This window comes from Halichoerus grypus, chromosome 10 (genome assembly GCF_964656455.1).
Source record: "Halichoerus grypus chromosome 10, mHalGry1.hap1.1, whole genome shotgun sequence".
Lineage (NCBI taxonomy): Eukaryota > Metazoa > Chordata > Mammalia > Carnivora > Phocidae > Halichoerus > Halichoerus grypus.
The window spans coordinates 15,063,076-15,180,913 of NC_135721.1; the positions used below are offsets into that span (position 1 = coordinate 15,063,076).

Consider the following 117,838-nt stretch of genomic DNA (forward strand, 5'->3'; position numbering starts at 1 on the left):
CCACCTCTCTCAAATAAATAAATAAAATCTTTTTTAAAAAATTCAATTCGTCAGCAGCAGTATTAGACACCAACTGCCCCGGAATCAGGAACTCCCACCTGGGGCAGAGCCTCTGAAGGGCTCCCAGACCTGTTCCAGGATTCACTGCAGCGATTTCTCCCCCAGACTTCCATGAAGCCCATGGCCCCTGACGCACACAGTCCTGAAGAGGATGAATGGAAGGAAGTTCCTAGGTCTTAGGTCCCTATAAGTAAAAATGGCCTGACCGCCCTGTCTCCGGCTCTGGCTCCCGTAGGCACCCCCTGTGCAAAGCCAAACGCGGGGAGCCAGGGGTTGCCCCGCAGAGGAGCCTCACCCCCAGGTCTGTCCTGCACCTCAGGGGGTCGTGAGATGTGGGGTCGCAAGCAGAGCGGTAGTCAACACGCGGCCCATACCTGCCCTCAGACCCACGCTGCAATAGCCCCACACAGCTGACCATCTCCCCACCCCCGCAGGTGGCCCAGCCTCCCACCTGGATGGCCTGACCGGCCCCCCCCTCCAAGTCACCATGCTCCCAGGACAAGTGCTCCCCCCTCCCCTGCTCCTCTGCCCCAGGCTCACCTTGCTACTCCTGTTCTCGCCAGGGTTCTGGATGGGGGGCACCCAAGACAGCCTCTTACTGCCCCCCGGCCCATCAAGGATCGGGTGGAAGTGCCCACGTGGAGTTCCCACAAGGGTAGCAGGGAGGGGACCCTCTCCCAGGGTCTTCCTAGGTTTCCTGGAGAGCACCTGCGTGGCCGGGATCTTCCGTCTGCATCTACCCCGAGCTTTCTGAAAAGCAAAACCTTCCACCTAGAACTTGTGGGCGAGAGGGGAAGGGTTCTTGTGGGTTCTTACAGCCCCCTGTCCCCCACCCCAGCAGAACCATGAACTAGACCCTTTCCTGGAAGCAACAGTTGATTAGGTTAGGAGAAGAAAAGAGAGTATTTAAGGTGAAGGATCACAGGCCCAGAGGTAGGTAGGCGGTGTGCAATCTCCACCCACTGGGGGGCTCCCTACTGTGGCCTTGGGCACAAAAGTGGTGTCAAAGCTCCTGCCCCAACCAGGCCCTCCTCCCTTAGGATGTCTCCGGAGAATCTAGGTCCCAACAGAAAAGGCCGTTCACATGAACGAACTGTCATGTTGGCCAGATTCCCTGCTCCGGAAGATGTAATGGGGTCAGCGCAGGCCGGTGCGGGGCCAGGTGCAGGGAATGTGAGTGAACCACAGAGGCCCTGCCGAGGAGGAGACCCAAAGGAGAGGCTCAGGTACAGACATAGGGAAGCGTCTCTGAGCCTTGCAGGGTGGGTGCGGTCTGGGCAGAGGTGGAAGAGGCTCCCCTCCTGTGTATCTACCATCTAAAGAACCCTACTTGGTGACAGGTGTCCGTGAAGAGCTATGTGCCCATGGCCTCTGAAGCTCAGGACCCTGAGCAGGGGACGTCACAACACTGGCTGGCTGCTGCCAGTGGGAGCACCAAGGACTGGCCGGGCAATCCTTGTCCAGCCTGGCTCAATCTGCCGCCCTCTTGCCCACACAATGTATAGATGGCCCCACTCCAGAGGGCAGGTTCAAAACCCAGCTATAAACCACATCACGGCCTTCAGCGTCCATTGTGCTCTTCCGGGATCCTGGGGAGAGGAGCCATATCTGTACCACGTTGGCCTCCTGGGAGAACCCCCGCCTTTGCAAGCCTTGCCTCCAATTAGGAGACTCCCGTTTAGGCAAGAAGGCTGAGCGCTGGGAGCTCCACCTGCAGGCCTCTTCGGCCAGTCTCTCCTCTGAGCTCTGCTCGAGCTGGGGGCAGGGAGAGCTGCCACGTATGGTGTGCAGCTCACACAGCCTACAGGACCCCGAGTGTGGCCCCGAGCCCAGGATTCCCCAGGGGGGTTCCGGTCGGACACGCTCTTCAGGCTGAATAGTGCTCTACTTCACTGACTTAGTAAAATGTCCAGTAGTCGCCTTGAGTTTGAAAGGAGGACCCCACCTCTTTAGGAAGAACCCATATGGGCCTCTTGATGGGAGTATCCGGTGCCCATTTCCTGCCTTGCCTTCAGCTTTTAGCTCTGAAATGCAATGACACAGTCAACACCACTCCTGTTCGCCAGGCTCTGGAGGCTGCTCACAGGCCACGGCAGATGGGGTGCGAGCCCCCCGCCGGGAGGAAGGTGGTGCCCGGGAGCAGTGCAGCCAAGCTGGGCCACAGCTCCAAGGACACTCAGGCCAGGGTGTTCCCGCGGCGCCCCACTCCAGGAATGAGCCGAGAGGAACCTGGGTGAGCTTCCACTGACCCTCGCAGAGCAAGGGAGGGGACGGTTCTGGAAAAGGCTCTGTAGGTGGCTTTTGAGAGCTCTGAGTGCAGGGAACATAGGGACCTAGCCTCTCCCAAGCCCCATTTCTCTACTACCAGCTACCCTGAGGGGCTTTAGGAAAAAGCAAAAGTATGTTGAGCACAAAGATGCTCACTGGAAATTGACTCTTTCTCCCCTGACCCCATAGTTCTGCAAGACGAGCAGAAGTTGTGGTGGCGCTGGACGAAGAGGGGCTTCAACAGCTGGCGTGGGGTGCAGCTGGGGCCAGATCCCCCGTCCCCCAGCCCCATGCTGGCATTTTGGAGGCCAGGGCTGGGTGTGGCCCTCTCCCAGCTGTGACTTGAGAGGCCCTGCCACCTCACCACCTCCAGCTCTCCTACAGATTCCCCACAAGACAAATCCTTTTGCTTAAGACCAAACCCTATCACTTAAGGGCCTTCTCACTAGCATTCATGGGAGAAGAAAAAAGACCAAAGATCATGATGACAAATGAATGCTTAGCACTTCCGCCTTGGGGGCCAGGGATAGATAATGAACAAGGAGAATCTAACCCCAACTGGAGTCCAATGTACCCATTCTGCACATTCCACAGAACTACCTGGCACCTGCCACCTGAGAATCTGTGCATGGCCATCCCAGTGACTGGCTTGTTCTGCTATCGGGAGCTCTACATGGGACTCCAGGGCCTGAGCCCTGGGCCAGGACCCCCTGGTGAAGTCCTTCTGAGAAATAAGTCCACCCATCAGCTGTTGACAGTACAACTCTTTTCCCCAGGGGCGCTATGAAGTGAGTCCTGAAAGCAATTGAGCTGGTGCGCCAAGGAGGGCAAGGAGAAGGTGTGGCAGGGTCTGGGGCCATCAGTCAAAAAGAGATGTGTTGGCATGTCAGACACAAGGCAGGGCCAGAATCGGAAGCTTGCCTCCGAGCAGCAAGGTACAGGCTTGAGCCATCTCTATCTGGGTGCTCTTGTGGAGGGAATGTCCTGTGTCTCTAAGACAAGCCTAGGACAGGGTTCATGAGAAATGGCCTGTGTTTTGGTGCATGGCATGCCATTCTAACCCCTAGAACTAGAAGTGGCTTCCAGATCCTAGGCCCCCTCAGGCAAGCAGGCAACTCTCAGAGGTCCTGGGCCCGATGAGTGTAAGTTGCCCAATCTGTCTCTTACTATGAGGACTGCTGGGCTTCACCTTCTGGTGAGGAAGCTGAACCCCTCTGTGGGAAGGGTCCCAGGATCTTTTCCTCCAGAGGATGCAGGCCCAATGTGAGGTGACTCTGAAGAAAGTGTACACACCGGAGATCAGAGAAGGCTTCTCCATGAAGTGTGTCGATCCCTCTTCAGACCTCATCGGCAAGTAGATATACCTCTGGCTCCCCACTCATGTGGACTCCTGCTTGGAGTTTCAGGAGGCCTCCTGGGCCCCCGACACCCTTGCGTCCTGTTAGACCTGTGATCTCCGTGCTGCCTCGTTCCATCTTCCAACTCTGTCTTCAGGCCCACTGCCGGCCCTCCTTCAAAGCTGCCGCATCTGCTTGCATCCCGAATGAGGAAGGCCTTGAGCGTCTGCCTTGGTGGCATCCAGTTCCAGACCCACTGATCTCTCTACCCCACTGGGGGAGATGAACTAGACTGTCACAGCTCAAACTCACTTCATATCACTTCCATACCTTCTTCGTGAAACTTACCCCCATCACTTCCTGGGTGAACTCTTCCAGGCTTCAGAGCCCATTTCAAATTCTGCCACTTCTACAAAATGTTTCTCTTCCTTCTCTCACCCCCAGCTCCTTTTCCTTTCAACTCTCGTAATCACAGTCACAACCATATTCAACCTTGGTTGGTTATTTGTCCTTAATTGTCTGTCCTTATTTTCCCTTCCATACAGATTTCCTTGAAGGTAGGGCCATGATCTTTCCCTCTGGTCGCATTCAGCCTTGGCATTCAACTCCTAAGATGTATGTGAAAATGAGTCAAGTGCCATATTTGTCACCACCTACTTGAGGGCCTTAGGATACAACCTAAATCAGTATGCCCGAGGTCACCTGTGACAAGACCTCAGGTAGGGAGCCAAGCCCATCATAGAGCAGCACAGAGTCTCAGTCCAGATCCAGTCCACAAAGTCCCAGATAAAGTGGGGGACAGGCCTTGGTCAGAGTATGTTTGGGGAGCCGGAATGGCTGTGGGAACCATGATGGTATTCTAGTGTGCTCCCCAATAGGAGTGTGGCCATCTCCACCACGGTGGCCACTGACCCTTCCATTGGCATGAGCAAGGCCACACTGAAGGACCACACCTGCAAACCAAGAGAGTCTAGCAGAAACCAAGCATTCTTCCAGTTTAATATCACTGCTGTGGTACCTCTGTGAGGCTAAGGCAAGGGGCACCTGCTCTTGCCAGTTCTTAAAACAGTTTCGATGGCATTCCTGCTCAGTCTCATGTTCTCAACATACTCTAAAATCTTGGGTTATTTACTTTGAAGGTGACTATGTTGTAAATGAAAATGAAGTTGTCTATGAGAAGGAAGCCCTTGCTATGAAGGGATGGCCCACAATCACAAGAGACCCTGACTGACTAGAGGTAAGATGGCCATTCTCTGAAAGAAGGTTAGTTGTGTCCCTGAGCTTAGCCCTACTGCGCCCCCCACCACCAATCTAAAGGGAATCTCACCTGATTAGGGAAGGGAACACTGAGAGTCTGTAGAAGGAACTCAACATGTTAGAATCCTTTAGATTCCATGGTTGATTTTCTTTTTCTTTTGGAGCTATTGTTTTATCTTATTTCCTCATCAGATACTTGTTCGTATTGAAAGTATAAATTGGAATAATATTGAGTGACCCTCTCCTTTAGAAGATTAAGTGATGTTGCTAAAAACAAATTATCACATGACTAGATCATGATCCATCAAGAATATAGCCCACAAACCAATGGAAAAGACCAGTAGAATAAATCTCTGCAGTAGGCTGTCTGTGCTGGGCTCAAACCCCAACTCTGTCATCTTTGTCATTCGTAAGTTGAGAACTTGAAGTCTCTAACCCTATCTGGTCCTCAGGTCGCTTGTCCATGAAGCAGAGTTACCTTGAGTCCTCTTTTGTTCTGTGATTCCATAATCCAAAGAACCTGCTCTTGATTCCAATCTTATCCTAGACTAATGCTATTCTGCTGCTACGCAGTTAAAGAAACACTAACACGAGTGGGCAGGCATGAGGACCGGCCAAGGAAGAAAGATGTTCTGTCATCAGGAGATGGCTCAGTGGTGTTGGAGTCCCAGATCAGAGGTCAATAAGCAGCTAGAGGAGTTAGGCAGAACTTTCCTTGAGCATTTCCACCCGGTTGCCCTAGGCTTGACACCTTCATTCAGCAGGGCCCCGGAGAAGCCAACCGACACCAGAGATCCAGACAAGAGTAGCCAAAGGTAAGAGTATTCTGGAGACAAGAAGGCAGAAGAAGAAAGTTCTCCATGAATATACCAAATGCTTCCCTCCCTACGAGGAGTCCTTCGCCAAGTTCCATGATCGGGAAACGACACCATGAGTCAGCCATTGGAATAGGTATTCTTTGAGGAGGAGCTGATGAGCTTTGTGGATGCTGTGGCAGAATTACTCCTGGTCAAGTGTTGAGAGTCAGCATCACCAGAATTTGACAGCAACCCCCAGTGGAACATCATTGTAAAGGGCAAGTACACTCAGCTAAAAGCTGAAGGGGCAGAACCAGAAACCCAATCCTACTGGATATAAAATCCCAAGATTCTGTAAGGACATCTCATGTGTCAGAGCAAGACCCCTCAACTGGGGGATCCAACCTCCCAGGGGATCTCAGTGTCACCTGAGCCTACCAAAAGACTAATCCATTCCTTCTGTGCAGTTTCTCAATCAGGATCTTCTCCTGACTTCCGAGCAGTTGACTCCAGCCCTGTGCAGGCCTCCTCGAGTGTAAGAAGGGGCCAGGATGGACTGAAGGCAGATGCTGATGGACGCAAGGCTTCCCCAGAGTACATCCCACCTTGTTTGTTTCCAAATTCTTCCTGGCAGCTGCAGAGAGTAACCGGTTGGAGGTAGACTTTGACCCTGTCTCCCAGAGTGAGAGAGTCAGGAGGCCGGTGGTGAAAGTGTGGCATCTGGACCCAAAGAGGGGCGCTCTGGGAAAACCACAAAGGTCCAAGCTAGACTCTGGACTCCCAGTTATATGGACAGTTTGGTAACACTGAAGAAAGTCCCTGGGGAGTCCCAGGCCCTGAGTACTTTCTAGGTTTTTTGGAAGAGACTTGCTCACACATACTGCTTAGTGATTTGGCATCGACATCCAGAGGTCAAGTCCAATAGGAGGGAGGTAACTAATAACTGGGATTAAGCGTGATGGGAGGCAGCTTGGCATAATTTGGACCTCTAGGAGATCTCTGGCTTAGCCAGTTACTACCTGTGTGAACTGGACCAGTTATTTCCCCTTTTTTTAACCTCATCACCTCCTTTTGCAAAATGGAGACTTGAACCTCATTAAGGTTACGGAAGACTTTAGAACTGTTGGTAAAGCCTCCAATACATGGACTTCCCGTTAGGGAGTCTCTACTGCTCCCCACTTCTGTTCTTGGATGTGTCTACACTGCCTGGCCCGAGTCTGGCTACACCAGAACCCTGTGGGGCATTGTCCCGGCCAGTGCTCTCCTGAGGGGAGAAGAAGAGGTGAGAGCAAAGCCCTCCTGTGTTGTACAGTGGTGACACTGGGAAGCTCTGACCACAGCCCTGCCCACGAACATCACCTCTCCCCTCTGGCCTCCCAGATGAGTCCAGCCTTCTGAGAGCTGCCTCGAGTCCCAACCAAACTCTGTCCTACCCTTTCTGCAGAGTTTTCTGAATAGCACACCGCATCAAGGCTGCATCTGGGCAGACCCATTTTGGTCTGTCAGCTTGAAGGGGCCTTGCATGCAGATCTGGGTGAGTTCTAAAGGCTCTTTGGCCAAAACCACCTGGCTCTCACCCATCAAGCTTGTCTAGCGTCTGGCTATGCTAATTTGCAGGCATTTTATGGGATGTTTAACAAGTCTGGTTATCCTTCTAGAAGAAGGAAGTCCTGGAAGAGAGTCCATAGGAGCCTGCAATCTCGGCCTTCCTGCCTCAGTGCCACCCCCACCCCACATCCACCTTGAACTTGGGCCAGGGAAATGGACTTGACCATCCAGCCTGGCTTCAGTGACTATGGGGGCAATGTGCCTGCTAGCCAGATGGTCAGGCTCTGAGATGGGGACTTTGGACAGCATGTCATTTGAGACCCCTGCCAACCCCGAGACCCTGCCTTTTTCCTCTTCGCCGAGGAGCACCCCAAGGTCCTAACCGTGGTCCCGGCTGGCTCTCTGCCTGCTCGTCACAGGGGTGGCCACACACCACAGCCGTCCTCCATAGCCTGTAAGTCACTGCACGGACGACAACCGCATCCAAGTATGCTAAAGACATTTAACCAAGCACACGGCCCCCACTGCCCCGAGGGTGATGTGCTATCTCCAGGATCTTGTCCCCTTCCAGAAACAAGGGAGAGCTCCCTAGCAGAGGCCCTCCAAGCTTGCTGCCTTAGCATTTGTTTTATAAAAATGAGATGAAGGACCAGAGCCAAATCATCTGCTTTCCCCTGAGCAAGGAAGAAACATGGGGACAAGGCGAGGTACCCACCGCAGCCGACAGGTCATTAGTGGGAGAGGGAACCGCCCAGGAAACAGCGCTCCCCCCGCCCGCCCCCACTTTCTCGCGAGTCCGCCCACCTGTGGGGCACTGCTTGTGAGCCCAGGGGTCCCACTGCTCACCCTGAGGGTTTGCCAGGGCCGCCCAGGTGACCACCGCCGCCGTCCCGGCGCCCCCAGGGTCACTATTAACTCCGTTCTGGGTGGTCACCGCCCGCGGTCTGGCTCCGCAGAGTGCCCTCAGCACAGCCCTGGCTTCCTGCACGCGCCATCTGACGCCTGAGATGCGGGCCTGTTGTTGCTGGGCCCCTTCCTGGCCAGGCCCCGAAGCCATCTCTGAGGAGGGTGGTAAGAATGTCTCCCTGGGGCCCAGTTCCGGAGCTTGTCTCGCTTCCAGAGGATGCTGTCATGGACTGGGCCCCCACTCTGCTGCCTGGCCCACGTAACTGTCTCAGGAGGGCAATGTTTCTCACTATAAAAATGGGTGGTCCATCTTGTTAACCCAGCTGAGCGTCATGGGTTGGTTAGCGGTAAGGGCCAAGGTCTTGGCCTGGGTGATAAAGAGCCCTGGCCACAGAAGTCCCTGGGTTTGGGGAGGGGGGGGCGGGGGCTGCGACCCCTGCCGGGCCAGAAGGGCTTTAAGATGCCAGCTTCTTCCCATTGAGGACCTCAGACCCCCAGGTCATTAGCAAGAGCACTGAAAAGGAAGAACACAGTTTAAGTGCAAGCATTGGTTTACATAAAGGAGATTCTTAAAGGGGCCCTAAGAAGACGGGATTTGCATGTAATCACTAACTCTGGAAGTGCTTTAAAAACCCAAAGGCCGTCAGTAGTGGCTCTAAACGGACTGGCAGAAGAACTCAGAGAAGGGGGAGTAGCTCTGAGGAGAGCGAGAAAGGCTTCAGCCAGGAAGTAGCAATCCCGAGCTTTCTTGAAAAGGGAAGGGGTCTCTACCCCCGAGGAGCACAAGGCCTAGCCCGTCCTGCCCGTGGGGTGGATCCTGGCCATGACCCAAGGCAGCTGCAGCCGCACTGTCAGGAGGGAGAGGAGAGGAGCGGCTTGCTCCCTGGCTCCTGAAACCTCCTCCCATGGGGGTGGGGGGGCCTACTAGCGGGGCCCTCCTTCTACCCTTCCACCTCCTGACCTCACGCAGTGCCCCCCCACCCCCAGCACCTCGCAGCCGCTTCCCTGAGCAGTGGGGTGAAGAACCCAGCTGCATAGCTGCCCCCCCTCTTCTCCTCCCTCACTCTCCCGGGAGGAGCCCACTTGCAGCTTCTGCTTCTCTGGTCCCCTCCCCACCATGCGTCTCACCTGAGACCACAGCACACCAGGGCCAGGCCACGCGGGCAGGTGAGGCATCCTAGTTCTAAGGCTCTGTTGTTGGAAAAGCATTCGTGCTCTCTCTAAGCTAAATTCTCCAAACTAGTCCTTCTTCCAAAGAAGCCCAACATCCCCTCTAAATGTGCCTGTCTGGTTCAAACCTCAGTGCTATTTACTGGGCCCCTCAAGACACCAGGGATGCTGGGCTGGGAAGATTGGCAGGCGGGCAGCCCACTCCCTCACCTTCCCCCTCCCCAAGCCCACTCAGGCAGCTTGTTCGAGGACCCCATGAAACTTGTATCCTTTTTTTTTTTTTTAAGATTTTATTTATTTATTTTGACAGACACAGCAAGAGAGGGAACACAAGCAGGGGGAGTGGGAGAGGGAGAAGCAGGCTTCCCGCAGAGCAGGGAGCCCGATGTGGGGCTCGATCCCAGGACCCTGGGATCACGACCTGAGCCGAAAGCAGATGCTTAACAACCGAGCCACCCAGGCACCCTGCTTGTATCCTTTTTTTAAAATTAATTAATTTGGGGCGCCTGGGTGGCTCAGTCGTTAAGCGTCTGCCTTCGGCTCAGGTCATGATTCCAGGTCCTGGGATCGAGCCCCGCGTCGGGCTCCCTGCTCCGCGGGAAGCCTGCTTCTCCCTCTCCCACTCCTCCTGCTTGTGTTCCCTCTCTCACTGTCTCTCTCTGTCAAATAAATAAATAAAATCTTTAAAAAAAAAAAATAAAAAAAAAAAAAATAAAATTAATTTATTTATTTTTATTTAAATTCCGTTTAATTAACATATAGTGTATTATTAGTTTCAGAGGTAGAGTTCAGTGATTCATCCATTGCCTACAACACTCAGTGCTCATTCCATCACGTGCCCTCCTTCATGCCCATCATCCAGTGACCCCATCCCCCCACCCTCCTCCCCTCCAGCAACCTCTGTTTGTGAAACTTGTATTCTTAAAGTTTTGCCTTGAGCTGAATCTGAGTAAGTTTTGACCCTTGCAACTAAATTTGTCCCAAGGTGGAAACAGAAGGGGTTGGTTTGCCCAATGACTGAGTCGCTTCTCTTCCTGTTTGTCAACCTCTTAGTCTGGGCTAAAGTAGAACAGGCAGACAGCACTCTCCTGTGGGGGACCAGCACGCCACAGCAAAATGCAGTGGGATGGGGGCGGCATGCAGCCTGGGGCTGGGGACTCTGGGCCGCCTGCCCTGGCTCCGGCGCCAGTCAGCTGAGCAAAGCAGGCCTGACCCAGGCCCTGTGGGAACCAGGGGGACTCCCGTCAAGATGGCCAGTCTCCTAGGGGGGCAAAAAGAGGGAGGAGCTAGTGTTGCCCCAGACTGAGGAGCCTCCAAGGATGCTAGACTTCCAGTCTCAAAACCAAGGAAGTCCTGGGCAAACCAGGACAAGCTGGTCACCCCAGAGGCAGCTTAGGGACAAGGAAAAGAAGAATCTAGAACTTTCTACGGACTTTGTCTCCAGCCTAATTAAAGGCTAATTGAAAACTAAATTAAGTCAGGACTCTTCCCTTTTGGTAAAATAGAGATTCTGTCAATGTGGAAGGGATATCATGAGACCTACGTGAGAACACACGGAAGATGACTGGCATTTGTCTTACTGGAAGTTTCTCTAACTAGTCCTTGACCCTCATCCCAGTAGACTTCCTCCTCTTGTACCTCTAGTTTCATGTGAATTTACCGATCCCCTTCCCATGCTCACAGGTAAAATTATCACCCACATTTACACAGGTGGAAACACCACTGGGTCTACGTTCCCCCTTGTCCTCTACCCTCCCAAAGTTCTTTATACCAGCTTCCTTTCCTACAGCCCCACAAACTGCCTGTGCCTTGGGGTGCCCTCTCTACCCAGGGGTGTGATCTGGGTGCTGGGCACCTAACACTTCTCCGCATCAGGTTCCCGGACCCTCGCACAGTTCAGCACAGGGCTGGGGCTGCGGGGCTCCCATTCTGGAGGATGGTCCCGGGCAAAGAATGGGGTCTGGATGCAGCTCTAGATTTGGCGTCAAGATGAGAGAAAACTAGTATAAACCGAGGTGCTTCACTAACTAGAAGCCACTGTTATTCTTAAACTGAGGGCTCAGAAGGGCTCACGTTCTGTTGTTAACCATCTGCACAACGTTTGCATGTGTTTGTCTACCTGTAAAATAAAGGGGTCCTGGGGAGGGGGCAGGGGAAGGAAAAGGCAGCGTGCAGAGGATTTTTAGGACAGAGGATTTTTAGGACATACGTCCTCAGGCATTTGTCCAAACGCCCAGAATGTGCACTACGAAGAGTGAACCCTAAGGTAAGCTATGAGCTTTGGGTGACAAGGACGTGTCCATTGGGTTCATCCTTGGGTAAAAAAAAATAAAAATAAAAAGCACCATCTGGGGAGTGATGTCAGTCATGAGGGAAGCTATGCATACGTGGGGGGTGGAAGGTCTATGTTCATCTCTGTACCTTCCTCTGAATTTCGTCGTAAACCTAGAACTCTACAAAATAAAGTCTTTTAAATAAGCAAATGATACATAAAAATCAAGGAGATGATTTCTCAAGTTCCCTCCAGCACAAGTGTCATATGACTCTGATTAAAATTATATGCCCATTAAGCAATTCAAAAGGAATTATGTCTAGAAATGTGAGCGCTAGCAGACCAAGGAGGAAGAGCACTTGAGGCGAGGGCAGGCTGCTCCCCAGCCCGGGACTGCTGGCTGTGGTGTAAGTGATGAGGCTGGAGCAGGGCAGTGTTTTAGGAGGGTCCATGAGCGGGGAGCCTGAGGAGGCTATACATTAGTCATGTCTGAAAACCCTTCTCACGGATACTGGAAGCCAGCAGAGCTAGCCACCGCTACTCGCCCAGACGAAGGACATATTGACCCAGAAAAAAGGAACAGTGAGCCAGCATTGCTTGATTTGCTCAACAGCGATGACTTTTTCCAGGGAGGAAATCCCACATAAAACTATTGCAGACAGAATCCTGGATCAAGGCAGGCCCTGGCGTGATAACTCAATATTATCCATCATGCCAAATTCCATGGTACCGATGTGATCTCCAGTTTGAGAGAGGAAACATACCACCCACCCTCCCCGAGAAACTCAAGTCCTCGAGAGAGTCAGGAGAGCCAAGGGAAGTCTCCGGGCATCTGTCCTTTCCTCCTCTCCCCGCCTCCACTGCTCGAATAGAACAGATGCGGGCAGAGACGCTGATCAGACACCCTGGCCATCAGGCACCTGGGCTTACACCTGGGCCAAGTGCCAGAGAGACACATACAAATGTGGTTCCTGTCCTCAGGGTCCCCAGTTCGGGGGGGGGGGGGCGGTGACAAATGCCCAGGAAATGGAAGAGCATAATCAGATGCTGAGCCGAATGATACAGACAAGTGGTTCTCAAGCCTCGGTGTGCACCAGCATCTTCTGGGGGGCCGGTGAAACACACCCTGAGAACACACTCTGAGATACAGACCCAGTTGATGGAACACTCCTGGTCTGCGGACCACATTCAGTGGCAAAGGTGCTCCGTCTAGACCGTAATGAAACCCTGGAGAATAAGGACAGGAGTCTGGGCTGGTATTGGCAGGGAAAGGCTCATGGTAGTTGTTGAAGCTCTGAGAATGGGCAGGACTTGAGTAAATGAGGGAAAGAGGGTGTTCTGGGAGAGAACACTGTAAGCAGAGACGGGCGGGGGGGAGGTTAACAAGGGTAGAGAAGACACTGGCCATTGTCACACGCTGGTAATCTGTGACAGATGCGGGCGTGGGCTCCACGTGCAGCGCCTACTCCCTTCGCTCGCCTCCTCTCCACCCCATTCAAAAGGCTGCTCCGGTTCCAATAAGTCTACCAGCAGCCGGTCTTCATAATGGAAATGATGATTATTTCTTGAGCCCCACTGGCAGCTCCCAATCCTGCCGCTCAGCCAACTTAGATGGCGTCTCACCTGGCTTGTTGTAATGGCTTGTTGCTTGGCAGCCTCAAAGGACTCCCACTTGTCTTCTCGGTCTCAAGCCAGAAGAGCGTCTGTCCTCCAAGAGTTGAGTGTCTTGAAGGCACACAGGGTGGTTGTGAACTTCTCAGCGGACAGCCGGGACAAACCAGCATGTTTTGTAGGGTCCTTGGTCATGAGCCCCTCTCCTGATTCGATCAGGAGAAAGGGAAATAAGGCCCCTTCCTTCACTCCCCTTCCTTGGAAATCTTTAGTTGATAGGCTCATTCTCACCAGATGTTTGTTCCTCCTTGCAGAGTGGCATTTGTGGGTGCAAGCACACCAGGGCGTACGTGTGAGATGCCTGTCATTTGGAAACTGAACTAATATTTATTAGGTGCTGGCTCAGTTTCCCAGGGCCGCCGTAACAAAGCACCACAAATTGGGGAGCGATAACAACAGAAATGCATTCGCTCCCAGTTCTGGAGACTTGAAGTCTGACCTCGAGGTGACAGTGGGGCCATGCTCCCTCTGCAGGCTCTAGAAGAGGATCTTTCCTTGCCCTCCTCCAGCTTCTGGTGGCCCCAGGTGGCCCTTGGCTTATGGCTGCTTCCATACCCACATGGCCTTCTCCCCTGTGTCTGAGTCCAAATTCCCTTCTTAGAAGGACATCAGTCATACTTGATTAAGGGCCCACCCCAACCCAATATGACCTCACCTTAATTAGTTAACATCACAAAAACCCCCTTCCCCAATAGTGTCCCATTCAGAGGTACTGATGGTTAAGACTTCCAACATATCTTTTTGGGGGATACAATTCAACCCGTAACAGGTACCTGTTATAAAGCTCTATTAAAACATAAAGTCCTTGCTGAATCAACCTTGTCTTTTAGAGGACTTTCTTCCTCTAAACTAAAACAGTGAGCTGTTTAAAATAAAATAACAACTACAAGATCAACTGAGAAATAAGGGATCAAACACTTGTCCGCCCCACACCTAATAGCCAGCAATGAATCTGAAGATCTAGATAGCAAGTTAATGAGCAGATTTGATAACGGACTCATTAATCCACTCGACATACCTGAGGCCCCTCTGTGTCCCAGGCTCTGTGCGGGATGCTGATGATGGTGCATGAGCAAAGCAGACAAAAATCCCTACCCTGGAGTAGCCTAGCTTCCGGTAGGAGAAGACAGGGAGACAAGAGGAATAAACACATGGTATGGGTAGACAGAAAAAGTGAGGTGAGGAGCGCGATGGGGATTTGCGTGTCTCAACTGGGCGGTCAGAAGAGGGCCCCACCCATCAGGTGACAGAGGATCAAAGGCCTGGAGGAGGAGAGGAGAGGGCCAGTGGTGGGATGAGGGGCAGGGGGGGCACAACCAGCACAAAGGCCTTTGGGGAAACTCTGCTGCTTACTCGGACAGACCAGCCACTAGGGTGAGAGCCAAGGCAGACCAGTTGGGAGACCTGCAAAAAGAAAAGGGGGGTGAGGGTGGGGAGGGTGCATGTGGGCTTGGGGTGGTAGCAGAGGAGGCAGCGAGAATCGCTGGGCTCCGGGGCTGTGCTGCCACTGCTGCTGGGCTTCTGGGGCGGGGGTCTGGCCCCAGCAGCGGCGGGGAGCAGGGAGCAGAGTCGCCACGGTGCAAGCTGAGCTTGTCCCAGACGGGGCTCTTGAGAGGTTGCACCGTGGCGACTCCAATCTTAGAGAGAGCACTCTAATAAAGTGCACATAGATTCCGGTAGATGTGGTGCCAAGAGGATATACTCAGAGGTATTCTTGGTACAAACTGGCCAGAATTGCCTAGAGGGCACGGATCCACAGAGGTGGTGAAAAGAACTCAAACTAATGTTTTAAAGATGTGAGTGGTGGGAACAAGAAAGCGAGCGATTTGATGCTTTGTTTCCAGTCGTTCTCGTTAAAGCGGTCACCTCTGGAGGGGAATGGGGGGTGGGGGGCCTTAGTCTCCATTTAGCCCTCCTGTATGGTTTTAATTTTTATTACTATATGCATTATTAATTTTATAACAGAAAATCGGCAAGCATTCTTAATGTGTTTTTTTTTAAATCATGGCTCCAAGCAGAATGAGGCCAATTTCTATGCTGTTATATAGAAGAATGTCCAAGATCATCAATAATTTAAATTACTGAATGATATGTAAGCCATTAATCTGTGCATGTCCCTGCATACATGTGTCCATGTATTGGTCCATCAAGAAAGGTCTGGAAGGATAGATACAACTTCACAGTGGTTCCTTTTGCAGCGTGAGAACGGGAAGGGGCCTGGGGTGGAGGGTGGGGGGTGGAGGGACTTTTGTTTTCTACGTTCTCTGCGCTTTTGCCTACTTTTCAAAGGAATACTTACATGTGTTGTGATTTAAGGTTAAGGCCTTCCCTATACTTTGCTTCAGTCAGAGCTCAATTAAACTTCTCATAATCCAAATAAGAATGATTGAAATTTCAAATAAATAGGCAGTAGAAACTTCCAATCCCTCTTTTCTCTTAGTCCGGTGAGAAATAAGAGACTATATGATGGCAAACTAAGAAAACAGACAAATGTCTACTTGACTCATGAATGAGAGAACCAACAGATGGTAAAAGAGCATTTGAGAAACGGAGTATTTACAGTCAATGACGAATTGGGGAATTAAGTCACTAGGTTAACCTAGAATCAAAACTAGTTAATGTCCTCCAGGGTGATAAAACCATGATACCATGATCTTTAGGGTCATCATTTCTACCAGATAGAAATCAGTTGCATCTTCTCTGGACAAAAATCTGTAAACTACATGTAATTTCAGAGAATTAAACAGTCCCTGGGTGGGTCTCTTAGGCTATGCTCAGCATAATATTGAAAGGATATGCAATCTTCTTTTTGCCTTGTTTATAGATGTTGGATACTTTTTCTTAAAATAAGAAACAAATTTACATATTGGCAGCTGAGTCTTTCCATTTTCCAAATGGAGTTTGCTCTTAATATTAATCTGCCTTTCACCATCTTCTGTGTCTGTTTTCAATCAGGAAGGAAAATTACCAACAAGTAAGTCTAGAATTGCAATAATGTTCCATGGTAAAAACTAATTTTAATATTGTTTTGCTACTCACCTTGATGGATGCTAAAACAACTTACGAGCAATTTAAATTTTGTATCAGGATCAAAGAAAAAAAAAGAGTTCTCATATCTGCTTTGAGTTGATGCCAACAACAAAAATCAATTGATACTAACTGCAGTTTCGAATGTTTTCATGGATTTTGGAACATGACTTTGGGCAAGTTACTGAATTTCTTAGCCTCAGTTTCATCCTCTATGAAAAATAAGACTTTTTCCCTGCATTATTGCACGTGAGATGAGATGCTGACAGACACAAGCCTGGGAGCACCCTGCTGACTTCTTCCCTCACTGCGTTAATGTACACTCACAGCTCATAATTTCTGCTTTGGGGGCTTCCCTTGTGGGTTTTTCTCATTTGTCTTTTGCTACTTGGATGTGTCCTTTTATCTCCTTGTGATTTTAAGAGATATAAACTATGTTTTTAAATCTTACCAATTGCTTCGCTTCTCAAAAAAAAAAAAAAATTTCTCACCTTCTTTCCTTTTTTGGAAAGAACGTAACAGTGTTTTTTTTTAAGTCCCCTACCATTAGACGTGAAATTTAACAAATCTCTCTGACCAAATGCCATGTAAACTGGAATCACTTTCCCAGAATTTGTCCCATTTCTGAGAAATACAGAAAACACCAAAACATGAATTTATCTAGAAGCTGTCACAATAACACACCTAGCTCATGTAGTGATCATTCAGTTCACTATTCACTAGGATCTTGAAAAGTTGAACCACGTGTTTGTCAATAATTTTTGTAAATAGCAATCTGTTCACTCAAATACAGTCATTAAATATGCTAGAAGAGTGAAATTTCGGTGCCTCAGCTTCAGGCAGAGGCATACCTTCCCATTTCCCCAGCACCCGTTGGTGTTGTGCTACTTAGCTGGATGAGACGGTCCTTCGGGACTCTCCCTCCATCTGTTCTGTCCGTAAGCTCTTCGGTATCGCGACGGACTCTATTAATATGCAGCCCTTAATTTGCCCCAAAGTGTTTTTCTGTTCTAACTTCCGTAAGTGCAGTTTGCAAGAGGACAATGAGACCCAAAAACCTTGAAAAATTGGTTTTATAAGCAGTACAGAAATGGAATATACTTAAAAATCATTGAATTGTACACTTTAAGTGTGAATTGTATGCTGTGCAAATTATATCTCAATAAAGCTTTTTAAAAATAGCACGGAAAGAAAAAAATGAGTGCAGTGAGCATTCATGCCATCACACCAGATGTAACTGCTATAAATATGTGATTCCAAACTGCTATTACTTATATACACTTGTCTTCATTACTCAATATATTTTTCTAGCTGTGAAAAGTGTTTGGGTATCTTGGGCTAAAATGGAATTCATAATTTTTTTCAATTAAAATTAATGGATTTTGAGGCACCTGGGTTGGTCAGTCAGTTACACGTCTGCCTTCGGCTCAGGTCATAATCCCAGGGTCCTGGGATGGAGCCCCGCATGGCCTGCTTCTCCCTCTGTCTGCCACTCCCCCTGCTTGTGCACTCTCCCTCTCTCTCTTTCTTTCTCTCTGTCAAATAAATAAATAAAATCTTTTTTAAAACTTTAAATTAAATTAAATTAATGGCTTTTTTTTTCACGTAATGGCTTTTCACTTAGAAACATTTTCAGGGAAAAATTAAGGTTGTCAGGCAAGAAAGAGGTTTAGAAACTCTGAGTTAAAGTTTTAAGGGGGATTAGGCTTGGCAGAGAGGATACTAAAATCCACATAAATGCCAAATTGACTTGCCCTGAAGGTAGGTTGGCATCTACCACGCCCACTGAGAAAGACTTCAGACCTGCAAAAGGGGGTCGGGGGAAAGACTATGTAGTGAGTGAGGGGAAGTTAAAGAAGCCAGTGAAAGACAGAAAAACCAGAGAAGATCCAAGAGATGGCAAATAGGTAATGACTAAAAGCTGACTGGGAAACCGAGTTTGCCGTTCCACCAGCAGACTGTACTTGGCTATCAGAAAGTAAGTCCGTTGGCTTCATTCAGTTCTAGGTTTCAGAAAAAAACATAAATAGCTCCAGGCTTTTAATTAGTTTAAGAGTAATTCTCTAAGCTCAAAAGTAACTTCCATCCATTTACTCTATCTTACCTTACTTTGTAACAAACCACAATTTTCTGCCTTGTTTTCGCAGAGAGAAAAGCTGGAAGATGACCCAGTTTGGGTACGTTTTTAGTAGAAATACTAAAATAGGAGAAATCTAAGCAATAGCACACATAAAAGAATATCTTGAAGGCACATAACAAAGGTATTATTTAGTAAATCAGAAATTTAGAATCTGTGTAATGCCTAAAGTTTTGACCAGTTATTTCCAGTAATAAGAAAGAGAAAAATAAGTATATGGGTTCTAATCACCAAGTGCTGATTCTGACCTTCAGTGATTTTATTTTTTTCTGACAAAGAATGAAGAATCATTGAATCCAAGAAACCAAATAAATTCTTTTACAGAGTTGCGTTTTTTGGGTTTTGTTTTTTGCTTTTCGCTTTTTTCGTATTACATCTGACCCCAGTCAAGAGTAAGGAAAAGAGAAGAGAAGCCAAGAGAAGGGGCGCCTGGGTGGCTCAGTCCAGATGTCAAATTTTTTAAATAAAAAGTTGGGACTGAAAATAAGAAAAAATATAGTTTTACAGAAGAAAATGCTACACATTTCTTTAAATATTTTACTGCAATAACATACAACTATGCATTGATATTATTTGTTTACACTTTATGAAAAGCACACTTATTAGTTACTCAATCTGAAATTAACTACTTTAAATAGATTATCTAACTTTCAGTGTTAATGCATGAATCTCTTTATCTTAAATATAAATCAAAATAGCTCAATACCCACTTTACATTATAAGGAATGAGATGCCAGGCATTATAAGGATTATGAGTCAATATTTTAATTAGGTTAAAACTTGCAATAATTTTTTTTCAATAATTTCTTCTTTGTTTTTCTTCTTTGTCTAGAATAGTCTGTTTTAAGCTCAAAGTAGCATCTTGAAATCCAGGATTTAAGTCTAATACCTTCTTGAAATCTTCCAAAGCATCATCAAAGTATCCTGTACCAGAACCCAAAAAATGAAAAATAATAAAAAAACTGAGTATTTCTATACATAATTCATAACAAAGTTCAGATACACATGTTTTTATATTTATGAGCTTTCAACCACACCTAGTAAAGGATTTTTTCCTCTTAATACCGACATATGGATGTGTATATCAAAGAAATTTTGCATGCCCTTGTAGAATAATTAAAATTAAAATTTTAAATTAGCTTTAAATGAACACTTAAAATTAGCTCTGGGTTTATTTCTTGAGATTTAACAGGGAAATAGCATAAATCATCATAAAATCTCAACAAAATCCTATCACCTATTTTACACGATTACAGTAAAATTAAGCAACAGGAAATTTGTATTCTTTTTAACACTTTAAAAAAGAAACAATACCTACGGTCCCTTTAATCCAAAGATCTAAAACGCCTTCACTTCATATTGTCTTGTGTGCCTTTAAAAATTTTAACTCAGAAAAGTTTCACAGGTGGTCGGTCATCCGCACTGTCCTCAAAGTAATGGGGTCACCCTCATCCGGCGCCAGGTCCGATCCCCACCCCAGGGCTCCACTGTGGTCTGTAAAGCCTACCAGAAGCCTAAAATCAATGCTTCCTTTGTTCCGGGCTCTACACCCAAATTTTACATGACTTTAAGACTTGATGATTACTACATTAGTTTCACATTTGAGAGCTCTGAATTCATAAAATATAGTCCAGGGCAAAAGGGAAAAAAACAATTCTTACCCAGCCTATACAGGATCAACCCTCTGTTGTAATAGGGGACTTCAAAAGTGGGTCGGACTCGTGCGGCAGCTGTGTAATCATCCAGGGCTTCGTAAAAATCAACCCTGCGGTACTTGATTTGTCCCCGGTTGTTATATGCAGTAGCCAAATCCTCAGGGCTGTATTCGCTTTAAACAAAAAGTTCACATTAAAAACATGTGTTAGCAAATGCCTCTCGTTTCCACCTTCATTCTCTTTTGGGTTTTGTCAACCTTCGTAGCCTGTAACATGCGGTATCTACGCTGAGAAACCAAGCTGAGGAAACGAAGTGCAAAGAAATAAGGCAGTGGAATGAATTTTTGTTTAATCCCATGATCTACTTCGTAGCAGCACTACCCTGTCAGTCCGAAAAACACATTAATTCTATAATGTGTTCAGAGCCCTTGTGCATTGTCCACTTGTTTTGCAGAATTCAATATTCAAAAGACTGTTCATTTTCTAAGCACGCACCAGCAGGGCAAAGAAGACAGATCAAATTCACGCTGAGCAAGGAGGAAAAGCCAGCCCAGAGCTACAGTTTGCAATGGACATATCACAAAGTGAATCATCATGTTATTCTCAAAGTTCTAAGTGATCCCACCAAAAATGAGATTTTAAATCACTTTTCACCAATAAAGAAATACAAGTTGACTGTAAGTGAAGATTCAACATGCTGTCGCCCAAGGAGGGGCTAGAGCTGCCTTCCCTCCCGTCTTAGCTGGGATCGCCCCCAAGGCGACACCGGCCTCCTGCGAGGAGGACATCGGGGCTCAGGTTCATTCTGGGGGTCCTGTGTGCCCAATGGGCTCTGCTTCTGAAGGCTCCAGAGGCTGCCCCGGGAGCTCTGAGTGGGCAGGGTCTCCAGTAAGGGCAGCTGTGACCAGCCACCGGCTCAGCAGGTCACCCCTCCCCTGCCAGACGATTCGTTTGCACAGAGAACACAAACGGACTCTACTCTGTGTCAGACAAATTCTGTTTTCCTTTCTTTTTTTCCAAAGGGATTCTCACATTTGAACCAAAGAGAAAAGGCACAGGCTACACTCATCTGTCATTTCTTCATTATGCCCCCTAGTGCAAAGTACAGTCCTCAGAAAAGATCGAGGCTGCAGTCCATGCTAGTAAAAAGGGACTTCTATTAGTATCTAGACCCTTGAGATCTGACAGGCACGGCGACCACTGCCACCACAAGAGGTACTCACAGGGGTCCCCTTCAAGTCTAAGTTCACTAACGGTGGACAGAACTACTGCCACACGAGAAAACTTGTCTCTGGGAGCTATGGCAGACTGGGAGCAAGAACACTTCTGGACGCGGCTAGCACTAGCTGTAACCCCGTAAAGGGTTTTAAGAAAACTGCAGCCTCAGGACTCCAGAAAGGTTTTAGACATTCAATTTTTAAGCTTCAAAACTTTGTTATGAGTTTCTTATATTCAGAGGATTATAGAAAGTTCGGTTTAGAATTAGATCTCATTACAACAAATTCTAAAAGCCTACTTTTCATGTAGAAACTGCTTCATATTTTAAAGATGTGGGTTAATCATTGAAGCCGAAATGTTTTTGATAATATTAAGATTTCTGTAATGATACTATTTATCATGCTAGAATTTAACTTCCTAATACAAATGTGGATTTTTTTGCATTTGCAAACTTTAGCAAAAAAAAATCTGAAAGGCTGTACTTTGGGATATGAAAAGAAAATGTTATAAACCATTCAGTGACAGGCATGCAAAAATTGCAAATGCTTCTTCAAAATGGTTCAGTGACCCATTATTTTAAAAAATAAATTTAAGCTAAAAGATATTTTTAAGGAAAAAATCTGAAATGACAGAATCCATTTTAAATTCATGAGTTCCTAGAATTTCAGAACTATAAGGAAATTGGAAGGTTCATTCAGGCATGCTGAGCAACCTTCTAGCAAACCACAGAGGTTTTCTTCCCTGCGTTGGGAAGAGGAAGATCTTCTATATCTACTATAAACACATATTGGTGCTCTTAGGCTCAATGTGCAAAGGAGACTAGATGGTGTCAGTATATCTGTTGCTGATGAATACTTTTTGAAACCTATTAGCTTGAAATGATAGAAAACTACATTTTCTATGTTTACTAATCTTTTGGGGGGGGGGGGCTGGGGAGGAGGCTCAGGGGATGGTCTTATTGCCTGTTCAGAAATTTCTATTAACTGTTACCTTGGTGTATTATCAAAACATGAAAGCAATTTTATTTTTCTAGTTTAATTCCACATGAGTTTAACAAACAGGAGAAGAATTGTAAGCCTCATGCAAAAGACAAGCTGACATCCTGTCAAGAAAAACCAAATCCTTGAAGGGAGAGAAGAGTGATGGTGCAGATGATTCAAAACCGTCAAACAGCTGTTCATTCCACCCCTCTCTGTTCTTTCTCATCCTAGCCCACATCACTCCATCAAGAAGAACAAAGGCAAAATTTGGAGGACCAACAAATGCTACACATCCAGGCATAAACCCAAGGCACTTTGGGCAAGCAGGTATTAGCAGGTGAAGTCGCTAATATCACAAAAAGAAAGACAGTATTATACGCTTTCTAACAAAAGTACACAGCACCACCTAACATACGCTCGCCGTAATACTGGATCTGAATTGGATCAAACCTCAGGATTTAACTACCAACTCACAAGCAGTGTAGGAGACAAGGGACCGTATTAAATGACATCAGGGGGATGAATTCAGCAAATCCAAAATATGGGGAACTCTCAAGACACAGGACTAGCTTCCTCAACAAACTTCAAGGGGAAAAAACGGGGAGCCTTACAGATTAAGAGACCTGGTGTGCATCCTGACTTGAACAAACTGCTAAAAAAAACAAACAACAACAACAAAAAAAAACACATCAGCCAAACAAAAACGTTATTCATCAATCAGGAACCAACACTGACTGCATAGTTCCTATCAAGCAATCACGTAATAATAATGGTACTGTGGTTGTTTCCGTAAGAATCCTTAATATTTAGAAATGCATTTTGAAATATCCATGGATGAAGGCGTGGGTGAAATGGTAATATTTAGGCCGAGTGATATCCCCCCCCCACTACACACACACACACAAGTGAAAAACGAAACACCCTTGCGGTGAGGTGGTGGCTGGAGTCGCGGTCCCATGTACTAGCGAGTCACCTCGCCGTCTCCAGGTCTCAGACACCCGCCTGCTAAAATGACAGGTGGAAAAGCCCTATCCGCTCCAAGTCTTGGGTCAGAGTGAGTAACGTAGCTAAGACCCCCGGGGGGGGAGGCGGCCGGCGCCCTCGCCGCCCTTCTGGAAAGACAAACAGTCCGCGCGCTGCGTCCTCGGTGCCAGACGGCTCAGGTGGCTGACAGAGGGACCCGACGACCCCTGCCTCCCACCTCCCGGGGGCGCCGCTGCCCCACTTCTCGCGATAGTTACCTCCCGGGCGCCGCTCCCACGGAGCCTGCACAGGCGCACTGGCGAATGTAAGCGGAGTACAGCGCTTCGGCTTCCGCGTATTCGCCCTTCTTGAAGTGAGCTTGGGCGAGCGCGAACGTTGCGTGGCTCTGTTGCCCTTGCTGCCCATCCATGGTGGTCAGAGGCCTAGCGTTCCGTGTAGAAAGGGGGTTGACGTCTGGGCGTTTAGAGGCGGCACCACAGAGCCACTTCCGCACTCCCGGAATTTAATTTGACCGCAAAACCTGGGCGCTTAGCAAAGGGGGAAGTTTGTGCCTTCGGAGGACCCATCATCTCGCGAGATCAGTCACACGGTGCTGGCAGGGAACTCAGGCGGCCCAGGAAAGTCTGACCCACTCCTCTGAAGTGCCGTCTGTTATTACTGCTGGTTCCGCCGGCTTCCTCTTCCAGAAGAGCAGTAGATTGACGGGCCCAGACTGGTTTCCAGGTCCGTTGACTGATGCTGCGAAGAGCTTGTCCTTCGTTACAGCGAGTTGAGCGAGTTGCGGGGGCAGGGAGCCTCACCATGCCGGAAGCAGAAGGAAGCTTGGTTTGTCTCATGAATGGCTCAGGGGCCCGCAGGTTTATTGTAGCGCCCCTGCGGTTCCAGCGTCCACTCTTAGCGAAACACCTGGTGGAGGGTGGCCGCCGTTACTCTGAGACACTGTGTAAATCCCTCGAGCTGACGAATTCAGATTACCATTTATTAGCTCCAAGAGCCTAGATTGCACGCTTCTCGAACCTCTGGAATAGTGTAAGGATCCATTAAATAATATTTTGTGCTGACAGTCTGTTATGTTAGTTTACATTCCCTGGCTGTCAATGCCAAAGGGAAACCCAGATAGTAATTTATTAAGTACAGTATGTTTAAGTAAGAATTACCTAAAAAACAATCCAGAGAAGGAGATGAAGGAAACAATTCTAATTATAATAGCATCAAAAAGGAATAAAATATTTCGGAATTAACGAAGAAGTGAAAGACTTGTACAATGTAAACTACAAAACAGTGCTGGAAAAAATTACACATAAATAAATGGAAAGACATCCTTTGTTCAAGTTAAAGGGACCATTAAGTTAAAGGGAATCCATTTTAAAATCCCAATGATGTTTTTACAGAAATACAAAAAATCCATCTTAAAGTTAATATGGAATTTCAAGGGATCCCAAACAGCCAAAAACAATTTTGAAAATAACAAAGAATACTCACGTCCTGATTTTGAAACTTAACTACAAAGCTACAGCAATCAAAACACTGTGGTATTAGCATAAAGAGAGTATTTTCAATAAATGTTGCTGGAAAAACTAGATATCCACGTTCAAAAGAATTAAGTTGGATGGAAACATCATATAAAAAAATTAACTCGAAATAGATCAAAAACCTAAATGTAAGAGCTGAAATATAAAATTCTTAGAAGAAAACATAAGGCAACAGCTTTGTGACACTGTATTTGGCAACTTCTTGGATATGACTCCAAAGACAAAGAAAACAAACAAATTGGGCTTCACGAAAATTTAAAACCTTTGTAAAAGACTATAAACAGTACAAAGACAACCCAGAGAATGGGAGAAAATATCCAAAAATCATGTGTCTGATTCGGGAAATGTAGGAGATGCTGGGCTGATGTGTCTACTGGTAAGACACACAGAGGATTCTGACATGGGGTCTCTGTCCACTTGAGAAGCTCTGGTCTGTAGGAGGACACTGGAGGGCCTAACCTGTGATTTCGGTGCTGGGGCGAGGCTCAGTTGCTGTCCCTCCCTCTCACATCAATCTTCAGAGTCCACCTGCAGGTGGTGCTTTGCCTGGGGAGGGGCATCAACAAGCCTCCCCTTTGCCAGCTCACCCAGAAGTACAGCTGCAACAAGATGGTCTGCTGAAAGTGTTATGTTCGCCTGCAACCTCATTCTGTCAACTGCTGCACCAAGCGTGGCCTCCCCGACCACCCACGCCCTGAGAAGAAAGTCAAAGAAGGTCCCTCCTTGGGCTCCTCCTTCCCCTACAGGGCTGCCGCTTGCCTGAGCCCCATGGCCCCGGGGCCTCAGTAAAGCTTCACTCTTGCTGACTAGAGCAGTGGGAAGAAAATACACATACACACAAACACACACATATACATATATTTTTTCCCCTAGAATATATAGAGAACTTTTAAAACTCAACTTTTTCATAGTAGGTCTACCATTTTGCATTTGCACCAGCAGTGTATAAGGGTTTCAGTTGTTCCATATCCTTCTCAATACTTGGCAATATTAATTTTAGCTATTACAGGATGTGTGAGTGGTATCCCATTTTTCTCTAGATTTTACGAACTAGAAATTTAAGCTATGCCAAGTAAGAAGTGAGTAAATATTAACTCTAAGCCTCTTCATGTCTACTGTTTCTTTTAATTTTAGAGAAATTTCTTAAGAGTAGCTCTTGTCATGAAGAAAACTTACAGTACAGCAATTTCTTCAGTTTGACCTGTTTTTTCTTCTCCTAAATTCAACTAAAATATAAATTAATGCCTTTAATTTTAAAGAGGTTATTAAGACCATTTTCACTTCTCATCTCTCATAAATACTCTGTATTTTTGTAGTTTTCTACTGTGGATATATGTTACTTTTCTAAAAATATGTTTATTTTCAAAAAATACACATTGATTTCTTAAAAAACTAACTTGAGAATAATCATAAGAATAGACAGTAGGGGGCAACATAATATTGCCATTTTCATTTTAGAAATTCAGCAGCAATATCTTAGAGCTGTAACATTGTCAAGTAAGTATTTCCCATGTTCTCTTAAAAGTCTGGTAAAATAACTTTCCCTCCATTTCTAAATGAGAACTCTGTATGACTCTAGAGTAATTCACTGCAACCTCCAGTCATCTGACATTTGCCTAGTACCTTTCTAAAAAGTTGTTTTTTCTGTTTGGTAGCAAAAAATGACATTAGAAATCTACTGGACCTCCTTGTCCCTTTCTCCCCTATCCACTCTGAAGCCCAACACTCTCCTAACCAACCCCCACCAAAATATTTAAATCAAAACAAAACAAATACCATGTTATCCTTAAGTTATAGATAAAGGAAACTGGGGATAAATACAAGTCATTTTTACTTCAAAGCTTATTTTTTTTTTTACTTAATGCCACGTAAAACCTAAAATCTCAGCTCTTGGAATACAAAAAGATCATTTCAAAGTGTATTTTAGCAAAAAAAAAAAAAATGTGTAATAAAATTGGCATTTGTGCATGATGGCAGGTCAACAATGTTGATAAGCACATTGCTTATCACTGTAAACTTTTATCTGTTGTTCCCATCATCTCAATACTTTGGCCTATCAAAGTATTTTCAAACTCTGAAAGGTAATATAATTCTACTTTGAAACTTCACATAATTCAGGCCAAGTTTTGTGATAAAGAGCAACTCAGCATTACTTAAATGGAGTCAGTACATGCTTCTTACAGGAAGAGAAACAATATAACTGCTTCATTATACTGTCTTCAATGTATGCTTCATTCTGTCCAACTTCTCCCCAAGTATTTGTTACATATAGACAATTTTGCTTCTCTTTGCTCCTTTCATCGAACAGGAGAGAGTTTGTTGGTGTTGTTATCCTGAAATTTCCTTCATGCTGAATAAACCGAATTAGGTCAACTCATACTATAGGTCTTTCCCTAGTACTATTTTTAAGCAAGACAAAGGTCCCCAAGACATTCTGGCAGATCACTAAAACTTTCAGAGATATAAGTCCCAAACAGGCATAAACTTTCACAATAGTAGAAAAGATATGTCTGTATATATGTGCGTATACATGTATGTATATACACATCTACATGGAACTGGAATTGAAGCTACTGGGAGTGTAATCAACAAGTACAGTAAGGTCTAGAGGAATGACAATCAGTTCTCAGCTGATTCCTGGGATGGGAAAAGAGAAAGAAGATGTATCAGGAATTAGACCATGGACTAAGAATCACAACTCTGAACATGCAGTCCTGCAGGAATCCTTCACCCTACATCCCTAAAAATTTCTCTTCCATTGATGAAGCAGAGAGTAGTTTTATCCTGAAAAAAGAAAGTCTTATAGAAAGATGTAAGTAAGTAAGGGGCCCAGTCGGTTGAGCATCTGACTCTTGGTTTCCATTCAGGTCACAATATCAGGGTTGTGAGATCGAGCCCCACGTAGGGCTCCATGCTCAGTGTGGAGTCTGCTTAAGACTCTCTCTCCCTCTCCTTCTGCCCCTCCCACTCATGCTCCCTCCCTCTCTTTCTCTGTCTCAAATAAATAAATAAATCTTAAAAAAAAAAAAAAGATGTAATTAAGTTCAACAGGAGATATATTCCCTAGGGTTGATCCTTTTGTTCGTATGTGATTTTCTGATTTGGAAGAATATCCTATTCTGGTCATAGAAGAAAACAAATCAGTTAGATGAAACTGTGTTAAACTTAAATAAGTAGGTAATTTATGGGGCACCTGGGTGACTCAGTCGTTAAGCATCTGCCTTTGGCTCAGGTCATGATCCCAGGGTCCTGGGATCGAGCCCCACATCAGGCTCCCTGCTTAGCAGGGAGCCTGCTTCTCCCTCTCCCACTCCCCCTGCTTGTGTTCCCTCTCTCGCTGTGTCTCTCTCTGTCAAATAGATAAAATCTTTAAAAAAAAAATAAGGTAATTTATGAGGTGTGTTAGACAAAGTAGAGTATATATGTATGACCATACCTCATATTAAAGAGGCACTAAAAATACAAAAGGCAACCAGTGTACTATTCATGATGTACTAAATATGCATGAGACCTATAGTGTTCAATATGTGTGGGATCTGGATACAATTAGTCATTGGTGACACTTACTGCGGCCGGTCCTCTGCCCGAGAGATACAATCCAATCAGATCCATGACTGCCCAGCAGACTAACTGGCAACCTATGGCTGCGACCTGATGTACTTGCCCCATAGCCTCTTACAGAGCAAGTGTCCGTCACTAGCTCCAGGCACATTCCATATGCCTGGCTCACCCGGCTCAAACCTCAGCCCTGGTCCTCTTTGTGACCATACTATCAGGGGGAAGCTGACTGGGCAGAATGGCAATCAGGACACAAGAAGAGAACAGAACTCACGATTCAGGTAATGTAATCTCTCTACCCCACTGACACCCTACCCTAACAACAGTATTAATCTGACCAATCACTTTCTCGTTGTTCCTGTGTATTTCAAATTGATTCAATAAACCCTGTGAATTAAAGCATCCTCACTGGTCTGTACCACTTTCTGCTCCGTGACTTCTGGAATGGCTTGCTTGGTAGGATATCTGGAGGCTAACACTGCACCATGGTAACTTCCCACAAGGCCCTTGAACACAGACCGAGACTTCCAAGACTTCGGGTCCTCTTATTTTACTTAGGCACATGAGCCCACTACTGTAAGCTCATCTAGGCTCTCAACCTCTTCTCAGAGCTCACTATTCTCGATCTGCAACAGGCTGAATTTGTCTCTAAAGCACTCAAAACATAGCACTTTGAGAGTGGCTGACTAGCCTACGTATCGCAGCGGCAATAGCAATGTGGCATATTTCTCTTATTGCCTCTACTGAACATCAGCCCATCTTGAGTAAATAATGGTGATGACACAGTGCTAGAGTCTAGCCTGTAGCCGCAAAATGAAAGGACATAGTTCATGAGAAATACACGAGGAACACTATTAGCTACATAAAACAGGTAAGAAATTACCCATTGCTGGTTACAATTTTTTTTTTTAATTAATGATGATAAGTCAAAACAGACACATTATTGAGAAAGAATCATTCCCCACACCCTAGAGTTGTTTAAATGAAGGGCCCTGCTTAGAAACAATGTTTCAACTAGAACTGTAACTACAAAATGGATGTTGTTGTATAGATTTTATCATTATAAATAGAGCCGAGTTTTCTGCACAATATAAAGAGTAATGCTAAATGCCATCTCTCAGATGAGGCTAAAAGGGTAGATAAAAAAGGAAAAGCTATATAAAAAATAAGGCTATTAGAAACAATTCAAATTATAAAAAATATCTTAAAGTGCCTTCTCACTTCTGAAAATAAAATACAGAAGACATTTGATACTTATTTAATGAAATACAGCTAACAGTAGAGCTCATTTTAATATTACAATTGTTCAACCTTCTTCTAATACAGGTTATGTCAATTCCCTAAATTGAACTTTGCCCCACTCCCGTGCTTCCCCCACCCACCCCTGCCAAGGTTTTTGATGAATTAGTAACCTTGAAACTGTGAGAAAAATTTCTTATTTGGAATATTTTCATAGTATCATGTAATCATAACAGATAGAGAGAAAGACAGGAAATAAGGTTGATTTCCATACGTTTTATATGAAAATCACATCATTATTTCATAGTAGCATATTTACACAAAATTATATATATAAATTATGTATATGTAACATCTGTATTATATATATACAGATATGTATTATGTATACATATAATTTTGTGTAACAATACAACTATGAAATAATGCTGATTTTCACATAAAATATGAAATCTTCCAATCTTATTATATATACGGTCATAGCTATGTGTATTTGCTACATATATTTTACAGTTCTACACGATTTGCCATATCTTTACCCCACTGAACTATGGCATAGGGGACAGAAGTTGAAGTTACTTATTTCCTGCGCCAGGACACAGTGCTTACACACGCTGCACATCCAGAATTGATATTCAGTGATCGGGCTTCCCGTGGCGACACACGTTGGCAGTTTCCCTTCCCCTCTGTAAAAACAAGAAGAAAAACAATGAATTACAGTTTAAAACTTCTAATTACTTAAACCATTTATTACACTTAAAAAATTAAGGGATGAAAAACATCTCCAGGCAAGTTTCAATTAAAAACTTCTCTTACAATGAGAAAATAAAGCATTAATAACACTTACAAGACTAAATAAAATAGGGTACAATCTTAAGGTAAATTACTTCAAAATTTCGTGCTTAAATTATTACATCACGCTATTACACTTACAGAAATCCCAGCTTCTAATAAACATTAATTACAATCAGCCTACCCTTCAAGAAAGCTGTCCAATTCAGATTTTCTGTTATCTTTTGGAGTATGTTTCGTGAAGATTTCTAAAGCAAGATCTTCATATTGCTGTTTTTGCTCTGCACTGAGGGTCTCTAAAGATTCAAGTTTAATAAAAGCTTTTGAACAAGTACCAAAAGCTCTACTCGCACATGCACAGAGAGCTAACAGAGAGTAGATCTCAACGGCAGGGATAATGTCTTCATAGTCTCTCAGGTGAAGAGCTGGGAAAAAGAGGACAATTTAGATTTTGAAAAGTAATCATAATATCATGATCATGCATGGAAAAGAAGCTATGTTAAGCAGCTTTAGTTTAACCTACATGAACTTTTATAAACTTAAAAAAAAAAAACAATGGCGGGCGCTCGAAGCCTGGTAGAAGGAAGGAGGTTATCCGAGCTCACAGTTCTGCAGCGCCAGCCAACCTCAGGTGTTACAGAGACCACCACCACATGATGCGCATGCTGTGCCGGTGAGAAGTACACACACAGACAAAAAAATAAAAATTGTTGTCAAAACACATCTTTTTTTCATATAAATACATTAGAAATTTCTGTGGCCTTCCAGAAAAGTAAACTAATATTATACCGTTAGTCATAATTTTCAAGATAACATCATGGTTCCTTTTGGTAAAAAAAGCAAAGCAGCATGAAATCATGTTTTTTTCTTTGAGTTTCTTTGAACAGATTGTTTTTTTGTTTGTCTTACCGAAACAACAGGACTTTGAGAAAAAAGAAGTCACGATGAGCCTCTAAGTTGTCAGTTCAGAAAATTTATTTTGACAGCTGCCATATCTTATTTTCACCTTTTCTATACTAGAGATATATAATCTTTCTTTAAAATGTACTGAAGAATTAATAGATTGTATATGGATTTCTTCACCCAGTAGGTGAAAACTCTCAAGTTAAAGCTCTAATTTGCCTTATAAGTCTAGAAATTGTGTGTAAGTTATATAAAATACAACCATTTTAAACATAATTGCATAATTTATACCACATAGTAATCAGTTAAATTAAATGAAGGTCAGTTATAAACATACAAAAACAAAAATGGTTGTGTATAACTAATAACCAATTAGAAAAAAACTTTACAGTCCCCTTGCTAATACAAATGATAACACACATGTATGTTCGTCAATGTGGAAACATGACTGCAACATACACCACAGGGTATAAAGCAAGCTCCTGAACAACATGTATGATATTATTTTAAGGAAAACTATCTACAATTCTATGGGCATGGAGAAATGTCTAAAAGGAAGTTCACCTAAACGTTAGCAATCATTACTTCTGAGTTACAAGATTATTTTACAAGTTATTAGATTATTTTACCTTTTCCTTTGTATTTTTTTTTCTGTTTTGACTTAAATTGTTATATGTCATTTTTTTTTACATCCGTGTCATTTTAATAAAAAACAAATGCTATGGAAAGCTATTAATATGGAAATATCTTACAACCTATCAATGTTTCTCAAAAAGGACATAAAAGTATGGCCTGTTATACTCCTGATATAAAAAAAAAAAAAATTTTTATATATATATATATAAATTCAAAAGCATATGGACTGGGTTATTAAGTGTTTAACTTTGAATGAATAAAATAGTGAATGCTATAGATGGTCTTTTTGCTTATCTCAAACTTCTGATTTTAATGTGAACCATACTTATTACTTTCTATGTATTAAAAAAAATTAAAAGTGCTTCAAAAAGGGGAATGCACAAAACAAATTACAGATAGCAAATCTCAAACATGAAAATAAACCCATAGATTAAAGTGTTATTGAAATTAATATATGGGCAAACTGAGGGAGCTGGCCCTTCATATTCAATTGACCGTTTTTAGACATATTCTATACGTTAGGTCATATACCCACCTGTCTTCAGTGCAGTGTCAACATATCCCTCATAGAGCTGCCTCTGTGCAAGTATAAAGAAGTGGTAAGCCTCGGCCCCTCTCCAAGCATTATCTGTGAAGCGACTAGTTGTAGACAGAACTTCCTCTTCCAGCAAACCAGCCAAAGCTGAAGTGGCCTATGAGTCAAGCAGACCCACGTTTTCTGTCAGCACAACCATGACAGTCATTCCAATAAAGATAGTTTCTGAATGGTTATACATTAAAATATCCAAGTAAGCAAATTTTATCATGACAAAACTGTCATTACAGATTTAATTTCTCCATTAGAATTTGTATTTTTTAAGCCAGGATAATAAAAAATTTCTTTCAGTTTTACTGAGGTATAACTGACAAATAAAATTATAAGATAGTAAAAGTGTACCTCGTGGTGATCTGACACACAATACACCGTGACCCATGGTATGGTCAAATTTTAAAATAGAACTGAGTATAAACTTTAAGTTAATAAGAGATTCATTTACACATAAAATAATATATATATTCTAGGAAAGTTTCTAAAACTCACTGGTTAGAAAGCAAAGGCTACAGATTAGTCTTGCAGAAAAAATTTTCAATATTCCTAAGTAGAAATTTCTAAATTTGAGTATTAATTCCAAATCAGTCCTTTTTCTCCTCTCATTTATGGGCTGTTCATAAAGAGAAGTTTGATAGTTTTTTTTTTTTCTTAAACACATGAGTTGATTTCATGTTCTGTAATGTTCTACCTTACCTCTGAGTTCTTTCCTTTAACTTTTCCTCTTTGAGCATTTTTCATTTGTTCATGGTATTGCTCTATGAGTAAAGCTGATAGGACATACAACTTCTTGACACGTAAAGGTTTGGTTCTTTTCTTTGCCTCTTCATCTGCAATCTTTAAACATTTAAAGAATATGGGAAGACATTCCTTAATCAAATTATATTTGTATAATCATTTCTGAAATTTGATCTTTAATAAAAAGAGAAAACCAGTAGGATGGAACATAAATACCACCCATTTATAATAAGTATTTTAAAACCCATTTTCTTACATGTATCATATGACCTCACTGATATGAGGAATTCTTAATCTCAGGAAACAAACTGAGGGTTGCTGGAGTGGGGGTGGGGTGGGAGGGATGGGGTGGCTGGGTGATAGACACTGGGGAGGGTATGTGCTATGGTGAGCGCTGTGAATTGTGTAAGACTGTTGAATCATAGACCTATACCTCTGAAACAAATAATACATTCTTTGTTAAAAAAAAAAAAAAGAAGAAGAAGAAGAAGATAGCAGGAAGGGAAGAATGAAGGTGGGGAAATCGGAGAGGGAGACGAACCATGAGAGACTATAGACTCTGAGAAACAAACTGAGGGTTCTAGAGGGGAGGGGGGTGGGAGGATGGGTTAGCCTGGTGATGGGTATTAAAGAGGGCACGTTCTGCATGGAGCACTGGGTGTTATACACAAACAATGAATCATGGAACACTACATCAAAAACTAATGATGTAATGTATGGTGATTAACATAAAAATTTTTTTAAATTTTCTTTTCTTTAGCTTATAAGGACTCCATTCTTTCCTTAGCATTTAGCCATGGAGTTACAACTCCTAACAATCTCCGAAAATAACAAATGCTCTTAAGTCACAATGAAGAAAGTTTTCATGGAAGGGGTAGCATTTTCCATAAGGAGATTTTTAAAATGATGTTCCAAATATACTGAAATAACAGGACTTTAACATGGTACAGCCTTCAGAAATAAAGATTTATTTAGAAGACTGAGGGGAGTTTTCCCTTTTCCATTAAGTCAAATGGGAAAAAATAGAATAGGATGTAAATTTTGCATACATTAATACCATATATTAGTCATCTTCCCTCCAAATGCATATTATGAAAAAATGTAATGTCTTTAAAATGTGTACATTTAAAAGGACTCAAAATTCTATTATCAATAGGATTGAATTTGTAAGGGAATTTGTACTTTATGGTCCCTGAAAATTCTATAATTCTTTGTTAACTTCACTATTAATATTCAGTTGTTTAGGTATCAATAAGGTGCTAACACTAATAAACAGCCTTTTTAGTAAAAGGTAATAATACTAAGATAACACATAGTTATAGTAGTAATAAAACCAGAGGCATTTTGCTATAAGTATTTGTTTTCAAAGAAAATGGAAAATATGTTCTTTAATATGCAAGAAAACATTGGTAACTAGAACATATCAAATACTCACCAAGATTATTATATTACCTTAAACATCAGTTTAGCAGCATCATAAAAGTAATTTGCTTTCCGATAGAGTTCTATGGCATCAAGAGTTTTATTCTTTTCCAATAAATGAGATGCATACCTCGCTAACAGAGATCCAATTTCTTTCATACTATGATTTTTAGCCAATTCAACAGCTTTGTTCCACTAAGGGGAAAAATATACCATTCAGTTACCCAAGCATTTATAGTCACAGATGTCATAAATTTCATACAATAAAGATTTAAGTTTACAGTAATAAATAATGATACATCAAAATTTAAAAACTGTATATGTTTTTTAAAATAAATTTAACTAAAATCAGAGCAATTATAAGTTCTATAAGTTAAACGTGTCAAAATGATTAAATGATGTAAGACTTTGATTTGCTTAGGAAGTCCATTGGAAAAGGAAAACTTCAAAGTTTATAATCACAATATTATAATTCAATTTTGCACCAGCAAGGCATGGGAAAAAGCTACATTTGCTTATAGTAAAACAAAATATGCAATTTCAGTTAAGAAAATGTCTGATCAGATTTAACATTTAAAAGTTATTTTTAAAAAGCAAATGGAGCTTTATAAAATACTTCAGTACTTAAAGGAATACACTGATATTCAGCAATTTCCACGATTCCGTACTTTAATTTTAGTTAAATTCCAGCTCTTAAAAATACCAAATATATGTTTACTATAAAGAGACAGGAAAATAGATTTGCCAAAATAAATATTGATAAGGTAACCCAATTCCTTCCTCTTGCAATGACCATTACCTAGTCCTTCTTTGGAAACAAAACCCTAATAAAATACAGAAGATTATGAAATTACTTCCAGACAAAAACTTGCCAGACTAGAAGCACAGGGTTTGTCCCATATTGAGTTAGTTATGAGCGGGTCACCCTCAATGGTAGCACTTTAAGAGGTAAGTGCAAACTCCAACATTTTCTAGGTCCTCGGCAAAGTAAGACATTATCTAGCTCCTTTCACGAAATTCGCCTCAACCCTACACTGGCGAAAGCCTAAAAAGATGACTAGGGACTTTAGTTTTCAGGTCCTTACTTGGTTGAGATGGACACAGGTATCTACTGCTGCCTTTGGCTGATTACATTTCAAAAATGCAGTCACTGCTTGTTCACACATTCCAACCCTCACAAACATCTGTGCTATTTCCTGTAAGGACAGAACATTACTCTCAGATTTCACAGACCAAGGAAATCACTTATATTTTCATTTACAAAACTCCATAGGGACATATGAGTATTAAATTTACTAATGGTTACAGTCATTTTTCGTTGAAATATACACAGGGACAGCGGCTACAAACCAGAAAGGATGCTAAGGCATCATTTTCTATAAAACCAGAGTTTCGCTGGCTCACGCCCCAGATCTGACTTTTAACCAGGTCCTGAACATACTGCACTCTTTTCTCCTCCCAGTACAGTAGCAACTCTACAGAAATGTCAAGTTCTGAAACAAACTCCATAGCAGTGTGTGAAAAAACCATTTAGGGCAACCGATGGTATAATCAATGGTCATCGTTAGAGGCTTCAGCGGAATCTCACATTCACGGAGCTCTCACATACCTCTCTAAAGAAATGCCCCAGACAAGCCGGCCGTTTGTTAGTGCAGGAAGCTAGATCCAAAACAGAGCTCCCTTGCAGGGTGGTGGTGAGGAGGGAGATCACAACAAAACCCAACCACACCCATCGGGCTTACTCTCCATTTTCAGAAAAATCAATTTTCTTTTTCTTTCTGAGTATCTACTTGGCCAGAGTTTTTCTCTCCCCACCCTCATTTCTAAAGTATTTGGGGAAAATCATAAAAGTACATTTTGGACCCAACTATCTTTTTAAAAGTAATATTTGTATTTCTCTGGTTAGAAAATAGTAACACATTCTCATGGTGGGGAAAAAAAAATGTTTTCTAGCACAAAAATGTAAAGTTACTCATAATCTCACTACGCATAGGAAATCTCTCTCAATGGTGTGATGTAATTTCCTAACATCTTTGTCCTATGAGTCTATATGTATGTGTGAGTTGCTGTATGTATTGTGATATTATATATAGTTCTGCACCCTGAAATTCCCACTTAAATATTATGTACATTTTACCATATTATTAAAAAAACTCCTCCAAAAACTTGATTTAAAATTTGCACTACTAAAATTTTTTAATCATTTTAATTATTTAATTATTATTATATCTATAATTACTTAGTATTTACTCAGTAATAATACTTTTTTGGATATTCTATAGCAACATTCTTTTCTGCATCATCAGACACACCTAATAGATGACATTAATGTAGGATACACTGTCCTAATACCCAGGGTTATAAGTAATTTCAGTTTCTCTCCTACTCAAGAAAGCACAGGACTAAAAATAAAGGTAACTGAAAATATCATTATTATAGGGATAACTGCTCTGATTCAACAGAGAAAACCAAATTCTCAGAATTCTACTATTCATTCATCTATTAATTGACAAAATTTTTATGGTAGAACTCACAACTGATTTATGTCCAGACCATGCAGTTGAGAGATGCTAACTCTACAGGTACTTTACAACTCAGTTATTTACATTTTAGATAAAACAAATAAAATATAAATTCATTAACATCATTCAACAATTAATACACTTAAAAAGAACATTCAAAACAAAGTTCCAGAAAACTTTTTGTTTCTCTTTTTTTAACATTAAATACTTTATTGTTAAAATAACCTAATAAAAGTCAAGCTATCTTTTTTAACTTTTGTTATAGCAAATTTCAAATACATACATACACACTAATCCCCAGACCAAGCTTGGATCATTTTGAGGCAAATCTCTGATAAGATATCATTTTAGCTGGAAATATTTCATGTGTTCAGCTAACTTTAAAAGCAATTTTATAAAACTGATAAGACTACAGTAGATTGTGAACATGTTAAAGTAGTGGGAATATGATTAATTTTCCCTCCATTTTCAAGCATTCTGTAATACTGACATATTGTTTTAACAACTAAAAGTATCATTTCACATCTAAGAAACTATAAGATTATAGATTCATTTTAAATTTTCTTTGTGGCAGAGAAATATTTCCTGACTGTAACATGAAAACCTTATAAAATAACCTAACAACTCTAAAACCTAAAATTTGTAATACCTACTGGAAGCAACTTGTGGTTTTCTGGAAGTGAATTGGCAAGATTCTCCAATCCCTCATAATCTTCCAACATATAATAACATTCAGCTAGACGTTCCTGGTTCCGGCCTTGTACATAATATTGTACTGCATTCAACCTATAGAATATAAAAAGAAGCAAAAACTTTTTAAAACTAATGTGAACCTCCTGGTAAATAAGCATTTTCACAAAATGTTCCTTCATTAGAATTACTAGTATTACTCTAGTTACCACCTTCAGTTATAGTATGTCTTTGAAGCATATAAATTGGAGGGAAAAAAAATCTAAAAACTGTGAAGCATATTTTAGTTGCAACATTCTTTGGATATTCTTAAGAAATATTGTTGTAATCTGATACACAGCTGTACTTCCAAACACTGACGTAAATAAATAAGCATACTGATCAAAATGAAAACTTCAGAATAAAAGTCAATGATTTCTGAAAATAATCTACAATAAAACAAGCAAATATAAAATTTTTTTTTACCTTTTTCAGAAGTAGATCATATAGTATCTTTGAAATGCACACTGCGGTCTTAAATAGCAGAAAGCTGTCTGAAGCTAGGCACACATTTTGTGAGTATGAAAACTCCAAAGTTTTATAACACTTATCTAAGGATCTCTTGCTCCCCAGTGTGAATCTAAAGCTGTTTGAATTTTAGGATCCAGGAGGATGGACTTCAATTTCCCCAGCGTTGTGTCATAGGGAGTTACTCAGGCAGCTACCATATTAAGTGCCGCATGAATGGAGAAGGTGGTCCACTTAGGTTACCTACCATTTTTGTCGATCAGCAAAGTAGTCTCCGATGGCATTGTGGGCTTGTTCTAGGAGACTGTCATCTGCATCACCAGATCCAGTTTTCAGGAGCTGGAGTACTCTAAACCAATCTCCCAATTTCAGCCGAAGGCCAATAGCAAGATCTCTACAAAAGATAGCATGTATTCATTCATGTGACAAATAATTTAACAACTGCCTACCACGTGATAGGTTCAATTCCAGGGAACTAGAATACACAGCAGGGAACTGAAAGACAATGTACCTCTCCAAACATTTTAGAAACTTAACCAGGAAAGAGGCAATGGGGAAAACCTGAAATAGGGAAAAGGAAGTAATTTCCTGCCTTTTTTTCCCTAGAATTCCAATTTTCCTAGCAAAATAATGATTTAAATAATAATCACTTCATCAATTTTGTAGACATGATCAGGCTTATTTAAAAACCACACATATAAACACATTTGGTTTATCTTTCTTTTCAGGGCTTAGGCTGTTATTAGGGATCTCCTGGAAGTACAATATTAATAAAAATGAGACAATGTTTACAGCCGAAATGAAGTTCATACAGTATTTTATATAAATCTAAAATGAACAGAGGAATAAAAATCAATCCCTATATACCGTTCATTTTTATTTCATGCTCCTTGACAACAAAAAGTTAAATAAAGGCCTAAACAGAAAAAGAAAACCCAAATATTGAGCTGTGTAATAAAGGATAAAAGCCCCCAGTCTCTGTAGTCTTATGGTTTTTCCCTACCAAATGAAAGCAATCCACGGCCAGCCATTAATATATGTAACAACAGCAAAGAAAACCACCTCCAAATTACAAAACCTACATTAACGAGGGACCTGTGGAACATCCAGCTGGTAATCCAAACTGAAATTATTTTCTAAAGAAATGGCATGAGACATTTAGTCTACTGTACAAAAAGATCACGAATGCCGAAGTACTCAGGGTGCCTGTACCCTCACGACTTACCTTCTGTCCATATCAAGATACATTCTCTCGGCCTCTTCAAACCTGCCGAAGTACGCAGCAACTTCGGCCTGCTTCATGGACTCACTCTGCAGGTGGCCCAGACGCTTCACAAACTTAATGCCTTGGTAATCTTTGCAGCGTACAAATGCTTGCTCTGCAGTGTGCAAATCCAGGTTCTGAAGAGCTGCTTCAGCCAGTAGGCGCCTGTATTACAAAAGAAACAGAAAAGCTTATTGCAATTACTGACAAACAAGTCTGAACCAGAATGCAATTACTATACCTATTGTTTCTAGTCAAACTGGTGGGAAGCGATAAACACATTTATACATGTTTCACTTAATATTATGCTCATTTTGAGTACTTCCACACCTGAAATGAATTTCTGTATTTTAAAAAGAAGAGCAAGAATGGACATCTACCCCCCATGAAGGCTACCACGAGAGTGGGGGACAATAGAGCTGAAACTTTAAAAAGCATACACCATGGGGCGCCTGGGTGGCTCAGTCGTTAAGCGTCTGCCTTCGGCTCAGGTCATGATCCCAGGGTCCTGGGATTGAGCCCCGCATTGGGCTCCCTGCTCGGCGGGAAGCCTGCTTCTCCCTCTCCCACTCCCCCTGCTTATGTTCCCTCTCTCGCTGTGTCTCTCTCTGTCAAATAAATAAATAAAATCTTTAAAAAAAATAAAATTAAAAAAATAAAAAAATAAAAAGCATACACCAGTCATTTGAGGAAGATTTTTTATTTTTAAATACCAAAGTCGGGGGTGTGGATTGTCCTCTATGAATTGAGATGCATCTTCAATGCCAACCTTCTCAATCAATGCTCGACTATCTCGCAAGGACCGAATCTCAAAGTTAATTATATAATCCTTGTTTGGATGTTCAGGATTCTAAAAGTAAACACGAAAAGAAAGTCAAATGGCTGCCTTTAGAGTACGTGTTTCTTTTTTACAGTAAAACAGACGTGCGCACACACACACATACACACACACACACAACTGCCTCACCTTGTGAACCAAAATGGGAAGAAAAGCTATTCCAATGTGTGGGTCTTTCAAGTCATCTGGAAAACACCCACAACCCACCAGTTAAGTTCCTCCCGAGGCTATGAGGCTGCCCATGGGGAAAAGGCAGTGGTGGAAGTAGGGGTCTCTTAGAATTATGCAGCCTATTTTCCCTCAGCTTAAATGTCATGTTCCCAGGAGCTACTACTATTCTCTTCTCGCCCGAAGTGCTGTGGATTCCACCAGAGCAGAAAACACGTGTGCAGGGTCCTCTACCCCCTCACTCCTTAATCTACTCTTTCCTTGTCAGGGGCAATGAAATTGTTGCTCCCTGTGCTGCTGGGCAGCAGACAAGCAAATAAAAGGAAAAGGGCCAGTTTTCATCACCTCTTTCTTTTCTTAATTTTGCAAGCTGGCCCCTCCAAAAAAAAAAAAAAATTTTTTTTTTGAAGGCCAGCCTTGCAGGAAAGAGCTAGCTAATGGGCAAAGAAAACAGTTATAATTGACTCACCAATATCCTACATATTCCAAGCAAAGAAAAAGTGAAGCATACGAGAAAATTAGAGAAAACAGCAATGGCTCCCAGAACTGAGCTGCATGTGCCCCTCCTCACCCTGCAACTAAACCACTGCATTCAGAAGCTAAAAAGTTCTCCGGGAAATCCCTGGCACAAGATAGAAAGTCGTATGGAAAGAGCATGAGGTTTGGATTCAAGCCGACCTAAGCTTAAATCCTGTTCCACTGTTCACTGGCTATGTGACAACTCTTTCTAAAACCTGCTATACACCCCGTCCCAGCCCCACCCAGGAAGCCAAGGCCATCTTCCCCAAATAGAAACCCAATCATGTCACTCTCCTGCTTTACGCCCCCAATGACTCCAGGATGTAGTCCAAACTCCACAGAAGGCACACAAGGCCTCCTATAACCTGGGCCAACCTACCCCATGACCACTCCCCTTCTTCATTTCTGCCAGTGCTACCAATTACATACACACAGCAGTTCTGAAGCCAGACGGCTTGGAGTCAAATCATGTCTCTGCCTACTGCTAACTGGGTGTCACTGGCAAACTAGTTTCTCTCTCCAAGCCTCACATTTTTCATCTGAACAAATGAAGATAATAATCAAACTTACTTCCTCGAGTTGTGAGGATTAAATGAGATCAAACAGTTAGCACAATACCTGGTTGTGCTACTCACATTACTCACAGTCTCAGAACTGACCCAATGCTCTTTCGCTGCAGACCTTTGAAGGGATACATCTGCCAACTGAACTACAGCTCCCGCACGCCTTGTCTGGTTGTTGAATTTCTTGTCTATCTCCCCAACTCCTCTACTTGAGGCCAGGAACTGTGTCTTACTGACTGCCAGTAAACATTTCCTGAGTCAATGAACAGATGAACTTTTGGTAAATCATTTCACTAAGAGCCTTCTTCATCTAAAAATGAGGTCTGTGTAGTACCTACCAGGCATGGTTGTAATGACAAATGAAAAATGACATATAATGACAAATGACAAATGAACACCTCCTATGAAAGGTACTTTAGTAAATGTAAATTTAGTAAATTCCTTCCTTTTCCTTTTGCATTCTTTCTGCTCTAGTCCTCCAAGAAATTTCTCAAGAAAAAAAAAAAAAACAGGTTCTTAATAAAAGGGCTACAATTTATACATCAAACTAAAACATGAAAACATGCTACCAACTGCAACTTCAGAAATGTAAAAATCTACAATTCTAATTCCATAAAACTGGATGAAGTACACAGAAGAAGTAAATGCTTTGTATAAAATGAAGGTAAAACTCTTTTCAATATATTCTTAGAGAAAGAAATTCTTAAAAGATGGTCAATGAGGGCCAAAGTAGAGGTTCAAAAAGATATCTGGCATCAGAAATGGATTATTTTATAAAGCCTGAAAAAAAATAGGATAGTGCCCCTGCAAAAAAAAAGTTACTCAAGTATCCTAGAACTACAAAACACTAAACTGTCAAATATTTCTTCAGTTCCTCTGTTGATAATATAAAAAATGACAACAACTAGCTACCATTTTTTGAGCTCTTCATCTTAGCACTGTGCTGAGTGCTTTTTACACATTACCTTATACAATAATAATCCTGGAAGATAGGTACTACTATTATCCCCATTTTATAGAGGCAAAAAATCGAGGCTCGTAAACAAGAAAGGATAATGAAGCTCAAAAAGGTGAAGGAACCTGTCTAAAAGTGGTGCAAGTGACAGAGCAGGGCCTATCCACATTCCTAACAGGGACACTGCACTGCCTGGTGAAAAAATAAATCCCAGCCAAGCCAGCGACAGAAATACAATTGCTTTTTAAGAATTACCTTCAGTATCTCATCCAAAAGAACAGATTTAATTTCTAAATCCTCAAAGTTACAAATATATCCAGAAGTCTGAATGGGCTCCTTTAAAAATAAAAACAAATGTTATGTTAAACTGCACAAAATTTTCCTTCCTTCAATATATGATTTTATATTTTATTATCAACATTTCCAAACCAAGAGAAAAGTAGAAAGAATGTCATTAACACCCATATGTCCATCATCTAAATAATTATTAACATTCTGCTAAATATGCTTCAGTCAATTTTTTGGCTGAAATATTTTAAAGTAAATCAAGTAAATTTACAGACATCATGAAATTTCATCCCTAAATATTTCAGTACATATCTCTAAAAGATAAAGATGTTCTTAAAAAAAAAAAAAAGATGCTCTTTATATGGCCACATTACTATTATTATGCCTTATGTAATCAATATTAATTCCCGAATAGCATCTAATATCAGTCCAATTTTTCTTAATCCGGAAGTGTCTGATACCACTAGATAATTCTTATTCATGCAATGCAATATTAAATTTAATTCTTAATAAAACTGACAAACACTATATTTGTAAGTACATATATCAAAGAAAACTTGTACCATACTGAAAAGTCCATCCTATGTAACATTAGCCAGAGAGCATTCCTGATAGATTTTCTATATAAGAAGACTTAATTTGCCAGTATGTAAATATACAAGTCTGTTACAGGTCTGTCTCTCATCCTGGTATTATGCAGGCTTATAGAAATAAAGTGTAGTAAATGCATATTACAATGTAAAATAGCTGCCCTAAATCCCTAGTAGAAAAAGTTAGGTATAAATATTATGTAAACAAAAAGAAATAAACTCTCAATATACTTACTACCTCCAAGAACGCTGTAGAAAGGATAAGTTAATGTCTGGTAATGGAAATAATACCAGAATGTAATTTTTTTTAGATATGTGTGTATATGTATATCATGAAACAGAAAGTAAGCAAAATCCAAAGGAAATAACATATTGAATTTTTAACTCTGAAACTTAGTTCTTCACACGATAGAAACTACAAAAATTATAATAGGAAGATACTAAAAAGATGGAAATTACAGGTAAAAATTGAATCAAATTTAGTTTTAGTATGTCAAAGTTTAAGAATAAAGCTCTTGGGGGAGCCTGGGTGGCTCAGTCCTTAAGCGTCTGCCTTCGGCTCAGGTCATGATCCCAGGGTTCTGGGGTTGAGTCCCGCATCGGGCTCCCCGCCCCGTGGGAAGCCTGCTTCCCCCTATCCCACTCCCCCTGCTTGTGTTCCCTCTCTCACTGTGTCTCTCTCTGTCAAATAAATAAATAAAATCTTTAAAAAAAAGAAAAGGCTCTTGTATACACATTATATGTGTTTATTGAGTCTTAAAGTGATGATTTTCTTTTAAAAAGTAAAAATTGTTGATTATATGAGAAAATTTTTACAAAATCCCTTTATTTCTTAAAAAAAATGTACTATGTAAAGGCAAATAATATGCCTTTATGAGCAATGAACACACAGAGAGAATCAGAACAAAATTTAATGCAAAAAGAAAGAATATAAGGATATATTTCTTTAAATTATAGAGGCATTTTGTACACCTGAATTATTTTGATACTACATGTGTCCAAATAAACCTGTACAAAAATGTTTGTCATTAGAAAATTGTTTTATATTTGGCTAGATAAAAAACAAAGCAAGGTAGCCAAAAAATAAAGTCATAAAAGATGATGCGTGGATAAAAGTTATACCAAAAATAAAGAGAAAGTAAGAAAATACAGGGAGGAGGAGAGACCAAAAAATTAAGAGTTTCCAAAATAACCTATTGGCACGTAAGTAAATATGCAAGTATTTGTGTAATTCAGATTTTAAAAAGTCAACTTCTGCTTGATCTCAACTAATTCTCTTTATTTTCCAAAATTCACTAGATATCCATCCACATTTCAACTGAATATGAAGTTTTAGACCAGTGGATGACAAAAGCAGGACACCCTCCCCTACGCGATATGCAAGAAGTTTATTTTTATCAAGAAAGTATTTAAAACTTCACTAATCTATTCTATATTAAGTATTCTCATTCAGTACAGAAGTCAGAAGGTCTCATAACATGTGCAATATAACATAGGTACTCTGAAGTACTTATCCCCTCAATTCTAGCACATGGTGACATACTGAAGTTTGTACATACCTAGCTAAGTGGATTTAGGGATTACAGTTTCTAATTTTTAGCTAACCCTCATAAATTGGACATGTAGTTTCAAAATCCTCCTGCAAAGAATTTGTGAATTACTGGAATACCCATAATGCAAGCACAAGCAAACAAGACAAGGCAGAACAGTCACTTCCCTTACTCCTCGCACAGATTCCGAGGTTTTTACAAAGTGAAAACACATTACACAGTGAAAACAATGACAGTCTAATCAGGTCTGACAAAAAGTCAGTTAAAAAATGGAAATTATCAAGAAAACTATTTGAAACATGGGACCTATACTAAGTTAACAATTCCACACTCTATAAAGTGTGCATTATGTTTGAGACACTAGCTAATGGTAGCATGAACCATAACACCATGACATTTTAAAATAAAGTTTACCTCCTGTTATTTTTTTCTCATTCTTTTAATATTTCTATTTCAGGGACATGATTCACAATGTATTAATATGGTAGGTCATGTATATCATTTCTAATAAATAATTATACACATACGAAGGTAAAGATACAAAAGTTTGGAAACCCCTTGTTTGGTAAAGAAGCGTATAAAAATGAGAGGGTGGGTGACAAAAATATGAGATATGAAAGGAATATGAATATGAAATAGCATCAATGAGAGGGAAGATTCAAGAAAAAGACTAGAAAAGCGGAATCAGTACCTTGAGAGGGTCACCGGAGATAAAAATGATCAAGCAGGGAATATCAACATTAAATACTCATTTCCAAATTCTCAAAGAAAGTGTGCTTTATCAGTGAATTACAACTTCACATACAAATGGCACCCTTTTTTCACATATAATCTAAAGAAAACTTTACAACTTAAAGAAAGGTATGAATCTAGAATTCATAACAACACTCAAGTGGATAAAAATGTATTCAGTATTAACTGTCAAATGATAGCCTATCTCCTGAATAATAAAAGAATACGATGCCCTAAAGCAGCCCCAGCAAATTCGGTTTTGAAGTGTGTGTCCTTACATGATCAGTCAATAAGCAGCTACAGGAACGAACAGGAGAGAAACTAACCAAGCAGGGATCACAGCCAGCCAGTGTCCTCATGAATGAAAAGAACAGCAGGGTTTATAAAGAAATCCAGTCAGTGGTAAGGTTGAAAGAAATTCATCTAGCTCTAAATCCAACAGAAATTGAACTACTCGCTAAGCCAGAAAACAAACTCAAAAGAAAATGAAAAAAAAAACAACTGTTCTGTTAAAACTACTTAAGAAGCACTTTGCACCAGGCCAAGATGTCTTTTCCCCCAGTGCTAGACTGAGCATGTGTGCTACACACACATTATGAACAGCCAGGCAGGCGCAACACTCTCACTCATCCCGGCATATGATTTCTGACTTAGTGCACACAGGGCCAACGATGGAAAAGGACCCCAACATTCAAAAAGTATTCCTCTCCTATCCTCACAGTTATCCTGTGGTTACCTGTCAAATTTTCACACTTGTTTTGTGGCAAGCATCAAATTTCCCTTGGACCCTTGATAGAAGCCCCTACTTACAAGTTAAATGCAACAGCCCTGATTGCCTTTCCTCTAAACCTAACTCAGGGACTAAAAATTACTAAGATCCTTAAGACTCCTAAAAGCTTTAACAAAGTCTTTGAGAGCAATTTATATCAGGTCATTTCCCAACCCAAAGATCCTGAGTAGAGCCAAAATGGGGAAATGTGAAAATAATTTAGGATATTAAAGGGACAAATAGTTTACCATTAAATAAATTACTCTAGAAGATCTTTGGCACCCCAGGGGCCCAAGCATGCAATTTCTTTCCAAAAAGGAAACTGTAAATCCACACATCAATTAATGACATACAGAAATTATCAACTTATCTATTATTTACATTTGTTGGGTACAGCAAGCATACAGAAAATTCCAAACCGAAAATCCATTAGTTATTCAAAAATTGTATAAAAGATTTATTTCAATTATGCTTTGATTAGGCTACCACTCAAATTATTTTGAATTTCCTAAACACAGATGCTAACAGTTGATGCAGAGCAGACCAAGTGACAGGAAAATTCCAAGCTTAAAAATTAGCTGATGTGGGCGCCTGGGTGGCTCAGTCGTTAAGCATCTGCCTTCGGCTCAGGTCATGATCCCAGGGTCCTGGGATCGAGTCCCACATCGGGCTCCCTGCTCGGCGGGAAGCCTGCTTCTCCCTCTCCCTCTGCTGCTCCCCCTGCTTGTGTTTCTGCTCTCACTATGTCTCTCTCTGTCAAATAAATAAATAAAATCTTTAAAAAAAAAAAAATTAGCTGATGTGAGCTGCAAGTAGAAAATCAAAATACAACTTTAAAATTAGTGAGCAAGGGGCTTCCTGATACTCCAGAGAGGGTAGATTAATCAGTCCACACTTGCATATTCATAAAATTATCAGAGTGAGAAAGACCAGGATTCGTGGCTGACAGAGTTGGTATGAACATAAATAAGACCAAGGAAGCACAGATTAAGGCGGACAGAGAGGCAAAAGAGGATAAAAGCACAAAGCAATTTCAAAATCACATTTCTTTGGTTAGGTTGTTTTAAGCAATTTTGGTAAATGTTACTACTGATTTTCTTTTTTTCTTAACTTTGACAAGGAGAAAATAAAGACTATATATTAGAGACCATGGCTCCATCTTTTAAAAAGAACAGATAAATGCTTAGGAAGTGCCTTTCAGAGAAAGCAGAGAATATTTAAAGAATCAGTATTATTCCCACTTAAGACCAAATATGTTACAATTCCACAGAGATGTTTCTATTTATTTTCAGAAATTCATGCAACCAACAACCAACAAACCTCTTAAGGAAACATAAGGGAAATAGCCAGGTTTCGCTATCTGGCTCATTATTTATGTACTGCTAATGCTCCTTTCCTGTGTTTACCTCAGGATCCAAGTTTCTGAAAACATACATTCTTGTCTTCTCCATCATTGCAAACAAATCTGGATTATCTTTGGCCCACTTCATATCCCAGACGTCTTTCCGCTCCAATTTTAACAACTCGCCAATGACTTGCTGTCCTGTGCTGTCTGTTACCCGAGCATCCAAGTCCAAGAAAGTTAGAACTCCTGAGATGTCTATGATAGCCAGACGACTACAAATAATGACATTGGAGAAGGGAAACAACATTGTAAAATGATAATCAGCAATCACAAATACAATTACCTATTACTGTTCTTCTGCAAAAATCAGTTCATCAAAATCTGGGAAGAAGGCAGAAATGGCTTTAAAGAAATAACTGGTTTTAAACAAATTTTTACAAATTTGATAGAGAAGACATGGACTACTCTCCATTTTGCTTCCTTGTGAGGAAAAAGTATCCAAAGGAATTAAAGCAACTGACATGCAAACAATTTAAAGTATTACATTAGAATTTCTATATTTTGCCCACTTAGAGAAAAACATCTAAACACAGTATAAATACAACTATCTAAATATAAATATAGTATAGTAAAATCACACTGAACTATAAGTTTAAAACAAATACACATTTGTATTTATACAAATGTATTTATTGCATTTATTACATAAATCCAACAATCCCAATTGATAACTTCTAAACCCAACAACTACATGAGGAGAATTTTCAGACTTACCTAGAGTTGCAATTCAAAGATAACTGGTAGGCTCGACAATTAAGGGAATATTTTTGAATTAAACCAACATTAGGAAGACTATATCTCTGAATGGTGCCAGATTCACGACCCTATGGAAATTACTTTTGATTATTAAAGCATATCTACATAATAAAATTAAATACAAATACAGGTCTGTCTATATGTTCACACATTTGTTTCCAAAACCAAAGTGATGGTGTCATAACTAACTGCCAATTCTGATACTGAATCACATTACTGATTACATATGTATCTCCTAATTTAATTAAAACCCTTTTAAAAGTGGCTGAAGGTGATCTAATTTTTTCATGTAGCATTTAAGAAAGAAGTCAGAAACCTAGCTGTTCCATAATACATAAATGCTTATATCACAAGGAAAAAATAACAAGGGTTATTTACAGTTGTTGTCTAGGTTAATATGCAGGGTACATGAAAAGCTAAAATATAAAGCACTTATTGAATTAAATTTCATATATATGAAAAATTAATTTAAGATCACCATATGAAACAGTTGTTACTGAAAGTCTATATTTTTCATCTATAGCCACCTATCTGATACTAGTTAGTGGGAAAGGGAGATGATCAGAAAGCAGTGATACAATGAGTATTAGTTTAAATCGGTCTAAAAATAAAACAGTACAGGGGCACCTGGGTGGCTCAGTCAGTTAAATGTCTGCCTTCGGCTCAGGTCATGAGCTCAGGGTCTTAGGATCGAGCCCCATATCGGGTTCCCTGCTCAGTGGGGAGCCTGTTTCTCCCTCTCCCTCTGTCCCCGGCTCATGCTCTCTATCTTAAATAAATAAATAAATAAATAAATAAATAAATAAATAAATAAATAAATAAATAAATAAAATCTTTAAAAAAAATTTTTTTAAATAAAAATAAAACAATATAAATTACTATGCAACTCTGTGCAAGCCTTAATGCTGACAGATCAACAGTTGGTATAACAATCAGGACAGAACTGTGGTTTCCAAACCCTTCTGTGCCTCTGGTCATGGCAACGGGACAAAGCAGAAGGCTCCACTCAGCCAATATTTCAGAGCGGCATTGCTTTTGCAGCATGATTCTCAAGAGGGGCCTACCAGAAAGGCTGGAAGGGTGAGGGAGAGAATATTTTTTAATGTATAGAAGGGAAGTATGGGTTTCAGAAGATTTACCATATTGGAGTATGAAATAAGATTTTGTTTTTGAAAAAAGGGGTCCTGTGGCTTCAAAGGTTTGAAAAAGTAATCATTCTAAAACCTTCCATATTCCTCTGTCAAGTAAATAAATAAAATCTTTAAAAAAATAAAGGGGGGCGCCTGGGTGGCTCAGTCGTTAAGCATCTGCCTTCAGCTCAGGTCATGATCCCAGGGTTCTGGGATCGAGCCCCACATCAGGCTCCCTGCTCAGCAGGAAGCCTGCTTCTCCCTCTCCCACTCCCCCTGCTTGTGTTCCCTCTCTCACTGTCTCTCTGTCAAATAAATAAATAAAATCTTTAAAAATTAAAAAATAAGTAAATAAAACCTTTTACATTTCAACGGCAAAAAGAAGTTTTAAATGCAGAAGGTACTTTCTCCATTAAAACTTCTGGCTGGTAGATAAAGGGCTAGTATCCAAAATCTATAAAGAACTTATCAAACTCAACACCCAAAGAACAAATAATCCAATCAAGAAATGGGCAGAAGACATGAACAGACATTTCTGCAAAGAAGACATCCAAATGGCCAACAGACACATGAAAAAGTGCTCAACATCACTCAGCATCAGGGAAATCCAAATCAAAACTTCAATGAGATACCACCTCACACCAGTCAGAATGGCAAAATTAACAAGTCAGGAAAGAAGAGATGTTGGCGAGGATGCGAAGAAAGGGGAACCCTCCTACACTCTTGGTGGGAATGCAAACTGGTGCAGCCACTCTGGAAAACAGTATGGAGGTTCCTCAAAAAGTTGAAAATAGAGCTACCCTATGACCCAGCAATTGCACTACTGGGTATTTACCCCAAAGATAAAAATGTAGTGATCTGAAGGGGCACCTGCACCCCAATGTTGATAGCAGCAATGTCCACAATAGCCAAACTATGGAAAGAGCCTAGATGTCCATCAACAGATGAATGGATAAAAAAAATGTGCTGTATATATAGACACACACACACACACACACACACACAATGGAATATTATGCAGCCATCAAAAAAAAATCTTGCCATTTACAATGACGTGGATGCAACTAGAAGGTATTGTGCTAAGTGAAATAAGTCAATCAGAGAAAGACAATTATCATATGATCTCACTGATATGAGAAATTTGAGAAACAAGACAGAGGATCATAGGAGAAGGGAAGGAAAAATGAAACAAGATGAAACCAGAGAGGGAGACAAACCATAAGAGACTCTTAATCTCAGGAAACAAACTGAGTGCTGCTGGAGTGGTGGGGGGTGGGAGGGATGGGGTGGCTGAGTGATGGACACTGGGGAGGGTATGTGCTATGGTGAGCGCTGTGAATTGTATAAGACTGATGAATCACAGACCTGTACCTCTGAAACAAATAGTACATTATATGTGAATAAAAAAATAAAAACACAAAACTTCTGGTTGTTATTAAACTGAGTACATTTCTTCAGCAGACTCTGTCATTTAGGAATTATGTCAATTTTTGTGATTGATATGAGTTGCATGTTATTTTTTTCTGCAAATATCAGAAACACAACTAACACAACAACAACAACAAAAAAAACCCCTGCCATACAGCAAAGAATCTAAAAAGAAAACAAGAGGCTCTGTAAGACAAACTGCTATAAAAATCCTAATGAGGAAAAACAAATACGACATTCTTAAGATTTTGTCCCCCATAAAATTTCTAATGGCTAAAGAACATAACTAGAACTGTAAATACACACTATTAAGGCTCTGATTACATAATTCAAATTCAATGACTCCACCAGCATTACTATATTAAAGTAAACACTTAGTTCTAAAATTAATATTTTCATATGTCAGAGCTCAAGAAAAGACACTGTAACCTTGATTTTATTTGAAAATTTTGCCCTAGACTTCTCCACTTTACTGGTTAGCAAACACACCACCTCTTCATTTTAAGTCTTACGAAAGTAGCTGAGCCAAAACCCTTCTCCAACACAAAATAGCAGGCCACAGAGAGGAGGAAGCTTTCGAAGACCTGCTACCACCATCCAATCCACCCTGCACCTGCCAACCCTTGTGTGGCTCCTTCAACCCAGTGTCAAACTCTCCACAGCGGGCCACTATTCTACCCATTTTATAAACAGGTGTTTTTGCAAATGCTTAACAATTTGTGAGGCAACCTTTAAAACTTTCTTATTTCTTATGTTGGACTTAGTAAGTTAGGTGCCCACAAGATGATATTCAAATCCAAAACATATTACTTGACTCTATTTTTATAATTTAAACAATTATTATTCATAAAATCAGTTTGCTTCGAACTTACCACAATCAGTGTCTTATCAGATGCAGTTATGGCACAAATCGGATCCCGGGTGCCCTAAAATAAATCATTATTCTTTAACAAATATTTATTGAATGACTAATCTGGTATAAGGTAGTATGCAATTCACCAAGAAGAATACTCCAATATATTTATTAACTTAACATTTACTTACTGAGCACCTACTATGTGCTAGATACTGAACTAAGCACTGGAGACATGCGGATAAAACCTTTCCCCTCAGGGATTCCTCAAAAGCCTACTGAGGAAGACAGGGGGCCCAACACCTGAAGACAGCACAGTACGATACAAGTAGAGATGTGCTCAGGAGTTGTGAGAGTGATAGGAAGGAACATCTCACCCATACAGGAGGAGGCAGGGAGGCAGAAACCTGAGCTCAGTCATAAAAGAAGAGATGGCGGAAGGACAGACAGCCCTTTGCCAGAATGAGCAAGGGGAGGTCACTCGGTACTGCAACAGCCTGGATGGATCTCAACAGCTTAGAAGCTTAGTGCGAAAAAGCCAATTTCAAAAGGTTACACGTTACAGGATTCCCTTCATTTAAAAAATTCGCAGAGTAACAAAACTAGAGATGGAAACAGATTCATGGTTGCCAGGGGGCAGGGACAGGGTGGAGAGCAAGTGCAAAAATGGAGAACTCGCATGAGGCACGTCCCTTCCTGATGGTAAGATGACATAAAACTACACACATAGGTGTACATGGAAAAACTAGTGAAAACTGAGTAAGGAATCGGGTGGGAGTCCAGTTAACAGTGTCATTACCAATATCAATTTCCTGTTTTTGATATTACCCTACAGTTATAGATGTCACCACTGAGGGAAGCGGGGTAAAGAGGTTCTATGTGCTATCTGTGCAACTTCCCGTGAGCCTGTAATTATTTCAAAAATGTTTTTAAAAATCAAAAGAAGAAAAAAAAGCAGGCCAAGAAAAAAGGTTTTCAGAATAGACATTTTTTAAAGAATTACTAGAATAAGATGCTATTCAGTAAAAACAAATTCTCAGATCTCAAAATAAAGTTAGAGTATTTCGAAATTTACAGATATCAACATTTGCTGGCAATAATAAGATCACCTACTTGAATGGCTTTACTATAATCAAGCACCCCATCCACTGATCCAGAAGGAGTATCATCAACATGATAAATTCTGGAGAAAAAAAAAAGTGAGAATTTCAAAGATGGTCTAAGTACAGGTTATACCATTTCATAATCTCTAAAACAATTAAAAGACTGGATAATGCCAATTAATACTACTATGTAACATAAATGCCCTGATTATTTTAAAGAGTTCTTGACACAGCTCGATCCCATAAAGGTAGAAACTACCTACCAGGTGTTTACTAGTTATGCAAGTGATATGTTCCTGAAAGTTATGCCAAAAACGTATTTGAACATTGAATCACATATTTCCAATAAATTTCATTAAGCCCCAACAGATATTTTACCTTATTCTGCAAATGAACATCACTCAGAAATAACTTCAATACACTAAGTTTCTCTTATTTCTCCATAATTTCCCTTCTATCAATGTGCTTAATAAAGGTAAAGCTTAAATGTATTTGGGAAGCTCTAATTAATGGAATTTTTGTTCTGAAATGAAGAATAATTCTTGGGACGCCTGGGTGGCTCAGTCAGTTAAGCATCTGCCTTCAGCTCGGGTCATGATCCCAGGGTCCTGGGCTCGAGTCCCACATCAGGCTCCTTGCTCAGTGGGGAGCCTGCTTCTCCCTCTGCCTGTTTCTCCCCCTGCTTGGGCTCTCTCTGACAAATGAATAAATAAAAAAATCTTAAAAAAAAAAAATCATTCTCATGTTCCCTGTGTTGTGAAGATGCACTCTTTTTGGATTTCCTCCATCTGATACCTTCAATATAATACTATTCACACCATAGCATCTCTACTACTTTACTTGTCTCTCCCACCAGTTGAGGAGTTTCCTGAAGGCAAAGACCATGTCTCCAGTGCCTAGCACAGTGCCACACACTGTCAGGTGCTCTATGTCTGCTGGAAAAATATTAAAATGAGTGAAGGTGAATAGGGAGGATACATCATAGAGTAGCTATGAGGCCCTCACAAACTACTTAACCTCTCTGAGCCCCAATTTCTCCATGTGGAGAATAAGGGCAACCTTTTTCAGGGTTTTTTAAGAGGCATAAATAAACTGATGTTTGTAAAGCACATATGCACAGAGCCTGATCATCAAGAAGTCATAGATGGAATACAGTCACAAGAAAATCAAGCCATTTTCTGTCTTTAAAATATCATGAAATTTTATCATTGTTAAATTGAAATCATAATTGTACTTTCATCAATATAATGAGATCAAGTGTTAAACAGAAATGTATTAAATGCAGAAAGAAAATATATTAAAAAAAGAAAATAATAAATTTAGAGGTACCAGGTTTCTGCATTTTAATACATTTCTATTAAGTATATCCAGCTACTATTATTATTCTACTTAGTTATCACAAAATAAAAGTCAAGGGTCAGAATAGGCGGTCTCTCAAGATCATGTGACCATCTTCCCTCTCTTAAAACAAGGAGGGTGCTACAAGAAAGGCCAATCTGAGTAAGCATTTCAGAGCCAGATCAACCTGGCTCTATGTCCCATTTCAACTTATCAGCTGGTGACCTTTGGCAAATAAATTAAGCTCCTGTGTCTTAGTTCCCTCTCTGAAACAGGATTAATAAGAGTACTGACTAGGCTTACTGTAGTATCTAGCATATTAGAAGTACTCAATCAGTGATGGCTGTTCTCACCATCATCCACCATGTTTTACAGATGAGGAAACTGAGGCCCAGAGAGAACCTGCCCAATCATTAAAACCAGTAAGTGTGTCCCAGACAGAAACAGAGGGAGATGCTGCCATCTTAAGCCAGAATATCTTTAGCTGGCTCTCAGAGGACACTTACTCTATGTAGGGGCTAGACTTTTCAGTTCCAACTTTGTTCTAAGATCTCCCTGCAGACTGTGGTTCCCTTGCTCATTATTGCTACCACTGTCACATGCTGTCCTGAGAGAGGCCAAAGGTTCTTCCTATTTAGACTTTCAGAACTACTAAGAAAACAAGATACAGTATTTTTCAACTGTTTGGAGGTTTTTGTTTTGTTTTGTTTTGTTTTGTTTTGTTTTGTTTTAGAGAGGGAGAAGTGGTGGAGAGGGAGGGAGGGAGAGAGTGAGAGAATTTAAGTAGGCTTCATGCCCAACACAGAGCTCAATCTCACAACCCTGAGATCATGACCTAAGCCGTAATCAAGAGTCAGACGCATAACCAACTGAGCCACCCAGGTGTCCCTCAGCTGGTTTGTTTTGGTTTGGTTTGGGTTGGGTTCTTTTTGTTTGTTTGTTTCCATATGAATTCACATATCTAAAATATTTTTACTGGGGACATTTCTCCTATCTTAGTACATGAGTGAGTCTTAAAGGGAAAGGAAGATTGCATTAAGATCTCAAGCATGTGTGAGGGAAGATGATCTGACATGACCCCTGTTGCCCACTCCCACCAACACAGACCTATGCCCTGATTAAGAATTATTAGCTTAGGGCGCCTGGGTGGCTCAGTTGGTTAAGCGACTGCCTTCGGCTCAGGTCATGATCCTGGAGTCCCGGGATCGAGTCCCGCATCGGGCTCCCTGCTCGGCGGGGAGTCTGCTCCTCCCTCTGACCCTCCCCCCTCTCATGCTCTCTCTCTCTATCTCATTCTCTCTCTCAAATAAATAAATAAAAAAAATATATATATAAAAAAAAAAAAAAAGAATTATTAGCTTAGAACACTCAACAAAATGCCTTATTTAAAGGCTTAGGGTAACAACAAAAGGGCAAAAAGAGTATCACCAACAGAGACAATATAACTAACAAAACATAGTAAATGCATCTGTACCTTGAAACTTACTACAGGGAATCCCCCCATCCTAGCTCTTAACTTCTCTATGTGGTAGAGCCCCCTCTATCACTTAACCCCAGATTCCCTCGAATCCACGGCAAGAGAAAGAAGCCAAGTGACCAGTTCGCCCTACCTGAAGACCTCTTCCCTATCTAAGAACCTGTCTAAGAATCTCTCTTATGGAGATTGATACTAGAATCACCCCCACCCTTCTGGAAACACCTATACCACTAACCCATAAGAATGAAGCTTTGGTTAGGCATTCAATTGAATAATATTTATGCTTTATCCTAATATGGTAAGTGTAGATGAGTGAGAACAGCTATTTCCTTATAAAAACACAGATTTCCACTCTTTATCTCCAAGGGCTTTCTTTAATTACACCACGCTTCCTCTCATTTATTTTGATAAATTTAAACAAATAATTTGAAAGGTTTTGAAATTAATGGAAAAATATTATTTCTAGTAACCAAAACAATTTACAGTTCTCAAGCATGACAATTTATAATTAACTATGTCTAATTTAAATGCAATATGGTTGAGCTACTAAAAACCATACATCAAAAGATATACCTTTCTCTCCCTTCTTTTCGAGACCGCGTGATCTGATTAATTTCCAATGCTGTGAGCTTCTTTGCCACACGATACTGCCAGGTATAAAATGCTTCTTTTGAAGCCGCTATCACATGCGTTTTGGTCATTGCAACGAATAACGGTACTATTAAAAAGAGCATTAAGACAATTAGGTTACAGTTACACAGAAACGCAGAATGTTTGTGCTGCAAAGGAATTCAGTGAGCACTGCATTCAACTCCTCATTTCAGACAATATACCTCACACACAGTCTCTAAAATCAAAAAAGAATCAAAAGCTTGTAGAACTATACAAAAATGTTACATCAAAATGGATCAAAAACCTAAATGTAAGAGCTAAAACTGTAGAAATCCTAGAAGAAAAAAAAAAACTTATTTGAGGAATAAATCTTTGTGACCATGGATTAGGCAAGAGTTTCTTAGAGATGACACCAAAAGCACAAGCAACAAAACAAAATGGAGATGATAAACTGGACTTCATCAAATTAAAAACATTTGTGCTTCAAAAGACTTTTTTTTTTAAGATTTTACTTACTTATTTGAGAGACAGAAAGATAGTGAGAGAGGGCATGAGCAGTGGGAAAGGGAGAAGCAGGCTCCCCGCAGAGCAGGAAGCCCAACGTGGGGCTCGATCCCAAGACCCTGAGATCATGACCTGAGGTGGAAGGCAGATGCTTAACCAACTGAGCCACCCAGGTGCCCCAACATTTGTGCTTCAAAGGACACCATCAAAAAAGTGAAAAGACAGCCCACAGAAGAAAATATTTGTAAATCATATATGTGATAAGGAATTGTTTCTAGAATATGTAAAGAGTTCTTAGAATTCAATAATAAAAAGATAAACAGCCCAATTAAAAAATGGGCAAAAGATCTGAACAGACATTTCTCCAATGAAGATATACAAACAGCCAGTAAGCAAAGGAAAAGATGTTCAACAGTATTAGCCATCAAGCAAATGCAAATCAAAACCACAATAAGATACTACTTCCCTCCCATTTTAATGGCTAAAATCAAAAGGCTAGACAATAATGAGTATTGCCAAGGATGTACAGAAATGGTAAGAAAATAAAGTGGTGCGTCCACTTTGAAAAATAGTTTGGCAGTTTCTCCAAATGTTAAATACAGAGTTACCACAGGCCCCAACAACTCCACTCCTAGGTATATATCCAAGAGAAATGAAAACACATGTCCACACAAAAGCTCACACACAAATGTTCAGAACAGCATTGTTCATAATAGCCAAAAAGTAGAAATAGCCCAAATGTCCATTAACTGATGAATAGATAAATCAACTCCCACTCCTTCCACCTGTCCCCACTATTATTACTGCTTGGTTTGGGCCTTTATCCTTCCCTCCAATCTCACGTCTTATATTTCCTCATTAATTTAGAAAAGAAAATTCTCCAAAGTTCCTTCCTAATTTCAGAAAATATTCTCCTAAACATGTAACTTTTTTTCATCTTTTTCATGTTTTTCTTTTTTTTAAGATTTTATTTATTTGACAGAGAGAGAGAAAGAGAGAGAGCACAAGCAGGGGGCGTAGCAGGCTCCCCGCTAAGCAGAGAGCCCTACCCAGGGCTTGGTCCCAGAATCCTGGGATCATGACCTGAGCTGAAGGCGGATATTTAACCAACTGGGCCACCCAGGTGCCCCTTTCTGTTCTGTTTCTTAAAGAACATTTAATTAGCTCCTACTGTGTACCCTTTGATGACACAGTCTTATCAAATCTATCTCAAAAATTTTTAAATGGAGGAATAAAGAAGTAAAATAACTTGCCCATAGTCGCAAAACAAACTAAACACCATAAAAGTAAGCACACACATTCACACAAAATATGTAAAAACAAACAAACAAAAAAAATCCTTCATAAAAGATTTTAGTACCTGTTTTCTAAACTCATGAATAATGAGAATAGTGTAAAACTTATGTTTTATTAAATATTAAGCAAAGTACTCGTACGGCCACAATAAAGGAATGCTGTCAGTAGTAGCTCTACCACTTAGGGAGCTCTTGCCACAGTCCAAGAAGATATTTAAGGCAGTAAGAGACTTAGAAAGTGGACAAAGAAATAGAAACCAGACTAATGGTAAAATGTTAATTAAGTAGATTACCAACTTTGGGTTTCAAATTCAAGAATTTTTATATGCAGGGCGCCTGGGTGGCTCAGTTGGTTAAGCGACTGCCTTCGGCTCAGGTCATGATCCTGGAGTCCCGGGATCGAGTCCCGCATCGGGCTCCCTGCTCGGCAGGGAGTCCGCTTCTCCCTCTGACCCTCCTCCCTCTCGTGCTCTCTGTCTCTCATTCTCTCTCTCTCAAATAAATAAATAAAATCTTTTCGGGACTCCAGGATCATGACCTGAGCCGAAGGCAGTCGCTTAACCAACTGAGCCACCCAGGCGCCCTAAATAAATAAAATCTTAAAAAAAAAAAAAAAAGAAAGCTTTAAAAAAAAAAGAATTTTTATATGCTAAGTAATTCAGTTATAGTTGAATCATACTAAAAAAAAAAACTTTTTCATTACAATTGTCAAAGATTGTTCTATTCAAAACACATACTATTGTTGAACTCTAGAGGGAGCCAGAAGCCTTTCCTGGAGGGAACAAGAGGTTGAAAGGCAGTCCTGGAGAAGGGGAGCAAAGCCCTGGGGAGTGCTGAGTGGGATGAATGAGCACACCAGGCCCAGGCTTTGCTCAGCTTTCTCTGACCCCGGCTCTTCACTAAATCCTAAGACCTTTGCTAAATGTTTAGTAAATTCTACCACAGACACATTATCTAATGCCAACTATTATGCCCTTAGTGTGATTTAAAGGAAGCTCACAAACTTTTAAACTACTTTCTAATAATACAATTTTTCTTAAGCATATAAAAGCATTCCTCTATCCACTGTTTACCTACAACTAAATTATATTCATGTTCCTTTTTTTTTTTTTTTTTGATTTTTTATTTATTTGAGAGAGAGAGTGACAGAGATAGCAAGAGATAGCACAAGCGGGAAGGAGGAAGAAGCAGGCTCCCGCTGAGCAGGGAGCCTGAAGTGGGACTCGATCCCAGGACCCTGGGATCATGACCTGAGCCCAAGGCAGACATTTAACTGACCGAGCCACCCAGGCGCCCCGTTCCTTTCTGATACATCCTAAATAATCACAATAACTAATCGTTAGCCTGATTAATTCAAAAGTAAAATGTTAGTGGTTCATGGAAAGAGTCAGACTTTGGGATTCAAGCAACAGGTACTTGCTTAACTCTGTGGCCTTAGAAAAATCACTTATTCTCTCTGAACCTCAGTTTACTCACTGCAACTGAAGATGATAATAATACCAACCTTATACAGCTGCTTAAAGATTAAAAGAGATAGTAAACATAAAGCATAGTACAGTGCCTGGAATAGAATAAAGGCTTAATAATCACTTCAAAGCCAATATTTATTGAATTTTAAATGTATATATATACCAGGTACATATTGCAATATACTAATTATAATTACATAGTTATATATAATATATAATTGTATTAATATATAATGAAAATACTCCATAGTATCTATTCTCACTCACACAACTACTCCTTGAGGTAGGCATTATTATCCCCATGTAGCAGATGAAGACACAGAAAGATGGAGGAGTTAAATAACTTGCTGAACACACAGCTGGAAAGTGGGAGAAGGTGGGACACAAGCCCAGTTAAACTGGCTCCAGAAGCTGTGTCCTTAACCACTATGGCATCATGCTTCTCATTAAGGGTTAATAAGTATTAGATGTGGTTACTATTATTTTCTTTACTTTTATTACCTACATAGGTTTTTATAATAAAATCACACACAAACCCACCGGTCAATACAAAAAACAAATACAAATGTATCTGAAACATACATTCTTTTGAATCAGTAGGGTAGTAATTTCAGCAAATTCATATAGGTAGATAATCCTATCTACAAAAATTATGCTAAATATTCATTAAAAGATCCAACCCATCCAGGTGGATTCATTCTTAGTTTCCTAGAACTAAACCTCCAGGAAAAAGTTAAGAATCCAAATTTTAACAGATAGAACATTTTAGAAAAAGAACACAACCAGGATAAAAGCACTCCACGCCCTTCTCAACTATTCATTATCTACAAAAAAATTTCAAATATCTAGAATGATTATTGGGAAAAAAATTTTTAAGAAAAAGACAGTCTCTTCAACAAATGGTGTTGGGAAAATTGGACAGCCACATGCAGAAGAATGAAACTGGACCACTCTTTTACACCATACACAAAAATAAACTCAAAATGGATGGAATCCATCAGAATCCTAGAGGAGAACACAGGCACCTCTTTGACATCAGCCACAGCAACTTCTTGCTAAACATGTCTTCAAAGGCAAAAGAAACAAAAGCAAAAATGAACTATTGGGACCTCATCAAAATAAAAAGCTTTTGCACAGCAAAGGAAACAGTCAACAAAACTAAAAGCAACCTACAGAATGGGAGAAGATATTTACAAATGACATATCAGTTAAAGGGCTAGTATCCAAGATCCATAAAGACTTACCAAACTCAACACCCCAAAAAACAAATAATCCACTCAAAAAATGGGCAAAAGACATGAACAGACATTTCTCCAAAGAAGACATACAAATGGCCAACAGACACATGAAAAAATGCTCAACATCACTCGGCATCAGGGAAATATAAATCAAAACCATAATGAGATACCACCTCACATGGGTCAGAATGGCTAAAATGAACAAGTCAGGAAATGACAGATGTTGGCGGGGATGTGGAGAAAGGGGAACCCTCTTACACTCTTGGTGGGAATGCAAACTGGTGCAGCCACTCTGGAAAACAGTATGGAGGTTCCTCAAAAAGTTAAAAATAGAGCTATCCTATGACCCAGCAATTGCATTACTAGGTATTTATGCAAAGGATGCAAACATAGTGATTTGAAGGGGCAGCCCAGATGTCCATCGACAGATGAATGGATAAAGAAGACATGGTATATATATATATATATATACATACACACACACACACAATGGAACATTACTCAGCCATCAAAAAGAATGAAATCTTGCCATTTGCAATGACAATGGAAGGAACTAGAAGGTATCACGCTAAGCAAAATAAGTCAGAGAAAAACAAATACCATATGATTTCACTCATATGTGGAATTTAAGAAACAAAACAAATGAACATAGGGAAAGGGAAGGAAAAATAAAATAAGATGAAAATTGAGAGGGAGGCAAAACATAAGAGACGCTGAACTCTAGGAAACAAACTGTGGGTTGCTGGAGGGGAGGTGGGTGGGGGGAAGGGGTAACTGGGTGATGGGCATTAAGGAGGGCACTTGATATAATGAGCACTGGGTATTATATGCAACTGATGAATCACTAAATTCTACCTCTGAAACTAATAAAAAAAAATTATGCTTCCATTAACTGAACTTTGTAACACTAAGAAGGAGTAGTTACTAGGCAAGCAAGGATATAAAATAAAACAATCTAGGAATTCACATATAAGTAAAACCTGCTTGTAATATTTTAATGCTGAGGCCTGAAATAAATGTCTACATCCGTAATGTTCCCCTACTTTCCTATTCATTTCTCAGCCCCATAAAGAGCTGGTAAACTGAAACTGCACTGACATGTTTTCATCAAATTGCCTTTTTCTAGATTATATGGAGGACTCAGTGCATGTGTTAGAGACCATCATTGGAAAGCCACCGACATGCTCTCACCAAAATGGCTAAAGTACAGGCACCTGGTACTTTCAGGCACTTTCCATGCCTCCAATCCTCTGCAAATGCTGTTTTCTCTCCTTAAAAAGTCACCTGAAGAAATACTCATCCTTCAAAATTCAGGTCAAATGAAACTGTCTCTAAGTAGGAAAGATGTCCCTGCTGTCCTTACTCACCAACATCCACTTATCCTAGCACACAGATGGGGAGCAGTAAGCCAGTGTTCAACTGAGTAACTATATTTCATTATTCGTTTAAATATCCTACAGGGGGCGCCTGGGTGGCTCAGTTGGTTAAGCGACTGCCTTCGGCTCAGGTCATGATCCTGGAGTCCCAGGATCGAGTCCCGCGTCGGGCTCCCTGCTCGGCAGGGAGTCTGCTTCTCCCTCTGACCCTCCCCCCTCTCATGTGCTCTCTCTCTCTCTCTCATTCTCTCTGTCTCAAATAAATAAATAAAAATAAATAAATAAATAAATAAATAAATAAATAAATATCCTACAGGAAGTTTCAAAGTCAATTTCTTATAACTCCAGATACCCGGTACAGGACCTGAAACTCACTGAAGGTTTGCTAAATAAATGAATTATCATTTTCTATTTTCATGATAGAAAATAAATATTTTCCATATGTTCAATAAACATTTGTAATGGGGCAGGCACAGAGTTAGGTAGAGGAGATACAGAAATGAGTAAGACATAGATCTTTAAGAAGCTCAAAATCTTGTGGGGAAGACTAACAAGAACATCGATAATCATAGTGCAGAGTAAAAAGCAGTACTGTGAATAGAAGTGCATCAAAGGTATTTTAAGGAAGCAAAGGAAGAGCACCAAAAACGGGCACCTAACTCCTTCACGTACAGAACAAGAGTCCCACGGACTAAACTTCTATAATAATGTATAAAGTTCTTTTAAAAAGTTCCTATAGAGTTTGTCAGGAGGAAGAGTAGGTAGCACAACAAAAATTACACTTTCCAGAACAACATCAGTTACATACTTTTTTCATTTTCGCCTCTGGCCCTCATGAAAATTTGGCATACAAACTGAAAAAAGGAATTTTACAGGATATGTATGAAACAAAAATGTTGAGTCCTTGGCTGGGTTTACTGCAGACCAATGAAAGAACTGTTTGTTAAAATTTCAGCCAGCGAGACTGCAAAAAAAAAAAAAGTTTCGAGACTCAAAAATACAAATAATCATGCCCTCAAGTATTGGCCATTTTAGGAAGGTGAAGAATTGACATCTGGCTTTATGAAAAAAAAAAAAAAAAGACTACCTGTGATTAAAATTACTTTGAGGCTAACCCTATCATCATTATTCTATGTTAAAACTTTTGATATCAAAAGAAAAAGCCTATAATCTAAAGACTGACAGAATTCACACCTTAAAGACTATTATGTTTCTAACAGAAGACATTCATGTAACAAGAATCTGTAATAATTTTAAGTGAAGCCTTTTAATAAGGAACACTAACATATACATGTGTGCACATATATAAACATACACCTAAGTAACAATGAACGTAAGACATGAAGCTGAAAAGTTTCACTATATAAAAGTGAGTTACCAAGACCCTGAACAGAGAATATAAAATCCTTGAAGCCAATAAGTATTTCTCTCATTTGCTTGTATCACCCAAAGAGTTTAGCAAAATATACTTAGAAGACAGACACGAACATCTGATTAAGATTGAACATGAAATCTAAAAAAAAAATGACGAGCTCTCAGATTCAGAAAATAATTCAATGGGTTTTCAATTTTTGAAATCTAATAACTTTTCTAATACCATATTCAATAAACTACCACACTTAAAAAAAAATGTTACTTTTGGAAGTTGCAGTGAAACGGCAACAAGATATTTGGTAATGATTTTTAACAAAAAAACTTAGAGTAAGATGTGCAATTTTTTAATGGTGACTTTCATAGCTGTTAGCTAGAAGAAATGGTAAATCTAAAGTAACAAATGTCTTCTGAAAACAAAAAGGAATTTGTGAAAGCTGTCCCTATTAACTGACTGATTTCATTAGAAAAATCTGGAAAGAGCAAATGCACTTTTACAAGCAGCTAAAGTGTTTTTATGGGAGAGAGGTATTTACAAGCAGTTTATTAATAATAAAAGTGGTTTAACAGCAAAATTCTTTCTACAATCCTCAGTTTATTACATGCTAATCCTTATGCTGCATACCAATTCCTATACAATTATATTTCCCATTGAAAGCAAATGATGGCAGTATAGCATTCATGAGATTACTGTGGCTTTTAGATACAGTAACCTATAATTTATTGTATTAAACAGGATACTTCTGACAGTGAAGTGGAGCATTATTAATAATTTTACCACGACAATAGGCATAAACTGGTGCTAGACTTGGCAAACCAGGAAGAACGGTCATCCTTATCTTGGAGAATACCATTTTAATTAATAATACCATTGTTAGGTTTTTAAATTAGTGTTACAAATAAAGATTGATTAAAAAAGGAATAGACATTAACATTTCCTTACCAATATCAATATACTTGGGATCCAAAGGTGTGCCAATAGAATTACAAAGAACAAGCACAAACTGTGAACAAAAAACAAAGAGTATCAGAGCTCCTGCTTCTTTAAAATAAAGGAAACAATGCTTAAGATACCACGCTTAGTATCATAACTGATAAAATTGTTTGATGCAAAGAATATAATCTACAGCATTAAACATAAAGAAACATGAATTAAAATTAAACCAAGGCTGATTTCTCAATATAATGGAACACTGTGGTTTTTAAGAGGCCACCTAAGAAACGCAAGTACACTGGCTACTTTTCATTATTTACACTTCTAAAACTCCTGATCAGCTGTAACCTCAAAACTCATTTTCATCCTATGATCAGCTATATAAGAACTAATTTAATTTGTTACCGTTGCACCAAATGTTCCCATCTCGTTCTCCTCCTTTGAAGCAATATAAAAAGGACATGAGAAATTCAGAAAAAATCAGTTAACTCAGAAAAAAATATAATCCAATCTAGTGAAAAATGACTTACAATGCCCACTAGTTAGCACAAACACAATTACCAATAATTAATATTAAGGAAAATAATCAAGTATAATGCACACTTTACACCATATCATTCTAAAGCGATCATTTAATTTTACTCTGTTACCTTTTCTATTATCTTGTGCTAAGAATACTGTTTTACTTAGATGTTCTCCTGAAAAGAATGATTTCAAATAAACCAATTCTCTATGTACTATTTACATATAGTCTTACTCTTTCTTTTTTCAGCTTAAGTAAAACTTCTTTGATTTCATAAATATAAACTAAATGGATCTCTGGGCGCCTGGGTGGCTCAGTTGTTGAGCAACTACCTTCGGCTCAGGTCATGGTCCCAGGGTCCTGGGATCGAGTCCCATATCAGGCTCTCTGCTCCGCGGGAGGCCTGCTTCTCCCTCTCCCACTCCCCCTTGCTTGTGTTCCCTCTCTCACTGTGTCTCTCTCTGTCAAATAAATAAATAAAATCTTAAAAAATAAATAAATAAATAAATAAATGGATCTTTATGCACTGTCGGTGGGAATGCAAACTGGTGCAGCCACACTGCTGGAAAACAGTATGGAGGGTCCTCAAAAACTTAAAAATAGAGCCAGCCCATGATCCGGGAATCACACTACTGAGTACCCAAAAAATACAAAAACACGAATTCAAAGAGATAAATGCACCCTTATGTGTACTGCAGCATTATTTACAACAGCTAAACTACGGAAGCAGCCCAAGTCTCCATCAATAGATGAATGGATAAAGAAGATGTGGTGTATAGATACATGCAATGGAATATTATTCAGCCATAAAAAAGAATGAAATCCTGCCATTTGCAACAACATGGATGGAACTACTGAGTATAATGCTAAGCGACATAAGTCAGAGAAAGACAAATACCATATGATCTCACTCATATGTGGAACTTAAGAAATAAAACAAATGAGCAAAGAAAAAAAAGAGAGAGAGAGACAAAGCAAGAAACACACTCTTAACTATAGAGAACAAACTGATGGCTACCGGGGCGGGGCGGGGGAGTGGGGAGGAAATAGGTAAAGGAGATTAAGAGTACACTTATCATAATGAGCACTGAGTCATGTACAGAATTGTTGAATTACTATATTGTACACCTGAAACTAATATAACACTGTATGTTAATAATACTGGAATTAAAGTTAAAAATTTAGGGGCACCTGGGTGGCTCAGTCAGGTGAGCATCTGACTCGATTTCAGCTCAGGTCATGATCTCAGGGTCCTGGGGTCAAGCCCTGCATCGGGCTTCATGCTGAGAGCAGAGTCGGCTTGAGATTCTCTCCTTCTCCCTCTGCCCTTCCCCCCTTCCCTCGACCCCGTTCACATGCAGGCACACAGGTTTCTCTCTCTCTCTAAAAATAAATAAATAGGGGTGCCTGGGTGGCTCAGTCGGTTAAGCAGCTGCCTTCAGCTCAGGTCATGATTCCAGGGTCCTGGGATCGAGCCCCACATCGGGATCCTTGCCCTATGGGGAGCCTTCTTCTCCCTCTCCCTCGGCCTGCCTGCCGCTCCCCCGGCTTGTGCTCTCTCTCACTATCCCTCTCTCTCTCTGTGTCAAATAAATAAAATCTTTAAAAAAATAAAATAAAAATGAATAAAATCTTTTAAAAATAAATACAATTAAAAATTTAAGGAAAAAAATGTTTAAGAAAAATTTTTAAGAAACTAAATGACAAAAATTGTACCGAAATATAATTTACTCTTCTACTACTTAAAATAAGCTGATTTACTGCCACAAAGTACCACAAATAAAGTGTATTTTTTAATCCACATATAATCTACATGCTCAAGGTTAAAGAATGAAGTAGTTCCATAAGACTTATTAAAAATAGAAGTTCCCCACTAACTTCCCATTTTCTGCTCCCTGAAGTAACAACTTTCAGCTCCTTTAACTCATCCTTTTGATATTTACCTCCACAAACCTAAATAATGTGTTTATGATGCTACTTCTTGTTTTGTTCTGTTTAGATCTGGGACATTCTCTACTGACTTCCCACTATCACAGATAGGTATGTAACTCTCTTTCAGCCCCTTCCCAGCCCCCAACACAGGGCACACCCCTATACCTCCAGCTTCCCACCTACATTTTGTTAGATCAGAATTTTAGGGGTTAATATGGTCATTAAGCTCCAAATAAAAGGCTCTTTTTAATTAAAAATCCATTTTACTAAAAAAATCCATTTAAAAAACATCATTTTGACTATGTAAGTCTTATTCATAGCTGAGTTTTAAGTATGTCACGATTTATTCTCCTTTCAAGTGCATTTTGCTTTCCCTGTGGTTGGTAATTGTCTTTATTTTTTTCTCTTTGCTAGTTTCTCTGTATTGATTACTAACTTAAGTCCCCAGTTACCTCCCAGGTATGTGTCTCCTCTCAAGGGTTCAACCACATTAAGTGTTCTATTAATTTCATCTTGAGTTTCCTTTGGAGCCATGTGACGTGCTGTCATCTGATGACACACTAGGCATGCCACACACCGTCAGCTGGTACCACTCTTCACCATTGCTGTTGGGTTATCCAGTTTCTTCTTTCTTGGTCTGGTCCTCATTTTGGTTGGCCATATCCTGAAGTAACTAAGATAAGAAAGCTTGAAGATAAATTTTTGGTGACCTTGTACATCTAAAAATGTCTTTCTCCTACCTTCATTTTATTTTATTTTTTCACACAACACAGGAAGCTTTATTCATCCACACCATTCCAGAGAAAGGCAGGCTCACTTTAGTATGCTGTCCTCTTGGGCTTCTGCCAGCTCTCTCTCAACCCATTTCTGTTCATCCTGCTTCTTTTTCTCCTCAGCTGCTCTCCTCCTTTCCTCTTCTGCCCGAGGTTTCAGGTAACTTGAGCTTGGCTCCGTAGGCAATGCCGAGGAACAGGCAGAGCAGTGGCCGAGACTGATGAGCAGAGACCTGCACAGGCAACACCATCTTGTCCAAAACCTTCATGCTGGAAGCATAATCTGTCTCCTACCTTCATCGTAATTCATAGTTTGCTTAACATATAGAATTCAAGATGGGAAATCATTTTCCCTCAAAATTTCAAAAGCAATTCTCCAAAGTATTGCTGTTGACAAGTTGAATGCCATGATGACACCTGACCCTATAAAGTCTGTTTTTCTGAAAGCTTAGAGGATCTTTCTATCCCCAGTGTTCTGAAAGTTCACAATGATGTGCCTTGATGTGGAAATATTTTCATTCACTGAGCTAGGCACTTTCAATCTAGAAAGTCAAGGGAAATTTTCTTGAATATTTTCTTCAGAATTACTCTCTTCCACTTTGCCTGTTCACTGAACTTCCAGGTCTGGTCCTTTGATTTTCTTATCTATTCACTCCTGTTTTCCATTTCCTTGTCTTTTTGTTCCGCTTTACAGGAGTTTTCCTTCATTTTATCTTCTAACCCCTCTGCCAAATTTTTCATTGCTGTTATCATATTTGTAATTTCCAAAAACTTCCTTTTCTAGAGCATTCCTTCCTTCTTTTATGGATGTAGTATCTCTTAACTCTAGGAAGATAATTTGAAATTATTCTTCTGCATTGTTCTTCTCCCTGCATAGTCTCTGCTTCCTCCCAATTCTTTTCTCCTTGTGTTTTTTTGTGTGTGTGTCTGTTAAATGAGTTGCTTTTCTCAAATGTCTGACAATCCTTGTCTATCTGCTTCTATTTAAGAGTATGACACTAAAAAGCTGTTTGGAATCTATTTGTTTATGAGTGAGCCCCATGACTCTGGTCTTCACAGTAAGGTGATGGGGCAGGGAGTTTCCTTGGTGACTCCCCACAGGAGTAACTTTAAGAGGTCTTTTCTCTTGAACTGGTCAGATTCTTCAGGCAGGACTCTTTATATGTTTTGTTTTTAATTTTCTCGTTCTTGCATAATCTCTAGTACTTCCAAATTGTTTTTCCATTCATTTCTTTCTCCTACCAGGTACCATTAAGTCCTGTGTCTCTTCAGGATTCTGGGATGAAAACTGGTTTCTTCTTTGCTTTCTCCATTGATGACTTAGGATTCAGCTTTCCTAGGTCTGCTAAGGTAATTACCACTAATCCACCTACTCTTTAACCTCTAAAACTATGTTGCCATTTCCTCTCCCTTTCTGGTCCCTATGGGCTTATGACTTTTTAAAAAATACCTTTTGTTGTTTTGTGAGTTTCAGGAGAGAACAGGGCCAAAGGTGGCTGTTCAAATGGCCACCTTAAACTAAAAACTCTATACTTTTTAACGGGCTAAAATAATTTATAACCCAGCCAAAGACAATGGTAATCCTTCTTAAAAAAAAAAATTTATAAGCTTCTGCAAATATTTAAATTGTTAGCATACTTTTTAGAAAGGCATTATTTACATTATTTATTTTACCCTATGAGACATTGATTTTTAAAGCAATGTAATTCCAAATAAAAGTATATTTCTCAGTGCCAAAGCTACCCAAAGTGTTATAATGGTCATCATTACATAATTTCTTGAGTGTTTATACTAGACATCTGGATATTCATTTTTCCTTGTGGAATTTTAACTTGGAAAAGGAGTATGGCATTTTAAATATATTTCAGAGACAAAAAGCTTCCGTACTGACCCGGTCAATATGAAATGCTAATGGATTAGCTGATAGGAGAAAAAAAACAGTGGACAGAGAACCAATGGAGTCACATAATTTTCCAAAACAGAGGTCTAGACAGACATGGCCAGTAGACCCAATACTTTGCTGCACCTACCCGTACAGAGGCTATGCTTAAGAAGGTAGAGGTTAACCCATCTTAGCTTTAACATATAAAGGAACACCCACCTGAGGATGATTTTCATCAGCTTTTGTAGCCAAAATGCAGAAATCTCCACAGGTAGTAATAGAAATGAGACTCTTCACATATTTAACATATTTCTCATTGTTTTTCGTATCCCAAAAGATAACACAATACTCTGGACGATCAGGTCTGGTATAAGCATAAACGACAGTATTTGAGCAATAACCCCACTAGGAAGAAAGGAAGGAGCAAAGAACAGGAGGGAAGAAGAGAGGGAGAGAAAGAGAAAAAGAACATTTAACATTGGGAGAGAAAAAAGAAAAAAAAGAAAAATCTTATTATATACTGTAGATACGTGGTTTTTTGGTGCTGACCAAATATCTTCTTCAGGAATAGAAGACAGAAGGACTAAACATTCAGCTTAATACCTTTTCTCACTGAAATAACAACAACAACAACAACAAAATCTAAAAGCAATACAGTTATCAAACAAAGAATGTACTACAAAAATAAATTTAACTTTCCTTATTTACATTTGTAAGATTTAAGCTTCAGTGGTGAAAATTTCAGATTTTTCAATAGTCATTACCAGCTGCATGGGGGGACAACAGAAGAGTGATCCCCACCAAAAGTTTATACCAAAAACTAATGATGTAATGTATGGTGATTAACATAATAATAAAAAATAAATAAATAAAAGTTTATATTCTGGGTCCCCAAGCCAAAATTCAAAAACAGATGCTTTGCCTTTTTTCCCCATCCACATTTTCTACATTTGTTTTTACCAAAGTAACATGTGCACATAGTTTAGAGTCAAATAATTCTATGTGGCTTCTTTAAAACAAAAATAAAATGCAGATCCCACTGACTAATTTCCTCCCAGGGGCAGCCATTTACAACTCTGAGCTTTGACTGTTTTGTTATTTACCTCCATATCACTTATGTATGAGAGAGTGGAACTTAAAGAACTTAATGGAACCTCTTTCTCTTGAGCTAACTCCCCCAATATATTCATGTGTAATTTTTAATAAATCAGTATTCGGAGTTGATATTATTATGACTGTGTTTACTATCCAAAACTAAGGCATATTTACTTTTTATACTATGATTACTTTTTAAAATAAACTTTTTAAAATAATTTTAGATTTATAGGGGCGCCTGGGTGGCTCAGTCATTAAGTGTCTGCCTTCCGCTCAGGTCATGATCCCAGAGTCCTGGGATCGAGCCCTACATCGGGCTCCCTGCTCGGCGGGAAGCCTGCTTCTCCCTCTCCCACTCCCCCCGCTTGTGTTCCTGCTCTTGTTATCTCTCTCTCTGTCAAATAAATAAATAAAATCTTAAAAAATAAAATAAAATAAAATAATTTTAGATTTATACAAAAGTTACAAGGATAGGGGCGCCTGCGTGGCTCAGTTGGTTAAGTGTCCGTCCCTCGATTTCAGCTCAGGTCATGATCTCAGGGTTGTGAGATCGAGACCCGTGTCAGGCTCTGCACTGAGTGTGGAGTCTGCTTAAGATTGTCTCTCTCCCTCTCCCTAGCTGCCCTCTCCCCCCGCTCACACATGCTCTATAAAAAAAACTTTTTTTAAAGTTACAAGGATAATACAGAGTTCCCTGTACTCCTCTCCCTATTGTTAACATCTTACACTACTGTGGTACATTTGTCACCACTAAGAAACCAGCACCGATCCAGTCCTACTAACTAAATTTCACGCTTTATTTGGATTTCATTAGTTTTTCCTTAATGTCCTTTTTCTGTCCCGGAATCCTATTTGGCATACATTATACTTAGTAGTCATATCTCCTTAGAATCCCCTGGGCTGTGATGATTTCTCAGTCTTTCCTTGTTTTTAATGACCTAGACAGCTTTAACGAGTACCGGTCAGGTATTTTGCAGAATATCCTTCAATTTGTTTTTGTCTGATGTTTTTCTCCCGCTCAGATTGGGATTCTCAGTTTTTAGTGAGACCATGACAGAAGCGAAGGGCTCTCCTCATGTGCCACATCAGGGGGTACACGATACCTGTGTGACGCCACTGACATTAGCCCTGACCGCCAAGACAAGGCGGTGTCTGCTAGGTCTCTCCACGGTAAGGGGACTTTCTTTTTTCCCCTTTCCATACCCTGCTCTTCAGAAATGAGTCACTGAATGCAACTCATGTTCAAGTTAGGGAAGCCGGGGATCAGAGGGGGTAGTATCTAAGTAATTCGAATACTTCTGTAAGGAAGATTTGTTTCTTCTCCTCCATTTATTTATTTAAATAATTTATTTTAGATCAGCTTTTGCTTGTGGACATTTATTTTATAATTTGGTTACAATGCAAAGTTACATCATTTATTTTGTTGCTCAAATTGTTCCAGTTTTGGCCATTGGGAGCTCTTCCAGGTTGGCTCCTTTGTCTCTTTGGTATGCCCTATCCTTTTGTGTTTTGAGCACTTGCTGACTTTCTGGCACTGTCAGAGACTCCTGTATTTTTCCCACCCTAGTCCTAGAATCAGACAGTTCTCCAAGGTGCTTTGCCTTTTAAAAATGAAATAAGTTTTTCATAGCAAATATTCTTGGTAGTTTACCAGATTGAGTAATCTCATACTTCTGAACTTGTTTTGGGTCAAATGTTAAATTTAAGATAAAATATTGATTAGTATTGGGGCACCTGGGTGGCTCAGTCCGTTAAGCATCAGCCTTCGGCTCAGGTCATGATCCCAGGGTCCTGGGATCAAGCCTCGTGTCGGGCTCCCTGCTCAGCGGGGAGCCTGCTTCTCCCTCTCCCACCCCCGTTTGTGCTCTCTCTCTCTAAGAAATAAATAAATAAAATCTTTTAAAAAAATATTGATCAGTATTATCCTGCTTATTCTCATTTTCCCCTTCTGATCCATTCTCTTGCTGCCTTTTTTTACCCTGCTGTTCCCTGGAGACTGACTTCTATGAACTCCAACACATAGGCTACCTTGCCTTCTGGTTTCCAGTTGGGTCTGGCCAATAGAAGGCACCAACAGGAGAGAGATGGGCTGACGTATTTCTTCCCCAAAACTGTTCCTACACAGCCAGCCGGCAGAGGCTGTGCTCCCACAGGATAATCCCTCTTGCATAGCCACAGCTCTAGCGGGTGCCAGGAACAATACTTTCCTACCTTGCCCACTGTTGCTAATCCCTGGATGCCTGCGTTGTCATCCCTTACAGGACCCATTAGCCATGCCCGTACCTCTGTAATAAACCCTCCATCCGTCTCTCTTCAGTTATTCTTTTGAGTGTGTCATCTGTTTCCTGCTGAGACCCTGACTGTTAGGGGTATTTTATTCGTTATGTATAGTATTCTAGAAAAGTTTTCAGGTTCTAAAGTCTTCACGCTAAAAACGTCTCCTTTCATCTGGTTTCTAAAATAAAGTGGCTGCGAACACATGCAAGAAACGCACATTATACTTTGAGCTGTAGCAAAACTGTTTAGTAAAAACAGCTTTTTTTTTTTTAACAACTGCTCACAATACTCACCTTATAATCAGGTCGAATGTTTGCAAAATATATAAAAGAATCAACAGCTAGTGCAATTTTCAGTCCTCCTCCTTCCCAAGATAGTGCAGACATCTGCTTTCCAGGAACCTTCAAAGTACCCAAATGCTGAAAAAATAATTATATTTAACCTAAAATATTACAATTAAATAAAATATAAATTACCACAATCACTTCATAGGGATCAAAGGTGTTATAAAAATTATTTTGTGAAAGGTTACTACTCACTTCAAAATCATTTTCCTTGAATTCTTATAATGAAAAACATACTTCTGATAGGAGAAATTTACAAACAAAAGCAAAAGAATTCAGTATCAAATTTCATCAAATCCAAGATGCCAGAGATCTAAATATGCATATTTATGTGTAACTCAGGAAAGAATAAAACCTACTGCTAATCAAAATAGGAAAACTTTGATTATAAGATACATTCCAATTTTGGAGTTGTAAAAAATTCTGCTTCTTGGGGACACCTGGCTGGCTCAGTGGGTGGTTGTGGGTTCGAGCCCCATATCGGGTGTAGACATTACTTAAAAATAAAATCTTTAAAAAAAAATTGTGCCTCTTGGGATGAATGAATTATTGTGGTAGTAAATGCAATCTTTAAGTCTGGTCTCTCTTTCATCCTCCATAGCCAATCAGTCACCAAGTCCTATTGCTCTCACTCTCATCTATCCTCCACTGCCCCCCCCCTTTCCTGAATGAACTACGGTAATGGTCTAACTGCAGTCTTTACCTTTTATCTCTTTTCTCTTTCCCAGCCTTTACCCCCCAAATTCAATATTTGTTCTACTGTCAAAATTACCTTTCTGGAACACAAATCCAATCATTATCTCATCCTGCTTTAAAAAAATGTTTAATCATTTTTAAAAATCAATAGCTTCCCACCATCACATTCTTTAGCAGAGTATACAATGCCTCTTCCCGTTTGGCTCAAAGCTATACTCTTTGGCTCAGTACCTCACTATTTAGCCATAATTCCTGTGTTCTCCCTCATGAGAGGGCTACTGTGCCTCCAAACTTTTGACCTGGATAATAGACCTTCTGCCTGAAATCTTCCTTTCCTCTCCCTTGCCTCCCCAGCCTTACTCTCCCTTGTGCTCCTGGAGCACAGTCTCCATCCTCCAAGATGCAACTTTAATATTGTTTCCTGCCTTTTCCTTCCTTCTACAGGTCCAGAGAATTCAGAAAGTGAGCTACCAGAGAGCACTAACTTCATCATATTCACATTTATGTCCCTATCCCTTAATGGATTGCTTGATAAACAGGTACTCAATAAATATCTATTAAGTAAATAAATGTATCATGCACTCAAATTAATGTCTTCATATATGAAGACATGCTAGAAACTTTTAATTACAATGATATCAAACCAACTTACAGCTTTAACTGTAACATAGCCCATTTTATGGCTAAATTAACAAGTGAATAAATTAATACAAAGACATTTTAATGTGGCCATAAAAAGAAAATACTGTAAATCTATGTTTTGACAGACCCAAGAATTTTAATAAATTGTACTGCTATCCCTTGTTCTTAAGCAGATATGCTCGCAAGTCAGCTTTAACGTATGAAACTCCATTTTGCCAGGAAAACCGATGGGGGTAAAAATGTTTTAACCTAGGAGGGTCCACTCTGTCTGTCCTGCTGCCTGCATGAAACCAGAGGGAGCAGGTCTGCATCTGTAGCATCACTACAGCATCACTCCTAGGAGTGACGAGCCTCACTGGGAAGAGAATAAGGCCATCTCCCAACTCTGCAGGCCAGCCAGGTGATGGCAGCAACACCGAGAGAAAACCAACTTGTAGTAAGCACTCACCTAGCCCTGGGGTAGGCATTTTCTCATTGCTACCTCCTGTAATTTTTACAACAGTGCCATGAGGTATTACCTTTATTTCAGAACATAAGTAAACTGAGTCTCAGAGGTGAAAGAAGTTCTCCAAGTGAGACGACGCTGTGGAAATGGAATTCACAGCCAAAGCCAGGCCAACCTGATGACAAATCACATGCTCTGTCATCCCCTTCCCTGGCTAAGACCACTGTATAAAAACCAGAAGACTCAGGCCTTCAGAATCAAAAGCAAATTCTTCCCTGAGGTTTCCTTAAGGTTAAATCTTTAGATAACCTCTTTCTAAGTTACCTTCCCTATCTTAATAACATAGATCCAAAGTAAGTCCCCTATATATTCACTCATTCAAAAAAATACCAAGTGACTAATATACCCTGAGGAACTATGCTAGATACTTTTAATTACAAGCATGCCAAACCAACCTACAGTTGTCAATTTAACACATAACACACTGTTTTGCAAGATAAATAGGCCTTAGAATCCATGTTTTTCCACTTAGAAAAGGTTGAACTACCAAAAATAAGCAGATAAAATAATGATAAATAAGCCAATGGTTGACAAAAATAACCAACAAAGAACATGAATTAAGAACAAATTCAGATTTTTTTAAAGATATTTTTTAATTAATTAATCTATCTATCTATCTATTTATTTATTTGACAGAGAGAGCAAGAGAGCACAAGCAGGGAGAGCTGCAGAGGGAGAGGGAGAAGAAGACTCCCTGCTGAGCGGGGAGCCTGTCTCAGACCTCGATCCCAGGACCATGAGATCATGACCTGAGCCGAAGGCAGACGCTTAACTGAGCCACCCAGGCACCCCATGAATTCAGATTTTTAATAGTTAGGAACCTTGAGAACCATACTTCAGTTTTCCCTTAGCTTTTAACATCTACCAAAAATATTAGCTGGCAATGTACAATCTATTCTCTACATCACATTCTACTGGGTATTTTGAGACATTGATTCAAAAGCATGAGCTGATACCGTTTCTTACCCTCAGAGAAATTATTAAAATGTATTTTAAAATATTAAAACAACTGGGGAAGGCTTTTATGTAGCAAAAACACATATTGAAGTCTATGGTGAATTTATAAAAACCAATAGGGACTAAATAGAGTCTAGAGACAGAAAATAAAACAGGTAAAAAATTATTAAGCTTAGTTACTAAGTTCTCACTTTCCAAATTCTTTAAAATTCACAATACATTAACTCTCCTATTTGATATTTTCCACTACATCTTCGATAAAACTCTCCTTAAAAATTAAATTCATTAGGGGCACCTGGGTGGCTCAGTAGGTTAAGCAACCGACTTGGTTTTGGCTCAGGTCATGATCTCAGGGTCCTGAGATAGAGCCCTGCTTTGGGCTCTGCAGTCAGCAGGGAGTCGGCTTGTCCCTCTCCCTCCCCTTTTGCCCCTCCCTTTCTGCCACGCACACTCTTTCTCTCTCTCAAATAAATAAATCAAATCTAAAAAAAAAATTTAATTAATAGTACTACTAAGAAGGATAACACATGCATTTATGAAAACAATGCTTGTATTCTAATGTAGCATCACCTAAGATTAGTTATTAAGATAGATTTTCTTAAAATAGTTGGTTATTCCTCAACAAATTAAAACTGTTAGAAGACTGAAGGAGGGAGGGGCGCCTGGGTGGCTCAGTTGGTTAAGTGTCTAACTGGTAATTTCAGCTCAGATCATGATCTCAAGGGTCCCGGGATCAAGCCCTGCATCAGGCTCCACACTCAAGGGAATCTGTTTGGGATTCTCTCCCTCTCCCTCTGCCCCTCTGCCAACTTGCACTCTCTCTCAAATAAATAAATAAAATCTTAAAAAAAAAAAAAAAAAGTCTGAAGGAGGAAGAGACAGATATGTGTGCTTAACATCCATGTACATTTAATATATCACATTAAAAATCCAAAATATTAATCTGAAACAACTAAATTATATTAAAAACAACACAAAAACCAGCTAGGAAAAAAGATGCACATTCAGATCACAGAGAAAATATTCTAAATACTACTGCATAGTGATTTCTTAGGTGAAACAGCTCATTTTCTAAAGGTACAGAGGGTAAACTAAATTCCATGATAAAATACAACTATCAAGACTTAGAAGTGAGGACATTAATCAAAGACAAGATGCCTGTTATTCCATCATTTTTACTCAAAATGTCCCTTTTCAAAAAGGTGACAAGTTTATACAGCTTCCTCCACCTTTTTCCCCTACGTTACTCACTACATAGGAAAGAAAAAAGACATTTACCTCACCAAATGGAGTGTAAAACTGCACAGTGTTTACATCTTTATCCTGAGTGACAACCTTCTGGGAGCCTGCCACAGCTAACACGCTGCCGATGTGGTTCCACTGGATACTCACCACATACATGCCAGTGTCAATTAAAACAGGATCTAGTCAAAAAGAAAAAAATGACGTAATTGTGGTAAAATACTTAGCCTACAGAACTGTATAATCTTCAGAATAATTTTAAAATATTTTTTAAGTTCTCCACATTAAAAAAAAAAAAAGAAAGAAAAATTACATACTCTGGTCATTCTCATGTCTCATGATTTGGCACCTCCCGTTGTCAAAACAAATTGCGAGGCAGGGGCAGTCTGGCTCCACGTAGCCTTCCGTGCCATGGTACCAGTGGATCCCAGCAATACTGATCGCTCCGGTGACATTCACCAAGCAATTCAGTTTCATTTTCACCTAAACAAATAAGTTAGGTTAATATTTCATCTTTTAAAACAGATCAGTATAGAGTATTGTAGAAAGAACACTGAAAATGGGATTTAAAAATCTGACTTCAAATGCCAGCCCCATGGCTTACTGGTTTACCAACCCTGGGACAAACAACTTCAACTGAATTTCGGTTTTTCCCTTTTGCAAAATGAGGATTAAAAAAAACTCACAGAGAATTTATGAGACTAAATGACAAGAGGTATATGAAAGTACCTCAAAAATAGCAAAGTGTCATGGAAAAGCTGGCTATTATCACTTCCGCGAATAAATAGATTTATGTAATGTCCTCAGCCTCACGACAAACAAAACTGCCCCATAAGTAAGATCAGAGATCAAACACAGCTAAATCTCACAAAACCAGAGTTTTTCTTGAGATTGTGCTTGCTGAGCCTCTTCTATTTTGCCTTCTTCCCAGGACCTGATTTTTGCCCTTTACTGTTTAAGTCTTCCATTCTTTTTACAAACAACCTTGAGTAGCTTGCTACAAAAATATCATTGGAAAAAAAATATGTATCGTTGGTATCTCATGTAAACTTAGGCTTCTGCTATTAGAAAACACAAAGATTAAACTGTACCTCATCCAACTCATTATCCCTCAGCTTCAATACACTGAAATGTTGCCCTTCCCAGTTACCAAGAATTCTGAACTAAAAGCATTAATTTACCTTTAAGCGACCCGGTTTTTTTTTTTAATTAAAAAATCTAAATGATAGGAAAAAAAACTGAAATGAAGACTTTCTTGATGACACAAACCATCATAATAAATGTGTATACATATACGAATGATACATAAAATAATCATATAAAATTGTGTAACCAAAACTAATGAATATGTGAAAATATATACACTTACTATAAAATTCCCCTGATTATCATAAATGTGTATTTCTCCATTTGCCATTCCAAAAAGTAGGACTTTACTATCTGCAGACCATGCTACATGGCATAACTGTATACCCTTCAAGTCTTTTCCCCAAATGCGATTCCCTAAAATAAAACATAAAACATAATTATTTCATTAAAGGTTCAAGGTCACAATTCTCCAACAACTGCCCTAAAATTCTGTTTCCCTAAAGAGCTCTCACATTCATCACAGCACGATGTATTTGCTCAACTTACGCAGTCAATAAAATTTACTGAGCACCTCTTATGTGCCAAATATCCTACTAAACATTTGAAATAGCAGCTGTTTCCAACTTTCTCCCTTCTCTTCAAAACTCTAATCTAGGACCTTACTCCCAATTAGCAGATGAACTCATCTTCAACCATGGAAAGAAAATAAAAGCTTTCAAAAAAGAAATCCCTCATTTCCACTTTCAAACATTCAGGACAAAACTGAATCCATGATAACCCTTTCTGCTTTGCCCCCCAAAACAAAGGAAGAGGTATATCCCCAACCAGACACCCACCTAGGGTGAATCCCTCCACCTACTTTCTGGTCTAAGCCCTTCCTAGCTTTGCAAAGATCCCCCTCTACTGATTATTCACATTTTCTCTTTCTCTTTAAACTCTTCTCTCCAGGCCCTTTCTCACAAGTATTTAAATATACTCAGATCTATCCTTCAAAACTACCACCTCAAATAAAAACAAATAAAACAAAACAAAGAACATCTCCCTCGACCCCAAGTTCCCTTCTAGCCACTACCCTATTTCCACCATTCCTCTCCCAGCCAAGCTTCTCCAAAGAGTTCACACCTGCAGTCACCACTTCCTCATCTCCCACTCAACCCTCAGCCCAACCCAATCCAGCTTCCACCCCACACGTCCACTGAGATGACCTTCAGGAGGTCCCTAAGGCCTGTTGCTAGGTCCACTGCAGGCTTTTCTTTAACCACCCCTTCCTTCTTTCTTGGTTTCTGTGCATTTGTTTACTCCTTTATCTCCAACACTTATGTTGCAGGTTCTTATCCCACAGTGGCCCGTAGGTTTTTCATCTATTCCAATGGTTTAAATTACCATCTACCTGCTGGTGATTCCCAAAAGTATGACTCTAGCCCAGATATTTCGGAGCCACAGATGCATACATGTAATTATGGTCTGACATATTTTATTTGGCTGTCCTACGGCATGACAAAATCAGTATGTCCGAAAACGAAATCTTCCCTCACAATCAGACTTTCTCCCACATTCCTTATTTTTTTAAAAGATTTTGTTTATTTGACACAGAGAGAGAGAGAGTGCACAAGCAGGAGGAATGGGAGAAGGAGAAGCAGGCTCCCTACTGAGCAGGGAGCCTGATGTAAGGCTCGATCCTAGGACCCTGGGATCATGACGTGAGCCGAAGGCAGACGCTTAACTGACTGAGCCAGCCAGGCGCCCCTCCCACATCCCTTATTTTTATGGCATGGCCATCCATCCAGTTGTCAAAGCTAAAAACTGGCTATTATTCTAGACACTTCCATCCCCTCATCCCCAAACTGATCAATAATGAGGCCCTATCTATTCTAGCTCCTAAGTATCTCCAGCATATGTCCACTTACTTCCAGCCTCTTTGTCACTACCCTGGTTCAGCCACCATCCACCATCACCTCTCACCTGAATTACCATAGTAATTCCCCAACTGGTACACCTGCCCCCTATCCTTCTTTCCTCCCTCCAGTCTTCATGTTGCAGTCACAGAGATGCTTCCAAAGAACAAATTCGATCACACTGCTCCCATTCTTAAAAGCTTTCATTGGCTCCCTAGTGCCCTTAAAGTTAAATCCCAACTCCTTGTATAACTTACAAACTGCATAATCTGGCTTCTGCTAATGTCTCTAATTTCATCACATACAACTCTTCTCCTTTTAATATTATACTATACTGACTCTCAAAATTTTTTCAATACCCTAACCATGGCTAAGTTCAACCCCTGAGGACCTCCTCAAATGCTATTTCTTAGGCCTAGGACACTTTACAAACCAACCTTCCTGGTGCCTAATGCCTCAGCACATATCACTTCCTCCAGGATGCCTTCCCTGATCCCTCCAAGCCTGGATTAGATACTTCTACTATATGTTGCTGTATTTTCCCTGTCTCCACACTTACCACAAGGCATTGTAATTGCCTGGTTACTTATCCATCTCTCCCGTTCTAGATCTGAAATATTTTTTGTCGTACCTAGTGCCTAGAACTATAGCTGTGACTTTGTAAGCTCTCAGAAACATTTGTGGAATAAACAAAGTTACACTAGAAAAAAAAAAATGGAAATCATTTTGAAATAAATTATTTCTCTATAGAGTTTCACATTAAAATGAAGGTACAGACTCTCAGAAGCCCCAGTGTTACCTATGAACTAAAATTTGAAAAACATAGGTTTTAAAGCTATAAAACACAATAATAACAACATGCTCAGCTCTATTTAAAAATGACCAGGTGATCATTTCACAACATATAAAAATATCAAATCATTATGTTGTACATCTAAAACTAATGTTATGGGTGCCTGGGTGGCTCCGTCAGTTAAGCGGCTGCCTTCAGCTCAGGTCATGATCTCGGGGTCCTGGGATCGAGCCCCATATCGGGCTCCCTGCTCAGCTGGGAGTCTGCTTCTCCCTCTGTCCCTCCCTACTGTTTGTGCTTTCACGCTCTCTCTCCCTCTCTCTCAAATAAATAAAATCTTTAAAAAATAATAAAAAAATAAAAAATAAAACTAATGTTATATGTCAATAATATTCAATGGTTCAATTTTTTAAAAATAACCAGAGATTGTTATATCCCTACATACTTATTGAAACTAAGATCTACGTATTTATAATAAAATAGCCTAACAAGTGTAAAAATGAATTATAACTAGGCAGACATTTAAAATAATCCTGAAAAATTAATTCACTCTTTTTTCAGTGCCACTGTAGGAAATTTTTTAAAAATAGATTTTTTACTTGAGTATATGTAAAAATAAATGTTTCTTAGGGGCACCTAGCTGGCTCAGTTGGTAGAGCATGTGACTCTTGATCATGGGGTTGTAAGGTCAAGCCCCATGTTGGGTGGAGGGTTTACTTAAAAAAATAAATAAAATCTTAAAAAAAAAATGAATGTTTCTTGAACATCATCAAATTGTATATCAACTGTTTTCTCTTTTTATGTTTACTTTTCTGTCAGAAAGCTAACATATAATTAATTAAACCTCTAAAGACAAAAATGCCAACCAAATACTGATCTTAGTTCTGTGTGCAACAAAGCATTACCATCCACTGAACCAACTATCACAGCCCCGTCTTCGTATACAATGCAGATCTTCTGTCCATCGGCATTCCAGCTCATACTTCGAACCACTGATTTATTTCTGTTATTGATCATCTCTTCGTACCAAGAGCCTATTTGCACAAATTTAAAAAAAAATTACAAGTCAAAACTTTCACATAAGAGTTGAAAACATTCCATAAAGCACACTGTGGGATAAGTAACTGCAAAATTTTCTACAATCTGAGACATTAAACTATAAAACCTTCAAATCCAACAAAAACAAAATAAAAAATTAGCTGAGGCCTTGACCAACAACTGCTTCAAAGATTATCACAGAAAACACAATAAATGCACCTCTTTTCTCTCTTTCTTTCTTCCTTTCTGTCCATTAAAAAATAAAACTTTATTTGCTTTTGACAGGCCAAAACAACCGATTTTTCTCAAAGTCTAAAACTTCAGATAATAACCAAGGAAAAAAAAAATAACCATAATAATTTTATATATATGCATAAACTCTCCAATGACTAATTATAAGCATATTAAATACAAGTACATTAGGTAAAAACTCTAAGCCTGCTTGAAAAAAATTTTCAACAGTGCAAATCACTTTAGTGATTTCACATCACTAATGCTGAATGACAAAACCATTCTTGTACACAGGGCTGGAGTGAGAGGTCTCAAAGTGTAACCAAATGTGAGGCAAATCACAAGGCTATTTTGTTTTGTTTTTATTTTTTACTACATTTTGGTATCAGGAATTCTGACCTACAGCCAAGCAAATTATCACATAATTTGAAATAACTAGTCGAAGAGGGCATTATCAGAGTAAGGACTGAGGCCCAGAGAACACCCACCTTGGAAAAAGACAGTTTACCCTAATCTCCTGTACTCTCATATTCTACTCCCTGCACAGATATACACACACATACATAAGCTTTGAAAAACATAAATTCATGTACAGCATATTTTTAATTAAGAATTTTTAAATGGTACACCCTGAATGTTTTCAAAACAACACACATTTAAAGATGATGGCTACAGGCCCCAAGAGATCAAGTATTATGTGTTATTTTCCGGTAATAGTGATGCACCTAAATTAATCCTTCTCTTGCTCTCTCTTGTAGCCAAAAGGTGCAAATCATGAGCCAGTTGTCAGAACTGAGATAAAATCTGTATCCATGAAAGAAAAGGAAGCTAAATGACTCAATAAAGGGAATGAATTATTGCCCCTGACTTCTTAATAAATGTTTTTACCCACTGGATTAACTCTAGCCACTGATCACACAGAAAATAATTCTTATTGGAAACCTGGGGGGAAAAAAAGCTATCTCAAGTAGAAACTATCCTGCTAAGGGCCTATGTTCATTTTGGAGATAACCAACAGTCACCTAGTTCACTTTCCTCATGCAAGGTCATAGTTCAAAAAAAAAAAAATAAAGTTAAAAGGAAAAGTAGGCAGCAAGAAATCCAGAAATATTACCCCCGTGTCGTCAGGATGAACTCCTGCTGCTGGTTCAAAGGAGTCTATTTCAAATATGTTGTTTCCCCATTCAAATACCATAACCCAGACTCCAATCTGTGAAAGGTTCCATAAGCTCTCCTAGCATACCTTTATATAACATCCAAACAATGATAAGCCCATTTTGATCACTGGTAGTCAACTTCTGATACTGTTCATTCCATGTCACAACCTGAACAGAACCTAAAAAAAATTATAAAACAATTTAGAAACTTAAAAAAGGCGACAATTTCAAATTTGTATTTTTATAATAAACACCAACAGCATCTTCAAATCAATATGGTTCCTGTGCAACTAGCCACTCTTAATAAATCACTCAAACATATTCATAGGATGTAGTCGCTATTGTCACTCATTTCCTACAACATGTGATATTTTCATGTTTGCTCCTATTCCAGGCCAGCAAAGGCACCTATTACGGTCAGATGCAAGAGCTGCCATATATCTGATGACAGAAACAAATGTAAGTAAGATTTACCCAGCTGGTCTGACTCCCAAGGATAATAATGCCCAAAGGACATCATACTAAGTACTTGGATTTTTTTTTAGAGGGATGGGGGAGTTGTTTGTGGTTGATATATGCCCTAATTTCTCTTTTCCCCCCTCTTGTTTTCCATTCTATTAGTAACACACTCTTTTTTTTTATGTTCAGTTAGCCACTGTAAACATCATTAGTTTTTGATGTAGTGTTCAGTGATTCATTAGTTGTGTATAACACCCAGTGCTCATCACAACACGTGCCCTCCTTAGTACCCATCACCCTGTTACCCCATCCCCCCTCCCCCTAGAAACACACTCTTGAGCATATCTTAAACCTCTGGGTTATATGAACAACTGAGGTTTTTTTAGTTGTTTTTTTTTTTAATCCCTAAGTACTTTAGTGTACATTTCCTATGAAGACATTCTCTTTCATAACCATATTACAAATTAGTGAATTTAACACTGACACAATATTATCTAACCCCAGTCCACATTCAAATTTTATCAATTGTCCAAATAATGTCCCTTATAGGTACTTCTTTTTCTCATTCCAAAATCCAATCTAGGATCATAGAGTGCATTCAGTTGTCATGTCTCTTTAGTCTACTTTGATGTGGAACCACGGAGCAGATTCTAAAAAAGGATTATATCCTATCTGTAGACAAATAACAGTATTTTTTTTTTTTTTTTTTTTAAAGATTTTATTTATTTATTTGACAGAGAGAGACACAGCGAGAGAGGGAACACAAGCAGGGGGAGTGGGAGAGGGAGAAGCAGACTTCCCGCCGAGCAGGGAGCCCGATGTGGGACTCGATCCCAGGACCCTGGGATCATGACCTGAGCCGAAGGCAGACGCTTAACGACTGAGCCACCCAGGCGCCCCAGTATTTTTTAATATATAAAATAAGACCGACTTTGTTTTAGATTTACTGAAGACATTGTTTAATCATGTAAAAGTTGTTGAAAGACTCTAGGCTCAATTAATTAATTATGGCTCAATAGAAATGATTACTTTAAATATTAACATTATTAAAAATGATAACATTTCTGCATTAAGTAGATGGCTTCTAAATGCCTAAAGACTATTCAAATACGATTTTAAAAATCACATGACTCACCACTATGACCTTCAAGAGTCTGATTCATAGAAAGGTTACTAGGGGCTGCAAGACCCCTCAATTTTGCATCATCTAGGGAAAAAAATATTACGGCAAATACATTAAACTAACAGATTATAAGACTTTGACATTTCTTGCTTATTTTAAAAGGAGTTCTTATTCCTGGATGATATTAGAAAGATTTTTTAAGTATGCCTCATTCTGATCTACTTTTCTCATGGTGGAAACATAGGACAATAATATGTACCCCCTTGTAAAGATATTATTCTGACAAAATAAAGCAAAATGTATTTAAAAAAAAAAACACTGTTTAACCAGTATATGAAATATATTTGTAATTATTATTGCTACTTATTCCTTCCCAAAAGATCATAAATAGAAACATTTATGACATATAGACTGAAAATTCTAAAGCATAAGAGGGATCAGAAAGCAATGTCTTTGGAAATCAGTTTTTACTAGATTTTGCAGAATCTTTTATTCATTCATTCATTCACTAAATGTCTACATTGTGCCATGCACTGTGGAAGCTTCTGAATATAAAATGATAAATGAAATAGTTAAGGCCTCTACCCTTAGAGAGCTTGTAGTCTACCGAGGGGACAGATATTATTAAACACACACTCACCCACCCCCATAAATATATATGCATATATGTAAAATTACAAATTGAGGAAGTAAAGGCATAATAAGATAGTGACAGAGGGAGATTAATTTAGATTGGGGGGAGGGAGAACCAGGGAAGGCTTTCTGAAGAAATTATATTGAAGCTGAGACTGAGGAATAAACTGGAGATGCCAAGTGAGGTGGGGAAAAGAGGAGGGGAAAGGGGAGTAGTCCAGACTCAGAAATAGCAAGTGCAAAGGCCCCAGGGTTGAAGTGTAGAGCCTTTGAATCCATAATGGAATTTAGTTCAGCCCTTTATCTTACAGAAGACTGAACTAAAACCCAAAGATGTTCACCAACTTGCTGAAAGTCAGTATGGCAGAGCTGAGATTCCAACTCCAATCTCCTCATCTAGATCTCCAATATAGATTGGGGATCGTCTAGCTCTCCATTCTAGAGCAATACTATGGATGTTAAAAGAAATGTGAAACTGTTTGCTATGATTCCAGAGAACTAAAAAAAGAGAAAGCAACCTGTAATCACATGAAACTTACTGACAAAAATGTTTTAAAAAGTCTCATTTTCTGTTCTTGGAAATTAGATGAATAATTATTAACATATCTGAGAAGCAGAAAGGATGATACAGGCCTGCAAATAATCTGACAAAATGTGAGATTTTGTGACCTAACTGAAATGTGGATTCACATCATTTTTATTAGAGTCCAAATAGCAGAGCACAATAAACAGAAAAGGACAAGGCAATACAGTTCTCATTCCTCATTGTTTTTCCTTTTCCATCAAGAACTTCAGCAATAGCCATCTGATTTTTACATTCGATATTCTCTGAACTTTACTGCAAAAATACTCTACAAAAAACACCACTAACTGTTTGGGAGTTTTGTGTTTATTTTTGGTTTTAAAAGAATTAGAATTGCATACTGACAAATACCATGAGCAAATCTCAGTGAACAAATGATACTAGCCAATTTTCCATCAAGTTCAAACATTTGGGCTTGCATTCATTTACCTGTCTGCGTCTCTAATTTCAAAACTTTCAGTAATCCATCTTCACCACCACATGCTATGAATCCTTGGTCCTTGTTCCAAGATACACATTTCAGCTTCACGTTATTGGGAATGGCAATCTGAAAAGCAACCACAGCCGCTTTCACAGCTTTTCACGAAGGAGTTGGCTAGTGACTTACAGATGAAGGCTGAAGAAAATCCCCCACACACACACCCCAAGAAGAAAAACGGTCCTTCTCGCAGAGTGTGAGCTGAGATGAAAATGGGCATGGCAGGATCTCCTGCACTGCCCTACCACTTGCGAAAGACAGAAAAAAGTGCACACAAGAGAAAGGCACTGACCGCGGAGGAACCCAGTGGGAAAGTCACCTGATGAAGGTTTTACAGGAAGGAAGAGGGAAACAGAGGTATAAATGCAGACCATCAGTCCATATTCCCTTTCCACACACAACACCTGGGCTACCTTTTGTTATTACTTTTCTCTTGCCCGGCAGCCCATGACAATCCAAAGAATGTAAGGCACCTGGTCAACAATAGGTGGAGGAAAAAAGATAGAGAGGCACACAATGATCTGTCTTGCTGGCTCCCCAAAAAAGACCCAGCCAGGGGCAGGGATGGGAGAGTTGTGCGAGAGGGCTGCTGGCTCCGCCGAGATTTATCTGGGGTTCGGGACCGTCGGAGGCTGGGCGATGCACGAAGGTGGGAGGCGGGAAGGCGAAGCTGGGGATCAGGACGCCAGATTTCGCCGGCAGGATGCGGGAATCGCCCGCGGGACGCGAGAACGAAGGGGAGGCGAGGGCGACCGCGGGAAAACTCACTTTCTTGCTCAGGTAAAAGAACATCCTGGGAACTCCGAGAGGACGAGCCCAGCCGTCCAGGCCCACCAAAGGAAACCTGTTCTAATTCACCAGTCTCGAGTACCAGCAGCTCTTGGGAGCGCCCGTCGCCCTGGCAACCACCGCCGCCAGGTCGCATCCGGGGCGCCGAGGGACACTTCCGGCTTCGTCCCCGCTCGGCCGGGCGTCGTGCGCCTGCGCGGATGTCGGGGGTCTTGGACTAGCTGCCGACGCGGGGATGAGCTCGTGGTTGGGCCTGATCGCTTTGTTTCTGGGCCTTTTTGTCCTGCGCCTGGGGTCGGGAGGGTGACCTCAGCGCCCCACCTCGTCGCCTTAGCTGTCCTCCTTTCCTTTGGCTCGGAGGACAGGTCACACCTCTGATGGTCGCGGTGGAACTTGCCTGAGGTGTCCGTGTCAACTCAGGAGCAAAGGCGCTCATTCAGATGAGGTCACAGTGATTGGGTGTTTTGTAAGCCCCAAAGTCCCAGCATTGTGGAAAGGAAAGTCATTTACTGTATTCGGTGGCCTGGCGCCGTCCGCCAGGTGAAAGCGCAATCCTTCCCTTACGCCTTTGGGGATTGGAGAACACTGGCACAATTTTGGGGTAGGAGATGGTGTTTATTCTGTCTTCGAACGTTTTAACAGCTTATTTAAGCTGTTACTGCAGCCCAGTGAGTGGTTCATGTAAAAGGAATGTGTATGAGCTTTGGGCCTTTGCGGCATAGAATTGCCATTGGGGCATAGCCTTCCATTTTTGAATCATTAAGGTTGGTGTTTGGTATTTTCTCGCCTGAGGTCGACTGTTTTCTATCTCCTTTTTCTACCTTAATTCGTTCTTCAGTTCTCCCTTGTCCTTTTTGAATGCTTGGAGAGTTACAAAGGACCGCAATTTGGGCACAGGGCAGAAACTCCCATGGAATTATTTTAGTCTAGCTCGTCTTTTAATTTATATCTGATTTTCCCTTTTGCTATATTCTGCGGCTATTGGTGTTGAGTTGTATAATCTAGCTCGTACTTTATGCAGCAGCAGGAGCCAATTCCCCCACCTAGTCTTTCCCCATTTCAGGCAAATAGTGTTCAGATCCTTTGAAGTGGGTCTGTTACCTCTCCGAGCACACTCAAGAATTGACAAGGGTCCCAGTGCCTTTCCCATCAAATCTAAACCCCAGCTAAAATTAGTTTTTCCTTCAATAGGGAAATGTCTTTACGACGGTGCCCCCATTCTAAGCAAGCCAATATGCTTTCTGCCTCCGAGGCCATTTTATATGTTCCTACCCTCTCCGCCAATTGTGCCTAGCCAAATGTAAAAATCAGGTCTCCCTGAGAAATTACTTCCAAACTTAACCCCCATCCCATTCAGATAATATGTTTGTTTTCAAACGTGTATCTTTTTTCAACGTCAGACTGTAAATTCTGAAGATACGTTGGCGCCTGTGCACAACGAACGAGCTCCCTATACTGGGCTCATGAAACAAATCAGAATTACCTAAGCCAGGGGATTCCAATCAATCGGTGAAGTAGAAGAGATGATTAGTTGAAACTAGTTACAGATGGTCACACTCTTGAAAAATCATCTCTTTACCTTCCCCCAGTGCTTGCACACGAACTGTCATTTATTCCTTCTATAGCACCATGTGTCCATGACATATTAATAGATATTACCGAAAACAAAAAAAAATAGGTATTACCGATTCTGTGTTAAAAGAAGTTTGGAAAATAATACTGCTCTAAGTCATCTTTCAAAAGTGTTGAGAAATGACAATGTATGTTTCATTTAATATATACTGCTTTGATGTATTTATTTTTCATTTCTTCTCTTTAAAGTTTCTTTTTTAGATTTTTGACTGATTTTAGGTTTACATCTATAAGTTATATTTACATTTCAGGTGCTTATATTAATGTACTTCATTATTTTATCCAAATTTAGATAATTTTGTTTTATTCCCTCTCCCATAACATCCTTGATAAAAGCCTATTTAACCTGAACTTACATTTTTAACCTTAAAAGTATGCGATTAAATTATGGGAAGAGTTACAACACTGTGTCCTTTAACAAGAAATCATCATATATTCAAAATAATTGTTAATTCAGTCTAAGGAAATATGTTAATAGATGAAATTTAAAAAAGTCATGACAATAATATAGTAACTTTTTATTATACTAAAGACAACACAAACAAAAAAACGAGTAGTCACAATTGAAAGGACTGTTTTCTTCTAAAAACTATAAGCTTTCAAGCTGAAAAAAAATACATATACCAAATATGTAAGTGAAAAAAAGTTAGGCTTAAACTTTAAAACTTTAAAAAGACATTAGGTTTGTTGTTACTTGTTAGAGCAATATTTATAAATATATAATTTTATTGATTGGATCCTAAAGTGAAACAGTAAAGATAATGTAGGATTTTTTTATCCTTAGTAAAAAGTTATAACACTCTTAATTCAAAACTAAAGTCTTTAGTTATGGGTTTCTTATAATATTTCATGTAGTGTTCACTTGATCTAGCTATGCGTGTTACAATCCCCTGATCACAGCTTCAGTAATACTCTAACAAAAACTGAGCAAAAACAAAGCGTTAAAGAAACAGTTCTAAATTATATTCACCTCAGTTTAATTATATGAACTTTTTTATGTGTAAATACTTTGTATAATTCACACTCAATAAGACTGGTTTATACTATAAATACTATCAAGAGATAATAGATCAAAAGTTCCCATTGTAAGAATGGTTATCTTACTAATATAAACATTTAAACATTAAATGGCTCAATTGGTAAATAAAGAAATACTAAACTTTTCATTCTATTTCCTACGAATCATTTCACAGTCATAGCTTAGAGACACTAAAGTTTGCTCTTAAAGATGTGAACGTAATTATTTCCTTAAAAAAACAATACTGATTCTCCAGAAGATCCTCATACTACTTATCCAGTAATATCCAAGCATTTGCAATGGCAAATTATTAGCAGGAACATTGAAGTATGCAAAAATATTAAATACACCAAGCCCTCCGTATTTCCAGGTGAAAAATCTGAGTAATTCAGTGATGTATTTGTCCATATTCATCTGCTTGCAGCTTCCCCAAAATGTCATCAAGTGGCTAGTTGTTAAGGCCAACGCCTTTTATTTTTAGACATCACAAAACACAAACACACTTTCAAACACTTCAATACAAGATAAAATAAAATAATTACATTCTATTGTCAATAAAGAAAAAGTGAAATTGTTTCGCATCAAAACTCTAAAACTCAGAAATTCTCTTCTTTAGAGAGCATGTTATAAAGCAGTGGTCTTCAGAGATGATACAGAGCAGTTGTCTTCAAACATTTTTGCTCCTGTCCCCTAAAATAATTTTGACAAGTGATGTCTGTGCATATTTAAATTATATGAAAATTTTCATCATAAGTTTTAGTTACAAAATATGCAATTTCTGCCATATCATAAGTATTGGTTTTTTATAAATAAAATCTAGGGGCGCCTGGGTAGCTCAGTCAGTTAAGCGTCTGACTCTGTTTCCGCTTGGGTCACGATCTCATGGGTCCTGAGATCCAGCCCTGTGTTGGGCTCTGCGCTCAGCGGGGAGTCTGCTCCCCCTCTCCATTTCCCTCTGCCCCTCCCCACCACTCCTGCTGTCCCTCTCTCTCTCTGAAATAAATAAATCTTTAAAAAAAATTTTTTTAATTAAAAAATAAGATCTAAATTAGTCTTTCAAATATATCCTATATATTAATGCCATACTGAATGGATACCTACTATCTGTCTTTTAAAATCAAATATTTAAAATAAAGGAATTTGTATTTCCTTGTATTTGTATTTCCTTTCTGCTTTCTCCACAGAAGTTTGTTCTACTTTGAATCTTGAAAATCTTTTCTTGATCACCAAGACTTCTTTGAGGTAAATTTATACAAACAACAAGCACATATACATTTATATTGAAACTACCTTTAAATTAATTTTCTTTGACCATAAGGCCCACAGTTTTTTTAATCATCTGGAATGAGTTATCATTACAACTATTATGAGCACATAATTGATCAAACAATAAATAAATTATAAATGTTGACATAAAATTATTAAAAATAAAAGGCAAAATTTAACTGGGGGAATGAAATGAATGAATGAATGAAATAAATTGGGGGAGTTTATGAAGCTTGATTAGAAAACTGTTGAACTGTCCTTTTGTTTGGCTCTCTGGAGATTTTACTTTTCCAAGAAATTCACCTTAGAAGATTCAGGTTAGATGAGAGGTATGCCTTCCTTGTGTAAAGTTAGGAGAATGGCAATATGAAGTAAGAGATGGGAACAGAGAATGCCAGCTGACCCCCTGTAAGATTTTTGGTAGGTCAATTTAAGGATTTGAAAATGGATTTTTGTAAAACTTTCTGTGCCCCCCCCAATTTGAATACCACTCCTCTAAGATACCTAGAGACAGTGTTGTTAACTTGATCTAAGAAAAAGTACTTTTCCTGAATTACTCCTTTAGTTACAGAACTCATTTCGAAAGTTCCTTAGATGGTACCATGTTACATTGTGAAATCTGCTTTTGACCAGTTGTCTAGAGCTATCACCTCGCTCATCAGCTAACTCCTTCCGTCCATCTACAGATTCTGAACTAAGAAAGCCCATATTAAGGAATCATAGCATAATAGCTCCATCTGTTAATAACACAGCATATACTGCTATGGAAAAGCACTAGAGAAAGAAATAGTTAGGCAGCTTTTAGCATGTAAATATTAAATGGGCAAAACAGTCTATTAAAACATTTTAAAAGAACTCTAAAAAAATAAACACTGTATTACTATTGCTCATCTTAAAACGTAATGAATAGGGCCCTTATCCTGTGGAATGTCCTAAAATCTTTGGCTCAATTATACTACCTGGGGTGGCTTAAAGCAGAAAACCTTCCAGAAAGGATATGTTTGGCATTCAGTCTCTGCAGATAGGAGTTGACCCTATCCTGGAATGCCAGTGCGGCTTCACATCCACAAGCATCTTCTGTGGAGATGAGTCTTCGTGCTTCTTCAATGGCTGACGACAACAGTACACAAAATGTTATAGCTAATTAGAAACCATAGCAAATCAGGAAATCTGTAATTCAATCCTTCCATTTTTAAGACTTACCTAAATGCATTTTCCAGGAGGTAAAAGGATATAAGAGCACACAGAAAGAGGAGAAAATACTTTGAAATATTAATGTCACAGAAGAAATTGAATTTTGGGAAACATTTACAATCATCAAACCTGAGTGTTGATTATCTGAGAGTTCATTATATTCTCTATACTTTGTAACTATTGGAAACTTTCTATGATATAAGGTAAATTTTTAAAAAGTTGATGTAGGGGGAAGCCAAGAATACAGAGCTAAGATAATTAATCTTATTATGATACTGTGTCCTCATTAAGAAATGAAAATAAGGAAAAGAATTCTCTCTTTGGCCAAAATATTTCAAGAATTAAAATTAGATAATTCCTGATTTCTTATACAGACTATTATTCTAGTGAATGGTCTGAATTAAGAGTTCTAGTTCTTACCCATAAATACTTTGGAAGTAAAAATTTAGGTTTGTATCAGCATTTAAGCAAAGAACCTGGGAGAATGATAATGCTAACTCCTAGTTCTTTCTGAAATACAGTGAAGCAGCTATTCCTACTCATTATCATAGCCCCTAAAGTTGCCTAATAGAAATAAGAGTAACTTCCCAGATCTGAAGACTGATGTATAATCTTCCATTGAGCAGTACCATCACCTGAGGACAGAGAATGGTCTTTTGCCTCCTATGTCTTCTCCCACATTCTACAAAGATAGGATATAGAGCTAACATGACCATAAATATAATCTATCTACCTGTCCAAATCCTCTTGACTTTTAGGGACAGCCAGCCCAAATCAGTCAGTCGGTAAGCCAGAAAGTATCTCCTGAAATTAAGTACATGCCCATCATCCCTATACAGAGCATATAATTGGCACTCAAGATGCTTTTCCAGTGTATCTTGCCTGATGAACTATAAGTTCTGTGAGGGCAAGGGCTCAGTAGGATAGTCTATTTAAAGCGCTCCCAGAAAATTTTAAAACTGGGATGCAGCACAATTGAAAGATGAGAGATGGACCCATTCACAATAGCATCAAAAAGAATAAAATATTTAAGATTACATTTAACAAAAGAAGTGCAAGACTTGTACACTACAAACTACAAAACATTGGTATGTCTCAGTTCCTTTCTCAAGACCTGACAGAGTACTAGATATATAAGAGTAGCTCCATGAATACTTGCTGAGCAGAGAAGTAAATGGCTAGGCAAATGAGGTCAGGATCTAACCCATCATAAATGAGGCTGGAATCCCCGTCTTCCAGGAGAAGAAATAATGCCCAAGACTGATATTTTTGAGGATTAAACCCCTAGATAGGGTAACAGTACCCTGACATATTCAAATTCTACAAGCTATTCCCTATTATCTTCACCCTCCCCAAGAAGCGGATCCATACTTTACTTCAGCTGAAGAAGTATCTACTGAGTGTCAGGTGCTATGGAAGATGCTAGGAATACAGACAACATCTACTACCCTCAGGGGTTGGAGTTTACTGTCTACAGGAGCATAAACACACAAGTCTCAAACTCTGACTTTTCTCCCCAAATCTGCTTCACTCTCAGTCTTCCTCACCTCAACGAAGATTTCAGACTTCAGGCTCAAGTCTGAAATAGGAAAGTCACCCTCATTCCTCTCCTGCCCTGTTCCCCACATCCCGTTTATCACCAAATCCTGGTCATTCTGCCTCAGAAAGGTATCTGGAATCAGCTTGCTTCTGTCACCACCGCCACCCTCCTCACCCAACCTGGGACCACTGCAACAGCCTCGGGCTGGTCCCGGCCCTCTGCTCTTCGTCCCCTCCGATCCACATAGCAGCAGGATCATGCCGCTCCGCTCCTTAAAACTCTCCAGTGACTTCCCATTTTCCGTAGAACAAAATATAAACTCCTTCCCCTCACCCCAGAAGACCAGCATGACTCGGCCCCTGCCTCCGTCTCCAAAGTGACACCACACTTCCCTGGCTGGGGGTGCTTCCCTCACACTGGCTGCCTCTCCCCACCTCTCCCCCTAAAGCCACCATGCGGGCCTTGGCATCACTCTCCCTCCTTCCACCAGCACCCCAATCCCAACCTAACTACCGCTGATCCTCGGGTCTCAGATGTCACTTCCTCAGAGAGACCCTCCCAATCTGAAGTAGGTCCCCCAACCCCCATGGTCTCAGGACCCTATTCTTTTCTCACGGCTCTTCTTTATAAATTGCTATTTCCTTGTCTCTTCCCCTTAGACTGTTACTAAAGACCATACGCGTTCTGTTCACGATTATATACCTAGTGCCTAGAACACAGCAGGTGCTCTGTTGACCAAATGGACGATGGAATGGTTGAAGGAGCACACAAGTAACCCCAACACAAGACGTCCTGGGCTGAAAGAGGACCGAGCTCAATGGAATGAAAAGGGAAAAACTCTGGTAGAGGGGGTAAAATTGAACTAGGCCTGGGAATTAGAGAAACAAACATACCAACACTATTGTGTAGTATTTGATTCACACAAAGCAATTTAGAGAACACTTAGGCAAGTGGTGAAGCATAATGAAAATAAACACTAATAAAGCTACCGCACAACTCAAGAATTAAAATATCATGAATACTGTTGCAGACATCATTTCAGTAAAAAATATAAACACAAGAAGATATTTGCCACACATAAAACAACAAAGACTTTATATCCAGAAATGCGAAGAGTTCCTTTGTATCCGTAAGAAAAATACAAATAACCCAAGCGAAAAGTAAGGGCATACACAGCCTTTCCCAATAAAAACCTCAAATGACCAATAAATACAGGAAGTAGCCAGGAAATAAAAAAATAAAGACCAGAGGGAGACGCTTTTTTGCCTCTGCTAGATTGGCAAAAACTTAATCCAACAAAACTAAATGTTGGCAAGGGTGTGGTTCTTGGATTTTGACAAGCGAAAGTGGTGAAGGAAGGGGGTCCCAGCCAAGGGTGGAAACGGGCAGGGCATGTTCCTGGAGTATCCAGGTGTCCACGTGGTAGAGCAGAGGATGTGGAAGCAGTGAATCCGGGGGCAAAGGGGGTGACCGGGTGAAGAAGAGAGGTGACCAGGGGCAGGGACAGAAGGGAAGGGGTACAGAGTTTCAGTGTGGGATGATAAAGTTCTGCAGTTGGGGAGTGGGACGGTTGCACAACTATAGGAATGCACTTAACACCGCTGAACTAGATGCTTAAAGATGGTCAAAGTGCAAAATCGGATGTTATGTGTATCTTACCGTCACTACAACAACAACCAAAAATCCAACTTAGGAAGAGACTGTAATTAGAAAGAAAAACAAAGAGAGACGAAGGAATCCTGGGGGAGGAATGGCTGGGGGGAGACTTGCTTCATCGTGAAGACAGCTGGGAACCTCCAGAGGCCTCGGACCAGGAGAACCACTCAGAACTGTGCTTCGAGCTTAAAGAGGAAAACTTGCTCCTAGAAGATGACCCTTCCAAACAAAACGGGCTCGAAGGGACAGTCTTTACCTGAACACGTCTTCTTGTCTTCATTCAGGGTGTAGCCCGCGTAACAATCGCAGTGGTAGGCCGCGGCCCCGTCGTCCACACAAAGGTGCTGGCAACCATGCGAGCCCAGAGCACACTTGCTGCGAACTGCCCAGGAGTGGGGCAGGAAAGAAAATAGTCCCAGGTTACAGTGACGAAGGAAACACAGATTTATGGGAGAGAAAAGCTTCGGTTTGGTCTCAACAGGTGCTGAGAATGGACCCTTCCGCAGTCAGCGACGCAGCTCCCACCTTTCAGGAGAAAGCCCGTTTTCCTTTCCTACATCTCACATCCCTCCAGCCCCACCTTTTACTGCCTCCCCCCCCTTTTCCTTCTCATTTCTCACAGATATCTGGGGGTGCCTCCTCTTTTCTTCCTGCCTGCAGGACTGGGGCTGCACTGAGTCTTGATTATATTCCAGAACTTACCTTCGGCCTCTCCGGATGCCTGTTAGTGCCTCCAACATCTCCAGCTACACATGGATCATCTTCACCATCACCAAAAATAATGAATTAGTGACCCACGTGCACATGGAGCTAAGTCTGATGCTGCACATGAAGTTGACGCTGTGTTGACCAAGGGGCTGCCCTTGATGGCGGGCAGAGTGGGACAGAAAGCACCAGCCTACACGCACATACGCACAGAGATAGTGATACTAGTGATGATGGTGAGGAGAGGTGTAGGTTTGGATAGTGGAGCATTTATTATCTGTCACAGTAAGTATATTACAAGGAGGAAGACAGTTGGCCCAAATTTGAGTGGAGAGCAAAGTGCTATGCTCATCTCATCCCATATCTAGACTGGCCCAGGATAAATAAAAACAGCAGATCTCCTTTAATAAACCCAGAAAGTCTTCCTGGGAGACACAGTTTCTTCCTCCACCATCGCATGGACCAACCGCGTTTGTCTGTCCCCCTCTAACTCTTCAGTGTCCCTCCACACTCAGGAAACTTCTATGGCTCACTATTGCCTATAAAAGAGCTTTGAGTGAAATGCAAGTCTCTACATAATTTATCCATAGAGTGTCTTTCTAACTTTAACACTGATATTCCCCTTCATTACTTAAGATTTTTCCAGCAAAATGCCAAATAATAGGGGGCACCCGGGTAGCTCAGTCAGTTGAGCGCCTAACTGTTGGTTTTGGCTCAGGTCATAATCTCAGGGTCATGGGATCCAGCTCCGCCTTGGGCTCTGCACTCAGCGTGGAGACTGCTTGAGATTTTGTCCCTTCCCCTCTCCCTCCCCCAGCCTAGCAGCTGCTCCAGCAGCTGGTCGCGCCTCCACCCCCAGCCCCAGATCTGGGGCTCCACCTTTAATCTACAAGCCTTGCTACTGCCCAGCAGGGGAAAAAGCAGGCTGTTAGAGGGAATGTGACCCATGTTATGTACCTCAGCTTCAGAACAGTATCCGTTATTACTTTAAAATATATAAATACTGCTCCGCATTGGGCTCCATAAATATATTTTTTTCTGACGCTCTAACTTCCCGCCATCTGGTCTTGCTCTTCTACCTGTGCTATCCTGTGCTGTACGACCATGCATGGCAACCATGAAACATGATGGCTTGACATGTGACAGCATGTGTAACCACAACAGAGCAAGTGCCCGGGTTCAAATCCGCGCTCTGCGACTCACTAGCTGTGTGACCGTGGGCAAGTTACTTAACCTGTCTGGGCCTCAGCTTCCTCATAAAGTTGCTGTGAGCAACAATAAATGTGTGACTGTGTCTGAAATGCCTAGAACCACGTACTGCATACAGTAGGCACTGAAGAACATTGGCTATCGTGACCCGGGAGTATGGCCTGGAACAGTCTGCCTTAACTGAACATTTTCTTTGATTTTTTTTTTTTTAAATGTTCCACTTTATTCCACAATATCTATTAGTTTAAATGTAAATTTGTTTTAGTTTCCTTTTTCAAGGTCTTCAATGTCCCTGGCTGCTTAAGGTACCAAGTGGGATACCGATAACCCGTTTGAGAAGCGCAGCCCTGAGGTCTCTCCACCCCAACTGACTTAGTCCTACCCCCAGAACAAACCAACACCAGCCGCTCCCCTTGGCCATCTGGCTCTGCTGTCCTCCATCTAAACCTCCACCATCCTCGAGGCCCACCTGCTGCCCTACACGCTCCGTGCCCTTCCCCAGACTTCCATAGCCCTCCATTACTGTCTGTCCCTCTCCCTGGCTAGTCTCTGCTTTCTCAGGGTGTTGGTTCTCTTTGGGCCCAGCCTGCAAATTGCTCAGAGGCAGAAAATGTGCTTCTTTACATCCCCACAGGGCTTTGCACAGTCCTGGGAACAAAATAGGTGCTCAGTCCTCTTTAATTGATTTCTTTTTTTTTTTTAAAGGGAATTGGTCATGTGCCATTTCCCTTAGTCTCTCTTGAAAAGGTCACATAATATCTCTTCTCAAGGGACAGGAGCATATACATAAAAATCTATATAAAAAAAAGTTTGAATAGGCCAAAATTAAACATCACCTTTAGAGGCAGGAATTTCTCTTAGGAGTGTTTTTATTTTATAAATGCCATCCTGTTCTGCCAGTGAGTTTAAATCAAATTAATGAGGATTCGCCAAGTCATAAGGCTCAGATTCACAGAAGACTGATCATCTAGAAACCGTCAGGGAACAACTTACTTCAAATTTACTGGAAGATCTGTGTGGGTCGAATTCAGTCATTGACAAAGTCTCCTTTACTAAAATGATCCAGCTTTAAGATTAATGCTACAGAAAAGTTCCAGGGCAAGTTTTAATTGGAAAAAGATCAGTCCCGCCTATCACACCAAATAGTTACTCTCCAACTGATTTCCTCTAAAGTTCCCATTTGCTTTACAAGTCCCCAGTGTACAGAGCTCTAAAATTTTCCTGGATAAGGATCTTACATTTAATTAGCTTTTCTCATATCCCTCACTCCCTACCCGTTTCTGAAATGAGCTATATTCGCAAAATCAAGTGAGCTCACTGCTGTCTGAGCAATGTGTGCCTTGGTCTATAAGCAGGATAGAAGGTCTAGAGCCTGATTCCTTAAAGTATCTTTAAGAACCTCTCACTGTGTGAATTGCAAGTTGGTTTCACTGCCATAGAAAGAGCCAGCTAGGAAAGAATTTGTTGAGTGGACCTTACCTGAACACGTTTTATTATCTGCATTCAGAGTATAACCCTCGTAGCATTCACAGTGATGGGACCCATCTCTGTCATTCACACAAATGTGCTGACAGCCATGTGTACCAAAGGCACATTGGTCTTGAGCTGCCAAAAAAAAAAGTCCAGGAGAAAAGAAATTAAAAGTGGAGAAGTCTTTTATTACCCATATATAGAAATCTTCTTACCTGCGGCTAGAAATATATAAGAGGCAAACCTATTGGAAACTTTCCACAGCCATCCGTACTGTAAGCTCATACTAAAAGCGGAGTTTAGCAAAATCCCACACACAGTCCTTATTCTTCTTTTTTCCCCAACTGCTTTTTCAAAATCATCCAAACTGAGTTTTTATAATCTAAGTATCTCATAAACACTAAATAAATAAACAAACAAACAAATAAATACTAAAGCATTCCTTTTAGGTTTATTGTATTTACGCTGAATCAGAGGGATACCAACAATTATGTGGCTAATTACACTAGATTCAGAAAGACATCGAATTTGAGTTTGACGAAACTGTGATTCAGCCCTCCCCTGTTCTAAGTGAAGAAGCTGAATCCAAAGGAGACCAGCTGACTCAGAGCAGCATCAGAACTCAAGACCTAAACTGTCACTCAATGCACTTTTCTCTAAACGGACATGATAATTTTTTTTTTTTGGTCTTTAAACTTTTCATTTTGAAATCATTGCAGGCATATGGAAGAGTTCCAAAAATAGTACAAAAAGTGCTGTACTTCACCCCATTTCCCCAAATGTTAACATCCCATATAACCATAGCACAATTATCAAAACCGGGAAATTAACACTGACACAATGCTATTAACTAATCCACAGATCTTAATAAAATTTTGCCATTTGTTCTACCATTAATGCCCTTTTTCTGGTCCAGGATCCAATCCAGGATCCACATTGCACTTCATTGTCACATGTCCTTAGTCCCCTCCTCTCTGGGACATTTCCTCCATCTTTGTCTTTCATGACCTTGACAGCTTTGAAAAGCCCTGGAAAATTACTTTGTAGAATGCCTCCCAGGTTGGGTTCGTTTCAAGTTTCCTCATGATGCTAAATTTTTAACGAAGACAACAGAGGTGCTCCTGTGCCCTCAGGACATCGCATAGGAGGTGCATGATGTCACTGTGGGTCGTTACTGGTGGAGTTCCCTCTGACCACTTGGTTGAAGTGCTGTCTGCCAGGTCTCTCCACTATGAAGGAACTGTTTATCCCGTTGTAGGTAATAAGTATGTTGTGGAGCGTTCTTTGATTTTAACTTACTAAACTGTCTTTAGCATTTGGAAAGCACCACCAGGGCTGGCTACCGAGAAGGAAATGAACAACACGCTCACACGTGGGGGCCATGAGACATTCACACCTGCTGCAACTTTGGACTCTTCTAATACGACTCAGAAATGGGAAAGGCCCAAGGGAGAAAAACCAACCAAGGGCCTTGTCAGTGTGACCTACCCCTCCAACACTGGCTAGGGAGGTATGCAGACGGGGAGGTAGCTAAAGGAGAGCCTCCTCCCCCACTTACCTGAACACGTCTTCTTGTCTTCGTTCAGGGTATAACCTTCGTAGCACTCACAATGGTAAGAACCAGTTCTGTCGTTCACACAGATGTGTTCACATCCATGAGTGTTCAGAGCACACTTATCGATAGCTATCAAAAGACCATCAGGACAAATGTAAACACAAGGAAAACGTGGTAAATTAATTATGAGCCATGACACACACACACACAAACACACACACACACACTGAAACAGGGACTGTTTGGCATAAGAGAAAGGCCACGGGACAGGAGGTTGGGAACCGATTTCTGTGCTGGCTCTTTCACTAACAGACCCCATGACATGGGTAAGTCTTCTTCCTTGCCTGGGTCTCAAGTTCATCATCTACAAAATGAGCAAGTTGAATTAAATGGTCTCTAAGTTTCCTTCCTCTCAAAAACTTTTTTCGAGGATTAAAAAAAAAAAAAATGGACCTAGTTCCCATCTTTATTGATTGCATGTGAGTATTCATATACCAGATGCATGAGAACCTCTCTAAACTTTCTTCTGTGTCCAAATTCAATGAGCGGTTCTGGTCACAGAGACAAAGGGGCAGCTTGTATTTAATTAAGTAAAATCCAGGAAAAGTTCCAAAATCCTCAAAAGGACCAAGAGTTCTGGCCCCCTTCCTGACTAATCCATTTCCCTACTAACCCCTTTCTCGAAAACTAATTATAGGTACTATAAAGAAGCTGATTTATGTATTACCTCACTTTTCTCCAACAATTTTAGAGGAAAAACATTGACAAGCAACCGTGAACCACCCAAAAGGCGGACAGGAGAAAAGCATAAGGCCAGTCCCGAACCTGGAGAGTAGGTCCCCAGCTAAGTCCCAGTCACGCACCCTCCCCGAAGCAGGCCTCACCTGAACACGTCTTCCTATCGGCGTTCAAGGAGTACCCTTGGCTACACTCACAGTGGTGCTTGCCTTCTCCATCACTGATACACACGTGCTGGCACTGGTGCGTGCCAAGGGCACACGGGTCCGAAGCTGCACACCGGAAGTGTAAAATCGTCAGTATCGACACATAAGAAACATTCCAGATACTTCCTTCCCTGTCAAAAAGACACCGCCCTCTGGTTCCTTTTCAATGAGGTTCGCTATAAAAACTATTTGTTTTCTGCCTCTACCTTATTGGAAATACCACTCTTACACGAATAATAATACTAATTTAAAATTACAAATTTCATTTCGGCTTTCTCAAAGAGAAAGGAAATTTTGAATTTGGAGCTGAAGCCAAACACTTACGTGGGTCAGACAACTTGATATTTTATTCAATGTATCCACCTAGCCCAGGAAAAAGACCTTTTACTTCCCAACTGCAAGAAGCGGGGAGAACTACAATGTACCCCTGGAAGGTCTATGAGCTAGTTGTCCTGTTGCCGCCAGAATCTGCTTTCCAAGAGCTCTGTAGTCTGTGTCAAAAAAGAATTCACACACAGGCATGTCTCTCGGCCTGGAACTCACTCGCTCTTGGGCGGCAATACATATTTGAACGTGCAAATGGTGGAGGGCAAGGCAGGTAACTGCCTTCTGAATGAGCAGCATGGGTGCGTGAGCCTACACGTACACCAACGCAACTTCAGGGCCTCTGGTGTCCGCAAGGAGAATGGACTCACAGGATGCATGCAAGCAGGGAAAAAGAAAAGAAGAACAGAATAAACAAGATCACGTCAACTAAGCTGCATCCCCATCTTTTCACTCCTGGAGGTGTTTATACCTTGTTGGATTTTTTTCCTAGTGACATGTTTTGAAAGAAGAATCAATGAATTTAGTTATTTCTGAGAAACCAAGGAGGCCTGTTGGAGGAGGCTGGCACCCTGGGCAGGTAACCCAGCCCCGACTGCTCTGGCAACAGGTCAAGGCTAATATTTTCCCAAGAAGGGCCTTTTCATGGAATGATCTTTCCAACCCATTGACTACAACAAGCTGCCCCTCAGTCTTTTTTCCACAGAGAGGACATTTTTCCCCCAGAACAAGCAGGTCTTTTGTACCAGAAGGGAAAGATTGCCACTCACCACTTGCTACTTTACGGCCTTCAAGGCCAACCCCAGGTGCTAGCTTGGAGACCAACCCTGCCACAGACCAGCGTCTTTACGGAAAAGCTCTCACCCACAAGCACAGGGGGTTTTCCTGGGAGAAAGAAAGCCATGTTCTTTTGAGAAACCAATGAACGCCAAGTAGATGCCACCAAAGCCAAGGGCAGCTTGTGAAGGCCCGTGTCCTGGGACAGGAAAGACAAGGGGCCACCAGCCAGGTCTGGCTGAGTTGAGGCCAAACTTTGCTCCAGACCAAGACTTCATCTCCCATTTCCTGACAACTGGGGTGACTGCCGAGTTCCACATTAATTTCAATGTAAAGTCGCCTTGAAATTCGCAATTGTAATTACTGATTCACTTGTTTCTCGTCACCACCTCCAGACTATTGCTTGACAGGAGGGAGGGAATACCTTTATCTTTGTATCATCAGGGATCAATTAATGCATATCGAATAAAGAGGTGGGGAATAGGTTACACAGCAAAAGGTATCTAGAACATTTTAAAATTCACCTGAACTAAAAATTTGCCCACACCTGTTTGGATAATTCCACAGAGGGCTTTGAAAGATTATATCTCTAAATGATTAAAAAAATAATAAAGCATGAACATGGGTAGATAGAAAGACAGAACATAGATAGATGGATACAAAGAAAAAAAGAAACTTGGGCACCTAGGTGGCTCAGTCAGTTAAGCATCTGCCTTTGGCTCAGGTCACGATCCCAGGGTCCTGAGATCAAGCCCTGCATCAGGCTCCCTGCCCAGCAGGGAGTCTGCTCCTCCCTCTGCCCCTCCACCACCCCCACCCAGCTTGTGCTTGCTCGCGCACTCTCTCTCTCTCAAATAAATAAATAAAATCTTTAAAAAAAAAAAAAAGAGGGGGCACCTGGGTGGCTCAGTCATTAAGCATCTGCCTTCGACTCGGGTCATGATCCCAGAGTCCTGGGGTCGAGCCCCACATCGGGCTCCCTGCTCAGCGGGAAGCCTGCTTCTCCCTCTCCCACTCCCCCTGCTCATGTTCCCTCTCTCGCTGTCTCTCTCTCTGTCAAATAAATATGCAAAAATATTTTTTAAAAAAAAACTTAAAAAAGTATGAGTCTTACATATTCATAATTCTGATCAGTGACTGAGAATAAAGCCCCGCCTTAAATGGATTCATATTCATGGATTTGACTGATTCATGCTACAAATTCCAATTAAATTAGCATGCTCATATTCAAACTCTATCCTAAACGAAAAAAGACAGAAGGACAGTAACAATCTTTTTTTTTTTTAATCTGCTTCTTGCTATCTCACAAGTGAACTGAAATCCCAATCCCTCCCCCTGTTCTTAATCCTGTCCCTCCACAAAGAATAATCAGAGGAAGAGCAGAATCTGAAAACTAGAGGATCTAGAGAATAAGCAAAACCCTGACTGACAGTTACACTGGAAAGCCCCCGGATCCTTCCATGGGCAGACAGATGCTGCTGCCCGTCTTCTGCAGGAAAACAAACAGAGTTCTGTTAAAGCCAGAGATGGTAAAGCTAAAGAAAATATCTGGGAAAAATGGAGTTGTGGGCAGATGGGAGAAAAGAGGTGTCTTGAGGTGTTGTGTTTTGTTTTTTTTTTTCCTGACCCCATCAGGGAACAGCAGGATCATTTATCCTGGATATTTCCAGACCTTCACATTTCTAATGCAAACATGAAGATTTTTATGAGCAAACCAAGTTATATATAAAGCAACTCTATATTCCTAAACCAACAAAGTGTGTTTAAGTTGGTAAAAAACTCAAGAAAAGCACTGCTTATATTTCAGTTTTCCATAAAGTTTCTACAAAAAAAAAAAAAAAAGAATAACTCTCTTTCTTTGGATATACAATATCTGAATATTCTAGTTGGGAGCAAAGACTTACCGCAAAAGGTCTCCTGGAATCTAGAGGAAAGTTTCTCAATGACCCCATAGGTCTCCACGTAGAAAACGTGTTCATCTAGGGGCTCACTGGCAATCATCTTGAGGGACTCCATGTCGGCCCGGTCCACACCCACGGCATAGAGCTCAATACCAGATGCCCGGGCCCGAGCCGCCACATCATTCACCTGGTCCTGGGGCCTCCCGTCTGTCACGATGATGGCCACCTTAGGGATGTTGGAAGTGGGCCCCCGAGCACCTGCCTCCACTGTGAAGGCCTCATCCATCGCTGTCTGGATAGCCAGGCCTGACATGGTGCCTGTTGACAAGGGGGTGATCCGGGCCACGGCCCGTTTCAGGGACTGCTTATCTGAGTGGGTCTGGAGGTGGAACTCAATCTTCACAGTGCTGGCATAGTTCACCACTGCCACCCGTGTGTCCGCCGCCCCAATGTCCAGAGTGTCAATTATCTGGGAGACAAAGGTTTTCACCTTGGTGAACTCCAGGGGCCGCACACTGCGAGAACTATCGATGATAAACACCAAATCCAAGGGCCTGCTCTTGCAAACACCTGCAAAGTAGGGTGTGGGGAATGGGCACGGCTGAGCAAGGATGGGAGCCCAATCAGAAATGGGGCAATCCTCACACCCAGAGAGCCCTGGGGTTGGAGGGCCCCTCTCTGCTATCTTCCCCCAAGACCATCCTCCCTTTAGATGCTGAAAGCACTAAGGTCCTTCCAAATTCCCTAGTGAGAATTCACACAGAGGGGTGAAGTTTCTCCAAATATCTCACCTACAGGCTGGCTGAACCCCAAACTTTCACCTAGAACCTCATCCCTCTGCTTCAGGTATTGCTCCCAAGGTTCCTCTTGACTCCCAGGAATGAATGGTTTCCAGACCTTTCTTGGGCACCTCAGCCATGGGACAATGGAACAGTGGCAATGGGACAGTGGCCCTGAACAGTGTGAAAGGTAAACTCGGGACAGCCTCGGTGCCCTGCCCAGGCTTCACAGACACCTCAGGCAATGGCAGAGTTTGAGGCAAGCACACTGGTGCTTTTCTGGAAGCTTCCTTCTTCTACTCCCTCACCAACGGGGTAAAAACTGCACGCAGAGTAGCCCTAAGTGCTCCTTCCTTCTCATCATTCAGCAGGTTTAGTGAACTTTGGGGCCCCGAGAGCCTGAGATACTTAAAAGTGAGAAGAGGAATGACAATCTGATCTACATCTGTGTTCTTCCAATTCTGTCCGTGTGTCTGGTTTTCAGGAGCAGAGATGTCCACTGGTATCTACCCTCCACCTCCACCAAACTCTCGCAGTCACCCCTTTCATTTTTTTCATTCACCAAATACTTTTGTGGGGACCTACCATGTATTTAGCCCTGGGGCTACAAAAGCAAAGAAGCTTGTATCTTTCATACTCAAAAGTACCAAGCAGCGGGGCCCCTGGGTGGCACAGTAGGTTGGTTAAGACTCTGACTCTTGGTTTCGGCTCAGGTCACAATCTCAGGGGTGAGATCAAGTCCCACGTTGGCTCCATGCTCACCGCAGAGTCTGCTTGAGATTCTCTCTCCCTCTCCCTCTGTCCTTCTCTCTCTCTCTCTCTCAAATAAATAAATTAATCTTAAAAAAAAAAAAAGTACCAAGCACTTAGTAAATGATACCACACATCTTTGGGGTTCCTGGGTGGCTCAGTCGCTTAAGGGTTTGCCTTCATGATGCCGGGGTCCTGGGATAGAGCCCTGCATCAGGTTCCTCCTGAGGGTGGGGGGGGCCTACTTTCCCCTCTCCCTCTGCCCCTCCCCCTGGCTCATGCTCTCTTGGTTTTATCCTGCTTCCTGGAGGTATTCAATTAAGAAAATAAATCATACCTTACTTTCAATAACGTTTTAGAGATCATAGAGCACAAAACAAACAACCCTGTGAAGTCAGAGGTGCAGAGTTGTTCTTATACCCATTTTACAGGTGAGAAGCCTGAGGTTCTGGAAGGTGTGTGAGCCAGAAAACAGCAGGTCATGGATGGGACTCCAATTTTCCTGACTCCCAGCCTAAAGGGGCTTTTCACTGAATGGCTGCCTCTCTCTGAGGTAATATTTTCCACCACAAAAAAAATCAGTATTATCTCATGGACCTAGTAAACATCCTGCTTGTTGACTTTGAGCCACCTCCCTGAAATATGCTATATGTCATGTATTTAGTTAAGTCAAAAGGAATCAAGTCTTTTTTTTTTTTTAAAACAACTCCCAAATTTCATTTCATCCCTTGATTACCATGCATCAGGGGCAAGGAAGAAGAATCCTATTGAAAATCCTTCCTGGACATAGATGTAGGTATTTTACATAATTGGAATAAAAGGAAAAATACATGGTGATATGAAACCCATATTTGACAATGATTTCACTAACACCCAAATCTTGTCCTAATGTCAAGGTTATGTTCTTATGGTAAATGTCCATGATTCCTTCCTTCTCACATGGAATCCTTTATGGAAGGTTACAGCGGGTGTGGTGGGCAGAAAAAAGCCCCCTCACCCCCAAAAATGTCTATGTGCTAATCCCTGGAACCTGTAAGTATATTACTTTATATGGCAAAAAAAAAAAAAAAAGACTTTGCACATGGATTAAGTTAATGATCTTGAGATGAGGAGTTTATCCTGGATTATTGGGGTGGGTCCAATGTAATTACAGAGGCCCCTAAAAGTGGAAAAGAGAGAGGCAGGAGAGGAGATCACAGTGATGAGATGTGAGAAGGACCCAACCTGCCTTTGGTGGCTTTGAAAATAGGGAAAAGGCCATGAGTCAAGGAGTGAAGGTAACCTCTACATGCTGAACCGGGCAGGGAAACAGTCTCCCCTAGATCTTTCCCAAAGGAACGCAGCCCTGCTGACACAATTTTAGCCCTTTGAGACTAGTGTTGGACTTCTGGTCTACAGAACTCTTAGATAATAAGTATGTACTGTTTGTAAGTCACTGAGTTTGTACTAATTTGTTACAGCAGCAATAGAAAACCAATACAGAGGCTCAACTCGGATGGCAGGAAATTCCGTGAGCATCTGGTTACCCCCCACTTTGGACCCCCTCTGCAACATCACTGTTTTTGAATCTCACTCCCCTTTTCTAGATAGCAGCACTTTGAGTCTCAGAAACCAAGAAAGTGAGAATCTGAATTTCCTAAAAGATTTCCATACTTAAAATTTTGCTGATTTTTGATAGTCCTGCTAGAAATAAAAGCCCATAGCAAAGCGTAGCAATTTCTGGTTGCAAAAAGGAGGGAATTTGGGAAAGGGTGAAATGTGTTGTTTATGAAAGGAGTATCATTCAAGATCAGTTTGGAATACAAGTAATGCAGGGCCAGTGCTGCTTTGGGGGAACATGAACATCCCATGCAGAATCCCTCCTCCCTGTCCAGTCCCATCCCCAAGAGAGGTAGGTCAGGACCAGAGGCAAGGTTACTTTTTAAAAGAAAGACTTCCCTACACCCCCACCCTCCTCCCAGCCTGGAGCAAAGTAGGCTACCAGCTGAATTTAACCATTGAGAACCCTGGTACGCCCTGGCTCAAAGACAATGCTGTCACCATTTCAAATCCAGCCCATTGGGGCTGGTGCAGGAAAGAATCCTTTGTGCTCTTTCTCAACATTATCCAGAAAGGTGCAAAAAGGGATAGACAAAACAACCTGAGGCATGAATGAGACTGGAGACCCAGAAAATGGTTTGGTGCAGCCTCTCTTCAGCAAGACTGAAACTTTACATTTTATGTAAGCCCATTTTAAGAGGTTGGTAGATTGTAGCAGTGGAAAGATCCTTGTGTGGGATTTTGGAGCCCTGAGTTCTATTCTGAGCTCTGACACTGATTTGCTGGGTCATTTGATAAGCCTCAGTTTATATGCTTTTAGGGGTTGTGTCAGGTGATCTTCAAGCTCTGCTACTCTAGGAATCTCTGCGAGAGGAACCAACTACAGACCAAAAAGGGGAATGGAAAATTGTTCACCAAAGACCCAGTGTCTTGGGTGTTTGAGGATCTAAGAGAGTACAGGTTGGGATTGGGACCCAGTCAGTTCAAGCAGAACACCTGGTCAGGGGCAGAACAGGAGGTGGAGACCAGGACGGTTACAAGAGAGATCTGGGGCCATCCAGGGGCCCCTCAGGTGTCCTTCTTGGCCTCCCACCCCCACTCCCTCGTGTGAATTCCAGTCCCAATTCTGATCCAGATCCTAGATTGGACTGAGACAGCTTGAAGGCTGTGGCCAGGGGAGGGAAGGTCACACACTGATCTGGGGCTAAAGATGAAGTGATTTCCAGACAACTAAAGGCAGAATCTCAGGAAGGGTTTGTTCAGCTGCACCGAAAGGTAGGGCTGGCACAGAGCGCCGGGAAGCGGCCGGCGTTCCCACGCTGCCCCATCCTCCAGGCCCAAATTGCAGAGGGAAGTGGCTGGAGTTTGAGCTTCAGGCGACCCAAATTCTAGTCCTGACTATGAGTGACTTTAGGCATCTCCCTTCCCTTGTCTGGACCCGTTTCCTCACAGGATTCATCGGGGAGGGGATTTTTTCTCCTGCACCGCAGTCTGGCTCGGGCTGGGACAGACGGAACACTTGGCGGCTGCACGGGGCTTCTCCTGTTCGATGCTCCGCTTTCCCTACCACCCATCCCTCCTTCCCGACCCTCCCCACCTCCCTCCTGCCGGCTGTCCCTCCCTGGTGCCCGCTCGCGTCCCTCCCAGGCGGGGGTCCCAATCCCGGCCCGGTACCTGCGCCGCGGGCCCCGCCGCGCTGGCTGGCCCCGGAATAGGGCGCGCCGGTGGGGGCGGCCGGAGCAGGGCGGCGCCCGGGGCTGCCCCCTGGGCCCCGAGCCCCCAGCCTCCGCAAGCCCGGGCGGGCCAGGGGGCCGGGGGCGGCAGGGGTCGGTGGCAGCAGCAGCAGCGGCCACAGCAGCAGGAGCAGTCCCGAGAGGTGGCGCGGCATGGCGGGCTCCGCACTCCTGCAGGTGTCGTCGTCGAAGGCTCGCTCGCTCCAGTAGCCAAGCGCCTGAGCCCGGCGCCGAGGAGGCCAATTTAAAGGTCCCGCCGCCCCGCGCCCCGCCCACTCCGCGGCCCCGCCCCTCGGCCCCGCCCACCGCCGGAGGGCGGGAGGAGCCGCCGGGCTCGGAGCCCGGGGCCCGCGGGAGCTTGTCCGCGCATTCCGGCGGCAGAAACGGAATGTCTGGGGCGAGCCGGCAGCGGCGCGGTGCCCAGAGCCCGGCCCGCGAAGGCCCCCGCCGGGCCTCGTCTGGGTGGGCTCGGCCGGGCGCCTCCTGGCCGCGCTCCGTCTCTCCCGAGACTTGTGCCCTGGCCTGCGAACCCCCCCGGCTGCAGCCCGCCGGCCGGGCGCTCTCCTCCTGCCCCGGCAGGCCTGACCCCCGGCCCCAGGCGAGGGGACCCCGGGCTCTGCCTTCCCGCTCCCGCCAGCAGTGCCTGCGGCGAGGTTTCATCTCGCTGCTCGCACTGCATTCCTTTCGCCAGCCAAGTAACCAAGTTTTGCTGTGGGCTCTCAGTAAAAGAAAAAAAAAAAGCCTCACAGATTCTGGCAGCATGAATAGAAATGCTTTCATCCCAGCTTCAAACATCCGTAAACATTTGAACTTATATTACAGGAATAGAAAGTCAAATATACATTCCCCAGAGAGCCCCCCCGGCCAGCTGGAAGGACAGCCTGTACCAACAGAGGCTTCGAAGGCGCTCCCTAAATCCCGTTTCCTCTCCGGAAGAGTGACGGTGGCAGCACGGGGCTGGGGGCTACCCAGGGGACCCTCCAAGAACTGTCTACCGGGAGAAAGCATAATGGTCTACCTGTCTAAGGGAACATGGTGAATTTAGGAAAAAGAGACTGCAGCAGACTGAGGAAAGCAGGAAGGCTTCTAAAAACAGGTGAGGTTTGAGCTGGATCCTAAAACCTGACAATGAACGTGAGTTCCAACAGATCCAATCTGGTCTTCCTGCTTCCAGACTTAGTCCTCTAAAATCCACACTCCACGCAGTAACCTTAAAATCACTTCTCTTCTTAAACCTTGCAACTTCGCTTCCAGGAAAATCCAAATTCCTTTTCACAGCCAACAAGGCTCATTGAGATTCAATCCCACCTCCTCTGCAGCACTGACCAACATCCAGAACTGTATTCCTGCTCTCCATGCTTCAGTCATGCTAGCCTTCCCCGTGTCCTGGAGGACGCCAAACTTGTTCCCACCTTGGTCATCAGTCATTGTAATGTCTTCATCAGAGCAGCCTTCCCTGAGGCCAGATCTTAGTTTTTCAAACTTATTTTTACCACAATCCATTATAACAACTACATTTTAGATTATGAGCCAGCAGCTACATAGATAACACATATATCCACAGAAATGATAGTTGCACGAAACAATATTAACACTTAACCACATTTGATGCTATTCTATCCACCTCCATTCAGTTCTATTTCATTTTTTTTTAAATGTGATCATGAGTACATGAGTTTGTAGTTCACTAATGTTTCCCAGTTAGCAGTTTAAAAAATTCTGTTTTAAATAGATTCTTTCCTACTGTCTCCGCCTTTCTGCTCTGTTATAGAATCCTGTGTGTTTCATTTGGGGGACTTATTCAATTTCTAATTATTCAGTTTATATTCAATTTATTTATTTTTATATCCCACCAGACTGTAGGCTCCAGAAGGGCAGAGCTGATGCCTGGCATTGTTCGGTGCTGACTTCCTGTAAATTCCTCCTTACCGCATGCAGGTCTGCAATGGGACTGAAAATTTAGGAAATGGAAGATCATAGAACAGGGCTGAAATTTAACTCTGCCTTGGCGGGATAGTAAACAGGCACGATAGACTGTAAGAAAAGAAATAACCTGGCATTACTTTATCCAAGAGCCCAAGGATGCTGAGGAAATGGTTTTGCTCAGTTTCACTTCATTGCTTGACAACAGATGGCTCTGTGCTGGGCACCGGCTCCACAGATCGCCCTTTCCTCTGGCCTCCTCTAGTGGGGAGTTGGTCCTCCTCCACCACCAGACTCCTTCTCTGAAGAAATTCAGGGGTACAAGCAACATAAAGTGTAATAGTCTGTTTCAGCGCATTTGCATGTAGGCATTTGTGAAGATTAAAACTATTTGGTTAGGCTAGGGAAGAAATTATAGGTAGTTTTCCCTAAAAATTCATTATAATACTACCATTTTGTTTTTACAATCCTAAAAAAAAAAAAAAAAATAGAAACTATTTCTTTACTGGTCAGCTCTGGCTAGGTTGGGCTATGGTAATAATGACCCTAAAATCTCAGGGGCTCCTAACAAGAGAAATGTACTTCTTGCTCTGTTATGTGTCCTTCCTAGGTTGGCTGCAATTCTTCCCCACGTCGTCTTCATTCTGGAACCCAGACAAGGGGCAGACCCAATCTGAGACATGCTGGTCTTGTGGCAAAGGGAGGAAATGAGGGATGGAAGAACCAGATGACAGATCCTAACATTTCTGCAAGTGGCTCACATCAATCCCACTCACATGTGATTGGCCAAAGCAAGTCATGTGGGCAAGAAAGGTCTGTGGGTGGGGAATAGAAGGCTTTTACAGCAAATCGTTGCAAACCATAATACAATCTAGCACAATTTATTTATACACCTTTTATAATGGGATGGAGGGGGGGTGCCCTCTGAGGTCTCCTCTCTAGATTTGGTAAGAATCTTTGGCCTCTGAATCCTGATCGGCTTCTCGTCAGAGGCCCCTCCCTTTGGGCCATCCAGTCCTGACTTTTTTTTTTTTTAAGATTTTATTTTTAAGTAATCTCTACCCTCAAGGTGGGGCTCAAACCCACAGCCCCGAGATCAAGAGCCATATGCTCCCCGGATTGAGCCAGCCAGGCGCCCCTAATCCTGACCACTAACAGCTTTCCGGGGGCCCAGGTGGGAGAGCCTCCGTGGATTGATTTCTTTGTTCCTGCTGCTTGGCGTCCTGTGATAGGGTAGCTGCACTAGCTCTCAGCTCAGACCCACTGGGAAATGTCTCTGGAAGCCTCTTCAGACCCGTCGTCACCCCCGGGAACCACGCCCCCTCTTACCTTCTGGGTTCTGCGCGCTGCCCAGCTCCAAAAGGCTCCCGGGACACGTGCAAGGCCATGGTGTCGGTTGGGTTCCAAGAGCTATTTTCTCACATCCTGGACTTACTGATTCGTGACCAAAACACCTAGTTGTGCTAATTTCCAGAAACTCCCAGATTCAGTTCTGACTCTGCATGCTAGAAACCTAAGGGAAGGAGGCCTACTGTGCACGCCTGAATGCGGAGGTTCTGCCACTTGACTGAGTCTAAGAAGCCCTCAGGAGGCTTATTAAAAGGCAGCTTCCTGATACTCGGGCATTAAAAGGCAGACGGTTTGGGACTGGGCCTAGGAATCTGCATTCAACAATCTCTCTAGGCAACTGACACCTGAGGGAGTTTGCAATGTCCCGGTTCTGATGGTCTCCACAACAGGCCTGGGCGGGATCCAGTGCAAGGGCCCGTGCAAGGGCCCCTGCAAGGAAGTGGCCCCCCAGCACAGAAGGCCTTTGAGGGACTGACTGTATGGTCAGAAGACATCTTGGGCCAGGGAGTGAGTACTCTCTCTCCTCCATCACACTTCTCAAGAGCAGTCACTAAAACTCAGATCACCAAATCCAAAGGCTTCCTCGGAGAGTTCAGACAGCTCCACAGCTGGCAGGTGTCCCAGTTCTAGCGCCTTCCGGCAGGGCTGCTCTGTAATCCTGATTCTACATGAATTGTCTATTTCCTTTTCCACTTCTTTTACTGCTTCCCAGTCTAGAAATCCACAAGACTTTTTCTGGGTCAGCTTTTAAAAAAATTGTAATAGATTTTTTTTTCTTAACGATAAAAGTAATGCAACTTACCGTGGAGAGTTTAGCAAATGTAGTAAAGCAAAAATAAGAAAACAAAGACCATCCGAAACACTAACATCCAAAGGTTAGCTATGTGGGATTATCTCTTTCTCTGCTTGTATATTCATATATTTTTATTAAAAATGAGATCACACTGTATATTGTGATCTTATTATTTGCTCTTTGTACTTAATGTATAGTGAACATTTTTTGTTATATTCTTCTAATACATCATTTTTAATGGCTATATTGTATTCCATCATAGATTCCATTTATTTATGCAATTCTCCATTGTGGGACATTTAGTTTCTACTTGTTTTTAATGATAAATAGTGCTTCAATGAATCTCCTTTTGTGAATCATTGTGAACTATTATTCTTTCTGGCTATAAGTGGAATATCTCAATGACTAGGCCTTCTTGGGCCTCTGTGTACCATCGTATTAGGAATTCCATTGAGTGTGGGTTCAGCTGCCATCTCTCTAGTGGTAATTCCCAAAACCATGTCTCTTGTCCCAGTCCTGCTCCTGGGCAACAGACTTACATTAATACTCTGCCTGTTGTACTCTCTATTCAAAGATCACAAAAGCACCTCAGGCTCAACCACATCCAAGAATGAACTCAACGTCTTCCTCTTTTTTTTTTTTTAAGATTTTATTTTTAAATAATCTCTACACCCAATGTGGGGCTCAAACTCAAAACCCTGAGATCAAGAGCCGCCTGCTCTACTGACTGAGCCAGCCAGGCGCCCCTCCACATTCTTTAATGACCTCCCTTTTATGCCTCCTTTCTGCCTGTGGAGCTAGCGTTCTCCCAGCCACATGGGGGTGAATCTTGATGTCCTCTTTCCTCTCTTGATCCCCTTGTATTAAAGTTATCAAGTCTTCTGCCCGCATCTCCACCAGTTCAAATCCTGTCCAATGCTCAAAGCCTATCTCAAATCACTTCATTACAGGAAGCTTACCCTTATCTTTCCAGCTATATGCAATCCCCGAAGGAGAGGGAGGGGAAGACAGAAGAAAAATGTGAAGAAATAATGGCTGAAAAACATGTGAAACTTGATGAAACCGATAAACCCAATATACCTCAAGCACAAGAAACACACACACACACAAAACCTTACTTTTTTGTATATATTATACCTCAAAAAAAAAAAAATCAAAGAACATATTTTAAACAATGCTTAAAACCAGTGACAGAGCTTTTCATCACCAAAAGTTAAAAAAATAAATGAACAAAGTTAAGGATGATGGAAAATTTCTCAGTAGAAACAATATGTATAAGACAGTGGAGCAACATCTTCAAAGTACTGAATAAAAACAAACAAACAGGGGCACCTGGGTGGTTCAGTGGGTTAGGCGACTGCATTCGGCTCAGGTCATGATCCTGGAGTCCCGGGACCGAGTCCCACATCGGGCTCCCTGCTCAGTGGGGAGTCTGCTTCTCCCTCTGACCCTCCCCCCCTCATGCTCTCTCTCTAATAAATAAAATCTTTAAAAACAAACAAACCTGACTCCCTAGAATTCTATATCCAGGAATAGAATTGTTTGAAAACAAAGGTAAAATAAAGACATTGTCAGATACACGAAGGCCAAAAGAATTCATCAGCAGTAGAACCACACTGCAAAAAAAAAAGTTTTCTTCTGGCAGAAGAAAAATGATACCAGGTGAAAATGTGGATCTACAAAAAGAAAAACACCAGAAATGGTAACTAAATGGGTATATATGTAATTTAAAAAATTATCTTCCTCTTTTTAAAAGATAATTAACGGTTTAGCCAAAAATAAGAGTCACAGAAAGTCAACACAAGAAAGAACCTAGTCAGCCGCTCATTTGGAAATGAATTATTTACTGTCATTCAACTGGTGGGAGGGCGAGGGAATATAAATCAGGTTTCCTGATGCCTCATCCAGATTTTCAGCTACTTCACTGAATGATGACAGGTACAAAACTCCTTTCTAACAGACCAGAAACAGTTACTCTTTTTCTGGTTTCCAGATCAAATACTCTCTCCCTTTTCAATCCTTCCTCTCGCCATTCCTTGCTCACACACTCCCTTCGTGACAATATTTACACAGTGCTTGATAGTTGCCAACTCTTCCATGTCTGTTACCTCACTTGATCCTAAAAACAACTCCCAGAAGTGTGTAGGTCAGGGGTTTGCATCTTCCTGATTTTTACAGATGCAGAAACTGAATCTCAACCAGAGTTAAACTCCCCAGCACGAGGGATTAATAGCGTGGTGAAGTTAGGACTGAAATTTCAACCTTCTGACTCCAGACTGCGTGCTCATTCTGCCAGCCCCATACTGCCTCTCTCACATGCCTGAATTCCATGTTTCTGGCACGCATCTTCTAAATTATTTTCTCATACCCAAAATCACGACTTTTATAGGAACACAAAGCAACCTCAGAAAAGCAAAAGTACTACTTTGCTTGGGCTTATTTATAACATGCTCCTTCTCTGAAAGTAAAAGGAGTCCTGAAAATGGAACATTGGTCATTTGCTGTAAGCGACATCAAAACAATTAGAAAAGGGGCGCCTGGGTGGCTCAGCCGTTAAGCGTCTGTCTTCGGCTCAGGTCATGGTCCCAGGGTCCTGGGATTGAGCCCTGCATCGGGCTCCCTGCTCCGCGGGAGGCCTGCTTCTCCCTCTCCCACTCCCCCTGCTTGTGCTCCCTCTCTCGCTGTGTCTCTCTCTGTCAAATAAATAAATAAAATCTTTAAAAAAAAAAACAAAACAATTAGAAAAAACTAAGTTCACGATGACTATGAACAAATTAGTCACAGGCTAGAAAACAGGGATTAGACCATCACCAAACAGAAGAAAATGTACAATTTATCAATGGAAAGGCTCTTGGTTTTGTATTTCAAGTACATTTTTTTTTTTGGATTTTATTTATTTATTTGACAGAGAGCGACAGCTAGAGCAGGAACACGAGCCCGGGGAGTGGGAGAGGGAGAAGCAGGCTTCCCGCTGAGCAGGGAGCCCCGACGCGGGGACGTAGGGCTCTATCCGGGATCATGACCTGAGCCGAGGGCAGACGCCCAACAACTGAGCCTCAGGCGCCCCGCAAGTACCTTTAAATGTAGGTGTGGTACACCCAACGTTTAGATCATATCCAATTCATATTGAAAACAGTCTATTAGCAGTGTACAGTTTGTGGAGACAAAGTATTTCATTCAGTAAACATTTACCACCCTCCCTTTCCCTCCCAACTTTGTGTGAGCCACTGTGCCAAGTGTTGCAGATGGGAAAAAGAGTAAGGCCTCATCTCTAAGTTGTTCACTAACAGAGACACAGACAAAATAAAACATGAGCTTAATGGAGGGATGTTCCCAGATGCTAGAGGAAGAGGAAAGGAAGCAGGCCGATTCAACAAATCATTTTTCAAAGCGAATGCCCTGGTAGTCCATTTGCCAAATAATCAAAAGAGAAAATGGCCAATTTACAGAGTTTACCTAATTTACTAAAACCTTCTAAGTAATTTTAAGATCTCTCAATATATATAGATGTGTTCTCTGAGGACTTGCTGTCAGTCGGTCTGCTGTTGTGCTAAGCACCGTACACATTGCCTTCTCTTAGTAAGTTACATGGAGCTCACTAAAGCTCACAGAGGTTAAGTAACTTGGCCAGACTCACACAGTAAATCAGTGGCAGAACTGAAGTTTAAAACCAACTTGTCTGAATCCAGTATCTGATTTCTCAA

The 117,838-nt window shown here is 41.1% G+C and overlaps 3 protein-coding genes and 1 long non-coding RNA gene across 8 annotated transcripts; 1 reads left to right on the plus strand and 3 right to left on the minus strand.

The window, feature by feature from the left end:
* Positions 1 to 19,190: 19,190 nt before the first annotated feature.
* TTC32 (tetratricopeptide repeat domain 32) lies at positions 19,191 to 25,380 on the minus strand. Its single transcript, XM_036112998.2, has 3 exons — positions 23,545 to 25,380; positions 20,112 to 20,278; positions 19,191 to 19,374 (listed from the first exon to the last, which is right to left on the minus strand). Exons 1-3 carry the CDS (start codon positions 23,694 to 23,696, stop codon positions 19,247 to 19,249), a joined length of 447 nt encoding a protein of 148 aa, XP_035968891.1. The 5' UTR covers positions 23,697 to 25,380; the 3' UTR covers positions 19,191 to 19,246.
* A 1,607-nt stretch (positions 25,381 to 26,987) lies between these two features.
* WDR35 (WD repeat domain 35) lies at positions 26,988 to 88,201 on the minus strand. Of its 5 annotated transcripts, XM_078056001.1 has the most exons (29): positions 88,056 to 88,201; positions 87,239 to 87,356; positions 85,606 to 85,677; positions 84,098 to 84,190; positions 82,491 to 82,619; positions 79,178 to 79,311; positions 78,126 to 78,291; positions 77,845 to 77,990; positions 73,716 to 73,841; positions 70,270 to 70,455; positions 65,346 to 65,378; positions 64,950 to 65,010; positions 56,715 to 56,859; positions 53,337 to 53,406; positions 52,243 to 52,296; positions 48,771 to 48,880; positions 48,058 to 48,268; positions 42,978 to 43,058; positions 40,393 to 40,529; positions 39,641 to 39,844; positions 38,663 to 38,809; positions 37,872 to 38,004; positions 35,782 to 35,892; positions 34,727 to 34,891; positions 33,233 to 33,373; positions 32,483 to 32,639; positions 30,593 to 30,833; positions 30,196 to 30,302; positions 26,988 to 27,456 (listed from the first exon to the last, which is right to left on the minus strand). In XM_078056001.1, exons 1-29 carry the CDS (start codon positions 88,077 to 88,079, stop codon positions 27,446 to 27,448), a joined length of 3,513 nt encoding a protein of 1,170 aa, XP_077912127.1. In that variant the 5' UTR covers positions 88,080 to 88,201; the 3' UTR covers positions 26,988 to 27,445. The 5 variants fall into 5 exon arrangements, with proteins under 5 accessions (XP_077912127.1, XP_077912128.1, XP_035968843.2 ...); XM_078056002.1 differs by lacking the exon at positions 26,988 to 27,456 and having other exon boundaries at positions 29,622 to 30,302; positions 30,593 to 30,704; XM_036112950.2 differs by lacking the exon at positions 26,988 to 27,456 and having other exon boundaries at positions 29,622 to 30,302.
* An 85-nt stretch (positions 88,202 to 88,286) lies between these two features.
* Positions 88,287 to 114,476, plus strand: LOC118548860 (uncharacterized). The gene is made up of 4 exons (XR_013441607.1): positions 88,287 to 88,677; positions 91,911 to 91,968; positions 110,891 to 111,164; positions 112,602 to 114,476. It is a non-coding gene; the product is annotated as an uncharacterized LOC118548860 (long non-coding RNA).
* On the minus strand, positions 92,554 to 110,230 carry MATN3 (matrilin 3). The gene is made up of 8 exons (XM_078055880.1): positions 110,010 to 110,230; positions 105,271 to 105,837; positions 102,206 to 102,331; positions 101,325 to 101,450; positions 99,776 to 99,901; positions 96,639 to 96,764; positions 92,952 to 93,102; positions 92,554 to 92,686 (listed from the first exon to the last, which is right to left on the minus strand). The coding sequence occupies exons 1-8, from the start codon at positions 110,221 to 110,223 to the stop codon at positions 92,554 to 92,556; spliced, it is 1,569 nt and encodes a 522-aa protein (XP_077912006.1). The 5' UTR covers positions 110,224 to 110,230.
* Positions 114,477 to 117,838: the final 3,362 nt, after the last annotated feature.

Coding starts and splice junctions, on each gene's coding strand:
- MATN3 (XM_078055880.1), bottom strand. CDS start 110,223: ATGCCGCGCCACCTCTCGGGACTGCTCCTGCTGCTGTGGCCGCTGCTG. Junction 102,332..105,270: donor ATTCCAGGAGACCTTTTGCG/GTAAGTCTTTGC, acceptor TCCGGTGTGCAG/CTTCGGACCCGTGTGCCCTT. Junction 96,765..99,775: donor AGATAATAAAACGTGTTCAG/GTAAGGTCCACT, acceptor ACTCCTGGGCAG/TTCGCAGCAAGTGTGCTCTG.
- WDR35 (XM_036112950.2), bottom strand. CDS start 88,079: ATGTTCTTTTACCTGAGCAAGAAA. Junction 70,456..73,715: donor ACATTCGACCTGATTATAAG/GTGAGTATTGTG, acceptor CTTTCTTCCTAG/TGGGGTTATTGCTCAAATAC. Junction 65,379..70,269: donor CTGATGAAAATCATCCTCAG/GTGGGTGTTCCT, acceptor ATTGCTTCAAAG/GAGGAGAACGAGATGGGAAC.
- TTC32 (XM_036112998.2), bottom strand. CDS start 23,696: ATGGATGGGCAGCAAGGGCAACAGAGCCACGCAACGTTCGCGCTCGCC. Junction 20,279..23,544: donor GTGGGAGCGGCGCCCGGGAG/GTAACTATCGCG, acceptor TTTTGTTTAAAG/CGAATACAGCCCTGAGGATT. Junction 19,375..20,111: donor GTTGATCCTGTATAGGCTGG/GTAAGAATTGTT, acceptor GTTCTGGTACAG/GATACTTTGATGATGCTTTG.